Source organism: Triticum aestivum, chromosome 5A, assembly GCF_018294505.1.
Source record: "Triticum aestivum cultivar Chinese Spring chromosome 5A, IWGSC CS RefSeq v2.1, whole genome shotgun sequence".
NCBI lineage: Eukaryota > Viridiplantae > Streptophyta > Magnoliopsida > Poales > Poaceae > Triticum > Triticum aestivum.
In genome coordinates, this window is record NC_057806.1 from 63,129,955 (window position 1) to 63,273,055 (window position 143,101).

The following is a 143,101-nucleotide window of genomic DNA, read 5'->3' on the forward strand; positions in this document are numbered from 1 at the left end:
GGAGCCGATGCATATAATGCTATAAGTTCGGGGTGCCGCACTTGTTAAAGTGTTCGGACTTCTCACACCATATTGAGGGGTACTAAAGCCCTAGGCGTATTTTGTCCGTACCAATGTGTACGGGTGCAATATGTCGTTAAGGAACATATATATATATAGAAAAACGGTAATGCAAAAATAGACAAAAGCTATGTATTGTTTATTAAAAAGGGGCTGCGGTCAAAGCAGAATGATACAAATAATGCGATAAGTGGAAGGTTGGACTATTTAACATGTCCGTTCCAGGGGCAAGCTGCGGAATAGTATGCGGAACAGGTATACTGCTCGTGATAGAGACCACCTAGGAGTTCCGTGATGCGGCGTGGCTTGTGTGCTTCCCTGGATCTTGCATCGTTTGTGTGGCAATCGAACTGCCGAATAGGCCTTCCGAAGGATGGAGTCCTGAAAGTAAGAGAGAATTAAAAAAATCGGCAGCGCCTGGTACGGTTTAAGCCGTGTTTCGGGCGTGCCGTGATGGTGCCCCTCCCCCTGTACCCATGGTATCTCTAGAGCGTAGTTATGTATGCGAAGTACTGGCGTCGCCTTTTTGCAAGGGTTGGGGTTGGGGCCGCATTGCTACGCCTGCTCGGATCGTGCCTGGCGGTCTTGTTGTAGGTTACTCCTAGCGCGCTCGATGGTGTCCGGTCGTTTAATGGCCAGACTGGAGAACTGCCTGGAGAGGCTGCTTTGTACTTCCACTTCAAGGGCCGCCGTGTGCTCCTCCATTCAGAGGGAGCATTCTGTGTTTCCATTGACCATAATTACTCCTCGAGGGCCTGGCATCTTGAGCTTAAGGTATGCGTAGTGCGGTACCGCATTGAACTTGGCAAATGCGGTTGCCCGAGCAGTGCATGATAACCTCTGCGGAACGGGACTATGTCGAAGATTAACTCCTCGCTTCGGAAATTATTCGGAGATCCGAACACCACTTCAAGTGTGACTGAGCCTGTACAGTTGGCCTCTACACCTGGTATTATGCCTTTCAAGGTTGTTTTGGTGGGCTTAATCCTCGAGGGATCTATGCCCATTTTCCGCACTGCATCCTGGTAAAGCAGGTTCAGGCTGCTGCCGCCATCCATAAGGACTCTAGTGAGATGAAATCCGTTAATAATTGGGTCTAGAACCAATTCGGAAAAGCCGCCATGACGAATGCTAGTGGGATGGTCCCTTCGATCAAAGGTGACCGGGCAGGAGGACCATGGGTTGAACTTTGGGGCGACTGGCTCTACCGCGTATACGTCCGTTAGCGCACGCTTCCGTTCCCTTTTGGGGACGTGGGTTGCGTATATCATGTTCACCGTACGCACTTGTGGGGGAAAACCCTTCTGTCCACTGTTGTTCGGCGGCCGGGGCTCCTCGTCGTCATCGCTATGCGGCCCCTTGTCTTCATTTTCGGCATTTAACTTGCCTGCCTGCTTGAACACCCAACAATCCCTGTTGGTGTGATTGGCCGGTTTTTCGGGGGTGCCATGTGTCTGGCACAAGCGGTCGAGTATTCGGTCCAAACTGGACGGGCCCCTAGGATTCCTTTTAAATGGATTTTTCCATTGACCGGATTTAGAGCCTCTGAATCCGACATTAACTGCCGTATCCTCAGCATTGTCGTCGTTAATGCGGCGCTTCTGCTTGTTGCGATGCGACCTGCCACTGCTGTCCCTAGTGTCCGAATTACCAGGGTTCTTGGTCATGTTGTTGCTACGAGCAAGCTAGGTGTCTTCTCCCGCGCAAAAGCGGGTCATGAGTGTCGTGAGTGCTGCCATAGATTTCGGCTTTTCCTGTCCAAGGTGTCGGGCCAGCCACTCGTCACGGATATTGTGCTTGAAGGATGCCAGGGCCTCCGCGTCCGGACAATCGACTATTTGATTTTTCTTTGTTAGGAACCGTGTCCAGAATTGCCTGGTCGATTCCTCTGGCTGCTGAATTACGTGACTGAGGTCATCGGCGTCTGGGGGTCGCACGTAAGTGCCCTGGAAATTGTCAAGGCATGCGGCTACTAGGTCCTCCCAACAACTAATTGATCCTGTTGTAAAGTTGTTAAGCCAATGCCGAGCTGGTCCTTTAAGCTTGAGTGGGAGATATTTGATGGCGTGGAAATCATCACCGTGGGCCATGTGGATATGAAGGAGATAATCCTCGATCCATATCGCAGGATCTGTTGTGCCATCATATGATTCGATGTTTACGGGTTTGAAACCCTCAGGGATTTTATGATCCATTATTTCATCTGTGAAGCATAGTGGGTGTGAGACGCCTCTGTACTTGGCTATATCACGACGTAGCTCCAATGAGCTTTGTCTACTGTGTTCGGCCCTGCCAAATTTGTGGCCGGCGTGACGGCTATCGTCTCGAGCCGTGGGGCGCCCACGCGATCCGTAGATCGATCTTGTTTGCCTTGCCTTGTCCTCCAACATTTCTCGTAAGTCCGGCGCATATTCCCGTGCCATGGTATGGGGTGTGGCTTGAGTGGAGGGCCGAGAGGCCTCTCTGTCACGGCTACGAGGTGGCCGGTCGGCCGCATCAAGTGCTTCCTCCTCTAATCAGGGTAGCAACCTGCACTTTGGGTAGCTCTTGGAGGGGCGTTCGAGTTTATGCTCTTCGGCCGCAAGGACTTCAGTCCATCTGTCGACTAGCAAATCTTGATCATCCCTAAGCTCTTGCTACTTTTTCTTAAGGCTTCTTGCCGTGGCCATAAGTCTGCGTTGAAAATGCTCTTGCTCGACGGGATCCTCTGGCACGACGAATTCGTCATCGTCGAGGCTTGCCTCATCTTCGGAGGGAGGCATATAATTATCGTCCTCGACCTCTATGTCAGCCACTTTCTCGTGAGGGCTGGTTTCTCCATCCTCCTGTGCTAAATCTCGCTGGAGGGGGTTTTCTTTGGCGCTTTCCGGAGTATTATTATCTCCCGTGCTGGAATCGCCGCATTTGTTTTGGCGGGATTTTGAGCGGCGCCGCTGACGCTGGCGCTTAGGCTGTTTCTTGGAGGGGTCATCCTCCGCTGTTCCGTCGCCATCTCCTTCTTCTGGGGTGTCCACCATATATATGTCATATGGCGAGGTGGATTTCCAGGGCCTAGTAGGCACTGGTTCTTCATTATCTCCTTCATCGGCGTCCATACCGTCGATGCCTTCGGAGTCGAAGTCGAGCATGTTAGTTAAATCATCGACAGTGGCTACAAAGTGGGTGGTGGGTGGGCTTTGAATTTCTTCATCGTCCGTACCCCAACCTTCCTGACCGTAGTCCGGCCAGGGCTCTCCTGATAAACATAGAGACTCCAGTGTCTTCATAATATCGCCGAAAGGCGAGTGCCGAAAGATGTCCGCGGCAGTAAACTCCATGATCGGCGCCCAATCAGATTCGATCGGCGTGGGCACGGAGGGTTCGGAGTCCGGAGAGGAGTCCGGCTCCTTGGAGTCACGAGTCTTGCGGAGTGCGGGGCTGGTGTTCGGCTCAATCACCGTTGGGATCGCAGCCCCCGAGGTGGCGTCCAACCGCCCATCCTAGATCGGCGCAGTTGGCTCCGAATTAAGGGTCGAAGACGATGTGGGTGCGGCCTCGAGGGCACTGTTCGGCGGCCAAGCTAGATCATGCTCGTCGGGACAGTGTGGCGCGCTCGGCAGTGGCTCGAATCCGTTGAAGATCAAGTCCCCGCAGATGTCAGCCGTGTAGTTTAAACTTCCAAATCTGACCTGATGGCCAGGGGCGTAGCTTTCGATCTGCTTCAGATGGCCAAGTGAATTGGCCCGCAGTGCGAATCCGCCGAAGACGAAGATCTTTCCGGGGGGGAAGGTCTTACCCTGGACTGCATCGCTATTGACAATCGTAGAAGCCATCGAGCCTGACGGCGACGACAGAGAGGAACTCTCAATGAAAGCACCAATGTCGGTGTCAAAACCGGCGGATCTCGGGTAGGGGGTCTCGAACTGGGCGTCTAGGCCGGATGGTAACAGGAGGCAAGGGACACGAAGTTTTACCCAGGTTCGGGATCTCTCGATGGAGGTAAAACCCTACGTCCTGCTTGATTAATATTGATGATATGGGTAGTACAAGAGTAGATCTACCACGAGATCGGAGAGGCTAAACCCTAGAATCTATCCTATGGTATGATTGTTGTCTATGTAGTCCTACGGACTAAAACCCTCCGGTTTATATAGACACCGGAGAGGGTTAGAGTTATGCAAAGTCGGTTACAATGGTAGGAGATCTGTATATCCGTATCGCCAAGCTTGCCTTCCACGCCAAGGAAAGTCCTTTGCGGACACGGGATGAAGTCTTCAATCTTGTATCTTCATAGTCCAGGAGTCCGGCTGAAGGTATAGTCCGGCCATCCGGACACCCCCTAATCCAGGACTCCCTCACTAGCCAAACAAAACATTAGTAGCAATTCACAGACAATACATAAGCAATATATAAGTATGCAACAAAAGGATCGGAAGAGAAAAGCAAGACATTAATAGCACGATTCATGGTCCTACTACTAAATAGCATCGATTACATATAAGATGAACGACTGTCCAAACCAAAGAGACATACAAGTTCATTAAAGTTTAATTACAACATGAGCCAATCGATATTTCAGAACTACACATAGCATCACTACTTTTGACTCGACTCAGGGACCAGAGTGTGGATGAAGCCGCCGTCTATCATGATGGTCATGAAATCGCGGGCATTGTCAGCCTGCATTTGTAGCGTTGTTTCTATCTCACTGTTGGACGGTTGATATCTGAGGTAGAACTGCCCCGAGGTACGAAGGACATCTTGATGGATGATTTCCGCAAACTCTGACTGGATGCGAAAGAATTCTTGTCTGATGTCCGCATCCTGGATTGCCGACAAGCTTGTGGCCCAATCTTTGAGATTATTTGGTAGCAGAAGGTGATTATGGTCCCGTACGATCACCCGCATGTGATGGAGGGTGTAGTAGGCATCCTTCTGACCGCCAGGCGGCTGCTTGACACAGGGGAACGTCGTATTGTGGGCGAACACGTGCTTGCCGTACCTACGAATTGGCCTGGTGAAGGTGCCTCTAAATCTGGCATAGCCGGGAAGAACATCATCAAGAACTTTCTTGATATTTGTGTAGACTTTCTTCGACTGACGGTCCGAGTCAAAATACGTGCCCATGGAATATTTCGGGCTTAATAGGATGAGTGTGCAGTGTGTGTCACTGCTCAAAACACGGAATGTTAGAAAAAGAGAACGATCAAAATCTAATAAATCATATGTTAGGGGGCGGTGAGGGGGTGACTTACTCGGTAAAGTAAGGTACGAGGAAGTTATCCTTATCTTGGTTTGCCAGAATGACGCCTTCGAGGTATGAACTCGTGACTTGCCGGTCCCCAGCGCTGCCCAAGAGCTTGGCATGCATGTAGAAGGGGCCGACTATCACGATGTCCGGGGTCTTGTCTCTAATGATCTGCATCTCCATACTCAGCGAAAATAGCCAAACGAAGGTGTAGTGCAGCGGATGAAGGTTAAACATAGCGAAGATGTCATCAAACCGCAAGACGATCATACCCCCGATGGCGCTATTGATAAAGCCCATGCCCTCTGGCACCTTGGCCACGAAAACCGGGTATGCCACATCATTCTCGAAGAGACGACGCTTCTCCAAAGAAAGAACACTATCATGCAGACTCCGCATAGCACTGGTTGCAGCATTGAGCAGATTAGTCGGTAGCATCGGCCTATCCGCCGCATGCACCCTCCTCGAGATATCCTTAGGTGAAGGTGGCCCGTCCTGAGCACGAATCATACTCGGTGCCGGCTAGCTCGCACCCTTGTTACTCTTTCTTTTCCGTCCCTTCTGCTTCTGTTGTAATGGGATCGAGTTCTGCTCACAGACCTCCTTCTTGAGTGTGTTGGGGCTGATAATATTTCGCACCTCGGCTATCTGAGGCTCGGTGAAGGTGGCAGCTGGAGGCGTCTCCTGAGAACTGAACTCCAAACGACGCCTGTTGCAATTGGGTTTCTCCGTGGTACCAGCTAGATCGCTGTCGTCTTTTTCAGGGTTGGATTCTTGAGAAGGAGGCCCGAAGAATTCGTCATCATACCCATGTTCGGCAAAGTACTTATCGACGTTGGTAAATGTACCATCGTCGTTGTCGTCGTCGTCTGGATCCTGTGCCATAGGGATGTCCGGCATGTCCCATAGCGTTGTGGCGGTCTTGCCATGGCTTGGCGCCGGCACGACTGGCGGTATTGTCTGTGGGATGGTGTCCCCCGTCCCCAAACGAATCTGGCTCTTCAGCCAAAGCAGGGGCCAGCTTACGCAGGCGCTGAGGGTCATCACATCATCTTCGTCGGCCCCAGCAGGTCGAATCGGATGTAACAACTCATCGCAGCCTGGCAGCACCCGAACGAGTTCAACCCTATACATGGTGGGTGGCATCGGATTACTGTGGAACATGGGGTTGCTTGGTTGAACGATTCTGCCGTTGGCGACATCGATCAACTCGCCGCCCACGAAGTGTAGGAGAGTGCATGGAACGTCGGCGGCGCCCTGCAAAAACATGTAGGGCATCAGGGATGCCCAGTCAAAGGCAAGGAGATGAAATCATCGGCCGAGAGGCTTTGTTACCATGATGGCGTCGAGCTCGGCTAATGTCAAGGCACTGCCAAAGGCGGGCGTGCAACTGAAGGAGGGGCCGCTTGCTGCCGAGGTGCCGGCCGGCGTACACCCGGGTGCATTAAGCTCCAATGCCCGTGCTGGCTTCGGAGACACCAATACCGCCTCCGCCGAAGACACTAATGGCGCCACCTGCGCGTTGTGCGAGTTGCTGGCCGTGAAGCTGGGAACCAGGGGTGGCCCCTGTTGGCCGCCCGCAATCCACGTCGTCAGCCCCTGAATTAAGGTAGGCACAATGGCGGTGAGCGTCGTTCCCAGTTGTTGTTGCACTTGCTCTTGGACAATCTCCGGAATCCGCGCCACTTGTGCCTTGAGTTCTTGAACCTTGTACGACTAGCTTTCCGAGCTGGTCTTTCTCTCCTTTCGCCCACCAGCGTTATAGTATGAAGACCATTTTGTGGAGAAGCCTTTGCTGGACACACGACCAGCTGACGACGGCTTACTGAGCTTATCCTTCTTTTTCATTACTTTCAACGCCCTATTTAGAGTGCTATCCCAAGGGGAGCTCTGAGACGACCCCGCGCTACTGCTTTCCATCTCCTGCGGAAGGAATGTGAACCATTTAGAAATTTGGCTTCATTAATTAGAATGCAACCATATGGAGCTAATTACGCGGGGGTGTATTCCTTACCAGAACACGCTCAAGCGCCCTGGTCTTCGGATCCGTGGTAAGCTCCTTTGTTACCGGGTCCTCCTTGTACCGGGCCCTGACATAGTTCCTAGCCTGCTTGTCACGGTATTTCTCGAAGCTGGGCGGTAGGCCTTGCTCGGCACGCTCCGCGTCCTCCTTGTCCCATATAGGCTCCGCCACTCTGTAACCGCCTGGACTGAGTTGGTGGACCCCTAAGTTCAAATCACAATTTCTTTCCCCCAGTAACTTGATTCCACGGTCGCGCTACTCTCGCACTTGATCTTGAACTCCTTGTAGTCATCTTCGCTGATCGAAGGATTTTTTGTCTTGATCTTCTCATAACTATCACCTTTGTCAATCATTCTCTTCACCGCTTCTCCAAGTAGACAGGGCCGTGCTCATCCTCGTGAGGGCGGCACCATTCACTTTATTCCCTGAGAGGCGTGTGTTTGCAAAGTCAGCGGGGAACTTGTATTGTTCGTGCAGCTTCGTGAAGAGGAGGCTACGCAAATTCCCTCGGTCCTTATGCCTTAGGTTCTCGGTGTTGATCGAGACGGTGCTTTGGAGAATGCACCCGAGCTGAGCCGAGTACCCCTTGACTAATTTTTTGGGCTCCGTTGGATGCCCGTCGGAGTTCACTTCAATAAATTCCTCCTTGACGGTGCCGAGCACGTTCGGGCGCCGGTCCTTCCGTTGCCTCTTCAGTTGGTTGTCATCTGTGAGTGCGCTGCCATCACTAATGGTGGCATCCTCGGCGGCACCATCAGTGGTGTCATCCCCAACGCCACTAGGTGTTGTGTAGTCAGGATCGGTGTCTTCCGCGGCGTCCTCATAGCGGTGAGGTTCTTCCTCCATCTCCTGGGACAGCTCCCAGAGTTGCTTGCCCAAACCGCCGGCCTCATCGTTGTAGGCTATGTTTCTCTCTAAATAGGAAAAAATATTGGTCAAAAAATTGGTTATTGTCAAGGAACAAGATCATGGTCTCATCATTTAGGGTTTGTCGACACCGAGGCATCCTAAAAGCTAAGCTTTTATCATTTAGGGTTTGTCGACGCCGAGGCACCCTAAAAGCCAAGGTTTTATAATTTTATGGTTTGTCGACCCGAGGCATCCTAAAAGCTAAGCTTTTATCATTTAGGGTTTATTGATGCCGGGGCACCCTAGGTTGACTGATATATATGGGTATCTTCTAATAATATACCCTACCAAGAAAAGGGAAGGAGAATTCTAAGTTGGGCCTAATCACTTGGCTCTATTGCCACCTATGGTTTAATGCAGCAAGAATAAAGGGGCAGTTGATCCTACTTAATTAAGTACAAAGATACCCCGGCCCATGCATTAGTCGCAAGTACCCCATATCTCCTATTTTTAGCAAAGTCATGCTAAAATTCACCGAAAATTTCAGCATGACCTTTGCTGAAAATAGGACATATGCACTGCCCGAATTTGTTGGAATGGAAGTTAATCGACCTTCCAGCAAACTCAAGGGCCTCTCAGGGTACCTGCAAAATCATCACGACAGAATGGTCGGAGACAAAACCCAGCAAACTAGCACCAAAATGTGCCTCTACTTTCATATGGATGAAAAGGCCATAGACCATATGGTCCTCTGCTTTCATATGGACAAAAATCAGCTCAACTTATGTGAGCTTCCATTCCAGATCTAATAGGTCACCCAACAAAAAATCGTCAATAGTTTAGCAAGTCTGTACCCTCAAGAATGAACATATAGCAATATCTGTTGTGCCCCCATAACATACGGAAATCAAAATCAGCTCAACTTAGATGACAATGTATATACTTTATCACATTATATAGGTGTTGCAACAATGTATATACTTTATCACATTATATAGGTGTTGCAACAACGTATATACTTTATCACATTATAAGTCCTCACACCATCAACTATGACAAAATCTGAGAGTATAAGTCTAGTTACATTCACCCAACTCTAATCAATTCAACTACGAGTTGATGATTCGACAACCTACAAACTGATGACAAATTTATCTGCCATGACCACATCCAGGAACAGTTCTATTATAACACAATATTTCAGGGAAACACACAAAAGAAAAAAATTCTTGTAATACATTGTTAACAGGGCATGGATTTTACTCCTACAGTATCAGCATGAGAGATGCGGAAAAAATAACAAACAATTTCATATAACTAGTCTATCAAGGCACCAACCGCCTAATATTTGGGAACTGAACACAAGTATACCAAGTCACTACGAATATATCCAATTTTTAGTTAAAGCACTCCGTATACAAGCTAAATCATGCTATTGGCTGGCCATATGCAGCAAGAACAACAACCCTGGGAGAAACACATGCTCAAAAATCAAAAGCTTCTGCAATAAATAAATAAAGACAATTCCCAAAACTTGCTAGTAAAACAGTACTATGTGTACTAGAGGAGTCTTGTCATGCACACAGATGCATATTCAGAAACCAAAACTATGATAAGTATAGGCAAGTGTAACTGGTCACTGAAGTAGCTCATGTCATTGCATCTATCTGTCATGGACTGGTTTTTAAGCAAAGCAGGATCATATTACAAGGATAGTAAATAAAAATCAAATCACCTTCCTCTTCCTCACAACATCACAACACATGGGCATAATAGCCACTGTCAAGCTTATGTATAATAAGAGGACGGTAATGTGGCTGGAGACCAAGTAGGACGACCAATATTGAGAGTTACAACTACTTAAGCAAACAAAAAAGCAGGCTCAAACAACTAAATAAAAACACCACTCCCTTCAGAACTAGACAAACCGATACAATTCAGTTGAGTTTTAAGGTTGACTAATTGCGCCCTTGTAAGTGCCTAGCAAACAGACTACAGGAATGGCATAAAGAAAGGAACATGCCAATGCACTCCAGGTTTTGCAGCAAGTTGTACTTAAAATATTCACCTTAGACAATCCATGACTGTGTATTGCGTTAGATAATGCAAACAAGAACAGAAGGCAACTTTGCATATATAGAAATGTTATCAAATGCAAACTCCCAAGTCTAACCAGGAAGCATCAGATGCCGATGCATAACACTCTCACTCGCTTACACACACTACCGCCCCAAAATTCAGAACTTACCTAGTACTTGGCGCGTCGGCTCAATCAGGCATGGGGCGAAGTAAGGGGAAGTGGAGAGGGGAGGGGCACCTGCGTAGGGGCCGGGTAGTGACGGACAATGGCGAGGTTACACGGGTGATAGACGGCGGAGGCGAAGCCTCTCGGTGAAACAGAAGGCGGTGGCGACGGCGAGATGGGGTCGGTCGGAGGAAGAAGACATGTTCCGGCGGGCCTCCTCCTCCTAGTGCTCCGGCGGCGGAGCGGGCGCGGGGGTCATCGGGTGCGGGGGAGGCGACGGGGGCGCGGGGATAGCGGCGGCGCAGTACGGGTCGGGGCACTGGGAGGGTGAGATGTGATCGATTGGGGAAGATACAAAGGGGACTGGGGATTTTAGTGGGGGGGGGAGGGTTAGCAATGGCGCACCACCTAGCGGTGCGCGATTAGTATTTTTTTATAGCAATGGTGCACCTCCTGGCAGTGCGCCATTAGTAATCTTTTTTTGGATAGCAATGGCGCATCCCCTAGAGGTGCGCCATTAGTAATCTTTTTTTGGACAGCAATGGCGCACCCCCTAGCGGTGCGCCATTAGTAATTTTTTTAGGATTTTTGTTGCCTAGCAGAGGGCCAACATCGGCGTCTTGAACCCTAGGTCTCGCTCGGGGGCGGGGGGGGGGGGGGAGGGGCTGGGTGGTGCGCTCGGCCGGTTCCGTTGGGGGGAACCGAGCGAGGAGACAGGGGAGGGTGCGGGAGATCATTGGCGGCGGTGGAGTGGGGGAAGGTGCGGGGGGTCGGCGGCAGCGGCGGAGCAGGGGAGGGTGCGGGGGGTCGGCGGCGGCGGTGGAGCGGGGGAGGATGCGGGGGGTCGGTGGCGGCGGTGGAGCGGGGGTGGGTGCGGGGGGTCGTCGGCGGCGGTGGAGCGGGGGAGGGTGCGGGGGGTGCTCGGCGGCGAGGGGGATCTGGCGAGGGGGGATAGCGATAAAGATGGAGGGGGATCGAGATCGAGTATCCTCATGAATATCCAATATTTTTTCATATTGAATATGAAAAAATATCATCAAATTTGAAAAAATATTCATGAATTCAAAAAGTGCCCATGAATTAAATTTAAAATATTCATGAGTTCAAAAAATATTAAGAAATTCAATACTTTTTGTGAATTAGAAATTCAATAGCATAATTAACATAAATAAATATTCATGAGGACACTTGAACAGAAGAAATATCATTTCAATATGTCGAAATCCAATCGAGAAATGAAGGCTACAATTTAAATACAATCGATCTTAGCTAGCTATTTGCTCACAATCTTCTTGCCCTTATTTTTTGTAAATGGTGTTCTTCTCTTCAACAGACGTCCTTTAGGTAGGGTGGTCCTACTTCTTCTTGTGGTCTATGCTGGTACTTCACCGTCGTCGTTATGTTCCATCTTCGGGTCGCCATACTTGTCGAAGTCTTGCTCATTGACGACTCCATCCATTCCAATGATCTTTCTTGTGCCTCTCCTCACGACAACACGACTGGGCTTTGACGGGTCGATAATGAAGAAGCATTGGTCCACTTGGGAAGCCAGTACCATGGCTCATTTTTCGCGGTGAGGTTTGCGCCCGCGGTGTTGGATTTGGCTTCGGGTATAACCATGGTGGTGAAATACCGGTCTTCTTTTATGACGCTCTTGGCCCATCTGACACGGAACATCGGGACCTTCTCTCCAGCGTAGCTTAGCTCCCAGATCCCCTCGATCCTTCCGTAGTATCTGTCCTTGTCATTACCGGTGTAGGATTCCATTGTTACCCCAGAGTTCTGATAACCATCGCTCTTCATGTCCTTTCCCTCGGTGTAGAATGTGTAGCCCTTGATATCGTACGCCTCATACGTCATCAGGTTGTGCTCGGCACCCTGTGACAAGGCGAATATGAGTTGTTCTTCCGCGGAAGAATCCTCATGTAAAGGGTACGACAGAAGCTTCTTCTTGAACCAACACGTGAAACATGAGTTGTGCTCTTTGATTATATCTCCGTCCGTCCTCTGTTGGCCTCGGTCATTGTATATCTTCTCAATAAAGGTTTTGTGCTCTACCACCCAAGGATCGACCACGTCTATGTGTTGTAGCGCGACTAGGTTTGCTCTTTCAAAGTCGGCGAGTCGACCCTCGAAGCCGACATGCATTTCGCGGCGACCCTCACGGTGACCCAATCCAGCGAACCTGCCGAGGTGCCTGTTGACGGGCAGAACAACGGGGTTCTCGATGCCTAGATAATTCATGCAGTAGGAGATGAAATCTTCGGTCAGAAAGCCCCTACTTATGCTTCCCTCTAGACGTGAGATGTTGCGAACATATCCTTTGATTACACCATTCATCCTTTCGAACGGCATCATGTTGTGCTGGAACGTCGACCCGAGTTGGATGATATCCTCCACGATATGGACCAGCAGATGCACCATAACGTCGAAGAATGCGGGCGGGAAGTACATGTCAAGCTCACATAGTATCACCACGATCTCTTCCTGTAACCTTCTGAGTTGCCTCATGCCAACCGACTTCGGAGAGATGACGTCGAAAAAGTTGCATAGACCAAATAGCATTTCACGGACATGCGCGTCCATGAATCCCACGGATTGCAACTGGAAGTATCTGCATCATCAGCACGTGACAGTCGTGAGACTTCATCCCGCAGAACTTCTGCTTCGCTGAGTCTAGGTATCTGCTAATTATCTTCCCCGCGTAACCGTAAGGAAGTTTTACTCCTATGAGGCAGGTGAAAAACTGATTGATCTCCTCCTGACTTAGAGTGAAGCACGCGGGGGGGAGGTCATTTCCAGTCTTCTTGGCCTTTTTGCCTTTGCGACGACTTTCTGTGTCCTGCTTCAGCTCATCATCATCATCATTAGCGTGAAGCTTCTCCCTGATGCCCATTGGTTTCAAGTCTGCCCTTTCTTTCGGCCCATCTTTGGTCCTCTCTCGCATGTTGAGCAGGGTACCAAGCAGACTCTCGCACACGTTCTTCGTGATATGCATGAAATCAAGGCTATGAGGCACACGGTGGATCTTCCAGTACGTCAAGTCCAAGAAAACAGACCTCGTTTTCCATATCTTCAGCAGTGGCTCTGGCGCCTTTCTCTTCTTTCCCGGCTCTGGCGCGTTTTGCTTCTTTCTCGGCAGTGGGAAATCTTTCCAATTTTTCAACAGCTCGTCTATTTCCTCGCCGCTCCTCGTACGCGGGCGTCTTCGGGGTTCGGTTTCACAATCGAACAGATCCTTGCATTTTCTCCACGAGTCATCGTCGCGAAGCCACCTTCGATGTCCCACGAACACGGGTTTGAAGACCCGGGATCTCTATCTAGCTGGCGATACGTTGTGTCATCCACGCACCTGACGCATCCAGAAAATCCGTGGACCACCTGCCCCAAGACATATCTGTAACCGAGATAGTCCTGCACCGTCGTGAGCAGTGCGGCTCTCATAGGGAAATATTCTTTCTCTGCGGCGTCCCACGTATTGGCTGGCATTTTCCACAGCGTGTCTAGCTCCTCTTTTAGCAGCCCCAGATACAGATTGATGTCGTTCCCTGGCTGTTTCGGCCCTTCAATTAGCATACTCATGTGAATGTACTTCCTCTTCATGCACAACCAGGGGGGAAAGTTGTACATCCACACAAACACAGGCCAGGTGCTATGTGTGCTTCTCTGGATGCCAAACGGATTGACTCCATCGGTCCTCGTGCCCAGCATGATGTTCCTTGGATCGTTCCCAAATTCTGGGTGTTCGAAGATCAACGCTTGCCACTGGCTCCCATCCTTAGGGTGACTCAACATCTTGTCTTTTTTATTTATCTTCGGATCATTTGCGTCATCTTCTCGCTTCTTATCCTCCCTATCCGCGTGCCAATGCAGGAGCTTTGCTACCTTAGGGTCCACGAAATACCGCTGCAGACGAGGAGTGATCGGAAAGTACCACACCACTTTTCGAGGAGCTTTCTTCCTCTTCTTGTATCGAGTGACGCCGCACACCGGACATATGGTAGACTCCGCATGCTCGTCCCAATAAATGATGCAATTGTTCATGCACACATGGTATTTCACGTGCGGTAAATCCAGAGGACACATGATTTTCTTCGCCTCCTCGAAACTAGTCGGGCACTTGTTCCCCTTGGTAAGACGTTCGTTCCTGAATGACATGTTCTCGTCGAAGCATGCGTCGGTCATTTTGTGTTTTACCTTCATCTCCAAAGCCATGAGCATTACTTTCAGGCGGGTATCCTCGGGCCTGCATCCATCATACAATGGAGTAACCGCATCTATCTCCAATTGATCTAGCTTGGCTTTCTCCCGGGCGACAGCTCTTGCGTTATCCGTCTGCTTGAGAAGCAGCTCTTGAATATGAGGTTCCTGCACCCAGCCCATTGATGGTCCATCATCGTCTGCTCCGGCATCTTCATCTTCATGATCATGCCCTTCGTCTTGATCTTCCTCATCATCATGTCCGGCATCTTCTACATGGTGACTGTGTACAACATCACCGTTGTGATCATGTCCTAGAGATTCTTCGTCTTCTCGCCCGCCCTCGCCGCGGTTGTTGTCTTGCTTCCCTTCCTCATTTCTTGCCCGGCCCCCATGGATGACTTCATAGTCATCCATGAAACCACGCAAGAGCAGGTGGTCCCGCACCTGCCCAGAATCCGGGTCCGCAATAAGGCTCTTCAGCTTGCATCTTCGACACGAACATCTTATCTTCGTCTCGTTATTTTGAAGCATCTCGGCCTTCGTGGAGCTCAAAAACCTATTCACGATGCCGTCGGTCATCGTACGGACCATGGTCACCTGCGGCATAGAGCAAAACGATATTTTAGAACCAAGAAAAAATTTGGCATGACTTTCCCTAAAAATAGGACCAAAAAGAATGCATAGTGCCAAAATTCTCGCCGAAACGGAAATGAATCAACATTCTGGCAAAATATTGGCAATGATCACATTTCAAATACCGGTACCCGCAAACACAAACATATATGCAACACCACAAACATATGCAACACCACAAACATACATAGATCTAGCTAGGCCATAAAAAGTGCTTGTGCATGTTGTTGGAGGGAGGAAAAAGTAGATCTACAACATAAAGAAAGCTTTCCCCTTACTTACCTATCAAAAAAGGTAATTTAACCACTTAATTTGGATGAATCTATGGTGCAAATGAGGTGAGGAGGAGGAGGCACCCGAGACAAGCTTGGAGGAGGAGGTGGAGAGAATGAAGTGGGGAAAGTGAGTGTGTAGGTGGCTGTCCAAAATATATAGCTGGTCTCAGGTTACTAATGGAGCACCACCTACAAATGCGCCATTAGTAATGGCACACCATGGTTACTAGTGCCGCACCAACTTGTGGTGCGCCATTAGTAGTTTTTCAAAAAAATGATAGTAGTGGCGCACGGGGTGAGTGGTGCGCCATTGCTAGTGAAAACTAGTAATGGCGCACTGTGCCCTGGTGCGCCATTAGTATTTTTGGAAGAATAAAATATGTTAGTAGTGGCACACCATGGGCGTGGTGCGCCATTAGTGTCTATCACACTAATGGGGCACCAACACATGGTGCGCCACTTCTATATAGCAGTGGCGCACCACATGTCTGGTGCGCCATTAGTGTCCATATTATCTATAGCCCTTTTTTCCTAGTAGTGATGAGATGCGAGCTAAAACATATTGCAAACGTCAAAAATAAGATAATGGGGTTAATATATATCGCCCACATGCGTTCTATTTCTCACGGGGCACAAAATAATAATTGAAAAGGGAATGCAACACGAGGACTTCCCAGGAGGTCACCCATCCAAATACTACTCTCGCCAAAGCAAGCTTAACTTCGGAGTTCTGATGAGATCCAGTGCTATAGTGCTGGTATGATCGCATCCGACATGTTACCCCCGGCTTCATCCCTTATGCTTCCAACTCCCAGGTCCGCTACAAATACAGCTGTACATTCTTACTACCATTACAACCGTTGCCTAATAATGGATAATGCCCTATACTACTTACTCTATCGCTCAACTACGGAGACGAGTTTACCACGATTTCCACCCCTCCTCTATACCGCAGCAACACGTATTTTACACCCCATTAAGAAAGCGCTTTTCGCGCCCCAACTCCCCCTAGACGCGTGAGTAATGAGATGCGAGCTAAAACATATCGCAAACATCAAAAATAAGATGACGGGGTTAATATATATCGCGCACGTGCGTTCCGTTTCTCACGAGGCGCAAAATAATAATTAAAAAGGGAATGCAACATGAGGACTTCCCAGGAGGTCATCCATCCTAGTACTACTCTCGCCCAAGCACGCTTAACTTTGGAGTTTTCATGGGATCTGCTGCTTTAGTGCAAGTATGATCGCATCTGACATGTTACCCCCGGCTTCATCCCTTATGCTTTCCACTCCCAGGTCCACTACAAAGACGACTGTACATTCTTACTACCATTACAACCATTGCCTAATAATGGATAATGCCCTATACTACTTACTCTCTCGCTCAACTACGAAGACGAGTTTACCATGACTTCCACCCCTCCCTCTATACCGCAGAAACACGTATTTTACACCCCTTCCATAACGCGCTTTTCGCGCCCCAACTCCCCCTAGACGCGTGAGTAATGAGCTGCGAGCTAAAACATATCGCAAACATCAAAAATAAGTTAACGGGTTAATATATATATATATCGCACACGTGCGTTTGTTTCTCACGATGCACAAAAAAATAATAAAAAAGGGAATGCAACACGAGGACTTCCCAGGAGGTCACCCATCCTAGTACTACTCTCGCCCAAGCATGCTTAGCTTCGATGTTCTGATGGGATCCGGTGCTTTAGTGCTGGTATGATCGTATCCGACATGTTACCCCTGGCTTGTTGACGGAGATGATGAAGTTACCGACGCAGGGCTTTGCCTAAGAACTACGACAATATGACCGAGGTGGAAAACTATGGAGGGGGCACGCACACGGCTAAAGATCAACTTATGTGTCCATGGGGTGCCCCCTCCCCCGTATATAAAGGAGGGCCAGCCACAAGTAGGAGTAGGAGAAGAAGGAAGGGAGGAAGAAGGGAAGGAAAAGGGGGCCCCGGCCCCCTAGCCCTAGTCCAATTCGGTTTGGGATATTGGGGGCACACACCACACCATGGCCTGCCTCCTCTTTTCCACCATTACGCCCATGAGGCCCAATAACTACCCGGGGGGGTTCCGGTAACCCCCGGTACTCCGAAACAACCCGAACCATTCCCGTGTCCGAATGTAGCCTTCCAATATATGAATCTTTATGTCTCGACCATTTCGAGACTCCTCGTCATGTTCGTGATCTCATCCAGGACTCCGAACAACCTTCCGTGCATCAAATCACATAACTCACAATACATATCGTCATCGAATGTTAAGCGTGCGGACCCTACGGGTTCGAGAACTATGTAGACATGACGGAGACACATCTCCGGTCAATAACCAATAGCGGAACCTAGATGCTCATATTGGTTCCTACATATTCTACGAAGATCTTTATCGGTCAAACCGCACAACAACATATGTTGTTCTCTTTATCATCGGTATGTTACTTGCCTGAGATTCGATCGTCGGTAACATCATACCTAGTTCAATCTCGTCACCGACAAGTCTCTTTACTCGTTCCGTAATGTCTCATACCGTGACTAACTCATTAGTCACATTGCTTGCAAGGCTCATAGTGATGTGCATTACCGAGAGGGCCCAGAGATACCTTTTCGATACACGAAGTGACAAATCCTAATCTCGATCTATGCCAACTCAACAAACACCATTGGAGACACCTGTATAGCATATTTATAATCACCACTTATGTTGTGATGTTTGATAGCACACAAGGTGTTCCTACGGTATTCGGGATTTGCATAATCTCATAGTCTGAGGAACATGTATAAGTCATGAAGAAAGTAATAGAAAGAAGCTAAACGGTCATAGTGCTAAGCTAACGGATGGGTCTTGTCCATCACATCATTCTCTAATGCTGTGATCCCGTTCATCAAATGACAACACATGTCTATGGCTAGGAAACTTAACCATCTTTGATTAACGAGCTAGTCAAGTAGAGGCATACTAGGGACACTTTGTTTGTCTATGTATTCACACATGTACTAAGTTTCCGGTTAATACAATTCTAGCATGAATAATAAACATTTATCATGATATAAGGAAATATAAATTACAACTTTATTATTGCCTCTAGGGCATATTTTCTTCAGTCTCCCACTTGCACTAGAGTCAGTAATCTAGTTTACATCATCATGTGATTTCACACCAATAGTTCACATCTTTATGTTATTAGTTCACATCTTCATGTGACTAATACCCAAAGGGTTTACTAGAGTCAATAATCTAGTTCACATCGCTATGTGATTAACACCCAAAGAGTGATCATGTTTTGCTTGAGAGAAGTTTAGTCTATGGTTCTGCAACATTCAGATCCGTATGTATTTTGCAAATTTTCTATGTCCACAATACTCTGCATGGACCTACTCTAGCTAATTGCTCCCACTTTCAATATGTATCTAGATCGAGACTTAGAGTCATCTAGATCGGTGTCAAAAGCTTGCATCAACATAACTCTTTACGACAAACTGTTTTATCACCTCCATAACCGAGAAATATTTCCTTAGTCCTCTAAGGATAATTTTGACCATTGTCCAGTGATCTATTCCTAGATCACTATTGTACTCCCTTGCCAAAATCATGCTAAGGTATACAATAGGTCTGGTACACATCATAGCATACTTTATAGAACCTATGACTGAGGCATAGGGAATGACTTCTCATTCTCTTTCTATTTTCGGCCGTGGTCTAGTTTTGAGTCTTTACTCAACTTCACACCTTGCAACATAGACAAGAACTCCTTCTTTGACTGTTCCATTTTGAACTTCTTCAAAATCTTGTCAAGGTATGCACTCATTGAAAAAACTTACTAAGCATCTTGATCTATATCTATAGATTTTGATGCTCAATATGTAAGCAGCTTTACCGAGGTCTTTCTTTGAAAAGCTTCTTTGAAACACTCCTTTATGCTTTCCAGAAAATTCTACATCATTTCCGATCAACAATATGTTATTCACATATATTTATCAGAAAGGATATAGTGCTCCCACTCACTTTCTTGTAAATACAGGCTTCACCGCAAGTCTTTATAAAACTATATGCTTTGATCAACTCATCAAAGCGTATATTCCAACTCCGAGATGCTTGCACCAGTCCATAGATGGATCGCTGGAGCTTGCACACTTTGTTAGCATCTTTAGGATTGACAAAACCTACTGGTTGCATCACATACAACTCTTTTTTAATAAATCCATTAAGGAATGTAGTTTTGATATCCATTTGCCAGATTTCATAAAATTGGGCAACCACTAACATGATTCAAACAGATTTTTAAGCATCGATACGAGTGAGAAAATCTCATCGTAATCAACACTTTGAACTTTTCGAAAACCTTTTGCAACAATTCGAGCTTTGTAGATAGTAACACTACTATCAGCGTTCGTCTTCCTCTTGAAGATCCATTTATTCTGGCTCATCGATCATCGGGCAAGTCAATCAAAGTCCATACTTTTTCCTCGTACATGGATCCCATCTCATATTTCATGGCCTTAAGCCATTTCTCGGAATCTGGGCTCATCATCGCTTCCTCATAGTTTGTAGGTTCATCATGGTCTAGTAATATGACTTCCAGAACTGGTTTACCGTACCACTCTGGTGTGGAACGTACTCTGCTTGGCCTACGAGGTTCGGTAGTAACTTGATCTGAAGCTTCATGATCATCATCATTAACTTCCTCACTAATTGGTGTAGGCATCACTGGAACTGATTTCTATGATGAACTACTTTCCAATTCGGGAGAAGGTACAATTACCTCATCAAGTTCTACTTTCCTCCCACTCACTTATTTCGAGAGAAACTCCTTCTCTAGAAAGGATCCACTCTTAGCAACAAAGATCTTGCCTTCGGATCTGTGATAGAAGGTGTACCCAATAGTTTCTTTTGGGTATCCTATGAAGACGCACTTCTCCGATTTGGGTTTGAGCTTATCAGGCTGAAACTTTTTCACATAAGCATCGCAACCCCAAACTTTAAGAAACGACAGCTTAGGTTTCTTGCTAAACCACAGTTCATACGGTGTCATCTCAACAGATTTTTAGACATAACGTGAATGCAGCTGTCTCTAATGCATAACCCCAAATCGATAGTGGTAGATCGGTAAGAGACATCATAGATTGCACCATATCTAATAAAGTATGGTTATGATGTTCGGACACACCATTACGCTATGGTGTTCCAGGTGGCGTGAGTTGCAAAACTATTCGACATTGTTTCAAATGAAGGCCAAACTCGTAACTCAAATATTTCATCTCCGCGGTCATATCATAGAAACTTTATTTTCTTGCTACGATGATTCTCCACTTCACTCTGAAATTCTTTGAACTTTTCAAACGTTTAAGACTTGTGTTCCATTAAGTAGATATACTCATATCTTCTCAAATCATCTATTAAGGTCAGAATATAACGATACCCGCTGCGAGCCTCAACACTCATTGGATCGCATACATCAGTATGTATTTTTTCCAATAAGTTTGTTGCTCGCTCCATTGTTCCGGAGAATGGAGTCATAGTCATCTTGCCCATGAGGCATGGTTCGCAAGCATCAAGTGATTCATAATCAAGTGATTCCAAATGCCCATCAGCATGGAGTTTCTTCATGCGCTTTACACCAATATGACCTAAATGGCAGTGCCATTAGTATTTTGCACTATCATTATCAACTTTGCATCTTTTGGCATCAATATCATGAATATGTGTATCACTACGATCGTGCTTCAATAAATCATTCACCTTAGGTGTATGACCACAGAAGGTTTTATTCATGTAAACAGAATAACAATTATTCTTTGACTTAAATGAATAACCGTATTGCAATAAACATGATCCATTCATAGCGAACACCAAATAACATTTACTTTAGGTTCAACACTAATCCCGAAGGTAAAGGGAGTGTGCGATGGTGATCTTATAAACCTTGGAATCACTTCCAACACACATCGTCACCTCGCCTTCAACTAGTCTCTATTCATTTTGTAACTTCTGTTTCAAGTTACTAATCATAGCAACTGAACCAGTATCAAATACCCAGGGGTTACTATGAACACCAGTAAAGTACACATCAATAACTTGTATATCATATATACTTTTGTTCACTTTGCCATCCTTCTTATCCGCCAAGTATTTGGGGCAGTTCCGCTTTCAGTGACCATTTCCTTTGCAATAGAAGCACTCAGTTTCAGGCTTGGGTCTAGCTTTGGGCTTCTTCATGGGAGTGGCAACTTGCTTGCCATTCTTCTTGAAGTTCTCTTTCTTTCCCTTGCCCTTTTACTTGAACCTAGTGGTCTTGTTAACTGTCGGTGTCAAAACCGGTGGATCTCAGGTAGGGGTCCCGAACTGTGCGTCTAGGCCGGATGGTTGCAGGAGGCAAGGGACATGAAGTTTTACCCAGGTTCGGGCCCTCTTGATGTAGGTAAAACCCTACGACCTGCTTGATTGATATTGATGATATGGGTGTTACAAGAGTAGATCTGCCACGAGATCAGAGAGGCTAAACCCTAGAAGCTAGCCTACGCTATGATTGTATGTTGTGATTGTTGTCCTACGAACTAAAACCCTTCGGTTTATATAGACACCGGAGAGGGTTAGGGTTACACAAGGTCAGTTACAAAGGAGGAGATATCCATATACGCATTGCCTAGTTTGCCTTCCACGCCAAGTAGAGTCCCATCCGGACACGAGACGAAGTCTTCAATCTTGTATCTTCATAGTCTAACAGTCCGGCCAATGGAGATAGTCCGGCTGTCCGGAGACCCCCTAATCCAGGACTCCCTCAGTATCCCCTGAACCAGGCTTCAATGACGATGAGTCCGATGCGCAGTTGTCTTCGGAATTGCAAGGCGGGTTCCTTCTCTGAATACATCACAGAAGAATTTGAATACGAGGATAGTGTCCGACCCTGCAAAATAAGTTCCACATTTCACCGTAGAGAATAATGCTTTCGCAGATCTAATCCTCTAGCTTGTTTTGGCAACATGACGTTACGTCACGGCCTGGCGATTATTCAAACTATTTCTTTTAACTAGCCCTGCACATAACGCGAGGTAGTTTTTCGACACGTCTTGTCAAAGCAAAGACCATTTCCCCTTATTACGGGATTCTCATCAATACAGGCATGGATAACCCAACCGCGCCATCAATTGCGGCGCTTGGGGGATAAGCGAGTTTTACCAGGCAAGTGGGGACGCTCAATTTTGTCCGCCCATATAAAGGGATAAGGATTCACCTTTCTATCCACGCCTTCTTCCTCCTCTGCTCATCCGCTCCCGCACGCTCGAGCTCTAGCGCCCAAGTCCTCACTTCCATCTCAACCCTCCCCAACCATGTCCGGAGCGGGAGGCAAGTGGATGGTCTCCTCCGTCACGGAGGGAGACATCAAGAAACTGAGGAGAGCCGGATACCTGCACGACGACATCGCGCACCGGCTCCCAGATGAGGGACAGCTCATCCCCACCCCCGAGCCCCATGAGAGGGTGGTATTCCTCACCCATTTCCTCCGCGGACTAGGATTCCCTCTCCATCCCTTCGTCCGGGGGCTCATGTTTTATTATGGCCAAGATTTCCATGATCTAGCCCCAAACTTCATCCTCAACATCTCGGCGTTTATCGTCGTGTGCGAGGCCTTCCTCCGCATCAAGCCCCACATCGTCTTATGGCTGAAGACCTTCAATGTCAAGCCGAAGGTAGTGAGAAGCCGCCAGGCGGAGTGCGAAGGCGCCATGGTGGGCAAGATGCCCAACATCACATGGCTCGAGGGCACCTTCGTGGAGACCATAAAGGGGTGGCAATCGGGGTGGTTCTATTTCACCAAGCCGCGCGACCCCGCATGGGTAGCGGCCCCAGAGTTCCGATCTGGCATCCCCATGCGCCTCACCTCCTGGAAAGAGAAGGGCATGTCCTGGGGTAATTCAAAAGAGCTGACCGGACTCTAGTCATGTATTCAGAACATGGTGGATAAGAAGCTCAAGCTTGTCAACATAGTCCAGGTTATGCTCGTTCGCCGGATACTCCCGTGCCAACAACGGGAGTTTACCTTGTGGGAGTTCAATCCGGCGCAGCACCGAACTCTGAACAGGCTCTTCGACACGACTCATGAAGATGCCTGGAGGGTGCTGTTCAAGGGCGCCGCAGTCCCTCCCCCCCATTAGTGAGGATTGCAGATTCAGCGCGAAGCGCCACGCTAGTGCCGTAAGTTGTTTTACCTCTTACATGATATTTGTTATATATGTGTAGATTCGCTCTATGCGGGATCTAAACTCCCGTAATTTTGACAGGACTGGCAGAAGATGGCCGGACAGATCGACCGTCCGGCTCCCTTGCCCGAAGGCCCCGCAGACGCTCTTCTGACGAAGATGCTGACTCCATCCCCTTATAAGGTGCCGGAGAAGACCAAGAAGGCCAAGGGAGCTCGAAAGAGTTCCCGACGCCAGGCGTCGTCGGACTCACTGTCCGATGACTCTGCGGCGCACTCTTCCCCCGAAGACGAGGAAGAGGAAGAAGAGGCTCCCCCACCGAGTGGGGGAGACAAGAAAAGGAAGGCCGCCCCAACTGGGGAGGCTGAAGGGTCCAAGAAGGGAAGGATGCTCCTTCCGGACAGCTCTACCGCCACCGACGAAAGTGAAGACGAGTGGTTACCCAGGGGCAAGCCCCAGGGGAGATCGTAAGTGTTTGGATACCAAAGTAACCCATAGGATTCCCTTTGTCGCATTGCTTTCCCTAACGCCGAGCTCAATTGTACAGGACGCCCCGAGCCAATATCGAGGTATCCTCGGACGGCTCCCTGGGCTCGTCACACATGGATAGCGATCCAGTCCCGACCGCCACCTCCCCTCATCTGGCCGACGACGTCGAGGTGTTGTCTCAAGAGCCACTGAATCAAGGGGGGACAGTCCTGGAGGCGCCTCAAGGCGACCTTCCGGACTCCGGGAGCCGAGGGGACGGGGTCCCCGAGAGCTCCGAGTTCGGCACTCAACCGAACACCGCGCCGGATCCTCCAACGGATCCGAGCTCGGGCAGGCGGTCCCCTTCTAAGTAGGGTGACACACCTGTGCCGGTGACCTCTGTCCACCCAGAGACGCCGGACACTATGTTGGAAGCGCTTCGCAGCGCTTCCATCGAGGAGGAGCACCGCACTATCATGAGTGCGGTGATCCAGAAGGTTCAGTCCGCCAAGAGCGGATTGACTGAAGCCTATACTAGCCTTCTAACAGGCTTCAAGGTAAGTGTTTTAAAATGTAGTAGAAGTGTTACCGCATAGACAGTAGCCCCTGATGCTTTGTTTGGTGTTCGTGAAGAAAAGCCGAACAAAGGATCAAATAATATCGCATGAGTCTAATATAAGTATGTCAATATGCATATGCAGGCTTCGCTTCTGGCGTCCGCGGCACTAACTGCGGAGGTCGCCGTACTGAAGGAGGCCCTCGAGGGGTCCCAGAAAGAGCTCGGCCTTGCTAAGAGGCAGCTCGAGGAGAACAAGGGTAAGTAATACCCCGTCTATAGATATATGTATATAAAAAAGGATGCCATTGCAAAATGACAGGATCATTGTATGTTTTGCCAGGGGCCACAACCGAGGTGGCGACCCTGAAGCAAGCGCCATCCCAGGCTGAAGAAAAGGCGGCCCAAGAGCGCACTGAGCGAGAGAGGCACGAGGCTCGGGTGGGTGAGGTGCAGCAAGAGCTCCTGGCTCTCGTGACAAAGCACGAGGCATTGGAGCTTGACTTGAAGACGAAAGAGTCTGAGCTTGCCGCGGCCCGTGAGAGCGCGAAGAGTGCCAAGGCCGAGGCCCAGAAGGCCCTTCAGGAGAGCGATGCAATGAAGAAGATAGCGGTGGGTAAGGCTTTCTATATGCAAAGCAAGCATGTAAAGGTGAATTACCGATTACTTATACGAATCCGGAGCTCTTCAGGAGCATTCACAGATTTGCCCCACAGTGTGTCCGATGCCGCACTATTCTACCAGGCCGAGGATGGAAGCTCAGCGGAGAAGCTGTTCTGGTCTCAGTATGCTGAGGCCGAACATCCGGTGCCAATGAGCGACCAGCTGAAGCAGATGGCCGAGCTACATAAGGCGGCCGATCAGGCCATGAAGGGCTTCATAGTCCGGTTGTGGCCTGGCAACGCCCTTCCGAACAGCTTCTTTGGCCTGGTGAGGCGGCTTGTGGATGCCTGCCCATGGCTGGAGGTCGTGAAGCGATCTGTCGGCATTGAAGGTGCACGCCGGGCCTTCGCCCGTGTAAAAACGCAGTGGGTCAAGCTAGACGCCGTGAAGCTGATCAAGGAGGGGCCGCCGGAGGGCAAGGAGCACCGCCACCCCGAGATGTACTACGAGGGTGTTCTGTCGGGCGCCCGTCTTATCGTGGATGAGTGTTCGCAAAATGTAATATTTGAACGAGACTTGCTCGTTTTGTCCTGTATGTATGAAAACTTGTATCGTTTTCGCTATGCAACACTTGTGTGAATTTAAAATATTACCTTCTGTTTGGCTGTTTATCCAATCTGAGAGATGGCTAGTCCTCAGCTTCTGCCCCCATGCCATGAGTGCCGGGGTGTTTGGGATAAACCTGAGCACTCTTGTTCCCATGTTTGGGTTCTTCGAGGGAGGTGCTCAGCACAACGAACAAGGCAACCAGACTAATAATGTTTTATCACTCTCACTTAGCCATAGAATTCTATAATTTTAAATTTCGGCGAAGCCCCTAGTATTCGGAAGGCCGAATTCGGGGCGCGATACACGCCTATAAGCCGGACGGAGCCGGCCCCTCGCCCTAAGCAGCATAAGTCTTTAGGGACTCGAAAAACCTTGCCGAACAGCAACCAGTCTCTCGCCTTATCATGACAGTCAGTTTTAGCTTTCTCTACTGAGGTGCTCGGCCCGGCAGAACCGGGGCACAATCGCAGTAGTTCTCCTAGCGCTACCTTAGCCGATAGAGCGGAACGTAAGGTACCAAAACATAGGAGCCGGGCAAACCCAACATTTGACCAAAGACATGATTCGGAGCTGATGCATATAATGCTATAAGTTCGGGGTGCCGCACTTGTGAAAGTGTTCGGACTTTGCACACCATATTGTGGGTACGTAAGCCCCTGGTGCATTGGCCGTACCAGAGTGTACGGTTGCTAGGCGTCATTAATGAACACATAGATATGTATACATATAACAAAAATGCAATAATAGTCGTAATGTCATGCATTGTATATGAAAGAATTGCATTAAAGCAGAGTGATACACATAGTGTAATAAGCAAAAGAGTAGGACTATGTCCCTTCCTAGGGCGAGCTGAGGAATTATATGAAATCTGTAATCCACCTGGGAATTCCGTGGTTGTCGGCCTCCTTGGTTGCTGTATCATGTGTTCGGCAATATATAGAGCTGCCGGACAATGTTTCCAGAGATTGAAGTCCTGAAAGAAAAAGAAAAATAACCAAACGGGAAGCCCCTGGTGCAGTTTAGGCCGCGCTTTGGGGTGTGCCGTGGTTGTGCCCCCCCTCCCCACCTGTGCCCATGGTATTGTTAATGCGTAATTATGTACGCGCAGCATGAACAACGTCGTTGGGATGGGATTGGGGTGGCCAGCGTATTGCTACGCGAGCTCAGATCGCGCCAGGCGGTCTGTTTGCCGATTACCCCGAGCGCGCTTGAAGGTGTCTGGGCTTTGAAATGCCGAACTGGTAGATTGCCTTGAGAGGCTGCTTTGCGCTTCTGCTGCAAGGGCCGCGGTGTGCTCCTCTGTTCGGAGAGAGCGCTCTGTGTTTCCGTTGACTGTAATAACTCCGCGGGGTCCTAGCATCTTGAGCTTGAGGTATGCATAATGTGGCACCGCATTGCATCTAGCAAATGCGGTTCGTCCGAGCAGTGCGTGGTAACCACTGCGGAATGGGACTATATCGAAGATTAACTCTTCACTTCGGAAGTTATTCGGGGACCCGAAGACCTCTTCCAGTGTAATTGAGCCTGTGTAGTGGGCCTCTACGCCTGGAATGACGCCTTTAAAGGTCGTCTTAGTGGGTTTGATCCTTGAGGGGTCTATACCCATTTTGCGCACTGTGTCCTGATAAAGCAGGTTCAGGCTACTATCGCCGTCCATAAGGACTCGAGTGAGGTGAAATCCATCGATGATTGGGTCTAGGACCAGTGCGGCGAATCCGCCATGACGGATACTAGTGGGGTGGTCCCTGTGATCGAAGGTGATCGGACAGGAGGACCAAGGGTTGAACTTTGGGGCGACTAGCTCCAACGCATATACGTCCGTGAGTGCATGCTTCCGCTCCCTCTTGGGGATGTGGGTTGCGTATATCATGTTCACCGTCCGCACTTGCGGGGGAAACCTCTTCTGTCCTCCAGTGTGCGGCTGCCGGGGTTCTTCCTCGTCATCGCTATGCGGCCCCTTGTCCTTGTTTTCGGCAATTAACTTGCCAGCCTGCTTGAACACCCAACAATCCATGTTGGTGTGATTGGCTGGCTTGTCTAGGGTGCCGTGTATTTGACACGAGCGATCGAGTATAAGGTCGAAGCTGGACGGACCCGGCGTACTTTGTTTGAATGGCTTTTTCCGCTGACCGGGTTTAGAGCCTTTGAATCCGGCATTGACTGTCGTATCCTCAGTACTTTCGCCGTTAATGCGGCGCTTATGCTTGTTGCGATGTGACCTGCTATTGCCGTCCTTGATATCTGAGGTACCATGGTTCTTTGATATGTTGTTACTACGAGCCAACCAGTTGTCTTCTCCCACACAAAAGCGGGTCATGAGCGTCGTGAGGGCTGCCATAGATTTCAGCTTTTCCTGACCAAGGTGCCGGGCTAGCCACTCATCTCGGATGTTGTGCTTGAAAGCCGCTAAGGCCTCCGCATCCGGACAGTCAACGATTTGATTTTTCTTTGTAAGGAACCGAGTCCAGAATTGCCTGGCCGACTCTTCTGGCTGTTGAATTATGTGGCTCAAGTCATCGGCATCTGGTGGTCGCACATAAGTGCCCTAAAAGTTGTCGAGGAATGCGGCTTCCAGATCTTCCCAATAGCTAATGGAGTCCGCTGGCAAGCTATTAAGCCAGTGCCGTGCTGGTCCTTTGAGTTTTAGTGGGAGGTATTTGATGGCATGTAAGTCATCACCGCGGGCCATGTGGATGTGGAGGAGGAAGTCCTCAATCCATACTGTGGGATCTGTTGTGCCGTCGTATGATTCAATGTTTATAGGTTTGAAACCTTCTGGGAATTGATGTTCCATTACTTCGTCTGTGAAGCATAAGGGGTGTGCGGCGCCTCTGTATTGAGCTATATCACGATGCAGCTCGTATGGGTCCTGCCCGCTGTGTTCGGCCCGGCCGGATTTGCTTTTACTGTATCCGGCGTGACATTTACCGTATCGTAGAGTGGTGCGCCCTCGTGATCCGTAGATCGATCTTGAATGCTTTGCTTTGTCCTCCAATATGTCTCGCAGGTCTGGCGTATCTCCCCATGCCTTTTTATTTGGATGGCATTGGGGTGGAGGATGAGCTTTTGGCTGGAATGCCTCTCTATCGCGGCCACGAGGTGGCCGATCAGCCGTATCATACGCTTCTTCCTCCAGTCGGGGTAGTAACCTGCGCCTTGGATAACTCTTGGAGGCACGGTCAAGTTTATATTCCTCGACCACAAGGACTTCAGTCCATTTGTCAGCTAGCAGATCTTGATCATCTTGAAGTTGCTTCTGCTTTTTCTTCAGGCTATTTGCCGTGGCCATAAGCCTGTGCTTGAAGCGCTCTTGTTCGACGGGATCCTCTGGTACGGCGAATTCATTGTCGCTGAGGCTTGCCTCATCTTTAGAGGGGGGCATGTAATTATCATCCTCCTCCTCTCTGCCAGCCGCCCTCTCAGGAGAGCTGGCTCCTTCATCCTCCTGCTCTAAATCTTGCTGGAGGGGATTGTTGTTGTCTTCGACGCTATCCGCAGTGTTATTATCTCCTGTGCCGGTATCACCACTTTTGCTTTGGCGGGAGTTAGAGCAGCGCCGCTGACGTTGGCGCTTGGGTTGCTTCTTGGAGGGGTCATCCTCCGCTATCTCGTCGCCGTTGCCTTCATTGGGTGTATCCACCATGTATATGTCATACGACGAGGTGGCTTTCCAGTGCCCTATAGGTGCTGGTTCATGTTCGTCTCCTACATCGTCGTCCATACCGTCAATGTCTTCAGAGTCGAAGTCGAGCATGTCGATTAAATCATAGACAGTGGCTACAAAGTTGGTGGTGGGTGGGCGTCGAATTTCTTCGTCGTCCGCATCCCAATCCTATTGGCCACAATCCGGCCAGGGCTCTCCTGACAAAGAGAGAGACCTTAGTGAATTCAGGATGTCGCCGAAGGGCGAGTGCTGAAAGATATCCGCGGCGGTGAATTCCATGATCGGCGCCCAATCGGATTCGATTGGCGGGGGCGCGGATGATTCTGGGTCCGGAAGAGAGTCCGACACCTTGGAGTCACGGGCCGTGCAGAGGATTATGCTGGTGTTTGGCTCGATCTCCGTCGAGATTGCAGCCCCTGAGGCGGTGTCTAGCCACCTGTCCTCGATTGGCACAGTTGGCTCCGAGGTGAGGGTCGGAGCTGATGTGGGCGCGGCCTCTGGGGTACCGTCCGGTGGCAGAGCTAGGTCATACCCATCGCGACAGTGCGGCGCGCCCGGCTGTGGCTCGAATCCGTCGAAGATCAAGTCCCCACGGATGTTGGCCGTGTAATTCAAACTTCCAAATCTGACCTGATGGCCAGGGGCATAGCTTTCAATCTGCTCCAGATGGCCAAGCAAATTAGCCCGCAGTGCAAAGCCGCCGAATACGAAGATCTGTCCGGGGAGAAAAGTCTCACCCTGGACCGCATCGCTACCGATGATAGTGGGAGCCATCAAGCCTAACGGCGACGACACAGAGGAACTCTCAATGAAAGCACCAATGTCGGTGTCAAAACCGGCGGATCTCGGGTAGGGGGTCCCGAACTGTGCGTCTAGGCCGGATGGTAACAGGAGGCAAGGGACACAAAGTTTTACCCAGGTTCGGGCCCTCTTGATGGAGGTAAAACCCTATGTCCTGCTTGATTGATATTGATGATGTGGGTGTTACAAGAATAGATCTACCACGAGATCAGAGAGGCTAAACCCTAGAAGCTAGCCTACGGTATGATTGTATGTTGTGATTGTTGTCCTACGGACTAAAACCCTTCGGTTTATATAGACACCAGAGAGGGTTAGGGTTACACAAGGTCGGTTACAAAGGAGGAGATATCCATATACGCGTTGCCTAGCTTGCGTTCCACGCCAAGTAGAGTCCCATCCAGAAATGAGACGAAGTCTTCAATCTTGTATCTTCATAGAAAAACAGTCCGGCCAATGGAGATAGTCCGGCTGTCCGGAGACCCCCTAATCCAGGACTCCCTCATTAACCATCAACATTTAATGCTTTTCTTGATTTCTACCTTCGTTCATTTCAGCATCACAAAGAGCTCGGGAATCATTTTCGTCATCCCTTGCATATTATAGTTCATCATGAAGTACCAGTAACTTGGTGATAGTGACTAGAGAACTCTGTCAATCACTATCTTATCTAGAAGATTAACTCCCACTTGATTCAAGCGATTGTAGTACTCAGACATTTTGAGCACATGCTCACTGGTTGAGTTATTCTCCTCCATCTTCTAGGCTAACTACTTTTCAGAGGTCTCATACCTCTTTTAACACGGGCATGAGTCTGAAATACCAATTTCAGCTCTTGGAACATCTAATATGCTCCATGTCATTCAAAACATTTTTGAAGCCCCGGTTCTAAGCCATAAGCATGGTGCACTAAACTATCAAGTAGTCATCATACCGAGCTTGCCAAACGTTCATAACGTCTGCATCTGCTCCTGCAATAGGTCTGTCACTTAGCGGTGCATCAAGGACATGATTCTTCTATGCCGCAATGAGGATAATCCTCAGATCACGGAGCTAGTCTGCACCATTGCTACTAACATCTTTTAACATAGTTTTCTCTAGGAACATATCATAAATAAAACGGGGAAGCTACGTGAGAAATTGATCTGCAACATAGTGCTACCTCTTGAGCACTACGTTGGATTTCCCCGAGGAGGAAGGGATGATGCAGCAAAGTAACGTAAGTATTTCCCTCAGTTTTTGAGAACCAAGGTATCAATCCAGTAGGAGGCTACGCTCGAGTCCCTCGTACCTACACAAAAACAATAGCTCAACGCAACCAACGCGCTTAGGGGTTGTCAATCCCTTCATGGTCACTTACGAAAGTCAGATCTGATAGAGATGATAAATAATATTTTTGGTATTTTTGGTATAAAGATGCAAAGTAAATAAAGTAAAAGCAAAATAAAAGCAAAGCAATAATAAAGTAATGGAGATTGATATGATGAGAAAGAGACCCGGGCGCCATAGGTTTCACTAGTGGCTTCTCTCAAGAGCATAAGTATTCTACGGTGGGTGAACAAATTACTGTTGAGCAATTGACAGAATTGAGCATAGTTATGAGAATATCTAGGTATGATCATGTATATAGGCATCACATCCGAGACAAGTAGACCAAAACAATTTTGCATCTACTACTATTACTCCACTCATCGACCGCTATCCAGCATGCATCTAGAGTATTAAGTTAAAAACAGAGTAATGCCTTAAGCAAGATAACATGATGTAGAGGGATAATTTCATGCAATATGATAAAAACCCCATATTGTTATCCTCGATGGCAACAATACAATACGTGCCTTGCTGCCCCTTCTGTCACTGGGAAAGGACACCGCAAGATTGAACCCAAAGCTAAGCACTTCTCCCATGGCAAGAACAACCAATCTAGTAGGCCAAACCAAACTGATAATTCGAAGAGACTTGCAAAGATAACCAATCATACATAAAAGAATTCAGAGAAGATTCAAATATTATTCATAGATAGACTGGATCGTAAACCCACAATTCATCCGTCTCAACAAACACACCGCAAAAAGAAGATTACATCGAATAGATCTCCACAAGAGAGGGGGAGAACATTGTATTGAGATCCAAAAAGAGAGAAAAAGCCATCTAGCTACTAACTATGGACCCGTAGGTCTGAAGTAAACTACTCACACTTCATCGGAGGGGCTTGGATGATGATGTAGAAGCCCTCCGTGATCGATGCCCCCTCTGGCGGAGCTCCGGAACAGGCCCCAAGATGGGATCTCGTGGATACAGAAAGTTGCGGCGATGGAATTAGGTTTTTGGCTCCGTCCCCGATCGTTTGGGGGTACGTGGATATATATAGGAGGAAGAAGTACGTCGGTGGAGCTTTGAGGGGCCCACGAGGCAGGGGGCGCGCCCTAGGGGGGCGCCCCCTACCCTCGTGACCACCTCGTGGCTTTCTTGACGGAGGGTTCAAGTCTCCTGGATCTTATCTGATCAGAAAATCATGTTTCTGATGGTTTCATTCCGTTTGGACTCCGTTTGATATTCCTTTTCTTCGAAGCCCTAAAACAGGCAAAAAAACAGCAATTCTGGGCTGGGCCTCCGGTTAATAGGTTAGTCCCAAAATTAATATAAAAGTCGAAAATAAAGCCCAATAATGTCTAAAACAGTAGATAATATAGCATGGAGCAATCAAAAATTATAGATACGTTGGCGACGTATCAAGCATCCCCAAGCTTAATTCCTACTCGTCCTCGAGTAGGTAAATGATAAAAACAGATTTTTTTATGCGGAGTGCTACTTGGCATATTTTTAATGTAACTCTTCTTGATTGCGGTATGAATATTCAGATCCAAAAGATTCAAGACAAAAGTTCATATTGGCATTAAAATGATAATACTTCAAGCATACTAACTAAGCAATTATGTCTTCTCAAAAAAACATGGCCAAAGAAAGTTCATCCCTACAAAATCATATAGTTTAGTCATGTCTCATTTTCATCACACAAGAATGCTATCATCATGCACAACCCCGATGACAAGCCATGCAATTGTTAAATACTTTAGTAATCTCAAACCTATAAATTTTGACGCAATATATGAGCGCGAGCCATGGACATAGCACTATGGTTGGAATAGAATATAATGAGGGGGTTATGTGGAGAAGACAAAAAAGGAGAAAGTCTCACATCAACGAGGCTAATCAATGGGCTATGGAGATGCCCACCGATTGATGTTAATGCAAGGAGTAGGGATTGCCATGCAACGGATGCACTAGAGCTATAAATGTATGAAATCTCAACAAAAGAAACTAGTGGGTGTGCATCCAACTTGCTTGCTCATGAAGACCTAGGGCACTTGAGGAGGCCCATTGTTGGAATATACAAGCCAAGTTCAATAATGAAAAATTCCCACTAGTACATGAAAGTGATAACATGAGAGACTCTCTACTATGAAGATCATGGTGCTATTTTGAAGCACAAGTGTGGTAAAAGGATAGTAACATTGTCCCTTCTCTCTTTTTCTCTCATTTTTTTGGGCCTTCTCTTTTTTATGGCCTTTTTTTGGGCCTTCTCTTTTTTATGGCCTTTCTTTTTTTATAAACCTCACTTGGGACAATGATCTAATAATGATGATCATCACACTTCTATTTAGTTACAACTCAATGATTACAACTCGATACTAGAACAAAGATGACTCTATGTGAATGCCTCCGGTGGTGTACCGGGATATGCAATGAACCAAGAGTGACATGTATGAAAGAATTATGAATGGTGGCTTTGCCACAAATACTATGTCAACTACATGATCATGCTAAGCAATATGATAAAGATGAATGTGTCATGATGAATGGAATGATGGAAAGTTGCATGGCGATATATCTCGGAATGGCTATGGAAATGCCATAATAGGTAGGTATGGTGGCTGTTTTGAGGAAGATATAAGGAGGTTTATGTGGTGGGTGTATGATACCGGCGAAAGGTGCGCGGTATTAGAGAGGCTAGCAATGGTGGAAGGAAGGAAGTGCGTATAATCCATGGACTCAACATTAGTCATAAAGAACTCATATACTTATTGCAAAAATCTAGAAGTTATCAAAGCAAAGTATTACGCGCATGCTCCTAGGGGATAGATTGGTAGGAAAAGACCATCGCTCGTCCCCGACCGCCACTCATAAGGAGGACAATCAATAAATAAATCATGCTCCGACTTCATCACATAACGGTTCACCATACGTGCATGCTACGGGAATCACAAACTTTAACACAAGAATTTCTCAAATTCACAACTACTCAACTAGCATGACTCTAATATCACCATCCTCATATCTCAAAACAATTATCAAGCATCAATTTTCTTAGTATTCAATGCACTCAAAAGAAAGTTTTACAAATCTTGAATACCAAGCATATTAGATTTAAGCAATTACCATGCTATTAAGACTCTCAAAATAATCTAAGTGAAGCATGAGAGATCAATAGTTTCTATAAAACAAATCCACCACCGTGCTCTAAAAGATATAAGTGAAGCACTAGAGCAAAACTATATAAGCTCAAAAGATATAAGTGAAGCACATAGAGTATTCTATCAAATTCCAAATCATGTATGGCTCTCTCAAAAGGTGTGTACAGCAAGGATGATTGTGGTAAACTAACAAGCAAAGACTCAAATCATACAAGACGCTCCAAGCAAAACACATATCATGTGGTGAATAAAAATATAGCTCCAAGTAAAGTTACCGATAGAAGTAGACGAAAGAGGGGATGCCTTCCGGGGCATCCCCAAGCTTTGACTTTTAGGTGTCCTTAGATTATCTTGGGGTGCCATGGGCATCCCCAAGCTTAGGCTCTTGCCACTCCTTGTTCCATAATCCATCAAATCTTTACCCAAAACTTGAAAACTTCACAACACAAAACTTAAAGTAGAAAACTCGTGAGCTCCGTTAGCGAAAGAAAACAAAAGACCACTTCAAGGTACTGTAATGAACTCATTATTTATTTATATTGGTGTTATAACCTACTGTATTCCAACTTCTCTATGGATTATAAACTATTTTACTAGCCATAGATTCATCAAAATAAGCAAACAACACACGAAAAACAGAATCTGTCAAAAACAGAACAGTCTGTAGTAATCTGTAGCTAGCGCAAGATCTGGAACCCCAAAAATTCTAAAATAACTTTCTGGACGTGAGGAATTTATCTGTTAATAATCTGCAAAAAGAATTAACTAAATATCACTTTCCAAATAAAAATGACAGCAGTTCTCGTGAGTGCTAAAGTTTCTGTTTTTTACAACAAGTTCAACAAGACTTTCCCCAAGTCATCCCAACGGTTCTACTTGACACAAACACTAATTAAACACAAAAAACACAACAAAATTACAGGCTAAATAATTTATTTATTACTAAACAGGAGCAAAAATCAAGGAATAAAAATAAAATTGGGTTGCCTCCCAACAAGCGTTATCGTTTAACGCCCCTAGCTAGGCATAACAAGCAAGAATAGATCTAGGTATTCCCATCTTTGGTAGGCAATCCATAAGTGGATCTCATGATAGATTCATATGGTAATTTTATTTTCTTTCTAGGGAAGTGTTCCATGCCCTTTTTTAATGGAAATTGAAATCTAATATTCCCTTCCTTCATATCAATAATTGCGCCAACCGTTCTAAGGAAAGGTCTACCAAGAATAATAGGGCAAGAAGGATTGCAATCTATATCAAGAATGATAAAATCTAAGGGCACATAATTCCTATTTGCAACAATAAGAACATCATTAATTCTTCCCATAGGTTTCTCAATAGTGGAATCCGCAACATGCAAGTTTAGAGAGCAATCATCAAAATCATGGAAATCTAGTAAATCACACAAAGTTTTGGGAATAGTAGAGACATTAGCACCCAAATCACACAAAGCATAAAACTCATAATTTGTAATCTTGATTTTAATAGTTGGTTCCCACTCATCATAAATTTTTCTAGGGATAGAAACTTCCAATTCAAGTTTTTCTTCATAAGATTGCATCAAGGCATCAACGATATGTTTAGTAAACGCTTTATTTTGACTATAAGCATGAGGAGATTTTAGCACGGATTGCAACAAGGAAATACTATAAATTAAAGAGCAATTTTCATAGTAGTGGGTTTAGCAACATCTAGGGTTTTAACTTCTTCAATCCCACTTTTATCAAATTTAGCATCAAGATCAACAAATTCCGAATTCTTAGAACGCCTTCTAGGTAAAGGTGGATCATATTCAGTCCCATCATTATCAAGATTCTTATTGCAAAAAAAAGATTTAATAGGGGACACATCAATAACTTTTAGATCTTCATCATTATTTTCATAGGAACTAGAAGAACACGCTTTTATAAAGGCATCTTTCTTAGCACGCATCCTAGCGGTTCTTTCTTTGCACTCGTCAATGGAAATTCTCATGGATTTGAGAGATTCATTGATATCATCCTTAGGTGGAATAGATCTAAGTTTTAAAGAATCAACATCAAGAGCAATTCTATCAACGTTCCTAGCCAAATCATCAATCTTAAGCAATTTTTCTTCAATCATAGCCTTAAAATTCTTTTGCGAAGAAATAAATTCTTTAATATTAGATTCAAAATCAGAGGGCATCTTATTATAATTTCCATAAGAATTGTTGTAGGAATTACCATAATTATTAGAGGGATTACTAGGATAAGGCCTAGGATTGAAATTTCCTCTATACATGTTGTTACCAAAATTGTTCCTACCAAAAAAATTCACATCCATAGATTCATTATTATTCTCAATCAAAGTAGACAAGGGCACATCATTAGGATCACAAGAAACACTCTTATTAGCAAATAATTTCATAAGTTCATCCATCTTTCCACTCAAAACATTAATTTCTTCTATCACATGCACCTTTTTAGTAGTTCTTTCAGTATGCCATTGAGAATAATTAACCATAATATTATCTAGGAGTTTAGTAGCTTCTCCTAAAGTGATTTCCATAAAAGTGCCTCCCGCAGCCGAATCTAAAAGATTTCTAGAAGCAAAATTCAATCCGGCAAAAAAATTCTGAACAATCATCCACAAATTTAAACCATGAGTAGGGCAATTACGTATCATTAATTTCATTCCCTCCCAAGCTTGTGCAACATGTTCATGATCAAGTTGTTCAAAATTCATAATATTGTTTCTAAGAGAGATGATCTTAGAGGGAGGAAAATACTTAGAGATAAAAGCATCTTTGCACTTGTTACATGAATCAATACTATTTTTAGGCAAAGACGAAAACCAAGCTTTAGCACGATCTCTAAGCGAAAAAGGAAATAGCTTCAATTTAACAATATCATTATCGACATATTTCTTCTTTTGCATGTCACACAAATCAACGAAGCTATTAAGATGGGTAGCGGCATCTTCACTAGGAAGGCCAGAGAACGGATCTTTCATGACAAGATTCAACAAAGCAGTATTAATTTCATAGGATTCAGCACTGGTAAGAGGAGCAATCAGAGTGCTAAGGAAATCATTATTATTGGTATTGGTGAAGTCACACAATTTAGTATTATCTTGAGCCATCGCGACAAACAAGCAAACTAACACACGAGCAAATAAAAAGCAAACGCCAAAAGAGGCAAACGAAGAAAGAGAGGGAGGATAGAGAGAGAGGGCGAATAAAATGGCAAGGGTGAATTGGGGGGGAGTGGAAAACGAGAGGCAAATGACAAATAATGTAATGCAGGAGATAGGGATTGTGATGGGTACCTGGTATGTTGACTTTTGCGCAGACTCCCTAGCAATGGCACCAGAAATTCTTCTTGCTACCTCTTGAGCACTGCGTTGGATTTCCCCGAAGAGGAAGCGATGATGCAGCAAAGTAGCGTAAGTATTTCCCTCAGTTTTTGAGAACCAAGGTATCAATCCAGTGGGAGGTTACGCTCGAGTCCCTCGTACCTACACAAAAACAATAGCCCAACGCAACCAACGTGCTTACGGGTTGTCAATCCCTTCACGGTCACTTACGAAAGTGAGATCTGATAGAGATGATAAATAATATTTTTGGTATTTTTGGTATAAAGATGCAAAGTAAATAAAGTAAAAGCAAAGCAATAATAAAGTAATGGAGATTGATATGATGAGAAAGAGACCCGGGGGCCATAGGTTTCACTAGTGGCTTCTCTCAAGAGCATAAGTATTCTACGATGGGTGAACAAATTACTGTTGAGAAATTGACAGAATTGAGCATAGTTATGAGAATATCTAGGTATGATCATGTATATAGGCATCACGTCCGAGACAAGTAGACCGAAACGATTCTGCATCTACTACTATTACTCCACTTATCGACCGCTATCCAGCATGCATCTAGAGTATTAAGTTAAAAATAGAGTAACGCCTTAAGCAAGATGACATGATGTAGAGGGATAATTTCATGCAATATGATAAAAACCCCATCTTGTTATCCTCGATGGAAACAATACAATATGTGCCTTGCTGCCCCTTCTGTCACTGGGAAAGGACACTGCAAGATTGAACCCAAAGCTAAGCACTTCTCCCGTGGCAAGAACAACCAATCTAGTAGGCCAAACCAAACTGATAATTCAAAGAGACTTGCAAAGATAACCAATCATACATAAAATAATTCAGAGAAGATTCAAATATTATTCATAGATAGACTGGATCATAAACCCACAATTCATCAGTCTCAACAAACACACCGCAAAAAGAAGATTACAGGGAATAGATCTCCACAAGAGAGAGGGAGAACATTGTATTGAGATCCAAAAAGAGAGAAGAAGCCATCTAGCTACTAAATATGGACCTGTAGGTCTGAAGTAAACTACTCACACTTCATCCGAGGGGCTTGGATGATGATGTAGAAGCCCTTCGTGATCGATGCCCCCTCCGGCGGAGCTCCGGAACAGGCCCCAAGATGGGATCTCGTGGATACAGAAAGTTGCGGCGGTGGAATTAGGTTTTTGGCTCCGTCCCCGATCGTTTGGGGGTACGTGGATATATATAGGAGGAAGAAGTACATCAGTGGAGCTTCGAGGGGCCCACGAGGCAGGGGGGCACGCCCTAGGGGGGCGATTCCCCTACCCTCGTGACCACCTTGTGGCTTTCTTGTCGGAGGGTCCAAGTCTCCTGGATCTTATCTGACGAGAAAATCACGTTTCCGAAGGTTTCATTCCATTTGGACTCCGTTTGATATTCCTTTTCTTCGAAACCCTAAAACAGGCAAAAAACAACAATTCTGGGCTGGGCCTCCGGTTAATAGGTTAGTCCCGAAAATAATATAAATGTGGAAAATAAAGCCCAATAATGTCTAACATAGTAGATAATATAGCATTGAGCAATCAAAAATTATAGATACATTGGAGATGTATCACATAGATATGCAAATAATATCAGGCACTAAGTTCATGATAAATTAAAGTTCAATTAACCATATTACTTAAGAACTCCCACTTAGATAGACATCCCTCTAGTCATCTAAATGATCATGTGATCCATATCAACTGAACCATGTCCGATCATCACGTGAGATGGAGAAGTTTTCAATGGTGAGCATCACTATTTTGATCATATCTACTATATGATTCACGCTCGACCTTTCGGTCTCAGTGTTCCGAGGCCATATCTGCATATGCTAGGCTCATCAAGTTTAACCCAAGTATTCTGCTTGTGCAAAACTGGCTTGCACCCGTTGTATGTGAACGTAGAGCTTATCACACCCGATCATCACGTGGTGTCTCGGCACGACGAACTGTAGCAATGGTGCATACTTAGGGAGAACACTTATACCTTGAAATTTAGTGAGAGATCATCTTGTAATGCTACCGTCGTACTAAGCAAAATAATATGCATAAAAGATAGCCATCACATGCAATCAATATAAGTGATATGATATGGCCATCATCATCTTGTGCCTTTCATCTCCATCTCCAAAGCACCATCATGATCACCATCGTCACCGGCTTGACACCTTGATCTCCATCGTAGCATCGTTGTTGTCTCGCCAACTATTGCTTCCACGACTATAGCTACCGCTTAGTGATAAAGTAAAGCAATTACATGGTGATTGCATTTCATACAATAAAGCGACAACCATATGGCTCCTGCCAGTTGCTGATAACTTTGTTACAAAACATGATCATCTCATACAACAATTTATATAATCACGTCTTGACCATATCACATTACAACATGCCCTTCAAAAACAAGTTAGACGTCCTCTACTTTGTTGTTGCAAGTTTTACATGGCTGCTACAGGCTTAACAAGAACCGTTCTTACCTATGCATCAAAAATCACAACGATTTTTCGTCAAGTGTGCTCTTTTAACCTTCAACAAGGACCGGGCATAGTCACACTCGATTTAACTAAAGCTGGAGAAATAGACACCCACTAGCCACTTGTGTGCGAAGCACATCGGTAGAACTAGTCTAACGAACACGGTCATGTAATGTCAGTCTGGGCCGCTTCATCCAATAATACAATTGAATCAAAGTATGACATGATGGTAAGCAGTATGACTATTATTGCCCACAACTCTTTGTGTTCTACTCATGCATATAACATGTACACATAGACCTATCTCGGATACCACTATTAGGGAACACGGTATTTAAAAAAAATCCAACGATCACGCACGATCTATCTAGGAGATGCATAGCAACGAGAGGGGAGAGTGTATCTACATACCCTCATAGGCGAAAGCGGAAGCGTTTAGTAACGCGATTGATCTGCACACATTTAGCTCGGTGATGTCCATCGTACTCTTGATCCAGCTGAGGCCGAGGGTGAGTTAAGTTAGCACGACGGTGTGTTGACAGTGATGATGAAGTTACCGACGCAGGACTTCGCCTAAGCACTACGACAATATGACCGAGGTGAAAAACTATGGAGGGGGCACCGCAAACGGCTAAAGATCAACTTGTGTGTCTATGGGGTGCCCCCTCCCCCGTATAAAAAGGAGGGGAGGAGGAGGAGGGCCGACCACAAGGGGCGCGCCCAAGGGGGGCAATCCTACTCCTAGTAGGAGTGGGTTTCCCCCTTTCCTAGTCCTAGTAGGAGAAGAAGAAAGGAGAGGAAGAAGAGAAGGAAAAGGGGGGCAATCCTACTCCTAGTTGGAGTGGGTTTCCCCCTTTCCTAGTCCCTAACCCTACTCTTGCCCAAACACGAGGATTTCCCAGGAGGTCACCCATCCTATTACTACTCTCAACCAAGCATGCTTAACTTCAGAGTTCTGATGGGATCCGGTGCTTTAGTGCTGGTATGATCGGATCTGGCATGTTACCCCCTGCTTCATCCCTTATGCTTCCCACTCCCAGGTCTGCTACAAAGACGGTTGTACATTCTTACTACCATTACTACCGTTGCCTAATAATGGATAATGCCCTATACTACTTACTCTCTCGGTCAACTACGGAGGCGAGTTTACCACAGTTTCCATCCCTCCCTCTATACCGCAGCAACACATATTTTACACCCCTTTCAGAAAGTGCTTTTCGTGCCCCAACTCCCCTAGATGCGTGAGTAATGAACTACGAGCTAAAACATATCGCAAATGCCCAAAATAAGATAACGGTGTTAATATATATCGTGCACATATGTTTTGTTTCTCCCGAGGCGCATAATAATAATTAAAAAGGAAATGCAACACAAGGACTTCCCTTCGCTGATGGGATCCGGTGCTTTAGTGCTGGTATGATCGCATTCGACCTATTACCTCTAGCTTCATCGCTTATGCTTATCACTCCCAGGTCCACTACAAAGATGGCTGTACATTCTTACTACCATTACAACCGTTGCCTAATAATGGATAATGCCCTATACTACTTACTCTCTCGCTCAACTACGGAGACAAGTTTACCACGGTTTCCACCCCTCCCTCTATACCGCAGCAACACGTATTTTACACCCCTTCCAGAACATGCTTTTCGCACCCCAACTCCCCCTAGATGCGTGAGTAATGAGCTGTGAGCTAAAACATATCGCAAATGTCAAAAATAAGATAACGGGGTTAATATATATCGCGCACGTGTGTTCTGTTTCTCACGACGCGCAAAAAAATAATTACGTTTTATTTCTCACGAGGCGCAAAAATAATAATTAAAAAGGGAATGCAACACGAGGACTTCTCAGGAGGTCACCAATCCTAGTACTACTCTCGCCCAAGCAAGCTTAACTTCGGAGTTCTGATGGGATCCGGTGCTTTAGTTCTGATGGGATCCGACATGTTACCCCCGGCTTCATCCCTTATGCTTCCCACTCCAAGGTCCCCTACAAAGACGACTGTACATTCTTACTACCATTACAACCTTCGCCTAATAATGGATAATTCCATATACTGCATACTCTCTCGCTCAACTACGGAGACGACTTTACCACGGTTTCCATCCCTCCCTCTATACTACAGCAACACGTATTTTACACCCCTTTCAGAACGCACTTTTCATGCCCCCAACTTCCCCTAGACGCGTGAGTAATGAGATGCGAGCTAAAACATAACGCAAACGTAAAAAAAAAGATAACGGGGTTAATATATATCACGCATGTGCGTTCTGTTTCTCATGAGGTGAAAAATAATAATTAAAAAGGGAATGCAACACACGTGGACTTCCTAGGAGGTCGCCCGTCCTAGTACTACTCTCACCTGAGAATGCTAACTTCGGAGTTCCGATGGGATCCAGTGCTTCAGTGCTGGTATGATCGCATCTGACATGTTACCCCCGGCTTCATCGCTTATGCTTCCCACTCCCAGGTCTTCTACAAAGAGGGTTGTACATTCTTACTACTATTAGAACCGTTTCTTAATAATGGATAATGCCCTATACTACTTACTCTCTCACTCAACTATGGAGATGAGTTTACCACGGTTTCCACCCCTCCCTCTATACCGCAGCAACACTTATTTTACACCCCTTTCAGAATATGCTTTTCGCGCCCCAACGTGTGAGTAATGAGCTGCGAGCTAAAACATATCGCAAATGTCAAAAATAAGATAACGGGGTTAATATATATCGTGCATGTGTGTTCTGTTTCTCACGAGGCACAAGAAATAAATTAAAAACGGAATGCAACACGAGGACTTCCCAGGAGGTCACCCATCCTAGTACTAGTCTCATCCAAGCACGGTTAACTTCAGAGTTCTGATGGGATCCGATGCTTTAGAGTTGGTATGATCGTACACAACATGTTACCCCCGGCTTCATCCCTTATGCTTCCCACTCCCAGGTCCTCTACAAAGACGGTTGTACATTCTTAATAACATTAAAACTGTTGCCTAATAATGGATAATGCCCTATACTACTTACTCTCTTGCTGAACGACGGAGACGAGTTTACCATGGTTTCCACCCCTCCCTCTTTACAGCGGCAACATGTATTTTACACCCCTTTCGGAACATGCTTTTCGCGCCCCAACTCCCCTAGACGCATGAGTAATGAGCTGCGAGCTAAAAAAATCGCAAACATCAAAAATAAGATAACAGGGTTAATATATATCGTGCACGGCGTTCTGTTTCTCACGTGGCACAAGAAAATAATTAAAAAGGGAATGCAACACGAGGATTTCCCACGAGGTCACCCATCCTAGTACTACTCTCACCCAAGCATGCTTAACTTCAGAGTTCTGATGGAATCCGGTGCTTTAGTGCTGGTATGATCGCATCCGGCATGTTACCTCCTGCTTCATCCCTTATGCTTCCCACTCCCAGGTCCGCTACAAAGACGGTTGTACATTCTTAATACCATTACAACCGTTGCCTAATAATGGATAATGCCCTATACTACTTAGTCTCTCGCTCAACTACGAGGCGAGTTTACCACGGTTTCCATCCCTTGCTATATACCGCAGCAACACATATTTTACACACCTTTCAGAAAGCATTTTTCGCGCCCCAACTCCCCCTAGATGCGTGAGCAATGAACTGCGAGGTAGAACATATCGCAAACGTCCAAAGTAAGATAACGGTGTTAATATATATCGCGCACATGCGTTCGGTTTCTCACGAGGTCCATAATCATAATTAAAAAGGGAATGCAACACAAGGACTTCCCTTCGGAGTTCTGATGGGATCCGGTGCTTTAGTGCTGGTATGATTGCATCCAACATATTACCCCCGGCTTCATCCCTTATGCTTCCCACTCCCAGGTCCGCTACAAAAATAGATGTACATTCTTACTACCATTACAATCGTTGCCTAATAATGGATAATGCCCTATACTACTTACTCTCTCGCTCAACTACGGAGACAAGTTTACCACAGTTTCCACCCCTCCCTCTATACCACAGCAACACGTATTTTACACCCCTTTCAGAATGCACTTTTTGCACCCCCAACCCCCCTAGATGCGTGAGTAATGAGCTGTGAGCTAAAACATATAGCAAACGTCAAAAATAAGATAACGGGGTTAATATATACCACGCACGTGCATTCTGTTTCTGACGAGGCGCAAAAAATACTTGCGTTATGTTCCTCACGAGGCACAAAAAAATAATTAAAAAGGGAATGCAACACACGAGGAATTCCTAGGAGGTCACCCGTCCTAGTACTACTCTCGCCCAAAACGCTATCTTCGCAGTTCTGATGGGATCAAGTGCTTCAGTACTGGTATGATCGCATCTGACATGTTACCACCAGCTTCATCGCTTATGCTTCCCACTCCCAGGTCTGCTACAAAGATGGATGTACATTCTTACTACTATTACAACCTTCGCCTAATAATGGATAATTCCATATACTACTTACTCTCTCGCTCAACTACGGAGATGAGTTTACCACGGTTTACACCCCTTTTAGAACACACTTTTCGCGCCCCAACTTCCCCTAGATGCGTGAGAAATGAGATGCGAGCTAAAACATAACGCAAACGTAAAAATAAAGATAACGGGGTTAATATATATCGCGCACGTGCGTTCTGTTTCTCATTAGGCAAAAAATAATAATTAAAAAGGGAATGCAACAAACGAGGACTTCCTAGGAGGTCACTCATCCTAGTACTACTCTCGCCGAAGAACGCTAACTTCGGAGTTCTGATGGGATCCCGTGCTCCAGTGCTGGTATGATCGAATCTGACATGTTACCCCCGGCTTCATCGCTTATGCTTCCCACTCGCAGGTCTGCTACAAAGATGGTTGTACATTCTTACTACCATTACAACTGTTGCCTAATAATGGATAATGCCCTATACTACTTACTCTCTCGCTGAACTACGGAGACGAGTTTACGACGGTTTCCACCCCTCCCTCTATACAGCGGCAACACGTATTTTACACCCCTTTCGGAACGTGCTTTTCGCGCCCCAACTCCCCTAGACACATGAGTAATGAGCTGCGAGCTAAAAAAATCGCAAACATCAAAAATAAGATAACGGGGTTAATATATATCGTGCACGGCATTCTGTTTCTCATGAGGCACAATAAAATAATTAAAAAGGGAATGCAACACGAGGATTTCCCATGAGGTCACCCATCCTAGTACTACTCTCACCCAAGCATGCTTAACTTCAGAGTTCTGATGGAATCCGGTGGTTTTGTGCTGGTATGATCGCATCTGGCATGTTACCCCCTGCTTCATCCCTTATGCTTCCCACTCCCAGGTCCGCTACAAAGACGGTTATACATTCTTACTACCATTACAACTGTTGCCTAATAATGGATAATGCCCTATACTACTTAGTCTCTCGCTCAACTACGGAGGCGAGTTTACCACGGTTTCCATCCCTCGCTCTATACCACAGCAACACATATTTTACACCCCTTTCAGAAAGCGCTTTTCGCGCCCCAACTACCCCTAGATGCGTGAGTAATGAACTGCGAGGTAGAACATATCGCAAACGTCCAAAATAAGATAACAATGTTAATATATATCGCGCACGTGCGTTCGGTTTCTCACGAGGTGCATAATCATAATTAAAAAGGGAATGCAACACAAGGACTTCCCTTCGGCGTTCTGATGGGATCCGGTGCTTTAGTGCTGGCATGATCGCATCCGACATATTACCCCCGGCTTCATCCCTTATGCTTCCCACTCCCAGGTCCGCTACAAAGATGGTTGTACATTCTTACTACCATTACAACCGTTGCCTAATAATGGATAATGCCCTATACTACTTACTCTCTCGCTCAACTACGGAGACGAGTTTACCACGGTTTCCACCCCTCCCTCTATACCGCAGCAACACGTATTTTACACCCCTTTCAGAACACGCTTTTTGCACCCCAACCCCCCTAGATGTGTGAGTAATGAGCTACGAGCTGAAACATACAGCAAATGTCAAAAATAAGATAACGGGGTTAATATATATCACGCACGTGCGTTCTGTGTCTGACGAGGCGCAAAAAATAATTGCGTTCTGTTTCTCACGAGGCAAAAAAAATAATTAAAAAGGGAATGCAACACACGAGGACTTCCTAGGAGGTCACCCGTCCTAGTACTACTCTCGCCCAAAACGCTATCTTCGCAGTTCTCATGGGATCTAGTGCTTCAGTACTGGTATGATCGCATCTGACATGTTACCACTGGCTTCATCGCTTATGCTTCCCACTCCCAGGTCTGCTACAAAGACGACTGTACATTCTTACTACTATTACAACCTTCGCCTAATAATGGATAATTCCATATACTACTTACTCTCTCGCTCAACTTCGGAGACGACTTTACCACGGTTTCCACCCCTACCTCTATACCGCAGCAACACGTATTTTAAACCCCTTTTAGAACACACTTTTCGCACCCCAACTTCCCCTAGACGCGTGAGAAATGAGATGCGAGCTAAAACATAACGCAAAAGTAAAAATAAAGATAACGGGGTTAATATATATCGCGCATGTGCATTCTGTTTCTCATGAGGCGAAAAATAATAATAATAAGGGAATGCAACACACGAGGACTTCCTAGGAGGTCACCCGTCCTAGTACTACTCTCGCCCAAGAATGCTAACTTCGGAGTTCTGATGGGATCCGGTGCTCCAGTGCTGGTATGATCGAATCTGACATGTTACCCCCATCTTCATCGCGTACGCTTCCCACTCCTAGGTCTGCTACAAAAATGGCTGTACATTCTAACTACCATTACAACTGTTGCCTAATAATGGATAATGCCCTATACTACTTACTCCCTCGCTGAACTACGGAGACGAGTTTACCATGGTTTCCACCCCTCCCTCTATACAGCGGCAACACGTATTTAACACCCCTTTCGGAACGTGCTTTCCGCGCCCCAACTCCCCTAGACGCATGAGTAATGAGCTGCGAGCTAAAAAAATCGCAAACATCAAAAATAAGATAACGGGGTTAATATATATCGTGCACGGCGTTCTGTTTCTCACGAGGCACAAGAAAATAATTAAAAAGGGAATGCAACACGAGGATTTCCCATGAGGTCACCCATCCTAGTACTAATCTCACCCAAGCATGCTTAACTTTAGAATTCTGATGGAATCTGGTGCTTTAGTGCTGGTATGATCGCATCCGGCATGTTACCCCCTGCTTCATCCCTTATGCTTCCCACTCCCAGGTCCGCTACAAAGACGGTTGTACATTCTTACTACCATTATAACCGTTGCCTAATAATGGATAATGCCCTATACTACTTAGTCTCTCGCTCAACTACGGAGGCGAGTTTACCACGGTTTCCATCCCTCGCTCTATACCGCAGCAACACATATTTTACACCCCTTTCAGAAAGCGTTTTTCGCGCCCCAACTCCCCCTAGATGCGTGGGTAATGAACTACGAGGTAGAACATATCGCAAAGGTCCAAAATAAGATAAGGGTGTTAATATATATCGCGCACGTGCGTTCGGTTTCTCACGAGGTGCATAATCATAATTAAAAAGGGAATGCAACACAAGGACTTCCCTTCAGAGTTCTGATGGGATCCGGTGCTTTAGTGCTGGTATGATCGCATCTGACATATTACCCCCGGCTTCATCCCTTATGCTTCCCACTCCTAGGTCCGCTACAAAGATGGTTGTACATTCTTACTACCATTACAACCGTTGCCTAATAATGGATAATGCCCTATACTACTTACTCTCTCGCTCAACTACGGAGACAAGTTTACCAGGTTTTCCACCCCTCCCTCTATACCGCAGCAACACGTATTTTACACCCCTTTCAGAACGCGCTTTTTGCACCCCAACCCCCCTAGATGCGTGAGTAATGATCTGCGAGCTAAAACATACAACAAACGTCAAAAATAAGATAAAGGGGTTAATATATATCACACACGTGCGTTCTGTTTCTGACGAGGCGCAAAAAAAAATTGTGTTCTGTTTCTCACGAGGCACAAAAAAATAATTAAAAAGGGAATGCAACACACGAGGACTTCCTAGGAGGTCACCCGTCCTAGTACTACTGTCGCCCAAAACGCTATCTTCACAGTTCTGATGGGATCTAGTGCTTCAGTACTGGTATGATCGCATCTGACATGTTACCACCGGCTTCATCGCGTATGCTTCCCACTCCCATGTCTGCTACAAAGACGGCTGTACATTCTTACTACTATTACAACCTTCGCCTAATAATGGATAATTCCATATACTACTTACTCTCTCGCTCAACTACGGAGATGAGTTTACCACGGTTTCCACCCCTCCCTCTACACCGCAGCAACACGTATTTTACACCCCTTTTAGAACACACTTTTCGCGCCCCAACTTCCCCTAGACGCGTGAGAAATGAGATGCGAGCTAAAACATAACGCAAACGTAAAAATAAAGATAACGGGGTTAATATATATCGCGCACGTGCGTTCTGTTTCTCATGAGGCGAAAAATAATAATTAAAAAGGGAATGCAACACACGAGGACTTCCTAGGAGGTCACCCGTCCTAGTACTACTCTTGCCCAAGAACACTAACTTCGGAGTTCTGATGGGATCCGGTGCTCCAGTGCTGGTATGATCAAATCTGACATGTTACCCCCGGCTTCATCGCTTATGCTTCCCAGTCCCAGGTCTGCTACAAAGATGACTGTACATTCTTACTACCATTACAACTGTTGCCTAATAATGGATAATGCCCTATACTACTTACTCTCTCGCTGAACTACGGAGAAGAGTTTACCATGGTTTCCACCCCTCCCTCGATACAGCGCCAACACGTATTTTATACCCCTTTCGGAACGTGCTTTTCGCGCCCCAACTCCCCTAGACGCATGAGTAATGAGCTGCGAGCTAAAAAAATCGCAAACATCAAAAATAAGATAACGGGGTTAATATATATCGTGCACGGCGTTCTGTTTCTCACGAGGCACAAGAAAATAATTAAAGAGGGAATGCAACACGAGGATTTCCCACGAGGTCACCCATCCTAGTACTACTCTCACCCAAGCATGCTTAACTTCAGAATTCTGATGGAATCCGGTGCTTTAGTGCTGGTATGATCGCATCCGGCATGTTACCCCCTGCTTCATCCCTTATGCTTCCCACTCCCAGGTCCGCTACAAAGACGGTTGTACATTCTTACTACCATTTCAACCGTTGCCTAATAATGGATAATGCCCTATACTACTTAGTCTCTCGCTCAACTACGGAGGCGAGTTTACCACGGTTTCCATCCCTCGCTCTATGCCATAGCAACACATATTTTACACCCCTTTCGGAAAGCGTTTTTCGCACCCCAACTCCCCCTAGATGTGTGAGTAATGAACTGCGAGGTAGAACATATCGCAAACGTCCAAAATAAGATAACGCTGTTAATATATATCGCGCACGTGTGTTCGGTTTCTCACGAGGTGCATAATCATAATTAAAAAGGGAATGCAACACAAGGACTTGCCTTTGGAGTTCTGATGGGATCCGGTGCTTTAGTGCTAGTATGATCGCATCCGACATATTACCCCCGGCTTCATCCCTTATGCTTCCCACTCCCAAGTCCGCTACAAAGATGGCTGTACATTCTCCCTACCATTACAACCGTTGCCTAATAATGGATAATGCCCTATACTACTTACTCTCTCGCTCAACTACGGAGACAAGTTTACCACGGTTTCCACCCCTCCCTCTATACCGCAGCAACACGTATTTTACACCCCTTTCAGAACATGCTTTTTGCACCCCAACCCCCCTAGATGCGTGAGTAATGAGCTGCGAGCTAAAACATATAGCAAACGTCAAAAATAAGATAACGGGGTTAATATATATCACGCATGTGCATTCTATTTCTGACGAGGCGCAAAAAATAATTGCGTTCTGTTTCTCACGAGGCACAAAAAAATAATTAAAAAGGGAATGCAACACACGAGGACTTCCTAGGAGGTCACCCGTCCTAGTACTACTCTCGCCCAAAACGCTATCTTCACAGTTCTGACGGGATCTAGTGCTTCAGTACTGGTATGATCGCATCTGACATGTTACCATCGGCTTCATCGCTTATGCTTCCCACTCCTAGTTCTGCTACAAAGACGGCTGTACATTCTTACTACTATTACAACCTTCGCCTAATAATGGATAATTCCATATACTACTTACTCTCTTACTGAACTACGGAGACGAGTTTACCATGGTTTCCACCCCTCCCTCTATACCGCAGCAACACGTATTTTACACCCCTTTTAGAACACACTTTTCGCGCCCCAACTTCCCTAGACGCGTGAGAAATGAGATGCAAGCTAAAACATAACGCAAAAATAAAAATAAAGATAACGGGGTTAATATATATCGCGCACGTGCGTTCTGTTTCTCATGAGGCGAAAAATAATAATTAAAAAGGGAATGCAACACACGAGGACTTCCTAGGAGGTCACCCATCCTAGTACTACTCTCGCCCAAGAACGCTAACTTCGGAGTTCTGATGGGATCCAGTGCTCCAGTGATGGTATGATCGAATCTGACATGTTACCCCCGGCTTCATCGCTTATGCTTCCCAGTCCCAGGTCTGCTACAAAGATGGCTGTACATTCTTACTACCATTACAATTGTTGCCTAATAATGGATAATGCCCTATACTACTTACTCTCTCACTGAACTACGGAGACGAGTTTACCACGGTTTCCACCCCTCCCTCTATACAGCGACAACACGTATTTTACACCCCTTTCGGAACGTGCTTTTCGCGCCCCAACTCCCCTAGACGCATGAGTAATGAGCTGCGAGCTAAAAAAATCACAAACATCGAAAATCAGATAACGGGGTTAATATATATCGTGCACGGCATTCTGTTTCTCATGAGGCACAAGAAAATAATTAAAAAGGGAATGCAACACAAGGATTTCCCACGAGGTCACCCATCCTAGTACTACTCTCACCCAAGCATGCTTAACTTCAGAGTTCTGATGGAATCCGGTGCTTTAGTGCTGGTATGATCGCATCCGGCATGTTACCCCCTGCTTCATCCCTTATGCTTCCCACTCCCAGGTCCGCTACAAAGACGGTTGTACATTCTTACTACCATTACAACCGTTGCCTAATAATGGATAATGCCCTATACTACTTAGTCTCTCGCTCAACTACGGAGGCGAGTTTACCACGGTTTCCATCCCCCGCTCTATACCACAGCAACACGTATTTTACACCCCTTTCAGAAAGCGTTTTTCGCACCCCAACTACCCCTAGATGCGTGAGTAATGAACTGCGAGGTAGAACATATCGCAAACGTCCAAAATAAGCTAGCAGTGTTAATATATATCGCGCACGTGCATTCGCTTTCTCACAAGGTGCATAATCATAATTAAAAAGGGAATGCAACACAAGGACTTCCCTTCGGAGTTCTGATGGGATCCGGTGCTTTAGTGCTGGCATGATCGCATCGGACATATTACGCCCGGCTTCATCCCTTATGCTTCCCACTCCCAGGTCCGCTACAAAGATGGCTGTACATTCTTACTACCATTACAACCGTTGCCTAATAATGGTTAATGCCCTATACTACTTACTCTCTCGCTCAACTACGGAGACAAGTTTACCACGGTTTCCACCCCTCCCTATATACCGCAGCAACACGTATTTTACACCCCTTTCAGAACGCGCTTTTTGCACCCCAACCCCCCTAGATGCGTGAGTAATGAGCTGCGAGCTAAAACATACAACAAACATCAAAAATAAGATAACGGGTTTAATATATATCACGCACGTGCGTTCTGTTTCTGATGAGGCGCAAAATAATTGTGTTCTGTTTCTCACGAGGCACAAAAAAATAATTAAAAAGGGAATGCAACACACGAGGACTTCCTAGGAGGCCACCCGTCCTAGTACTACTCTCTCCCAAAACGCTATCTTCGCAGTTCTGATGGGATCTAGTGCTTCAGTACTGGTATGATCGCATCTGACATGTTACCACCGGCTTCATCGCTTATGCTTCCCACTCCGAGGTCTGCTTCAAAGACGGCTGTACATTCTTACTACTATTACAACCTTCGCCTAATAATGAATAATTCCATATACTACTTACTCTCTGGCTCAACTACGGAGACGAGTTTACCACGGTTTCCACCCCTCCCTCTATACCGCAGCAACACGTATTTTACACCCCTTTTAGAACACACTTTTCGCGCCCCAACTTCTCCTAGACGCATGAGAAATGAGATGCGAGCTAAAACATAACGCAAACGTAAAAATAAAGATAACGGGGTTAATATATATCGCGCACGTGCGTTCTGTTTCTCATGAGGTGAAAAATAATAATTAAAAAGGGAATGCAACACACGAGGACTTCCTAGGAGGTCACCCGTCCTAGTACCATCTCGCCCAAGAACGCTAACTTTGAAGTTCTGATGGGATCCAGTGCTCCAGTGCTGGTATGATCGAATCTGACATGTTACCACCGGCTTCATCGCTTATGCTTCCCACTCCAAGGTCTGCTACAAAGATGGATGTACATTCTTACTACCATTACAACTGTTGCCTAATAATGGATAATGCCCTATACTACTTACTCTCTTGCTGAACTACAGAGACGAGTTTACCACGGTTTCCACCCCTCCCTCTATACATCGGCAACACGTATTTTACACCCCTTTCGGAACGTGCTTTTCGCGCCCCAACTCCCCTAGACGGATGAGTAATGAGCTGCGAGCTAAAAAATCGCAAACATCAAAAATAAGATAACGGGGTTAATATATATCGTGCACGGCGTTCTGTTTCTCACGAGGCACAAGAAAATAATTAAAAAGGGAATGCAACACGAGGATTTCCCACGAGGTCACCCATCCTAGTACTACTCTCACCCAAGCATGCTTAACTTCAGAGTTCTGATGGAAACCGGTGCTTTAGTGCTAGTATGATCGCATCCGGCATGTTACCCCCTGCTTCATCCCTTATGTTTCCCACTCCCAGGTCCGCTACAAAGACGGTTGTACATTCTTACTACCATTACAACCATTTCCTAATAATCGATAATGCCCTATACTACTTAGTCTCTCGCTCAACTACGGAGGCGAGTTTACCACGGTTTCCATCCCTCGCTCTATACCGCAGCAACACATATTTTACACCCCTTTCAGAAAGCATTTTTCGCGCCCCAACTACCCCTAGATGCGTGAGTAATGAACTGCGAGGTAGAACATATCGCAAACATCAAAAATAAGATAACGGGGTTAATATATATCGTGCACGGCGTTCTGTTTCTCATGAGGCACAAGAAAATAATTAAAAAGGGAATGCAACATGAGGATTTCCCACGAGGTCACCCATCCTAGTACTACTCTCACCCAAGCATGCTTAACTTCAGAGTTCTGATGGAATCCGGTGCTTTAGTGCTGTTATGATCGCATCCGGCATGTTACCCCCCTGCTTCATCCCTTATGCTTCCCACTCCCAGGTCCGTTACAAAGACGGTTGTACATTCTTACTACCATTACAACCGTTTCCTAATAATGGATAATGCCCTATACTACTTAGTCTCTCGCTCAACTACGGAGGCGAGTTTACCACGGTTTCCATCCCTCTCTCTATACCGCAGCAAAACATATTTTACACCCCTTTCAGAAAGCGTTTTTCGCGCCCCAACTCCCCCTAGATGCGTGAGTAATGAACTGCGAGGTGGAACATATCGCAAACGTCCAAAATAAGATAACCGTGTTAATATATATTGTGCACGTGCGTTCGGTTTCTCAGGAGGTGCATCATCATAAATAAAAAGGGAATGCAACACAAGGACTTCCCTTCGGAGTTCTGATGGGATCCGGTGCTTTAGTGCTAGTATGATCGCATCCGACATATTACCCCCGGCTTCATCCCTTATGCTTCCCACTCCCAGGTCCGCTACAAAGATGGCTGTACATTCTTACTACCATTACAACCGTTGCCTAATAATGGATAATGCCCTATACTACTTACTCTCTCGCTCAACTACGGAGACAAGTTTACCATGGTTTCCACCCCTCCCTCTATACCGCAGCAACACGTATTTTACACCCCTTTCAGAACGCGCTTTTTGCACCCCAACCCCCCTAGATGCGTGAGTAATGAGCTGCGAGCTAAAACATACAGCAAACATCAAAAATAAGATAACGGGGTTAATATATATCACGCACGTGCGTTCTGTTTCTGACGAGGCGCAAAAAATAATTGCGTTCTGTTTCTCACGAGGCACAAAAAAATAATTAAAAAGGGAATGCAACACACGAGGACTTCCTAGGAGGTCACCCGTCCTAGTACTACTCTCGCCCAAAACGCTATCTTCACAGTTCTGACGGGATCTAGTGCTTCAGTACTGGTATGGTCGCATCTGACATGTTACCATCGGCTTCATCGCTTATGCTTCTCACTCCCAGTTCTGCTACAAAGACGGCTGTACATTCTTACTACTATTACAACCTTCGCCTAATAATGGATAATTCCAAATACTACTTACTCTCTCACTGAACTACGGAGACGAGTTTACCATGGTTTCCACCCCTCCCTCTATACCACAGCAACACGTATTTTACACCCCTTTTAGAACACACTTTTCGCGCCCCAACTTCCCCTAGACAATTGAGAAATGAGATGCGAGCTAAAACATAACGCAAACGTAAAAATAAAGATAACGGGGTTAATATATATCGCGCACGTGCGTTCTGTTTGTCATGAGCGAAAAATAATAATTAAAAAGGGAATGCAACACACGAGGACTTCCTAGGAGGTCACCCGTCCTAGTACTATTCTCGCCCGAGAACGCTAACTTCGGAGTTCTGATGGGATCCAGTGCTCCAGTGCTGGTATGATCGAATCTGACATGTTACCCCCGGCTTCATCGCTTATGCTTCCCACTCCCAGGTATGCTACAAAGATGGTTGTACATTCTTAGTACCATTACAACTGTTGCCTAATAATGGATAATGCCCTATACTACTTACTCTCTCGCTCAACTACAGTGACAAGTTTACCACGGTTTCCACCCTCCCTCTATACCGCAGCAACACGTATTTTACACCCCTTTCGGAACACGCTTTTCGCACCCCAACTCCCCCTAGACGCGTGAGTAATGAGCTGCGAGCTAAAACATATCGCAAACATCAAAAATAAGATAACGGGGTAAATATGTATCACACACGTGCGTTCTGTTTCTCACGAGGCGCAAAAAAATAATTACGTTCTGTTTCTCACGAGGCGCAAAAAAATAATTATGTTTTGTTTCTCATGGGGCGCAAAAAAATAATTATAAAGGGAATGCAACACAAGGACTTCCCAGGAGGTGTAACGACCAAACCTCGAAGGATTTGAGTCTTTGTGCTTACCATGCTAGTCCCTAGATCCAGCTCGCTAGCACACACGGTAAAATGTGTACTAGTAATATAAACTACAGGAACACTAGTTCCTCACCTAATGCAATTTTAGAAATTCATTTTGATGCAAAAGGCCACACAAACAGTAAAATAACACGCAAATAAAATATTTTGGTGATTGCAAAAAAATTACCAGAACATATCAAATGAACTGAAAATAATATTCTGCACATTATGAACATTTTTAACAGGGGAGAAGTCATGTTATCTCCACTCCAATAACTTGCCTTGAGTTGCATAATGATTCGAATATTGCAGAAAAACAAATAATGCAATAAAAATATGATATGCATATGAATGACCTAATAACATCCTAATTTACGAAAATTGGGATGTTACAAACCTCGTAGTAAAAGCGGTCTTTGGAATATCTTGCTCACGAATCTTCAATTGATGATAACCAGAACGAAGATCAATCTTAGAAAACACAGTAGCTCCCTCCAACTGGTCAAACAGATCATTTATCATAGGCAAAGGATATTTATTCTTAATGGTTACCTCATTCAAAGAACGATAATCAACACACATCCTCAAGGTCCCATCCTTCTTCTCCACAAACAAAACTGGAGCTCCCCAAGGTGATGAACTTGGGCGAACAAATCCTTGTGCCTGCAATTCTCTTATCTGCTTCTTCAATTCTTCCAACTCTTGAGGAGGCATTCTATACGGTCTCTTTGCAATAGGTCCAATGCCCGGTATTAAATCAAGAAGAAACTCAATATCTCTATCTGGTGGCATACTTGGCAACTCCACTGGAAACACATCTGGATAATCCCTCACAACTGGCACCTCTTCCAGGCTACCCCCTTAAGAGAGTTCACGTGCACCTGATTATGCTTATACTTACATACATATTTGATCCTCTTCCTCTTGGTGCACTAAGAGTAATAGATCGACTGGCACAATCAATACGACATTTATATAACTGCAACCAATCCATACCCAAAATAATATCTAGACATTGTGACTTCAATATAATCAAATCTGTAGGAAACTCATGCTTCCCAATAGACAAAGTCAACTTATTACAACCAACACCTGCTATCATCTCAGCTCCTGGGGAACTCACTCTAATAGGCATACTAAGTGTTTTGGTTGGCAATCCATGTTTATCAACAAATACCCTCGAAATAAATGAATGCGATGCACTAGTATCAAAAAGAACAAGCGCAGGTACTGAGTTAATCAAGAACTTACCAATCACTGCATCAGGTTCATTATAGACCTCCTCAACATTAACATGGTTGACATGACCCTTTTGGAAGGAGTTTGGCTTGCTGACTCCTGAATCCCCATTACCGTTATTGTTCCCTGGACAAGCATTGGAGTAGTGGCCCATCTTCCTACACTTATAGCATTGAACCTGGCTAATATCCCTCTGCATAGGCATACTCTGGTGGCTCTGGTTATTATTCCCTCCATTACCATTACCATTACCTCTACCATTGCCATTGTTACTCTTGTCCCCATTGTGATGATGGTGTCCATTATGGTTGTGGCCATTTCCTCCATGATGATTATGCCCATTACCTCCATTACCACGATATGATGTGCGTGGCTTCTGCTGTGGTCCTGAATTATACCTGTTATTATTGTTGTACTTCCTATTGTGATTCTCTATGGCCTGTTGCTTTCCCTCCAGCACAATAGCCTTATCAACCAAATCCTGACAATTCCTAAAAGTGGCCACTGTCAACTGAAGGCTCAAGTCATCATTTAGGCCCTCCAAGAATTTCTCCTATCTAGCTGCATCAGTGTTAACATCATTAGGAGCATAGCGTTCAAGATTATTAAATTCCTCCACATACGCATTAACTGTGCGACCTCCTTGGCGCAAACTGCGAAACTCCTTTTTCAAACTCATAGCACCAGCAGACAAATGTGCAACACGAAAAGCATCCTGAAACTGAGGCCATGTGATAGTAGCAATGCGATAAGTGACCAAGTAGTTGTCCCACCAAGCTGCAGCAGGACCCTCCAGCAAATGTGAGGCAAACCTCACCCTCTCTGCATCTGTGCATCCAACCGTCTCCAGGTTCCTATTGACTGCATGGAGCCAATCATCAGCCAGAATAGGTTCAGGGGAACTGGAGAACCTCTATGGATTCAACCTCAAGAACCTGGTAAGCATATCCACAGGTGGCGGTGGCGGCGGATTGTTGTTGTTATTGTTGTTGTTCTGGTTCTGAGTAAGCAACTGGATCAACTGGGCATGTCCCGCAATAACCTGTTGTATGTATGGTGGTACTCCATTGCCATTTTTGTCTCCTGCTGCAGTATTGCGTCTAGTATCACGCCTCGGCGGCATCTGGTGGGCAAGCATAGATGAGTTATAGATATAATAGGGCCAAAAGCTATGTATATATAAATATATTCTACCCATATGCATAATATGATCAAGCCATCAAAACACAACAATGAATAACACCAACAAACAAACATCAAACAACAAAAAACAAACAATATAATAATATTATATATATATAGTCGAATAATTTCGACACTAAGCAATTTAACAAACAACTACCAATCAAGCAAACAATCTAGTATCTCCATACCACGCGAGTGGGCATAATCAGATACGCTAACACGATAATGTTGCAATATAAAACAAGCATGAATGGTGGTCTCAGCACTAGTTCATAGTCAACTGTTCAAGATACTTGAGGGGGTTAACTAAGAAACAGAAAGAAGTATAACTAGCTGATAAAATAATTTTCACTCCTATGGCTTTTCTAATCCATTTCCTAGGGCCACATCCTACAGTCAACACACTCCTCTGATACCATCTGTAACGACCAAACCTCGAAGGATTTGAGTCTCTGTCCTTACCGTGCTAGTCCCTGGATCGAGCTCGCTAGCACACACAGTAAAATGTATACTACTAATATAAACTACAGGAACACTAGTTCCTCACCTAATGCAATTTTAGAAATTCATTTTGATGCAAAAGGCCACACAAACAGTAAAATAACACGCAAATAAAATATTTTGGAGATTGCAAAAAAAATACCAGAACATATCAAATGAACTAAAAATAATATTCTGCACATTATGAACATTTTTAAACAGGGGAGAAGTCATGTTATCTCCACTCCAATAACTTGCCTTGAGTTGCATAATGATTCGAATATTCCAGAAAAACAAATAATGCAATAAAAATATGATATGCATATGAATGACCTAATAACATCCTAAAAATTGGGATGTTACAGGAGGTCACCCATCCTAGTACTACTCTCCCCCAAACACGCTTAACTTCAGAGTTCTGATGGGATCCGGTGCTTTAGTGCTGGTATGATTGCATCCGACATGTTACCCCCGGCTTCATCCCTTATGCTTCCCACTCCCAGGTCCGATACAAAGGCGACTGTACATTCTTACTACCATTACAGCCTTCGCCTAATAATGGATAATTCCATATACTACTTACTCTCTCGCTCAACTACGGAGACGAGTTTACCACGGTTTCCACCCCTCCCTCTATACCGCAGCAACACGTATTTTACACCCCTTTCAAAACGCACTTTTCGTGCCCCAACTTCCCCTAGACGCGTGAGTAATGAGATGCGAGCTAAAACATAATGTAAATGTAAAAAAAATAAGATAACGGGGTTAATATATATCGCGCACGTGCGTTCTGTTTCTCATGAGGCGAAAAATAATAATTAAAAAGGGAATGCAACACACGAGGACTTCCTAGGAGGTCACTCGTCCTAGTACTACTCTCGCACAAGAACACTAACTTCGGAGTTCTGATGGGATCCAGTGCTTCAGTGCTGGTATGATCGCATCTGACATGTTACCCCTGGCTTCATCGCTTATGCTTCCCACTCCCAGGTCTGCTACAAAGACGATTGTACATACTTACTACCATTACAACCGTCGCCTAATAATGGATAATGCCATATACTACTTACTCTCTCGCTCAAGTATGAATACGAGTTTACCACGATTTCCACCCCTCCCTCTATACCGCAGCAACACTTATTTTACACCCCTCTCAGAATGTGCTTTTCGCGCCCCAACTCCCCCTAGACGCATGAGTAATGAGCTGCGAGCTAAAACATATCGCAAATGTCAAAAATAAGATAACGGGGTTAATATATATCATGCATGTGCCTTCTGTTTCTCACGAGGCACAAGAAATTAATTAAAAAGGGAATGCAACACGAGGACTTCTCAGGAGGTCACCCATTGATGTTTACTACACAACCTTCTTCATGTAGACGTTGTTGGGCCTCCAAGTGCAGAGGTTTGTAGGACAGTAGCAAATTTCCCTCAAGTGGATGACCTAAGGTTTATCAATTCGTAGGAGGCGTAGGATGAACATGGTCTCTCTCAAGCAACCCTGCAACCAAATAACAAAGAGTCTCTTGTGTCCCCAACACACCCAATACAATGGTAAATTGTATAGGTGCACTAGTTCGGCGAAGAGATGATGATACAAGTGCAATATGGATGGTAGATAATGGTATTTGTAATCTGAAATTATAAAAAACAGCAAGGTAACTAATAATAAAAGAGAGCGTAAACGGTATTGCAATGCTAGGAAACAAGGCCTAGGGTTCATACTTTCACTAGTGCAAGTCCTCTCAACAATAATAACATAATTGGATCACATAACTATCCCTCAACATGCAACAAAGAGTCACTCCAAAGTCACTAATAGCGGAGAACGAACAAAGAGATTATGGTAGCGTACGAAACCACCTCAAAGTTATTCTTTCCAATCAATCCGTTGGGCTATTCCTATAAGTGTCACAAACAACCCTAGAGTTCATACTAGAATAACACCTTAAGACACAAAATCAACCAAAACCCTAATGTCACCTAGATACTCCAATGTCACCTCAAGTATCCGTGGGTATGATTATACGATATGCATCACACAATCTCAGATTCATCTATTCAACCAACACATAGAACCTCAAAGAGTGCCCCAAACTTTCTACCGGAGAATCACGACGAAAACGTGAGCCAACCCCTATGCATAGTTTCATGGGTGGAACCCACAAGTTGGTCACCAAAACATACATCAAGTGAATCACCTGGTATCCCATTGTCACCACAGATACGCATGGCAAGACATACATCCTGTGTTCTCAAATCTTTAAAGACTCAATCCGATAAGATAACTTCAAAGGGGAAACTCAATCCATTACAAGAGAGTAGAGGGGGAAGAAACATCATAGGATCCAAATATAATAGCAAAGCTCGCGATACATCAAGATATTATCACCTCAAGAACACGAGAGAGAGAGAGAGAGATCAAACACATAGCTACTGGTACATACCCTCAGCCCCGAGGGAGAACTACTCCCTCCTCGTCATGGAGAGCACCGGGATGATGAAGATGGCCACCAGAGAAGGATTGCCCCCTCCGGCAGGGTGCCAGAACGGGTGTAGATTGGCTTTCGGTGGCTACGGAGGCTTCTGGCGGCGGAACTCCCGATCTATTGTGCCCACAGATGTTTTTAGGGTATATGGAGATATATAGGCGGAAGAAGTATGTCAGGGGGGCCACGAGGGGCTCACGAGGGTGGAGGGAGCGCCCAGGGTGGTGGGCGCGCCCCCTGCCTCGTGACCTCCTCACGGATCCCCAACGTGCACTCCAAGTCTTTTGGGCTTCTTTCCTTCCAAAAATGAGTTTCGTGAAGTTTCAGGTTAATTGGACTCCGTTTGATTTTCCTTTTCTTCGAAACCCTAAAACAGGGTAAAAACAGAAACTGGCACTGGGCACTGGGTTAATAGGTTAGTCCCAAAAATGATATAAAAGTGTATAATAAAGCCCATAAACATCCAAAATGGTAGATAATATAGCATGGAGCAATCAAAAATTATAGATACGTTGGAGACGTATCACCCTTCCTAGTACTAATCTCGTCCAAGCACGCTTAACTTTGGAGTTCTGATGGGATCCGGTGCTTTAGTGCGGGAATGATCGCATCCAACATGTTACCCCCGGCTTCATCCCTTATGCTTCCTACTCCCAGGTCCGCTACAAAGACGGTTGTACATTCTTACTAATATTACAACCGTTGCCTGATAATGGATAATGCCCTATACTACTTACTCTCGCTCAACTACGGATACAAGTTTACCATGGTTTTGTGACGTCCCCAATTCAATCGTACACTAATCATACATGCAAACGTGTACAACCAAGATTAGGGACTCACGGCTAGATATAACAACACAACTCTACAAATAAAAATAAGTCATACAAGCATCATATTACAAGCCAGGGGCCTCGAAGGCTCGAATACAAGAGCTCGATCATAGATGAGTCAGCGGAAGCAACAACATCTGAGTACAGACATAAGTAAACAAGTTTGCCTTAAGAAGGCTAGCACAAACTGGGATACAGATCGAAAGAGGCGCATGCCTCCTGCCTGGGATCCTCCTAAACTACTCTTGGTCGTCGTTAGCGGGCTGCACGTAGTAGTAGGCACCTCCCGAGTAGTAGTAGTCGTCGTCCACGGTGGCGTCTGGCTCCTGGGCTCCAACGTCTGATCGCAACAATCGAGTATAGAAAGGGGGAAAATAGGGAGCAAAGCAACCATGAGTACTCATCCAAAGTACTCGCAAGCAAGGAGCTGCACTACATATGTATGCGTTGGTATCAAATGGAATAAGGGTATCATATGTGGACTGAACTGCAGAAAGCCGAAATAAAAGGGGGATAACTAGTCGTGTCGAAGACTACGCTTCTGGTAACCTCCATCTTGCAGCAGGAGAAGAGAGTAGATGGTAAGTTCACCAAGTAACATCGCATAGCATAATCCTAACCGATGATCCTCCCCTCGTTGCCCTATGAGAGAGCGATCACCGGTTGTATCTGGCACTTGGAAGGGTGTGTTTTATTAAGTATCTGGTTCTAGTTGTCATAAGGTCAAGGTGCAACTCTGGGTCGTCCTTTTACGGAGGGACACGACTATTCGAATAGATCAACTTCCCTGCAGGGGTGCACCACATAACCCAACACGCTTGATCCCATTTGGCGGGACACACTTTCCTGGGTCATGCCTGGCCTCGGAAGATCAACACGTCGCAGCCCTACCTAGGCACAACAGAGAGGTCAGCACGCCGGTCTAAATCCTATGGCGCAGGGTCCGGGCCCATCGCCCATTGCACACCTGCATGTTGCGTGGGCGGCTGGAGAGAAGACCTAGCAACCTCCATTACAAAGGAAGTTGCGTTACGCGGTCCAACCCGGCGTGCACCGCTCAGTTGCTGGCATCGTGAAGGCTTCGGCTGATACCGCGACGTCGAGTGCCCATAGTTGTCCCCACGTAAATGGTTAGTGCGTATAGGCCAGTGGCCACACTCACGTCAAATACCAAGATCTCGTTAAACGTGTTATCTTGAAATAACCGCGAACACCGACCAGGGCCAGGCCCACCTCTCTCCTAGGTGGTCTCAACCTGCCCTGTCGCTTCGCCACAAAGATCCACACAGAGGGCCGTTGGGACAAAGGTCCTTTCAGCCCCCAATCTGTGAATCACTCGCGGGTGCTCCACGAGCCGACCCGACTTTAGTCACCACATGTATCATGAATAAAGTATATAGTATATACCCGTGATCACCTCCCGAGTGATCACGGCCCGATAGTATAGCATGGCAGACGGACAAGAATGTAGGGCCACTGATGATAAACTAGCATCCTATACTAAGCATTAGGATTGTAGGTAAAGGTAACAACAGTAGTAGCAAGGACAGGCTATGCATCAGGATAGGATTAACAGAAAGCAGTAACATGCTACACTACTCTAATGCAAGAAGTATAGAGAAGAGTAGGTGATATCTGGTGATCAAGGGGGAGGGGGCTTGACTGGTTGCTCTGGCAAGAGAGAGGGGTCGTCAACACCGTAGTCATACTGGGTAGCAGCAGCGGTGTCTAGCGAGAGAAGAGGGGGAAGAAACAATAAATATTAAGCAAACAGATGCATAGCGATGCATGACATGACAAGTATCGGTGCTAGGGGTGCCCTAACGCGGTACGAGGTGGTACCAGTGAAGGGGGAAAACATTCGGGAAAGTATTCCCGGTGTTTCGTGTTTTCGGGCAAAGGAGCCGGAGGAGGAAAGTTGCAAGTTCGATAGGTTAGGGATGCGTGGCGGATGAACGGGCTGCGTATCCGGGTTTGTTTCATCGTTCTGAGCAACTTTCATGTTGAAAATATTTTAATCCGAGTTACGGATTAAAAGATGTGATTTTCAAAAGATTTTATTAATTTCTGGAATTTAATTAATTATTTAATTTAATTTCGAAAATGGATTTATGACATCAGCATGATGTCATGCTGACATCAGCAGTCAACAGGGGTTGACTGGGTCAAACTGACGCGTGGGTCCAGTGGGACCCACCTGTCATTCTCTGCTTAGCCTAATTAGGGTTTAGGTTAATTAACTAGGATTAACTAGTTGTTTTAGTTTAATTAATCAAAATTAATTAATCCTTTAATTAATTAATAATTTTATTTATTATTTCTTTTTTTCGTTCTCAGGGGCGTGGGCGCCATTGTCCAGTGGCACAGAGGCCTATCGGGGCGGGTACGGTTGCTGGGGCGCTACAGGCGCCCGACCCGTATGAGGCCCAAGAGGGCGACGGCGCGTCGCCAGAGGTGGCTGCAGCCACGGTGGAGCGAGGCGGCAATGGGGTAGTGGGTTCGAGCGGGACGAAGGACGATGCGGGCGCGCTTTGGGCGTAGGCGGAGCAGCATCGGCGGCCGGACGGGCGACGGCGAACGCAGGGCGGAGGGGCTGTGCGGACGCGCGTGGGTGCAGCGAGCTGGGTGGCTGGCGGCATCAAGGGGGGCATCAAGGGGGGCTGCAGCACGGGCGCGCAGGGGAGAGCAGCACAGCGGGCGCAGTGGCTCATTGAGGAGGAGGGGCGCAGCCACGCGCCGGGCGCGGGCATCGTGCACATGCGGACGAACCCACAGCCAGAGTGCGAGGCGAGGTCGCCGGGCGCCGCGGGTGGGCAGAGCCCGGGGGGCGCGAACGGAGGCAGGTGCTGAGGGCGGCGGCTGGGGAAAGGAGGCGCGGCAGAGGCAAAAGTGGGAGGAGGGGTGCACAGCGGCGAGCAGGGGCGGGGCTTGCAGGGCGAGCGCGGCGGCTGCAACTGGGCGAGCGAGGCGCGGGCGAGAGCCGCGGTGAGCGCGGGCGCGTGCGTGAACGGCGCGTAGGCGGGGCAAGCGGGAGCAGCGGCGGGGGTCCTCACCAGGATTCACAGGGCAAAGGCAGTGGGGCGCGGGGAGCGACGTGGGGAAGAGGACGAGGACGACGTGGACGGAGAGGAGAAGCAGGCCGGCGGGGAAGAGGCGCCGGCGAGGTCTAGGCGGCGGGGTCGTCGGGCTCGTGGCGCGGTGTCGGTGGTCTCCTCCCTTGATCCTGATCCAGTCGGGGGAGAGGGGGGAGATATTTTGGAGAGTGGGGGGTGTCGCTAGGTTGTGGGGGAGAGTGGGGGGATAAGGGGAGAGTGGGGGAGAGTGGGGGGAGAGTGGGGGAGAGTGGCGGGGTGGGCCGGCCTGGAGGCCCGGTGGGTAGAGGCCCAAGTGGGGGCGCGGTGGCTAGCTGGGCCAGTCGGCCCAGTTGAGGGGGGGGGCTTCCTCTTTTTTTTTCTGTTTGTTTTTCCCCTTTTGTATTTTCTTTCTTTCTTTTATTTCCTTTTCTGCTTTAATCCATTTTAAAATACTTAGGCACTTTACAAAAATGTGTTTATTACACCATAATTAAATATCAAATTATGTCACGGCTCGAACATTTTTGTTTTAACTTTTGAAAACTTTTATAACTTAACCTTATTTTAAATTTGAATTTGACTCGGTTTTGAACTAACGGTAGATTATCAACAGTAACCGTGGTGACGTGGCATGACTAGCATTGTATTACTGTAGCACGATTATCCGGGCGTTACAAATCTCCTCCACTACAAGAAATCTTGTCCCGAGATTTAGGAGGTAGAAGGAAACAGTGCAGGGTATTCATCACGCAGGCGGTCCTCGCGTTCCCAAGTGGCTTCGTCTTCAGAGTGATTCGACCACTGGACCTTGAGGAACTTGATCGCCTTCTGACGTGTGCGGCGTTCAGCTCGGTCGAGAATGCGGACCGGATGCTCTTTATAGGAGAGGTCCTGTTGCAATTCGAGCACTTCATGATCCACTACTTGGATTGGATCCTTGAAGCAACGGCGGAGTTGTGACACGTGGAACACATCGTGAACCTGGGAAAGGTTCGGCGGAAGCTCAAGTTGATATGCCACTTTTCCACCCCTTTCAACAATAGTGAAGGGACCGATATAGCGAGGAGCTAGCTTGCCCTTGATCCCGAAGCGGTGAGAACCCTTCATTGGTGTAACTCGAAGATAAGCCTTTTCGCCAGGTTGATAGACCAAGTCTTGGTGATGACGGTCATACTGACTTTTCTGACGTGACTGAGCAGTCTTGAGATTCTCGCGAATAATGCGAACTTGTTCTTCGGCTTGTTGGATAATATCTGGACCGCAGAGTGGACCTTCCCCAGTTTCTGACCAGTTCAGAGGGGTTCGACACTTTCGTCCATATAGCACTTCGAAGGGGGACATCTTCAGACTAGCTTGATAGCTATTATTATAAGAGAACTCGGCATATGAAAGAGATTCCTCCTATTTCTTGCCGAAGGAAATTACACAAGCTCGAAGCATGTCTTCGAGAACTTGGTTGACACGTTCAACCTGTCCTTGCGACTGAGGATGAAACGCCGTACTGAACGACAGATGAGTTCCCATAGCTTCTTGGAAACTTGCCCAAAATCTTGAAGTGAATAAGCTGCCACGGTCCGAACTGATAACCAGTGGAATACCGTGAAGTGAAACAATTCTGGACATGTAGAGAGTAGCAAGCTGACTAGCAGTGGTTGTCTCTTTGACCGCCAGAAAATGTGCAACTTTAGAAAGCCGGTCAATGACGACAAGAATAGCATCATTACCTTTCTGCGATTTGGGAAATCTAGTGACGAAGTCCATTTCAACATGGTCCCATTTCCATTCAGGAATAGAGATAGGTTGTAGAGTTCCAGCAGGCCTTTGATGCTCTGCTTTGATATGGCGGCAAACTTCACACTCAGCAACATAACGAGCAATGTCCTGCTTCATATTAGACCACCAGAATCTTTGATGAATATCCTAGTACATCTTTGTACTACCAGGAGGGATGGACAGAGGCGTATCATGAGCTTCTTTCATAACCCTTTTAGTCTTATCCAGGTTTTTCTTCGAACATGGTACCACTAGGCGGCCTTTGAAGTACAAGGCGCCATCATCGGCGATAGTGAAGAATAAGGGCTTTCCTTCTGCTAGATGGCGTTTAATCTTATGGACTTCAGAGTCATAACATTGAATAGTCTTTATACCAGCTATGAGATCTGGTAAGACAGCCAGGGTATTTAGAGAACCCTTAGTAACAACATGAAGATTCATCTTGCGGAACTCTGGGGGAGGGGGAGCGAGTGCACCAGGGGGAACAATATGAAGGTTCAGCTTTCTAAATTCTTCGACAAGCGAGGGCTAAACTTTGTGAACCTGGAGGTGATTGTAGTAAGACTTATGGCTCAAGGCATCAGCCATTACATTAGCCTTGCCGGGGGTATAGGATATACCCACGTTAAAGTCTGCAACAGTCTCCATCCATCTCTGCTGACGGAGGTTCAGATCTAGCTGAGTAAACAGATACTTTAGACTTTGGTGGTCGGTGAAGATCTCGCAACGATTACCGAGAAGGTAATGTCGCCACTACTTCAGTGCATGAATAACAACAGCAAGCTCGAGGTCATGAACTGGGTAGTTTTCTTCGTGAGGGCGCAGTTGACGAGAGGCATAAGCAATCACTCTGCGCTCTTGCATTAGGACATAGCCTAATCCTTGACGGGAAGCATCGCAGAAAATGACGAAGTCCTTCTTAGTATCAGGTGGAGCAAGAACTGGGGCAGAAGTCAACTTGTCTTTGAGTGACTGGAAACTTTCCTGACACTTGTCTGTCCATTCGAACTTGACACCCTTATGCAACAGATTAGTCAGAGGCCTGGCAATCTTGGAGAAGTTCTCGACGAATCGACGGCAATAGCTGGCGAGACCGAGAAAACTTCGGACTTGCTTGACATTCTTTGGAGGAGTCCAATCGAGAATAGCCTGAACTCATTCAGGGTTGACGGCAATACCATCCTTGGAGATGACATGCCCAAGATAGGTTACTTCGGAGAGCTAGAATTCACACTTGGGATACTTAGCATGCAGTTGATGCTCTCGAAGCTTTTCCAGCACAAGACGAAGATGTTCAGCATGTTCTTCCTTGTTCTTGGAAAATACAGGGATATCGTCCAAATAAACCACGACGAACTTATCGAGGTAATCCATGAATATATAGTTCATCAGACGAGAGAAGGTGGCGGGAGCATTCATTAAGTCGAATGACATGACGGTGTACTCGTAAGACCCATACCGAGTCACGAAGGCGGTCTTTGGGATATCCTCTTCATGAACACGGATCTGGTGGTAACCCAACCTCAAGTCGAGTTTGGAGAACACTGATGAGCCGGCCAGTTGATCATAAAGATCATTGATCCGAGGAAGAGGATATTTATTCTGAATGGTAGCTTGGTTTATAGGATGGTAGTCTTGGACTAATCGGTCTGTCCCATGCTTCTTCTTAACAAAGAGAGAAGGTGTTCCCCAAGGAGAGCAACTTGGGCGAATGAAACCTTTGACAAGAGATTTGTCGATTTCCTCCTTAAGCTCAATGAGTTCATGTGGCGGCATCTTGTAGGGTCGTTTGGCTATAGGGGTGGTGCCGGGTTTCAAGTCGATGATGAATTCGACAGCTCTAGCAGGGGGAATCCCTGGAAGTTCTTCTGGGGAGACGTCTTGGAATTCACGAACGACGGGAATGTTTTCAATTCCCTCGAGTGGTGCAGCATTCAATGCATTCAAGGCATAAAGTCGTGCCTCGGCGTTCTGAATTAGATGAGCTTGGTAAGCAATTATTTCATCAGAAGGGTGTAGCAGATGGACGACCTTAGTGGTGCAAACTATAGAATTAGTATGCACTTTCAACCAATCCATTCCCAGAATGAGGTCGATGCTACAGGACTTCAGTACGATGGGAGAGGCAAGGAATTCCAGTCCTTCGATTTCAACGGGGACGTCGTTGCAAATCATGGATGTCCGACATTGGCCCGTGGGAGTGTGCACTAATAGCGAAGTGTTCATGTCCACACATTTAATGTCGTGCAAGCATGCAAAATCTTCTGACATGAATGAATGCAATGCACCTGTATCAAATAAAACAGATGGTGGTACAGAATTTACGAGAAGTGTACCCATCACGGTAGCAGGCTGGTCTAGAACTTCATTGAGATCAACGTGGTTGGCATGAACACGACCATAAGACTTGGCATTGTTGTTGCGAGGCTGGTTGCTTCCATGGCCTGCTGCAGGAAGGGCCAGTTGATTCTGGTTCTGAAGGCAGTTCCTGGCGGGGTGACCTGGTTGGCCACACTTGTAGCACAAACCATTATTGGGAGTGGGAACAGGAGCTTGGGGTGGTGGAGCTGGAAGCCTTGGCTGCCTAGTTGGTGGGGGGGGGGGCAAACGCGGTGCAGCATAGGACTGCCTTGGAGCAGGTGCAGTTGGCTGGTACATGCTGTTGGGAATCCATATCCTACGCTTCTGCGAGGACGGGCCCGAAGATGAGCCTGTGTCACGGTTGTGCCTGTGAGAACTCTGGTGTTCCTGTAGACCAGTTTCGGCATTGATGGCCTTGTTCACCAAGGTGGCGAAATCGGCAAAGTGATGCACTAGAAGTGCGAGCTTGATATCAGCTTGAAGGCCATCAGGGAACTTCTCCTGTCTGCGTGCATCAGTTGCAATGTCTTCTTCAGCATAGCGGGACAGATCCAGAAACTCCCGCTGATAAGCATCCATAGTTTTGTTGCCCTGAGTGAGGTTGCGAAACTCGCGCTTCTTCCGGTCCATGACTTCCTGAGGAATGAAGCAAGCACGGAAAGCAGCTTGGAAGTCTGGCCAGGTGATGATTGTTCCAACTGGTAGAGTACGCCTGTGGCTGTCCCACCATTGAGCTGCAGGTCCCTTCAGGAAGAACGAAGCAAAGGTGACATAGCTGGCAGGGGCTATATCAGCAGACTCCATCTCATAGGTGATGTCACGGAGCCAGTCATCAGCATCCAGAGGCTGAGTTGAGCTACGATACATAGTTGGGTTCAGGCGCATGAAATCCTGCAGAGTTACGGGGGTTGGCTGCTGGTTCATATTGGGGCGAGGAAACTGAGCCATCATATTCTCCATGAACTGGCGATTCATCTCAAGTTGTTGGATCATACCAGCCATGTCCTCAGGCGGTGGTGGGGCGTTGCCACCACGACCACGACCACCTGGTCTAACCATCCTGCTAATATATAATAGGAGTAGTTCATCATTGAGAAATTGCGAGGACAAGAATCATTCATGATGAAACATGCATAATGAAAGGAACACGATAGATACTACATAGTAGTTGGCACATCTTACAAAAGTGATCATGCATAGAGTTCGGTACACAGATCATTCAGTACATAGGCTAAGAACATCATAGGCGGCACGCAGGCTCACGACGAATGCATCTAACACTAACAAGCAAGCCTACATCAGTCCTAGGAGGAACTGTGGAGGTAGGTGTAGCCTGACAGCTGGTAGTGACGCGAAGATAAGACCACCACGCGAGTAGCCTGGGGTCCGCGAATACTCTGGTGCGGAACCCGATGCGCAGGTGGCAGGAGAGGACCAAGTGCAGTAGAGTAGCCTCCCACATCTGGCCAGCCGACGCCCTAGGGCATCATGGTCCCGACAGGGTATATCGCAGAACGCGACAGATCACCAGATCGGACAGAGGGGTGCAACAACGTCAGAGCACGGTACAGGTGCTGACGGGTGGTGTACAACTCATGGCGAAGAGCTCGGTTAGCACTATCCATCCCCTCAGCATGTAGAACCAGGTTCTGATGGTAGAAGGGCTCTCGGGTGACGATGGACTAGGCAGTAGTGTAGTATCCCTCCGCACCAACATCGGATGCGATAGCAATGTGCCTGAAAGGGGAGGTGTCCAACTCTTGATACTCTCCACGAAGACGTGTCAGAGCAGCATAAGATGCATCGTGGACCGCCATATTGATAGTCACTCCAACACCATGAGCAGTGTGCAGCACGGTAGTGGAGTCATACTCCCGAGAGTAGAGGTGGACGATGGCATGGTACTGCTCCTGGTTGAAGTCCTGGTACTCCTCATAGACGGTGTACTCAGGGTGCCAGCGGTAACCCAGATAGGTCATCATCTCAACCAACACAGCAGGTGACCCTGAGGCACCAATGGCCGTCGTGTGGCGCATGACCTATCTCGTGGGTTCCATCTGAAAACAAAGATGTTTCAAAGGAGTGAACTGACAGTGTGGATAATGTTCAATATACTACTCTAAAGAATAGCTAGGGCTTATCCAACTTTGGGGTGAACGTGGTCACGGGATCCTAATGTTAAAGTTAGTAAAATCGTTTAACCCGATTAGGAGAGAGTTCAGAGTCCCAGAGTAAGGATCAAGGAGTGTGGAAGGGGGATCCATGTTAGTAAAAGTTTTTGTAATGTCTAGTCTCGACTTTAGCCAAGGAGTGTGGAAGGGGGATTCCTACAAGCAGTCGGCTCTGATACCAACTTGTGATGCCCCCAATTCAATCGTACACTAATCATGCATACAAACGTGTACAATCAAGATCAGGGACTCACGAGAAGATATCACAACACAACTCTACAAATAAAAATAAGTCATACAAGCATCATATTACAAGCCAGGGGCCTCGAAGGCTCGAATACAAGAGCTCGATCATAAATGAGTCAGCGGAAGCAACAATATCTAACTACAGACATAAGTAAACAAGTTTTCCTTAAGAAGGCTAGCACAAACTGGGTACAGATTGAAAGAGGCACAGGCCTCCTGCGTGGGATCCTCCTAAACTACTCCTGGTCGTCGTCAGCGGGCTGCACGTAGTAGTAGGCACCTCCCGAGTAGTAGTAGTCGTCGTCGACGGTGGCGTCTGACTCCTGGGCTCCAACGTCTGGTCGCAGCAATTGAGTATAGAAAGGGGGAAAAGAGGGACCAAACCGTGAGTACTCATTCAAAGTACTCGCAAGAAAGGAGCTACACTACATATGTATGCATTGGTATCAAATGGAATAAGGGTATCATATGTGGACTGAACTGCAGACACTACTAGAAATCCCCATATTCCGACGGTGAAATCTAATAGCCGACGGGCCGTCGGTTATTTCAGTAATAGCCGATGTTAGTTTCAATCGCCGACGGTTATTGCCAACTCACAAGTATTAGTACTAATAGCCGACAGTATACTAGATTGCCCGATGGTGAAAATCCCACGCTCGGGTATCCAATTTAATGTCCGACGGTTCAGTGTAATCCCCGACGGTTCTTGCTACACCCTTGGGGAATACTTGTAATGCCCGACGGTGAAATTTAATAGCCGAAGGTGAAAACAAAACTCTAACCTATGAGTGGAAATGGCCGGCGGTACTTATGTGACTCTCGGTTATTTGAGAAAATACCCAACGGGGGATAGCAATAACCGACGGTTAACCTTTACTCTCAGTGATATGTTTCAATGGAGGACGTCGTTAAACATGTGGAATGACCGATGTTATATTCCAGATAATTCCCGTACGTATAAGAAAATTTCCAAAAAATAGGACCCCGCATCGAAACATGTCTGGAATCGGTTAGGTCACACCCATCGCCCATGTTGCAGTCGCCTCTACCGGCAGGCGTCACCGAGCAAAGGTCACGCGACGGTGGCGGCGTGGCCATTTCCTCATCCTGCTCGGGGCTGGGCGGCGCGGGGCGGCCACTTTAGTGGGTTCCCAGGCGCGATGCACGCACTTACGTGGTGAGGTGGCGCCGGGGGCCGACGCTAGGAGCTAAGTCGCGGGCATCCAGGGTGGCCCGGCCGGCCCGAACCCGCCGCACATGGGTCGCATCACGGTGCGAGGTGGTCCAGCAGCTTCGGCGGGGCCATGTAGGAGGCACGGGGGTGTAGTGAGGAGAGCTAGGAGGCTCGTCGTGGGTACAAGGAAGCCGAGATGATGCATGGTCCCTACCGGGTGGTCGGTAGTCGTGGATGGTACTGGTGCTATGCATGGGGTGCAGATCTGATGCAACGCGCGTTGTTCTGGTCCTGGCTGGTGTGGTGTTTCTTCGTGGCTTGTGGTGCTACGACGTAGTGTCGTGTGGTGGTGCAGGCACACAAGGGGCTCAGCGGCATGGATCTGCCACCGTGGGGTCATGCGTTGGCATAGTGAGGGACTGCTGCTCGGTCGAAGCGGGCCATGGGGCGGTCTAGTTCAATGGGGATTTGGGTCCTAGAACCAAGATCTGACGGTTGCAATGGCGGATGTTGCGTACACGGTGTCGGCCGGTGCCATGTGCTTAAGTAGCTGTCACTCGGATGTGCTCTTGCGTGCTTCCCAAAAGCTAGAGCAGTGGCCGCAAAGTGCAGATGTGGTGGCGCGGTGGACCATGTGGTACGCTGACGTGCGGAGACCCATGGCCACGGTGCAGCAGTTCTGGTCTCCATAGAGCACGGTCGGCGCGTCTGATGTATGGTTGTGGCTCGGAACCATGTTGGTTCTTGGCCTCGGGCATCGCTCCTTTGTTGCTTGACGTCATGGTGCTCGATAGGGCATAGCGGCTCGTGCTACGTCCAGCGGCTCTGCGTCTAGATAACCGCTGGTGGATCTCGGGCCTCGTGATGGTGGTTGGCCGCCGGTGGTCTCCGCGAGGTGCTGATGGCTCCTGCGGATCTCGGGGCTTCTTTGTTGGTGGCAGCTTCGATGGTGGTCGCGGTTGGTTGGCTTGCTAGAGCCTATGCGGGATGATGTGCGGCTGAGGTGGTGTGGGAGCTTGGGTGAAGACTCCGTCTCAGTTTGTGTTGTGCTGAGTGATGGCGACGGCTGTGACCATCATTGACCTTGTTGTATGCATAACTATTTTGCTGTCACACCCCTGCCACGCGGATCGGGCCATCATGACCACTCTGGGCGAAACCCCTGATCTTGTGTGACTGTGGCGACACTTTGGTGTCGTATTCCTCCTGGGAGCTTCGTCTTAGAAGTTCGGCATCGGCAAGCAGGACCGTGGATGACGAGGTTGTGGCTTCCAGGCTTCTATGGCAACGATGATGACGGGAGCAATGTCAGTGACGCAACAATGTTTGTGGTAGTCGGCACTTCTCCGACGTGTCCGCGGGATTGCCTCGATTTCTTTGTCGCCGTGAAGTCGAAGTTACGGCGGCGGGTCCATGTGGTGTGCCTAGTTTGTCCTTCGTAGTTCTTCGTCAAGTTTGGAGTTGCTTTGTCTGGCTGGCACAATTACATTTTATGACAAACCTGGAAATAATTACTTTCGATTTTTCCCCACTGAATATGTGTTGCATGTACAATATTTTTTATATAAATTATTTTATATCAGGTAGTATCAAGAACCATTTCACCTCTAAGTAAAAAAGGAACCATTTCACCCCCTGCCATTATTTCCCTTGCCACTTACCAAATTTTACGGCCCATCTTCTATCGGCCACGTGCCCACGTCCTCCCATCCCTCGCCCCTTTTCCCTCTAAAACCTCCCACGCCGCATCTTTTCTTCTCGCGTCCTCGCTGCCATGCGCCAACCCCGCCGTCCCGTCACCCGTCGATTCGGTTGTGGCGCTGCGCACTTCCACCCTCGTTGCCCTCCCTGGTCCAGCAACGTCACCTGCTCCCTTCAACTCCCGTCTCGGTCTTCATGGCCCTCAGATCTAGCAGCCCTCGGCCACGACGCTGCCGAATTTGGTCGGCTTGGCCTCGTCGCCCCAACCAATAGGTGCTCGACGCCGCTCCTCGGGATTCTGGAACACAACGGTCTTCTTCGTCAGCTCTATATCCCTCCACTTCCTACGCCATGTATCGGCCATCTGCCCTTTCTTGAAGCTCCTCCTCATCCAAGTGGCCACCTGATGTTGCCGAGTGGACCACGCTCACTCGCGCCTTCACCCACCAGTACCAGTTTGGTCGCCACTTCCTTTGCGCAATTCGTCGAGCAGGTCATCTGTGTGGCGTATGTGTGTTGTTGTAATGCATGGCTTGTTTTTTGGTGCTTGAGGTGCAGGATTTTCTCGTGTCTTTCAAGTTGAATACCGGGGTGATGGAGGAGATGGTGCCATGGCGGGCTACTATGGTGGTGAGGTTCACGTACTACAGTGAGGCCATGGCCATCATTGTTTGCATGTCTATTTAGGTATATTTTTTGTTTTGTATGATTGTTGAAAAACAAAGGCAAGCCTATTAGTTTGGAAAATAAAGTCAAGCCTATGCGTTGAAAGATAGTTTGATTAACTAGTAAGTAGCCATTTGGCGCTAGTGAGGTGAGATAGCTAGCTTGTGTTGATGCATGTATGTTTGATCAAGGCTAGCTAGTTGCAGCAGTTGGAACTAGTACTAGTACATAAGAGAAGAGACACTGTGTCAGCATGTGCAATCAGGATTGGGATGTATACTTCATACTATTGTATAACATAACTAGTTGTCCCTGCCAGATAACTAATTTACATTGAAGAGGTCCTCCATTCATGTAGTACTACATTCCTTGTTCTTTTTCCTTCAGTTTTGGTCTGTAGATGTACTTGTAAGTTTTTTCATCTCGCTTTTGCTTTTATTTTCAGTATTTTGTACTCTCTCTATCTCAAAATAAATGTCTCAACTTTGTACTAACATTAGTACAAAGTTATACTAACCTTGAAACACTTATTTTAGGACGGAAGGATTATTTCTTTAATATATAGCTCCTGTTCCTAAAGCTGATGCATCCACTGGCATGTTAACATCATGTCCTGTGTGTTCTTTCTCAATGATGTAGAGCAGGGTAGAGTAGGGGTTCTTACTTATTGTTCTTATACACGCTATGTTATCATGCAGGTGGCAGTTGGGCCTATCTGAAGAGCAATAATGTAATGCTTTTGAGCTTAGGTACATGAAGTCGTATTTGAAAGCGGACGAGATGATGTTTGTCAACACGAAACTAAAAAGGTTGGTCCATCATCTCTTAGCCATACATCCCATCTAGTTATGCGCCAATTTAGTTGTAGACAACATGCGCTGTTAATCGACTTCCTTGTTTTGAGACCTTCCTTTTTTATTTGAGATCTTGTGTTTGAGGCACACTGACCACTTGGCCAGCGTACAATGCCTTTGAAGACCATGCTATACAGATAACTTGCTTTGGGACCTTCTCTTTTTTTATTTTAGCTGATTTCTTAGCTTACCACATTGCCTAGGTGGTACTACTGTACTATATATATAATGTATGCACCTCCTTGTGCCCTATTTTCCTAATCTGGCTCATAACTGAGATATCTATCATGGACTAGCTGTTTTCTTTACACTAAATCTATCTTAATTAAGGTGCGAGGGGTAAAAAAAATTTGAACTCATATAGGAATTTTTTTTCCTCCATCACATGGCCATCTTGGTCTAACTATAGCACATGGGGGTTCTAGAGATATGATGAATACAGTTAATTAGAAAATTGTCATGTGCTTGGAATTATATGAATGTTACAAGTAATTTGAAAAGCATGATGTGTTCTGAACTATTGCAAACTTATTATAAAACTGAAATCACTGTGGTTTATTGGTAGATTATTTCTTTAGTATATAGAGCAACATGTAGTCCTCAATCTTTATTATTTTGAGTATGTATTCCTGCTGATTCATGTTACCCTGAAAATTGTATGTGAAGGATCAAAAGGTAAATATGTAGTCATACTGCTAGATAGCAGCTAACTAGTCAGTTAGCAGATCTAAAGTTTGTCACTCTATGCTCAATTAAATTTCAACTACATTACATCATTTTCATCTCCCTTACAACTAGTCTAATCATTTCTTACTTCTTAGGGATGTGAAACAATACTGGAGGAACCGTGATCTATGGCAAGGGTGATGATATCTATGGCAATGATTGTCATGATCTATATGGCGATGAGCGTTATGATCCATGAAGGGTGATGAGTCTAATGATCTTTCTTTAGGACATGCAACAAAGTGAACTTCTGAAGTTCTGGTCAATTTTAGCTTAGGCATAATGCTTGGACCATTATATATTAGTTACTATTTTGTTTTGCATTTCAAACTTCTAGATAGATCATGATGAACAGTGTAATTTGGATGCATGTCATTAGGGTTATGGTATTTTGGAAGTTGCGCTAAATATAATATATGTTACTTGGTCATGTGTCGTTGTGCAATTATGAGATATACTCCCTCTTCGTCCCAAAATATAAGATGTTTTTCGACACTATCATAGTGTAAAAAACATCTTACATTTTGGGACGGGGGGAGTATATTTGAAGTGGAAAGCAATCCTTGAGGGGTGACTAATGGCCTACCATACAACAAACATCTCAAGTACGGAGACTTCACTATCGGTGAATCTCTATATTGATGGTCTGTGTTGGGCTCTCAACCATAGGAATCCCCGAAGGGGTGTATACACAGTCGGCTATCATAATGGCTTTCGGTTTCATTCTCCTCTCGGTTATAACAATCCGTGAAGGATTTCATTCTCCTCTTGGTTATAGAAAACTCCGAAGGGTCAAATATATCGTCATCTATTGCGAAAGCCGATGGGAACTAATAACAGACAGAAAAATAGATATCCGACGGGGAACCGTTAGCTATAAGTGTTGTCAAGTTTATGTGAGCCGGCTGGCAACCAAAACATGCCCGGCGACTCACCGTCAGCTATTTACCCTCGGAGAAGGTATTACCCAGCAGTACTGTCGGCTATGAGTGTAATGGCCGACGAAGCATAGCCGACGGGAGATTGCCGATGGTGTACTGTCAGTTATATGGAAATTTGACGGTGAACAGAAATATCCGACGACAATTTGACCCTCGGTTATAATGAAAAATCTAGTAGTGAGAAATCCGGAATAAGAGGGGGATAACTAGTTCTGTCGAAGACTACGCTTCTGGTAACCTCCATCTTGCAGCAGGAGAAGAGAGTAGATGGTAAGTTCACCAAGTAACATCGCATAGCATAATCCTAACCGATGATCCTCCCCTCGTCTCCCTGTGAGAGAGCGATCACCGGTTGTATCTGGCAGTTGGAAGGGTGTGTTTTATTAAGTATCCGGTTCTAGTTGTCATAACGTCAAGGTACAACTCCACGTCATCCTTTTACCGAGGTACGCGTCTATTCGAATAGATCTATTTCCCTACAGGGGTGCACCACATAACCCAACACGCTCGATCCCATTTGGCCGGACACACTTTCCTGGGTCATGCCCGGCCTCGGAAGATCAACATGTCGCAGCCCTACCTAGGCACAATAGAGAGGTCAGCACGCCGGTCTAAATCCTATGGCGTAGGGGTCTGGGCCCATCGCCCATTGCACACCTGCACGTTGCGTGGGCGGCCGGAGAGCAGACCTAGCAACCTCCATTACAAAGGAAGTTGCGTGACGCGGTCCAACCCAGCGCGCGCCGCTCAGTCGCTGACATCACGAAGGCTTCGGCTGATACCACGACGTCGAGTGCCCAGAACTGTCCCTGCGTAGATGGTTAGTGCGTATAGGCTAGTAGCCAGACTCAGATCAAATAGCAAGATCTCGTTAAACGTGTTATCTTGAAATAACTGCAAACGCCGACCAGGGCCAGGCCCACCTCTCTCCTAGGTGGTCTCAACCTGCCCTATCGCTTCGCCACAAAGATCCACACATAGGGCCGTTGGGACAAAGGTCCTTTCAGCCCCCAATCCGTGAATCACTCACGGGTGCTCCACAAGCCGACCCGACTTTAGTCACCACATGTATCATGTATAAAGTATATAGTATATACCCGTGATGACCACCCAAGTGATCACGGCCCGATAGTATAGCACAGCAGACGGATAAGAATGTAGGGCCACTGATGATATACTAGCATCCTATACTAAGCATTAGGATTGTAGGTAAAGGTAACAACAGTAGTACCAAGGACATGCTATGCATTAGGATAGGATTAACGTAAAGCAGTAACATTCTACACTACTCTAATGCAAGCAGTATAGAGAAGAGTAGGCGATATCTGGTGATCAAGGGGGGGGGGGCTTGCCTGGTTAATCTTGCAAGAGAGAGGGGTCGTCAACACCATAGTCGTACTGGGTAGCAGCGACGTCGGTCTCGGTGTCAAGCGAGAGAAGAGGGGGAAGAAACAATAAATATTAAGCAAACAGATGCATAGCGATGCACGACATGACAAGTATCGGTGCTAGGGGTGCCCTAACGCGGTACGAGGTGGTACCGGTGAAGGGGGAAAACATCCGGGAAAGTATTCTCGGTGTTTCGCGTTTTCAGGCAGAGGAGCCGGAGGGGGAAAGTTTCGAGTTCGATAGGTTAGGGATGCGTGGCGGACGAACAGGCTGCGTACCCGGGTTCGTCTCGTCGTTCTGAGCAACTTTCATGTTGAAAATATTTTAATCCGAGTTAGGGATAAAAAAATATGATTTTCTAAATATTTTATTAATTTCTGGAATTTAATTAATTATTTAATTTAATTTTGAAAATGGAATTATGACATCAGCATGATGTCATGCTGACATCAGCAGTCAACATGGGTTGACTGGGTCAAACTGACGCGTGGGTCCAGTGGGACCCACCTGTCATTCTCTGCTTAGCCTAATTAGGGTTTAGGTTAATTTACTAGGATTAACTAGTTGTTTTAGTTTAATTTATCAAAATTAATTAAGTTAATTAATCCTTTAATGAATTAATTAATAATTTTATTAATTATTTATTTTTATATTTCTTTTTTTTCATTCTCAGGGGCGTGGGCCTCGTTGTCTAGTGGCACAGAGGCCTATCGGGGCGGGTACGGTTGCTGGGGCGCTACAGGCGCCCGACCCGTATGAGGCCCAAGCGGGCGACGGCGCGTCGCCGGAGGTGGCTGCAGCCACGGTGGAGCAAGGCGGCAATGGGGTAGTGGGTCCGAGCGGGATGAAGGACGACGCGGGCGCGCTCTGGGCGTAGGCGGAGCTGCAGCGGCGGCCGGACGGGCGACAGCGAACGCAGGGCGGAGAGGCTGTGCGGGCGCGCGTGGGTACAGCAAGTGGGGTGGCTGGCGGCATCAAGGGGGGCATCGAGGGGGGCTACAGCACGGGCGTGCAAGGGAGAGCAGCACATCGGGCGCAGCGGCTCGCTAAGGAGTAGGGGCGCAGCCACGCGCCGGGCGCGGGCGTCGGGCACATGCGGACGAACCCGTAGCCAGAGTGCGAGGGGAGGCTGCCGGGCGCCGCGGGCGGGCAGAGCCCGTGGGGCGCGACCGGAGGCAGGTGCTGAGGGCGGCGACCGGGGAAAGGCGGCGCGGCAGAGGCGAAAGTGCGAGGAGGGGCGTAGAGCGGCGAGCAAGGGCGGGGCTTGCAGGGCGAGCGCGGCGGCTGCAACTGGGCGAGCGAGGCGCGGGCGAGAGCCATGGTGAGCGCGGGCGCGTGCGCGAACGGCGCGTAGGCAGGGTGAGGGAGTCCTGGATTAGGGGGTGTCCGGATAGCCGGACTATACCTTCGGCCGGACTCGTGGACTATGAAGATACAAGATTGAAGACTTCGTCCCGTGTCCAGAAGGGACTTTCCTTGGCGTGGAAGGCAAGCTTGGCGATACGGATATGTAGATCTCCTACCATTGTAACCGACTCTGTATAACCCTAGCCCTCTCCGGTGTCTATATAAACCTGAGGGTTTTAGTCCTTAGGACGAACAACAATCATACCATAGGCAAGCTTCTAGGGTTTAGCCTCCTTGATCTCGTGGTAGATCTACTCTTGTACTACCCATATCATCAATATTAATCAAGCAGGACGTAGGGTTTTACCTCCATCAAGAGGTCCCGAACCTGGGTAAAACATCGTGTCCCCTACCTCCTGTTACCATCCGCCAAGACGCACAATTCGGGACCCCCTACCCGAGATCCGCCGGTTTTGACACCGACACAGGGCAAGCGGGAGCAGCGGCGGGGGTCCTCACCAGGATTCGCAGGGCAAAGGCAGTGGGGCGCGGGGAGCGATGTGGGGAAGAGGACGAGGACGACGGGGACGGAGAGGAGAAGTAGGCCGGCGGGAAAGAGGCGCCGACGAGGTCCACGCGGCGGGGTCGTCGGGATCGAGGCGCGGCATCGGTGGTCTCCTCCCTCGATCCCGATCCAGTCGGGGGAGAGGGGGGAGATATTTTGGGGGGAGTGTCGGTGGGTTGTGGGGGAGAGTGGGGGGATAAGGGCGCGGCGGGGTGGGCCGGCCTGGCGGCCCGATGGGTAGAGGCCCAAGTGGGGGCGCGGTGGCTAGCTGGGCCAGTCGGCCCAGTTGAGGTGGGGGGGATTTCTCTTCTTTCTTTTATTTCCTTTTCTGTTTTATTCCATTTTAAAATACTTAGGCACTTTACAAAAATGTGTTTATTACACCATAATTAAATATGCAAATTATGGCACTGCCCAAACATTTTTGTTTTAACTTTTGAAAACTTTTATAACTTACCCTTATTTTAAATTTGAATTTGACTCGGTTTTGAACTAACGGTAGATTATCAACAGTAACCGTGGTGACGTGGCATGACTAGCGTTGGATTACTGTAGCACGATTATCCGGGCGTTACAGGTTTCCACCCTCCCTCTATACCACAGCAACACGTATTTGACACCCCTTTCAGAACACGCTTTTCGCAGCCCAACTCCCCCTAGACGCGTGAGTAATGAGCTGCGAGCTAAAACATATCGCAAACATCAAAAATAAGATAACGGGGTAAATATATATCGCGCACGTGCGTTCTGTTTCTCACGAGGCACAAAAAAATAATTACGTTCTGTTTCTCACGAGGCGCAAAAAAATAATTACGTTCTGTTTCTCACGAGGCGCAAAAAAATAATTAAAAAGGGAATGCAACACGAGGACTTCCCAGGAGGTCACCTATCCTAGTACTACTCTCGCCCAAACACGCTTAACTTCGGAGTTCTGATGGGATCCGGTGCTTTGGTGCTGGTATGATTGCATCCGACTTATTACCCCCGGCTTCATCCCTTATGTTTCCCACTACAGGTCCGCTACAAAGGCGACTGTACATTCTTACTACTATTACAACCTTCGCCTAATAATGGATAATTCCATATACTACTTACTCTCTCGCTCAACTACGGAGACGAGTTTACCACGGTTTCCTCCCCTCCCTCTATACCGCGGCAACACGTATTTTACACCCCTTTCAGAACGCACTTTTTGCGCCCCAACTTCCCCTAGACGCGTGAGTAATGCAATGCGAGCTAAAACATAACGCAAATGTAAAAATATAAGATAACGGGGTTAATATATATCGCGTACGTGCATTCTGTTTCTCATGAGGTGAAAAATAATAATTAAAAAGGGAATGCAACACACGAGGACTTCCTAGGAGGTCACCCGTCCTAGTACTACTCTCGCCCAAGAACACTAACTTCGGAGTTCTGATGGGATCCAGTAATTCAGTGCTGGTATGATCGCATCTGACATGTTACCCCTGGCTTCATCGCTTATGCTTCCCACTCCCAGATCTTCTACAAAGACGGATGTACATTCTTACAACTTTAGAACCGTTTCCTAACAATGGATAATGCCTATACTACTTACTCTCTCACTCAACTGCAGAGATGAGTTTACCATGGTTTCCACCCCTCCCTCTATACCGCAGCAACACTTATTTTACACCCCTTTCAGAACGTGCTTTTCGCGCCCCAACTCCCCATAGACGCATGAGTAATGAGCTGTGAGTTAAAACATATCGCAAATGTCAAAAATAAGATAACGGGGTTAATATATATTGTGCATGTGTGTTCTGTTTCTCACGAGGCACAGGAAATTAATTAAAAAGGCAATGCAACACGAGGACTTCCTAGGATGTCACCCATCCTAGTACTACTCTCGTCCAAGCACGCTTAACTTTGGAGTTCTGATGGGATCCGATGCTTTAGTGCGGGTATGATCGCATCCAACATGTTACCCGGGCTTCATCCCTTATGCTTCCTACTCCCAGGTCCGCTACAAAGACGGATGTACATTTTTACTAACATGACAACTGTTGCCTAATAATGGATAATGCCCTATACTACTTGCTCGCTGAACTACGGAGACGAGTTTACCATGGTTTCAGCCCCTCCCTCTATACCATGGCAACACGTATTTTACACCCATTTCAGAATGCGCTTTTCGCGTCCCAGCTCCCCTAGACCCACGATTAATGAGCTGCGAGCTAAAACATATCGCAAATGTAAAAAATAAGATAACGGGGTTAATATATATCGCACACGTGCGGTCTGTTTCTCATGAGGCGCAAAAAATAATTAATAAGAACATGCAACACGAGGACTTCTCTTCAGAGTTCTGATGGGATCCGGTGCTTTAGTGCCGGTATGATCGTATCCGACATGTTACCCCTGGCTACAAAGATGGTAGTACATTCTTACTACCATTACAATTGTTGCCTAATAATGGATAATGCCCTTTACTACTTATTCTCTCGCTCAACTACGGAAACCAGTTTACCATGGTTTCCACCCCTCCCTCTATACAACAGCAACGCATGAGTAATGAGCTGCAAGCTAAAACATATCGCAAATGTCAAAAATAAGATAACGGGGTAATATATATCACGCATGTTCGTTCTGTTTGTCACGAGGCACAAAAAAATAATTAAACAAGGAATGCAACACGAGGACTTCCCAGGAGGTCACCCATCATACTACTACTCTTGCCCAAGCACGCTTAACTTCAAAGTTTTGATGGGATTCGGTGCTTTAGTGCTAGTATGATCGCATCCGACATGTTACCCCCGGCTTCATCCCTTATGCTTCACTCTCCCAAGTCCGCTACAAAGACGGTTGTACATTCTTACAACCATTACAATCATTGCCTAACAATGGATAATGCCCTATACTACTTGCTCTCTCGCTTAACTACGGAGACGAGTTTACCACGATTTCCACCCCTCCCTCTATACCGGAACAACACTTATTTTACACCCCTTTAAGAACGTGCTTTTCGCGCCCCAACTCCCCCTAGATGCGTCAGTAATTAGCTGTGAGCTAAAACATATCACAAATGTCAAAAAAAGATAACGGGGTTATTATATATCGTGCATGTACGTTCTGTTTCTCACGAGGCACAAGAAATTAATTAAAAAGGGAATGCCACACGAGCACTTCCCCGGAGGTCACCCATCATAGTACTACTCCCGTCCAAGCACGCTTAACTTTGGAGTTCTGAGGGATTCGATGCTTTGGTGCTGGTATGATCGCATTCAACATGTTACCCCCGGCTTCATCCCTTATGCTTCCCACTCCCAGGTCCGCTACAAAGACGGCTGTACATTCTTACTAACATTACAACCGTTGCCTAATAATGGATAATGCCCTATACTACTTACTCTCTCGCTGAATTACGGAGATGAGTTTACCACGGTTTCCACCCCTCCCTCTATACCGCGGCAACACGTATTTTACACCCCTTTTGGAATGCGCTTTTCACGCCCCAACTCCCCTAGACGCATGACTAATGAGCTGTGAGCTAAAACAAATCGCAAACGTCAAAAATAAGATAACGGGGTTAATATATATCGTGCACGTGTGTTCTGTTTCTCAGGAGGCGCAAAAAAATAATGAAAAAGGGAATGCAACACGAGGACTTCCCAGGATGTCACCCATCCTAGTACTACTCTCGCCCAAGCACGCGTAACTTCAGAGTCCTGATGGGATTCGATGCTTTACTGCTGGTATGATTGCATCCGACAAGTTACCCCTGGCTTCATCCCTTATGCTTCCCACTCCCAGGTCCGCTACAAAGACGATTGGACATTCTTACTACCATTACGACCGCCGCCTAATAATGGATAATGCCATATACTACTTAATCTCTCGCTCAACTATGGAGACGAGTTTACCACGGTTTCCACCCCTCCCTCTATATCGCAGCAACACATATTTTACACCCCTTTTAGAAAGGGCTTTTCACGCTCCAACTGCTCCTAGATGCGTGAGTAATGAACTACGAGCTAAAACATATCGCGAACGTCCAAAATAAGATAACGGTGTTAATATATATCGCTCACATGCATTCTGTTTCTCACGAGGCGCATCATAATATTTAAAAAAGGAATGCAACACAAGGACTTCCATTCAGAGTTCTGATCGCATCCGACATGTTACCCCCGGCTTCATCCCTTATGCTTCCCACTCCCAGGTCCTCTACAAAGATGGTTGTACATTCTTACTACCATTACAACCGTTGCCTAATGCCCTATACTACTTACTATCTCGCTCAACTATGGAGACAAGTTTACCACAGTTTCACCCCTCCCTCTATACCGCAGCAACACATATTTTACACCCCTTTCAGAACACGCTTTTCGCACCATAACTACCCCTAGACACATGAATAATGAGCTGCGAGCTAAAAACATATCGCAAACGTCAAAAATAAGATAACGCGGTTAATATATATCACGCACGTGCATTCTGTTTCTCATGAGGCACAAAAAAATGATTATGTTCTGTGTCTCACAAGGTGCAAAATTATAATTGAAAAGCGAATGCAACACGAGGACTTCCTAGGATGTCACCCATCCTAGTACTACTCTCTCCCAAGCACACTTAACTTCAGAGTTCTGATGGGAGCCAGTGCTTTAGTGCTGGTATGATTGCATCCGACAAGTTACCGCCGGCTTCATCCCGTCTGCTTCCCACTCCCAGGTCCTCTACAAAGACGGATGTATATTCTTACTACCATTACAACTGTCGCCTAATAATGGATAATGCCATATACTACTTACTCTCTCGCTCGACTACGGAGACGAATTTACCACGGTATCCTCCCCTCCCTCTATATCGCAGCAACACATATTTTACACCCGTTTCAGAAAGCACTTTTCGTGCCCCAACTCCCCCTAGATGCGTGAGTAATGAACTGCGAGCTAAAACATGTCGCAAATGTCCAAAGTAAGATAACGGTGTTAATATATATCGCGCACGTGCGTTATGTTTCTCACGAGGCCCATAATAATAATTAAAAAAGGAATGCAACACAAGGACTTCCTTCAGAGTTCTGATGGGATCCGGTGCTTTAGTGCTGGTATGATCGCATCAGACATGTTACCCCCAGCTACATCCCTTATGCTTCCCACTCCTAGGTCCGCTACAAAGATGGATGTGCGTTCTTACTACCATTACAACCGTTGCCTAATAATGGATAATGCCCTATACTACGTACTCTCTCGCTCAACTACGGAGTCAAGTTTACCCTGGTTTCCACCCCTCCCTCTATACCGCAGCAACACGTATTTTACACCCCTTTCAGAACGCGCTTTTCGCACCCCAACTCCCCCTAGACGCGTGAGTAATGAGTTGCGAGCTAAAACATATCGCAACCGTCAAAAATAAGATAACCGGGTTAATATATATCGCGTACATGCGTTCTATTTCTCATGAGGTGCAAAAAATAATTACTTCTGTTTCTCACGAGGCGCAAAAAAATAATTAAAAAGGGAATGCAACACGAGGACTTCCCAGGAGGTCACCCATCATAGTACTACTCTTGCCCAAGCACGCTTAACTTCAGAGCTCTGATGGGATCCGATGCTTTAGTGCTAGTTTAATTGCATACGACAAGTTACCCCCGGCTTCATCCCTTACGCTTCCCACTCCCAAGTACGCTACAAAGACGACTATACATTCTTACTACCATTACAACCGTCGCCTAATAATGGATAATGTCATATACTACTTACTCTCTCTATCGGTGTCAAAACCAGCGGATCTCGGGTAGGGGGTCCCGAACTGTGCGTCTAGGTCGGATGGTAACGGGAGGCAGGGGACACGATGTTTTACCCAGGTTCGGGCCCTCTTGATGGAGGTAAAACCCTACGTCCTGCTTGATTAATATTGATGATACGGGTAGTACAAGAGTAGATCTACCACGAGATCAGAGAGGCTAAACCCTAGAAGCTAGCCTATGGTATGATTGTTGTTCGTCCTACGGACTAAAACTCTCCGGTTTATATAGACACCGGAGAGGGCTAGTGTTACACAGAGTCGGTTACAATGGTAGGAGATCTACATTTCCGTATCGCCAAGCTTGCCTTCCACGCCAAGGAAAGTCCCTTCCGAACACGGGACGAAGTCTTCAATCTTGTATCTTCATAGTCCAGGAGTCCGGCCGAAGGTATAGTCCAGCCATCCGGACACCCCTAATCCAGGACGCCCTTAGTAGCCCCTGAACCAGGCTTCAATGACGACGAGTCTGGCGCGTAGATTGTCTTCGACATTTCAAGGCGGGTTCCTCCTCCAAGTACTTCATATAAGATTTTGAACACAAAGGTAGTGTCCGGCTCTGCAAAATAAGTTTCGACATATTGCCATAGAGAGAATAATATTTACACAAATCTAATCTGCTGACGTATTCCGTAGCTTGACATCACAACACGGCCAAGTCTTTATTCGAATCGTTTTACTGTCCCACCTCAGCGCGTTTAGCGAGGAGGTTTTCCTTGGCATGTCTTGTTAAAGCAGAGATCGTGTCCCCTTATTCCGGGATTCTCATCAATACGGGTGTGGGTAACCCAACCGCGCCATTGACTACATCGCTTGGGAGATAAGCGAGTTTTACCAGGCTGGTGGGGGCGCATAGTCGCGTCCGACCATATAAGGGGATAAGGATCCACCTTTTCATCCATGCCTTCTTCCTCCTTTGCCTATCCATTTCCGCGTACTCGAGCTCTAGCGCCCAAGTCCACGCACCCCACCTCAACCTTCTCCAGCCATGTCCGGAGCGGGAGGCAAGTGGATGGTCTCCTCCGTCATGAAGGGACACATCAAAAAACTGAGGACGGACGGATGCTTGTCTAACGACATTGCGCACCGGCTTCCCGAAGAGGGGTAGCTCATCCCCACCCCTAGGCCCCATGAGAGGGTGGTGTTCCTCCCTCATTTCCTCTGCGGACTGGGCTTCCCTCTCCACCCATTTGTCCGGGGGCTCATGTTCTACTATGGCCTGGATTTCCATGATCTGGCCCCGAATTTTCTCCTCAACATCTCGGCGTTTATCATCGTGTGTGAGGCCTTCTTCCGCATCCGCCCCCATTTCGGCCTATGGCTCAAGACTTTCAATGTCAAGCCGAAGGTGGTGCGCGGCACCCAAGCGGAGTGCGGAGGCGCCATGGTGGGCAAGATGCCCAACGTCCTATGGTTCGAGGGCTCCTTTGTGGAATCCATAAAGGGGTGGCAGTCGGGGTGGTTTTACATCACCAAGCCGCGCGACCCTGAATGGGTCGGAGCCCCCGAGTTCCGATCCGGACCCCCTACGCGGCTCACCTCCTGGAAAGAGACGGGCTTGTCGTGGGGTAAAAAAGGAGAGCCGACCGGACTCCAAACATGCGTCCAAACCCTGGTGGACAAGAATCTCAAACTTGTCAACGTAGTCCAGGTTATGCTCATCCGTCGGATCCTCCCGTGTCAACAACGGGCTTTCAACCTATGGGAGTTCGACCTGGTGTGGCACCGAACTCTGAGCAGGCTCTTCGACACGACGTACGAAGATGCCTGGAAGGTGCTTTTCAAGGGCGCCGAGGCCCCCGCATCCGCTACCGAGGATCGCGGATTCAGCACGCAGCGTCACGCTCGTGCCCTAAGCTGTTTTCACCTTTTACAGGGTATTAGTTTTTCATAGTTTGACTCCATGCGGGATCTAAGTTCCCTTACCTTTGACAGGATTGGCAGGAGACGTCCAGACAGATCAACTGTCCGGCTCCTTTGCCCGAAGGCCCAGCGGACGCTCGCTTGGCGAAGCTGCTGGTTCCGGCACCCTACGTGGTGCCGGAGAAGAAGGCCAAGAAGAAGGCCACGGGGACTCTAAAGAGTGCCCGGTGCCAGGAGGTGTCGGATTCACCATCCGACGACTCCAAGGCGCACTCCTCCCGTGAAGACGAGGACGAGAAAGAAGAGACCTCTCCCCCCCAGCGGGGGGAGGGAAGAAAAGGAAGGCCGCCCCAACCAGGGAGGCTGAAGGGTCCAAGAGGGGGAAGACCCCTCCTCCGGACTACTCTACCAACGCCAACAACGGCGAAGAGGAGTGTCCGCATAGGGCCAAGCCCCTGGCAAAATCGTAAGTATCCGGATACCAGAGTGATTCATAGTATTCCCCCATTGCACAACTTTTCCTTACGTCGAACATGATTGTGCAGTCCGCCCAAGGCCGGGCTCGACGAGTCATCGAGCGGCTCCCTGGACTCGCCGGATGTGAATTCGCTTCCGACGGCTTCCTCCCGCCACCCTACGGACGGCGCCGAGGTGGCATGTCAATAGGTTCCAAGCCAGGAGGAGGTGGTCCTAGAGGCGCCGCAAGGCAACCTCCCGGACTCCAGGCGTAAAGGGGATAGAACCCCCAAGGGCTCCAAGTCCGGCCTTGAGCCGGACACCGCACCGGAACCTTCAATGGTTCCGAACTCCGGTAGGCAGCCTACTTCCAAGAGGAGCAAGCCTACCGAGCCGGTGACCTCCGTCCAACCGGAGGCACCGGACAATTTGCTGGAGACGCTTAAGGGCGCCTCCATCGACGAGGAGCACCGCACTATCATGAGTGTGGTGATCCAGAAGGTTCGGTCCGCCAAGAGTGGACTGACTGAAGCCTGTGCCAGCCTTCTAATAGGCTTTGAGGTAAGTAAAGAATATGTAAAAATATTACCGCATAGACAGTAGCCCTTGATGCTCTGTTCGGTGTTCGGAAACAAAAGCCGAATAGAGGATCTAATAATCGCAAGAGTCTAACATAATCGAGTCAATATGCGTATGCAGGCTTCGCTGGTGGCCTCCACCACACTGACTGCGGAGGTGGATACGCTAAAGTAGAAACTCGAGCGGTCCGAGCAAGAGCTCGGCCTAGCCAAGCAGCAGCTCGAGGAGAAGGAAGGTAAGAAATACCTTATTGAAATATGTGAAAGGTGCAATTGCAAAAAGTGACAGGATTAACGCGGCTATTGTAGGGGCCACAATTGAGGTGGCGACCCTTAAGCAAGCGCTGTCCGAGGCCGAAAAGAGGGTGGCCACGGAGCGCACCGAGCGGGAGAAGCATGAGACGCAGGTTGGCGAGGTGTGGCAAGAGCTCCAGGCTCTCATGAAAAAACATGAGAGTTTGGAGCTTGACTCGAAGACGCAAGAGTCTGAGCTCGTGGCGTCCATTGAAGATGCCAAGTCTGCCAAGGCCGAAGCCCAGAAGGCCCTCCAAGAGGTTGAGGCAATAAAAAGATAGCGGCGGGTAAGGCATTCTTTATGCAAAGCAAGCATGTAAAAGTGAATTACTTGTCACTTACCCGAATCCGGAGCTCTCCAGGAGCATTCACAGACTTGCCCCGTAGCGTGTCGGATGCCGCCGCCTTCTACCGCGCCGAGGAGGGAAGCTCGACAGAGAAGGTGCTCTGGTCTCAGTATGCTGAGGCCGAACACCCGATGCCCTTAAGCATCCAGCTGAAATAGCTGGTCGAGCTCCATAAGGTGGCCGAACAGGCCATGAAGGGCCTCATAGTCTGGCTGTGGCCTGGAGAGGCCATGCCTGGGAGCTACTTCGGGCTGGTGAGGTGGCTAGTGGAGGCCTGTCCAAGGCTCAAAGTCATCAAGCGCTCCGTATGCATCGAGGGTGCCCGTAGGGCGCTTGCCCGTGCGAAGGTGCACTGGGGAAAGCTGGATGCTGAGAAGCTTGTGAAGGACGGGCCACCGCCGGGCAAGAAGCATCGCAAGCCAGAGATGTATTATGAGGGCATTCTGAAGGGTGCCCGCCTTGTGGCGGATGAATGTTCCATGAATGTAATTTTTCAGTGAACTCGCTCGTTTTGTCCTATGCGCTGAAAACTTGTTCATGTGCGCTAAGCAATGCTTTTTGAATTTAAAATATTACCTTCTGTGCGGCCGTTTATCAAATTTGAGAGATGGCGAGTCGTCGGCTTCTGCCCCCATGGCACGAGTGCTGGGGTGTTCGGGATAAACATGAGCGCTCTTTTTCCCATTCTTGGGTCCTTCAAGGGAGGCGCTCAACACAATGAACAAGGCAATCGGACTATAGTGCTTGAACACTCTCACTTAGCCATAGAATTCTATAATTTTAAATTTCGGCAAAGCCCCTAGTGTTCAGAAGACCAAGTTCGGGGCGCTATCCACGCCTAGGCCGGACAAAGCCGACTCCTCGCTCTAAGCGGCATAAGTCTTTAGGGACTCGAAAACCTCTCGAACAGCGACCAGCTCTCGCCTCAACATGACGGTCAGTTTTAGCTTTCTCTACTGAGGTGCTTAGCCCAGCTCAACTGGGGCACAATCGCAGTAGTTCTCCTAGTGCTACCTTAGCCGATATAACGGAACGTAAGGTACCAAAACATAGGAGCCGGGCAAACCCAACATTTGACCCAAGACATGATTCGGAGCCGATGCATATAATGCTATAAGTTCAGGGTGCCGCACTTGTAAAAGTGTTCGGACTTCTCACGCCGTATTGTGGGGTACTTGAGCCCCTGGCGTATTGGTCGTACCAAAGTGTACGGGTGCAACATGTCATTAATGAACATCTATTCGTAAAAAAGGGTAATGCAATAATAGACAGAAGCTATGCATTGTTTATTTAAAAAAGCTGCGATCAAAGCAGAACGATACAAATAGTGCAATAAGCAAAAGATGGGACTATCAAATATGTCCTTTCCAGAGGCGAGCTGCAGAATGTTATGCAAAACAGGTTTACTGCTCGTTATAGAGACCACCTTACAGTTCCGTAGTGCGGCGTAGCTTTCTGCTTCCCTGGTTGTATCGTTTGTGCGGCAATTGTACTACCGGACAAGCCTTCCGAAGAATGGAGTCCTGAAAATAAGAGAAAATTAAGAAATCGGCAGCCGCTAGTGCGGTTTAAGCCGCGTTTCGAGCGTGCCGTGATGGTGCCCCTCCCCCGCGCCCATGGTATTTCTAGAGCGTAGTTATGTACGCACAACACTGGTTTCACAAGTTCACGAGGGCTAGGGTTGGGGGACGCATTGCTACGCTTGCTCGGAACGTGCTAGGCAGTCTTGTTGTAGGTTACTCTGGGCGCGCTTGACGGTGTCCAGACGTTTAATGGCCGGACTGGAGAATTGCCTTGAGAGGCTGCTTTATACTTCCGCTGCGATAGCCGCCGTATGCTCCCCCGTTCGGAGAGAGCGTTCGGTGTTTCCATTGACCGTGATGATGCCTCGAGGGCCTGGCATCTTGAGCTTGAGGTATGCATAGTGCGGCACCGCATTGAATTTGGCAAATGCGGTTCGCCCGAGCAGTGCGTGATAGCCACTGCGGAACGGGACTATGCCGAAGATTAACTCCTCGCGTCAGAAATTATCCGGAGATCCGAAGACCACTTCAAGTGTAACTGAGCCTGTATAGTTGCCTTCTACACCTGGTATGACGCCTTTAAAGGTCGTTCTGGTGGGTTTAACCCTCGAGGAATCGATGCCCATTTTCCGCACTGTATCCTGATAAAGCAGGTTCAGGCTGCTGTCGCCATCCATAAGGACTCTAGTGAGGTGAAATCCGTCAATAATTGGGTCTAGAACCAATGCAAGGAATCCGCCATGACGGATGCTAGTGGGGTGGTCCCTTCGATCAAAAGTGATCGGGCAGGAAGACCATGGGTTGAACTTTGGGGCGAGTGGCTCCATCACGTATACGTCCCTTAGCACACGCTTCCGCTCCCTCTTGGGGACGTGAGTTTCGTATATCATGTTCACCGTCCGCACTTGTGGGGGAAAACCTTTCAGTCCACTGTTGTTCGGCGGCTAGGGCTCCTCCTCGTCATCGCTATGCAGCCCCTTGTCTCTGCTTTCAGCATTTAACTTGCCTGCCTGCTTGAACACCCAACAATCCCTGTTGGTGTGATTGGCTGGTTTTTCGCGGGTGCCATGTATCTGGCATGAGCGGTCGAGTATTCGGTCCAGACTGGACGGGCCTGGAGTATTTCTTTTGAATGGCTTTTTCCGCTGACCGGGTTTAGAGCCTTTGAATCCGGCATTAACTGCCATATCCTCAGCATTGTCGCTGTTAATGCGGCGCTTTTGCTTGTTGCGACGTGACCTGCCACTGCTGTCCTTGGTATCTGAATTACCAGGGCTCTTGGTTGTTATTGCTGCGAGCTAGCCAGCTGTCTTCTCCCGCGCAAAAGTGGGTCATAAGTGTCGTGAGGGCTGCCATAGACTTCGGCTTTTCCTGTCCTAGGTGCCGTGCAAGACACTCATCGCGGATGTTATGCTTGAAGGCTGCTAGGGCCTCTGCATCCGGACAGTCGACGATTTGATTTTTCTTGGTTAGGAACCGTGTCCAGAATTGTCTGGCTGATTCCTCTGGCTGCTGAATTATGTGGCTTAGGTCATCGGCGTCTGGTGGTCGCACATAAGTGCCCTGGAAATTGTCGAGGAATGCGGCTTCGAGGTCCTCCCAACAACCAACTGATTCTGCTGGCAAGCTGTTAGGCCAATGCCGAGCTGGTCCTTTAAGCTTGAGTGGGAGGTATTTGATGGCGTGTAAGACATCACCACGGGCCATGTGGATATGAAGGAGATAGTCCTCAATCCATACTGCAGGATCTATTGTGCCATCATATGATTCGATGTTCACGAGTTTGAAACCCTCAGGGATTTGATGATCCATTACTCCATCTGTGAAGCATAGTGGGTGTGCGGTGCCTCTGTACTGGGCTATATCACGACGCAGCTCAAACGAGCTTTGTCTACTGTGTTCGGCCCGGCCGGATTTACTATATCCAGTGTGACGAGTACCGTCTCGTGCTGTGGGGCGCCCACGTGATCCGTAGATCGATTTTGTTTGCCTTGCCTTGTCCTCCAATATGTCTCGCAGGTCTGGCGCATTTTCCCATGCCTTGGTAGTTTTTGAGCGGCGCTGGGGTGCGACTTGAGTGGAGGGCCGAGAGGCCTCTCTGTCACGGCCACGGGGTGGCCGGTCGGCCACATCATTCGCTGGTGATGTAGATTTAAGTGCTTCCTCCTCTAATTGGGGTAGCAACATGCGCTTTGGGTAGCTCTTGGAGGGGCGTTCGAGTTCATACTCTTCGGCCGCAAGGACTTCAGTCCATCTGTCGGCTAGCAAATCTTGATCAGGTCTAAGTTGTTGCTGTTTTTTCTTGAGGCAGCTCGCCGTGGACATAAGCCTGCATTTGAAACGCTCTTGTTCGACGGGATCCTTCGGCACGACAAATTCGTTGTCGTCGAGGCTTGCCTCGTCTTCGGAGGGACGCATATAATTATCATCCTCGACCTCTTTGTCTGCCGCTCTCTCATGAGGGCTGGCTTCTCTATCCTCCTGTGTGCTGGAGGTGGTTTTCTTCGACACTGTCCAGGGTGTTATTATCCCCCTTGCCGGAATCACCATTTTTGTTTTGGCGAGATTTAGAGCGGCGCCGCTGACGCCGGCGCTTAGGCTGCTTCTTGGAGGGGTCATCCTCCGCTGTTCCATCGCCATTGCCTTCTTTTGGGGTGTCCACCATGTATATATCATACGACGAGGTGGCTTTCCAGTGCCCTATAGGCGCTGGTTCTTGATCGTCTCCTGCATCGGCGTCCATACCGTCGATGTCTTCGGAGTCGAAGTCGAGCATGTCGGTTAAATCATCGATAGTGGCTACAAAGTGGGTGGTGGGTGGGCTTTGAATTTCTTCCTCATCCGCATCCCAACCTTGCCGACCATAGTCCGGCCAGGGCTCTCCTGACAAAGAGAGATACTTTAGTGACTTCAGAATACCGCCGAAGGGCGAGTGCTGAAAGATGTCCGCGGCGGTGAACTCCATGATCGGCGCCCAATCGGGTTCGATCGATCGGGGTGTGGAGGGATCGGAGTCTGGAGAGGAGTCCGGCTCCTTGGAGTTACGGGCTTCGCAGAGAATAGGGCTGGTGGTCGGCTCGATCACCATAGAAATTGCATCCCCCGAGGCGGTGTCTAACCACCCATCCTCGGTTGGTGTGATCGGCTCCGAGCTAGGAGTCGGAGCGGACACAGGTGCGGCCTCTAGGGCACTGTTCGGTGGCAGAGCTAAATCATGCCCATCGTGACAGTGCGGCGCGCTCGGCTGTGGCTCAAATCCGTCGAAGAACATGTCTCCGCGGATGTTGGCCGTGTAGTTCAAACTTCCAAATCTGACCTGATGGCCAGGGGCGTAGAGACACCGGAGAGGGCTAGGGTTACACAGAGTCGGTTACAACGGTAGGAGATCTACATATCCGTATCGCCAAGCTTGCCTTCCACGCCAAGGAAAGTCCCTTCCGGACACGGGACGAAGTCTTCAATCTTGTACCTTCATAGTCCAGGAGTCCGGTCGAAGGTATAGTCCGGCCATTTGGACACCCCCTAATCCAGGACTCCCTCATGCTTTAGTGCTTTGGTGCTGGTATAATTGCAAACAACAAGTTACCCCCGGCTTCATCCCTTACGCTTCCCACTCCCAGGTCCGCTAGAAAGACAACTATACATTCTTACAACCATTACAACCGTCCCCTAATAATGGATAATGTCATATACTACTTACTCTCTCGCTCAACTACGGAGACGAGTTTACCACGGTATCCTCCCCTCCCTCTATATCGCAGCAACACATATTTTACACCCCTTTCAGAAAGCTTTTTCGTGCCCCAACTCCCCTAGATGCATGAGTAATGAAATGTGAGCTAAAACATATCGCAAACGACAAAAATTAGATAATGGGGTTAATATATATCGCACATGTGCATTATGTTTCTCACGAGGCGCAAAATAATAGTTATGTTCTGTTTCTCACGAGGCGGAAAAAATAATTAAAAAGGGAATGCAACACGAGGACTTCCCAGGAGGTCACCCATCCTAGTACTACTCTCGCCCAAGCACGCTTAACTTCAGAGTTTTGATGAGATCCGGTGCTTTAGTGCTGGTATGATTGCATCCAACAAGTTACCCCCGGCTTCATCCCTTATGCTTCCCACTCCCAGGTCCGCTACAAAGGCGACTGTACATTCTTAGTACCATTACAACCGTCGCCTAATAATGGATAATGCCATATACTACTTACTCTCTCGCTCAACTACGGAGACAAGTTTACCACGGTTTCCACCCCTCCCTCTATATCGCAGCAACACATATTTTACACCCCTTTCAAAAAATGCTTTTCGGGCCCGAACTCCCCCTAGATGCATGAGTAATGAACTGCGAGCTAAAGCATACCGCGAACATCCAAAATAAGATAACGGTGTTAATATATATCGCGCACATGTGTTCTGTTTCTCACGAGGCGCATAATAATAATTAATAAGGGAATGCAACACAAGGACTTCCCTTCAGAGTTCTGATGGGATCCGGTGCTTTAGTGCTGGTATGATCGCATCCAACATGTTACCCCCGACTTCATCCCTTATGCTTCCCACTCCCAGGTCCGCTACAAAGATGGCTGTACATTCTTACTACCATTACACCCGTTTCCTAATGCCCTATACTACTTGCTCTCTCGCTCAACCACGGAGACAAGTTTACCAAGGTTTCCATCCATCCCTCTATACCGCAGCAACACGTATTTTACACCCCTTTCAGAACGCGCTTTTCGCACCCCCAACTCCCCCTAGGCGCTTGAGTAATGAGTTGTGAGCTAAAACATATCGCAAACATCAAAAATAAGATAGCGGGGTTAATATATATCGCGCACGTGCATTCTGTTTCTCACGAGGCGCAAAATAATAATTATGTTATGTTTCTCACGAGGCGCAAAATAATAATTAAAAAGGGAATGCAACACGAGGACTTCCAGGATGTCACCCATCCTAGTACTACTCTCGCCCAAGCACGCTTAACTTCAAAGTTTTGATGAGATCCGGTGCTTTAGTGCTGGCATGATTGCATCCGACAAGTTACCCCCGGCTTCATCCCTTATGCTTCCCACTCCTAGGTCCGCTACAAAGACGACTGTACATTCTTACTACCATTACAACTGTCGCCTAATAATGGCTAATGCCGTATACTACTTACTCTCTCGCTCAACTACGGAGATGAGTTTACCACGGTATCCTCCCCTCCCTCTATATCGTGGCAACACATATTTTACACCCCTTTCAGAAAGCGTTTTTCATGCCCCAACTCCTCCTAGATGCGTGAGTAATGAACTGCGAGCTAAAACATATCGCTTACGTCCAAAATAAGATAACGGTGTTAATATATATCGTGCACGTGCGTTCTATTTCTCACGAGGCGCATAATAATAATTAAAAAGGGAATGCAACACAAGGACTTCCCTTCGGAGTTCTGATGGGATCCGGTGATTTAGTGCTGGTATGATCGCATCCGACATGTTACCCCTGGCTTCATGCCTTATGCTTCCCACTCCCAGGTCCGCTACAAAAATGGTTGTACATTCTTACTACCATTACAACCGTTGCCTAATAATGGATAATGCCCAATACTACTTACTATCTCTGTCGGTGTGAAAAACGGCGGATCTCGGGTAGGGGTCCCGAATTGTGCATGTAAGGAGGATGATAACAGGAGGCAGGGGACACGATGTTTACCCAGGTTCGGGCCCTCTTTATGGAGGTAATACCCTACGTCCTGCTTGATTGTTCTTGATGATATGAGTATTACAAGAGTTGATCTACCACGAGATCGAAGAGGCTAAACCCTAGAAGCTAGCCTATGGTATGATTGTATGTTGTCCTATGGACTAAAACCCTCCGGTTTATATAGACACCGGGGGGGGGGGCTAGGGTTACACAAGGTCGGATACAAAGGAGGAGATATACATATCCGTATTGCCTAGCTTGCCTTCCACGCCAAGTAGAGTCCCATCCGGACACGAGACGAAGTCTTTAATCTTGTATCTTCATAGTCCAACAGTCCGGCCAAAGGATATAGTCCGGATGTCCGGAGACCCCCTAATCCAGGACTCCCTCAGTAGCCCCTGAACCAGGCTTCAATGACGATGAGTCTGGCGCGCAGTATTGTGCTCAGCATCGCAAGGCGGGTTCCTCCTCCGAATACACCATGGAAGAGTTTGAAATACAAGGATAGTGTCCGACCCTGCAAAATAAGTTCCACATACCACCGTAGAGAGAATAATATTTCCACAAATCTAATCTGCTGACACGTTTTGACAGCATGACATCACGCCATGGCCAAGCCATTATTCAAACCGTTTTTCTGAACTAGCTCCACACATAACGCGAGGCGGTTTCCTTGACACATCTTGTCAAAGCAGAGATCGTGTCCCCCTTATCACGGGATTCTCATCAATACAAATGTGGGTAACCAAACCGTGCCTGTTGGTATGACTCCTAGATCTTAGGTAAGTCCCAAACGGCCACGAGGAGGATGCCTGATATTCACCCTCTTTATAAAGGGGACAAGGCTTTTTCTTTTTTCCCTCTCGCGTGTAAGTGCATCTAGTGCCACCCCTTGTTGGTTTTGGAGTATTGACGACAAACCTTAGCTCAAGTCTATGAAGGTTTGGGAGTCTACCTTCAAGACTTACTAGAGTGATTGGGCGAGGTCTGTGTGACCTTAGCTCAAGGAGAATACGGTGAGGACTGGGTGTCCTGAGCTGCGTGTTTAGGACTGGGTGTCCGGGACTGTGTGTCCTAAGGTTTAAATACCTAGCCGCTCCAACCAGACGTACAGTTGTCACAGCAACTTGAACTGGTCCAACAAATCATTCTCTTCAACGAGTCACTGGTTTCATCTTCACTTCCCTTTACTTACTGCTACTCGTTGTGAAGTCATTGCATGTTTGCTCTATCTTTTGTCTTCACAACATGAATATATGTTCTGTTTGGCTTCATAATATCTTCCTACCTGATCCTTATTACACTGCAGCTATTTGTCATTGTGCTTTCACTCTATTAAATACTTGACCATGGCTTGCCTAGTGTAGTCTACCTTCCGCTGCATAGTAATAGGAATATCTCTACTGTTTGTCTTCATAACTTCAACGTTTTGAAGACTTCCATAAAAATCGCCTATTCACCCCCCTCTAGTCGATATAACGCACTTTCAATTAGTATCAGAGCAAGGTGCTCCCTTGTTCTGTGTGATTCGGTTTAACCACCTGGAGTTTTAGCTATGTCGACTGCAGGGATAATTAAAGTCTCCGCTACGTGCCCCGTCTTCGATGGAACTGAATATCCCTACTGGAAGAATAAGATGCGCATGCATCTTGAAGCCATTGACGTCGACCTATGGTATGTCGTCGAGAACGGCGTTCCCAAGGCTGGAGAAGGTGTCACTGCTGCTGATGTCAAGAAATTCGTTCAACTGGACTCTACTGCCAAGAATATCATCTGTGGTCATCTGACCAAAGGACAGTATGGCCGTGTGAGTGCTTTGAAGACATCCAAGCTGGTCTGGGACTGGCTCTCCAAGGTCAATGAAGGCATCTCAACCCAGAGAGATCAGAGAATCAGTGTCCTTCGCAACCTCTTCAACCACTTCAAGCGAAATGACAGTGAGAATGTCCAGCACACATTTGACTGACTCACTGACATCACAAATGAGCTTCACGCCCTCGGAGCCACTGAGATCACCAAACATGAAGTCGTCAAGATGCTGCTGAGATCACTTGATAGTTTGTTTGACATCCTAGCCCTGATGATTCAAGAACGTCCTGATTTCAAGACACTCGATCCGTCTGACATACTTGAGAGGCTCAACACACATGAGTTCCAGCTTTCTGAGAAAAGAGATATCTACGGCCCAAACTATGGGCGAACTCAACTCGTGCCTTGAAGGCAAAAGCTGTTTCCTCATCTGAAGAAGAATCTGACAGCAGTTCTGATGATCCTGAAGACATTGGAAGGGAAGTTGCAATGCTTGTGAAGAAGTTCCAAAAATTCACCAAGAAGAAAGGCTTCAGAAAGTCTTCACGATCAAGCTCAAGGAATGATGAAGCTTCTGCTCATGACTACAAGAAGAAAACATGCCACAAGTGCAAGAAAACTGGACACTTCATCTCTGAGTGTCCACACTGGGACAATGAGAACAGAAAGAAGAAGAAGAAGAGCAAGGAATATGACTCTGACGACAAGAAGAAGAAGAAATACTCAAAATCTTCTTCCAAGTCTTCCTCAAAGTCTTCATCACACAAGAAGAGCTCATCTGGCAAGGCACATGCGTTTGTTGGCAAGGAAATGGAATCAGAGGAGGAGTCCGCTTCTGAGGAGGCGGAGGTGGAGTCTGAGGAAGAGTCTGATGCTGGCATTGCAAGTCTGGCAACAGCATACGTTGCCAAGTCCATCTTCAACACTGAAGACAATGACTTCATCACCGACACCAATGCAAATGACAAGGACTACTCCGCTCCTACCTACTGCTTCATGGCATGCGGTGCCAAGGTAAACACTCGCACTACTCACTATCAAACATCTAGTGATGATGACTCTGATTGTGGTTCAAAACCCAGCTACAAAACACTTGCTAAAATTGCAACTGAACAACAGAAAGCTATGGAACATATTCAAAAACTGTTAGACAGAAGCGATGATCTGTTGGGTGCTGAAATGACTTGATCTGAATCCTTAATTGAAGACATAAAAAATCTTCATGTTAAGTATCAGGAACTTGAAAGTCGTCATGATACTCTCTCAACAACTCATGAGAAGCTTTCCTATGATTATCTTCAAAGGAAGCAAGATCTTGAGAAATTGAGAGCGGCTCATGAAGATCTTCAAAAGGAAAACGAGTCACTTCGCACCAAACAGATTAGTTCCGCTCAGGAAGGATTTGAACCACCATGTCTTAAATGCATTGAGCGTGATAATGCTACTTCTATTGCTAAATGTTCCACTGCTACTGCTGTTGCAATATCTTCAACTGTTGATGTGGTAAATAACCCCTCTGCTGAGGATACCACCGCTATTGCTGATGAGAATGCTAGGTTGAATACATTGCTTGAAACAGGGATGTAAAAAAGTCTTAAAGGGCATCAGACACTATGTGATTTCCTCAAGAAGCAGATTCTGAACCGAAACCCTAGGAAAGAGGGTGTTGGGTTCGTAAGGAAAATGAATGCAGATGGCTCTTACTGGAAACCCGAGCAGTACCCCAAAACCATGTGGGTTGCTGCAAAGGAACCTTCAGCAGATCCATCCAACCTATCTGGCTTCACTTGTGCTAACCCCATTATCATTGATGAATCCTTTGATGCAAACTATGTACTGTTTAAGAATCAGAATGGTGAAGTGTTTGCCAGGTACATTGGTACTAACTGCAGGAATGGACCGGCTATGAAGAAGATCTGGGTTCCGAAAAGGTGTCTGGAAAATCTTCCTGTGAATGTCTTCATGACTCCTCACATGAAGAAGACAAACCTCAGACCAAAGGCTTCATACGGTCCAAAGGCTACATACAGACAGAGGACTCACCTGAGTCGCACTAACGCAAATGTTTTGCAGGGAAACCATACTGAGGCATATGGATATGAGAGCGGTTCATCAAACCGCCATGTTCATATGACCAAGAACTATTCTGCCTATTCTTATGAGTACTATTGTCCGCCTGCTAGACTGTTTGCTAGGGCTCCAAAGCCAAAATTCTCAGATGCTGCACTTAGACTTATTGCTTCTAAGCCACCCTTGAAGATGTGGGTGGCTAAGAAAGCTTAACTCTTTTTTGCAGGGAAAGGTCTCCAGCAGAAAACCAAAATCTTCTGACGCTATTGCTGGGGACCTTAAACATCTTGTAGGGCGCAAGATCAAATGCCCGAATGGCATTACTATGTACTTTGTTCCTTCGTCAAATGTTTTTGCTTCACAATTCTCTTCGTGAAGCCTATCCCCCTAACTGCACTGTAGGGTACGACACCAGCGTCTTCAGAATGGATTATTGACAGTGGGTGTACAAATCACATGACTGGCAAAAGAAGCCTTGCCGCTCGGGCCCATAGCTGCCCCCCCCCCAGCCCGTGGAACCGCGCCGCCGCCCCGCGGTCTCTTCCTCGTCGCCGATCCGCCCCGCCCGGAGCTCCATCGCCGGCAGCTGCCTCTCCGCCGCCTCTCCACCGCCTCTCCGCCACCTCGCCGTATCACCGGCGCGCGCCACCGCCCGCCGCCCGCGGCCACCGCGTCCCCGCCGTCCTCCCCTCGCAGGCGCACCATCTCCGGCGGCTCCCCGCGATCTCCGGCGAGAGATCCGGCCGCCCCGGTCTTCTTCCTCTCTGGCCGACGAACCTCGGGACGCATGCCTTGCTACAGTAATTTCGGATCTCAGATCTGAAAAATCCTAGGGTTGACTTTCCCCCTCTCCCATCATTTTTAATGCAAACTTTGACCTATGATATCTCCGCATCCATAGCTCCGTTTTGGACATATAGTATATCAAAATGTTCGCCTCGATGAGTACATCATTTCATTCCATTGCATCATTTTCATTTGAGTGCATCTTGATGCCCGAAATGCTGTTAGAAGGAGGTGAGTTAATTGTCAGATCTGCTAGTTCATCTTAGATTTTTGTCATTTTTGCCATGATTATTGTGTGCATGATATGCCTGTGAGTCCTACATATGTTTAGTTAAGGATTTTGTTATCTTTCCAGAGGTTCAACCCATGCATTTTTGTGATGTGTGTGGTGACTTGTGCAAGCTTGCAAAGTGAGGCACCCGGTGAATCTGTTTTCAGGGACTTAGTAGTTTTCACTAAGTCTGGGATTATTTAGTTCATGATGCCATATGTCCATACTGTTTCCTAGTGATCCGTGCCTCTTTTGAGGATGATCAGTAAGGGTGTTTTGTTAATGTTGTAGTGCTCTATCCATCAATGTCTTTGTTTGCAATTATGGAGCACCCTAGCTTGAGTCAATCGAGCTCTACTTTTGCTTCATTGTGAATCTGGGCAGATCGTCAACTTGTTTGCGATTTTGCCGATGTTGTAGTAGTTGACCCGTGCATGCTATGCCATTGTTCTTGCCATGTCTAGCTTGTATTTTGTGCCTTCTTAAGGGATGTATGCTTTTCTTGCCATGACTTGCACCGTAGTGAGTGCATCGAGCTCGTAATCATGTCTTCGTGAGTTATGTTTCAGCATGTCCCAGTTTTCACTAAGTCTGAAAACCGATTATGTTTTTGCTATGTTCGTGTGCTTGTTATTATATTTTGTGATCCCTTTTGGCTCAAGGTCACTAAGGGACTTTTGTTAAGCTTGTTGAGTAGCTCCATGCCATGTCTTCTTTGTCATGTTCAGGTCCTGTAGCATGTTGTTTTGTTGCTCCGAAGAGGGCTATATGATCTGAAATTCCAGACAAGTGTTAATTTCACTAAGTCGGAGATCTGTTTTACCATTTGCGTTTTCGCCATGCTTGTTTGAACCTGTTAATGGATGAATTGGCCGTAGCTCAGTGCTAGACTTTTGTTAAGAATCTTGTGTGCATCCCTGCCATGTATTTTGTTGTCATGTTTGGATGCTGTAGCATGTTCATTTCGTTGCATTTAGATGCCTACTTGCTGTAAATCGCAGACCGGTGTCATTTTTGAAACGCTTGCCATTTGCAAACCGTAACTCCGAATCCGACGTTCTTTATATCGTTTTCAAGCGATTTCATCTCATCTTTCCAGTGGCACCCTTGGAATTCCAAGTTGAGGCCAGGTTCATGCATTTCCTATCATATCTTGCATTTTGCATCCCGCATCGCATCCCGCATAGCATACCATCATTGCATCTTATTGTTTGAGCTTGCACGTGGTTGATTGTATCCTTGTTGCTTGTTTGTCTTGTTCGGGTAGAGCCGGGAGACGAGTTCGCTAACGAGGAGCCCGTTGAGTTTGCTTTTATGGATCCAGTCAACTCTGACAACTGTGCAGGCAAGATGATCATACCCTCGAAATCACTACTATCTTTGATATGCTAGTTTTCTCACTCTTTTGCTATGCCAATGCTACGATGCCTACCTTTTGCTTGTCAGCCTCCCAATTGCCATGTCAAACCTCTAACCCACCTTGTCCTAGCAAACCGTTGATTGGCTATGTTACCGCTTTGCTCAGCCCTTCTTATAGCGTTGCTAGTTGCAGGTGAAGGTTGGAGGCCGTTCCTTGTTGGAACATCTTTTATTTACTTGTTGGGATATCACTATATTGCCTTGTTATCTTAATGCATCTATATACTTGGTAAAGGGTGGAAGGCTCGGCCTCTCGCCTAGTGTTTTGTTCCACTCTTGCCGCCCTAGTTTCCGTCATATCGGTGTTATATTCTCGGATTTTGCGTTCCTTACACAGTTGGGTTATAATGGGAACCCCTTGATAGTTCGCCTTGATTAAAACTTCTCCAGCAATGCCCAACCTTGGTTTTACCATTTGCCACCTAGCCTTTTTCCCTTGGGTTCTGCAGACTCAAGGGTCATCTTATTTTAACCCCCCCCCCCGGGCCAGTGCTCCTCTGAGTGTTGGTCCAAACCGTCAGCCGCCGATGGCTACCAGGGGCAACTCTGGGCTGGCCTACCGGAAGTTTAGACAATCTGAGTGTGCCCTGAGAAAGAGATATGTGCAGCTCCTATCGGGATTTGTCGGCACATTCGGGTGGTGTTGCTGGTCTTGTTTTAACCTGTCGAAGTGTCTTGAGTTACCGAGATACCGAGTCTAATCGGAACGTCTTGGGAGGAGGTCTATTCCTTCGTTGACCGTGAGAGCTTGTCATGGGCTAAGTTGGGACTCCCCTGCAGGGATTGAACTTTCGAAAGACGTGCTCGCGGTTATGGGCAAATGGGAATTTGTTAATGTCCGGTTGTAGATAACTTGAACCTTAATTAATTAAAATGAATCAACTGAGTGTGTTACCATGATGGCCTCTTCTCGGCGGAGTCCGGGAAGTGGATACGGTGTTGGAGTAATGTTTGCGCAGGTTGTTCTCTAGTTTCTCGCTCGTGCTTTGCCTCCTCTGATCGCTCTCCTTTGCGAATAAGTTAGCCACCATACTTGCTAGTCGCTTGCTGCAGCTCCACTCATATTTCACCTTGCCATACCTATAAGCTTGAATAGTCTTGATCGCAAGGGTGCGAGATTGTTGAGTCCCTGTGGCTCACAGATTACTATTACACCAGATGCAGGGACTGATGATTCCGCTCCAGGAGACGCGTATGAGCTCAAGTGGGAGTTCGACGAAGACTCTCAACGATACTATGTTTCCTTTCCCGATGATCAGTAGTGGTGCCCAGTTGGGGGTGATTGGGACCGTTGTCGCATGTTGGGTTCTCTTTATTTTGGCGCCGTAGTCGGGCCATGAGTGTTTTGGATGATGTAATGTTATTTATGTACCTAATTGACGTGGCGAGTGTAAGCCAACTATGTTATCTCCCCTTTTATTATCATATTACATGGGATGTTGTGAAGATTGCCTAACTTGCGACATATGCCTTCAATGCGATTATGTCTCTAAGTCATGCCTCGACACGTGGGAGCTATAGTCGCATCGAGGGTGTTACAAGTTGGTATCAGAGCCTTCCCCGACCTTAGGATCCCCATTGCTTGATCGTTTTTAGCGGCTGAGTTGTGTCTAGAAAAATGTTTTGAGTCTTTTAGGAATTATATATCGGAGAGTTTAGGAATTCTTTTTACTTCCCAGTCTCCTCATCGCTCTGGTAAGGCATCCTGACGTAGAGTTTTGACTCTTCTCTTCTCAAATTTCACTAAAAAAAATTTAGGATCACGCGGGTATCTTGGAATCGTTCCGATGATTTTATGATGAGAACATTGACTTGGTGCCTCCTGTCAGGGGTTTAGTGGAAGTGTCCCGGGGAGTTGAGCTCTGAGGTGTTGTCATCATAATTTTATCGTTGCAGTTCTAGAATACCTGAGTCTAGTACGCCGACATCGAAAATCTCTTTTATGTAGTTCGTTGGTGAGATAACCTCGACGCCACCCAGTACTGGGGCGGGAGTTCGGGAGTATCACCATAACTTGTATAACGGATGCTTTTCGAAGGTTGAGGTAGATGGTTTCCGAAGGTTTCTTGGTTATGTGTTGAAGGATGGATACAGCTAGATGTAGGATTTGCTAGTTTGGGTGAGATATTATGCTTCCCCTGTATCCCCCACACCTGATTGCATAACCGGAAAGGTTCAGGAGTTTCATAGGTGGGAATTCTAGTAGCTCTAGTTTTTCTTCCACGGATATTGGTTTGAGATTGGGATTTCTTACCGATTATTCTATCTTGATCCGTACCTTGTTGGTTTATTTCTCTACCTTAATTCTACGTGGCTTCTCAATTTATGGATATGTGACCATTTCACGAGGAATGCATTCGTTCATTTTGTTCGGATGTGAAGACTATATGTTGCAATTTTCATTCTGTTGGATTAAGCTTCAATATTGTCTATCATTGTGCTAATGGTGGTCAACCTCTTCAGGATGGCTCCTCCAACGCGCACGACTCTGAATCTTGATCCGCCACCGCCTCCACCTCATCCAGAGGCGTGGCAAGCTGTGATGGCCGCAACCAATGCAAACACATAGCTGATCATGCAAATTCTCCAAGAGCGCAATCAAGGCAGTCAAGGGAATCAAGGAAGCAATCAGAGTCACTTTGCTACACTCAACCAGTTCCTTGCTAACGGGCCAAAGACTTTCAGCAATTGTGTTGAGGCAACCGATGCTGATGATTGGCTTGTGGATCTGTGTAAGCATTTCGAATGCAGTAACGTCAGGCCTGAGGACTTTGTTAAGTTCGCCTCCTTCCAACTCAAAGATCAAGCTGCAGAATAGTTCCAGCAGTACAAGGATTCCAGAGGTGGACATGTTATCACTTGGGATGATTTCCGTCGAGATTTCCGAGCTCATCATATTCCCCAGAGCGTGGTTGAAAGCAGGCGTGAGGAATTCCGCAATCTGAAGCAAGGCTCTTTGTCTGTCTATGACTACAACAAGTTATTCCAGAAGCTCGCCCGCTTTGCCACGCAGGACGTCCCTGATGAGAAGAGCATGATATATCAGTTCAGGGGTGGTCTCAGAGAAGATATTCAGCTAGCTCTTGTTCTCTTTGAGCCTTTGAGATACGATGAGTTCTACAACATGGCACTGAAGCAAGAGGCTTCTCAGTTGAGGTGTGATGCTTCCAAGAAGCGAGTCAGAGATGTTACTCCTTCTTCCTCTACTCAAGGGGCCAAGCAGCAGAAGTTTTGGCTTCCTCCTCCTCCGTTCCGTCAGCCGTTTCAGCAGAAGAGCAAAGGTGGCTGTGGTTCTTCCCACCCACCCAACCCTGGCTTTTAGAACAAGGCTTCGTCTCAAGCTCCAAGATCGAGTGCTCCGTATCACCGTCCGCTTTTAGAGGTCACGTGCAACAAGTGCCAACAGAAGGGTCACTATGCCAACAAGTGTCTCAACCAGAGGCATCTTCCTCCTCCTCCTCCTGTTAGATCGGCAAGTACAGCTGTGGTCAAGCATAACCCCAAGTACACCAAGGTCAATATGGTGAATGCAGCCCAGGCAGAGGACTCGTCAGATGTGATTATGGGTAACCTTCCTGTTAACGATGTTCCTGCAAAAGTTCTTTTTGACACAGGTGCATCGCATTGCTTCATTTCCAGACCTTTTGCATCTAAGCATGGGTGGTTTTCTCAAGTTATGCATAAGCCATTAGTAGTCGTCTCTCCGGGTAGATGCTTGCTTGCTAACTACGAAGTTCCGGATATTTCTATCTCGATGGGTGATTTCAAGTTTCTGGCTTCCCCAATGATCCTTGGTAACTCGGATATTGATCTTATTCTCGGAATGGATTGGCTTTCTAAGCACAAGGCTCAGCTTGATTGTGCAGCCAGGCAGATTCAATTGACTCATTCGTCTGAGGATGTAATTGTCTTTGCCGCTCGGGATAATACTATCCGTTTGTTTTCTCTCAATGAGAAGGGTGAATTGGATGCCATCTCTCAAATTCCAGTCGTTTGCGAATATCAAGACGTCTTTCCAGAAGAGCTTCCAGGAATGCCTCCGCACCGGCCAGTTGAATTCGTTATTGATCTTGAGCCTAGCACAGAACCTGTGTGCAAGCGTCCTTACAAGCTCGGACCTGAAGAGTTGAAGGAGCTGAAGAAGCAACTCGATGAGCAAGAAAGAATGGGTCTCATCCGGCCTAGTTCTTCTCCGTGGGGTTGTGGTGTTCTTTTTGTGAAGAAGAAGGATGGAACGGACCGACTTTGTGTTGATTACCGTCCAGTGAACAAGAAGACCATCAAGAACAAATACCCACTTCCCAACATCAATGAGCTGTTCGAACAACTCAAAGGTGCCCAAGTATTCTCCAAGCTTGATCTCCGTATGGGTTATCACCAGATTCGCATTCGTGAAGAAGATATTCCCAAGACAACATTCAGAACAAGCTTTGGTTCATATGAATACACTGTCATGTCTTTTGGCCTCGCCAACTCTCCTCCGACGTTCTCTCGCATGATGAACTTCATCTTCAACGCCTACACCAATGACTTCGTTTTGGTCTATCTCGACGACATTCTGGTTTTCTCGAAGAACAAGGAAGATCATGCCAAGCACTTGCGTTTGGTTCTTGATAAGCTCAGAGAACATTAGTTCTACGCCAAGTTCTCCAAGTGTGAATTTTGGCTCGATGAGGTTCTTTATCTTGGTCATATCATCTCTGCCAAGGGCATTGCCGTGAATCCTGAGAAGGTGTCTGCAATTGTGAATTGGGAACCTCCTCAGAACGTGAAGCAACTCCGCAGTTTTCTCGGTCTCGCAAGCTATTGCCGAAGATTCGTTGAAAACTTTTCCAATATCGCGAAGCCTCTCTCTAATCTTCTCCAGAAGCACGTCAAGTACGTTTGGTCTCCGGAGTGTGATATTGCTTTCAACACTTTGAAAGAGAAGTTGATCACTGCTCCAGTTCTGACTCCACCTAATGAATCAAAGCCGTACGAGGTCTTTTGTGATGCCTCTCTCCAAGGTCTTGGCGCGGTATTGATGCAAGAGAAGAAAGTTGTTGCTTATACATCTCGCCAGTTGAAGCCTAATGAGAAGAACTACCCCACTCATGATCTCGAGTTGGCGGCAGTTTTGCATGCTCTTTTGACTTGGAGACATCTTCTATTGGGAAGAAAAGTGGACATTTTCACTGATCACAAGAGTCTCAAGTACATCTTCACTCAGCCTAATCTCAACCTCAGGCAAACTCGATGGGTCGAAATGATTCAAGAGTATAATCCGAGGATTGAGTACACTCCAGGCAAGGCTAATGTGATTGCTGACGCTTTGAGCAGGAAGGCTTACTGCAACAGTCTGATTCTTAAGCCTTATCAACCCGAGCTTTGTGAAGCTTTCCGCGAACTTAGTCTGCAAGTTGTTCCTCAAGGTTTCGTCGCCAACCTTCAAGTCTCTCCTACCTTAAAAGACTAGATTCGCCAAGCTCAGCTTCTTGACGCTATGGTGAAAAAGGTGAAGATTGGGATTGCCAAGAGTCAGTCCAAGTACAAGTGCTACCGCCTTGATGACAAGGACACTCTCTTCTTCGAGGATCGTATTGTTGTACCCAAAGGTGACCTCCGTAAAGTGATCATGAACGAGGCTCACAATTCTCTCCTCTCCATCCACCCTGGGAGCACGAAGATGTATCAGGACCTTAAGCAAGCTTATTGGTGGACTCGAATGAAGCGCGAGAGCACTCAATTCGTGAATGAATGTGATATCTGCAGAAGAGTGAAGGAAGAACACCAAAGGCCAGCTGGTCTCCTCCAACCTCTTGCCATTCCAGAATGGAAGTTTGACCACATTGAAATGGACTTCGGGACTGGGTTTCCAAAGTCCAAGCTTGGCAATGATGCTATATTCGTTGTCATCGACAAACTCACCAAAGTGGCTCACTTTCTGCCTATCAAAGAGTCGATCACTGCAGCTCAATTGGCGGAACTCTATACCTCTCGCATTGTCTCTCTGCATGGTATTCCTCAAGTGATCTCTTCAGACCGTGGCAGCATCTTTACCTCGTAGTTTTGGGATTCTTTATAGAAGGCCATGGGCACCAACATCCGCTTCAGCATAGCTTTCCATCCTCAAACAAGCGGTCAAGTCGAGCGTGTCAACCAGATTCTTGAAGATATGCTCAGGGCTTGTGTGATCTTCTTCGGCATGAAGTGGGAGGATTGTCTTCCTTATGCTGAATTCTCCTACAATAATAGTTTTCAAGCAAGTTCGGGCAAGGCCCCATTTGAAATTCTGTATGGCAGGAAGTGCCGTACCCCTCTCAACTGGTCTGAAACCGGTGAACGTCAGCTGCTGGGTAATGACTTAATCACAGAAGCAGAAGAAATGTGCAAAGTCATTCGTGATAACCTCAAAGCGACCCAATCCCGCTAGAAGAGCTACTATGATAGTAAGCACCGTGATTTGGCTTTCGAGATCGGAGATCATGTTTACCTCCGCGTCTCTCCTATGAAGGGTACTCATTGCTTCGGTATCAAAGGGAAGCTTGCCCCTAGGTACGTGGGACCTTTCAAGATTGTCAGCAAGAGAGGCGACCTCGCCTATCAACTCGAGCTTCCTTCAAACTTTGCAAATGTTCATGACGTGTTCCATGTCTCTTAGCTTCAAAAGTGCTTCAAGACTCCTGACCGCACCGTCAACTTCGAGGACATTGAGCTCCAAGAAGATCTCTCTTATCTCGAGCACCCAGTTGCTATTCTTGAAGAGACTGAACGCAAGACTCGCAACAAGTCAATCAAATTTCTCAAAGTCAAGTGGTCACACCATTCCGACTGTGAAGCTACCTGGGAACGCGAGGATCACCTCCGTTCTGAGTACCCGGCGTTCTTTCAGTCCTAGATCTCGGGACAAGATCCTTTCATAGTGGTGGAGTGTTGTAACGCCCCAGATATAACTTTCCCAATTTGTACTCCAACTCTTGCCGTTTCTGGCGTTAAGTTATATTTATTTCCTCGGGTTCGGGTTTTGTCTTCGTGTGTTGTTGTCGTTGTCATGCATCTCATATCATGTCATCATGTGCATTGCATTTGCATACGTGTTCATCTCATGCATTCGAGCATTTTCCCCGTTGTCCGTTTTGCATTCCGGCGCTTCGTTCTCCTCCGGTGGTCATTTCTAGCTTTCTTTCGTGTGTGGGGTTTAAACATTTCTGGATTGGACCGAGACTTGTCATGCGGCCTTGGTTTACTACCGGTAGACCGCCTGTCAAGTTTTGTACCATTTGGACTTCGTTTGATACTGCAATGGTTAACTGAGGGACCGAAAAGGCCTCGTGTGTGTTGCAGCCCAACACCCCTCCAATTTGGCCCAAAACCCACCAAACTCTGCTCCATCTCCTAGAGCGTTCGATCACGATTGCGTGGCCGAAAACCGCACCTCATTTGGACTCTCCTAGCTCCCTCTATGCCTATATATACACCCCCTCTAAAAATTCGCGGATCCCCTTCCTCAAACCCTAGAAAATCGGATCCCGCGCGCCGCCGGACAAAGCGCCCACCGACAGACATGTCCGGGCGCCTCCCACCGCCGCCATGTGGCGCCGCCTAAGTGGCCGCGCCTCCCACCGCCGCCGGAGCCTACCCGGGCCCATAGCCGGCCCCCCAGCGCGTGGAACCGCGCCGCCGCCCCGCGGTCTCTTCCTCGTCGCCGATCCACCCCGCCCGGAGCTCCATCACCGGCAGCCGCCTCTCCGCCGCCTCGCCGCATCACCGGTGCGCGCCACCGCCCGCCGCCCGGCCCGGCCGCCGCCCGCGGCCATCGCGTCCCCGACGTCCTCCCCTCGCCGGCGCACCATCTCCGGCGGCTCCCCGCGATCTCCGGCGAGAGATCCGGCCGCCCCGGTCTTCTTCCTCTCCGGCCGACGAACCTTGGGACGCGTGCCTTGCTACAGTAATTTCGGATATCAGATCTGAAAAACCCTAGGGTTGACTTTCGCCCTCTCCCATCATTTTTTAATGCAAACTTTGGCCTATGATATCTCCGCATCCATAGCTCCGTTTTGGACATATAGTATATCAAAATGGTCGTCTCGATGAGTACATCATTTCATTCCATTGCATCATTTTCATTTGAGTGCATCTTGATGCCCGAAATGCTGTTAGAAGGAGGCTTCGTGAGTTAATTGTCAGATCTGCTAGTTCATCTTAGATTTTTGTCATTTTGGCCATGATTATTGTGTGCATGATATGCCTGTGAGTCCTACATATGTTTTGTTAAGGATTTTGTTATCTTTCCAGAGGTTCAACCCATGCATTTTTGTGATGTGTGTGGTGACTTGTGCAAGCTTGCAAAGTGAGGCACCCGGTGAATCTGTTTTCAGGGACTTAGTAGTTTTCACTAAGTCTGGGATTATTTAGTTCATGATGCCATATGTCCATACTGTTTCCTAGTGATCCGTGCCTCTTTTGAGGATGATCAGTAAGGGTGTTTTGTTAATGTTGTAGTGCTCTATCCATCAATGTCTTTGTTTGCAATTATGGAGCACCCTAGCTTGAGTCAATCGAGCTCTACTTTTGCTTCATTGTGAATCTGGGCAGATCGTCAACTTGTTTGCGATTTTGCCGATGTTGTAGTAGTTGACCCGTGCATGCTATGCCATTGTTCTTGCCATGTCTAGCTTGTATTTTGTGCCTTATTAAGGTATGTATGCTTTTCTTGCCATGACTTGCACCATAGTGAGTGCATCGAGCTCGTAATCATGTCTTCGTGAGTTATGTTTCAGCATGTCCCAGTTTTCACTAAGTCTGAAAACTGATTATGTTTTTGCTATGTTCGTGTGCTTGTTAGTACATTTTGTGATCCCTTTTGGGTCAAGGTCACTAAGGGACTTTTGTTAAGCTTGTTGAGTAGCTCCATGCCATGTCTTTCTTTGTCATGTTCAGGTCCTGTAGCATGTTGTTTTGTTGCTCCGAAGAGGGCTATATGATCTGAAATTCCAGACAAGTGTTAATTTCACTAAGTCTGAGATCTGTTTTACCATTGGCGTTTTTGCCATGCTTGTTTGAACCTGTTAATGGATGAATTGGCCGTAGCTCAGTGCTAGACTTTTGTTAAGCATCTTGTGTGCATCCCTTCCATGTATTTTGTTGTCATGTTTGGATGCTGTAGCATGTTCATTTTGTTGCATTTAGATGCCTACTTGCTGTAAATCGCAGACCGGTGTCATTTTTGAAACGCTTGCCATTTCCAAACCGTAACTCCGAATCCGGCGTTCTTTATATCGTTTTCAAGCGATTTCATCTCATCCTTCCAGTGGCACCTTTGGAATTCCACGTTGAGGCCAGGTTCATGCATTTCCTGTCATATCTTGCATTTTGCATCCCGCATCGCATCCCGCATAGCATACCATCATTGCATCTTATTGTTTGAGCTTGCATGTGGTTGATTATATCCTTGTTGCTTGTTTGTCTTGTTTGGGTAGAGCCGGGAGACGAGTTCGCTAACGAGGAGCCCGTTGAGTTTGCTTTTGATGATCCAGTCAACTCTGACAACTATGCAGGCAAGATGATCATACCCTCGAAATCACTACTATCTTTGCTATGCTAGTTTGCTCGCTCTTTTGCTATGCCAATGCTACGATGCCTACCTTTTGCTTGTCAGCCTCCCAATTGCCATGTCAAACCTCTAACCCACCTTGTCCTAGCAAACCGTTGATTGGCTATGTTACCGCTTTGCTCATCCCTTCTTATAGCATTGCTAGTTGCAGGTGAAGATTGGAGGCCGTTCCTTGTTGGAACATCTTTCATTTACTTGTTGGGATATCACTATATTGCCTTGTTATCTTAATGCATCTATATACTTGGTAAAGGGTGGAAGGCTCGGCCTCTCGCCTAGTGTTTTGTTCCACTCTTGCCGCCCTAGTTTCCATCATATCGGTGTTATGTTCCCGGATTTTGCGTTCCTTACGCGGTTGGGTTATAATGGGAACCCCTTGATAGTTCGCCTTGATTAAAACTTTTCCAGCAATGCCCAACCTTGGTTTTACCATTTGCCACCTAGCCTTTTTTTTCCCTTGGGTTTTGCAGACTCAAGGGTCATCTTATTTTAACCACCCCCCCCCCGGGCCAGTGCTCCTCTGAGTGTTGGTCCAAACCGTCAGCCGCCGGTGGCTACCAGGGGCAACTCTGGGCTGGCCTACCGGAAGTTTAGACAATCTGAGTGTGCCTTGAGAAAGAGATATGTGCAGCTCCTATCGGGATTTGTCGGCACATTCGGGCAGTGTGGCTGGTCTTGTTTTAACCTGTCGAAGTGTCTTGAGTTACCGAGATACCGAGTCTAATCGGAACGTCTTGGGAGGAGGTCTATTCCTTCGTTGACCATGAGAGCTTGTCATGGGCTAAGTTGGGACTCCCCTGCAGGGATTGAACTTTTGAAAGTCGTGCCCGCGGTTATGGGCAGATGGGAATTTGTTAATGTCCAGTTGTAGATAACTTGAACCTTAATTAATTAAAATGAATCAACTGAGTGTGTTACCGTGATGGCCTCTTCTTGGCGGAGTCCGAGAAGTGGACACGGTGTTGGAGTAATGTTTGCGCAGGTTGTTCTCTAGTTTCTCGCTCGTGCTTTGCCTCCTCTTCTCGCTCTCCTTTGCGAATAAGTTAGCCACCATACTTGCTAGTCGCTTGCTGCAGCTCCACTCATATTTCACCTTGCCATACCTATAAGCTTGAATAGTCTTGATCGCGAGGGTGCGAGATTGCTGAGTCCCTGTGGCTCACAGATTACTATTACACCAGATGTAGGGCCTGATGATTCCGCTCCAGGAGACGCGTATGAGCTCAAGTGGGAGTTCGATGAAGACTGTCAACGATACTATGTTTCCTTTCCCGATGATCAGTAGTGGTGCCCAGTTGGGGGTGATTGGGACCGTTGTCGCGTGTTGGGTTCTCTTTATTTTGGCGCCGTAGTCGGGCCATGAGTGTTTTGGATGATGTAATGTTATTTATGTACTTGATTGACGTGGCGAGTGTAAGCCAACTATGTTATCTCCCCTTTTATTATCATATTACATGGGATGTTGTGAAGATTGCCTAACTTGCGACATATGCCTTCAATGCGATTATGTCTCTAAGTCGTGCCTCGACAAGTGGGAGCTATAGTCGCATCAAGGGTGTTACACTGGGTCTAATACTTCCTATACGGTGGGTAATGCCACCACCAAACGTTCTATTTTGAAGTGTTTCACTCATGGCGTTACCTTGCAATGTCTTCACATTTGGTTTGGCTTCAATGTCAACATGTCTTCATGATTATCTTCACTATGTTGAGTATATAGATATATATATACTAGTGTTCTGTCCTCTACAGCATTCACTTATAGCTATGTCTTCTTATTTGAATCTTTTGAACAAAGTGAATGTGATCGGACCCTAACCTCTCTATGCTTTCTATCTCAAATTCTATCTCTCCAAATCATATGCATTCTATTGAAACTGTCGGATGTCTTCTCTACGTCCTTGTCAGCAGAAGATACAGAGATAACCATTAAATCCGTTTTCAATGCTCATTCCTCCACATCAAAACCGGAGAAGTAGGAACGACCACCCAACAATCCAGGCGTGCGTGGGTCGTGGAACAAACCCTCAAATTCCGCATGATTGCCACGTGTTCCTTAGATGCAAATCGCCAGGGACACCTATGTAATAACGCAGTGCCGCCCCTGTACCTATAAATACACACTCACTGCGGTCATTATCTCTTCTTCCACCCTCGCACGAACCCTAGTGCCACCGCTAGCCCTCGACGACGTCGGCGATGAAGCGCTTCGCTGCCGCAACCTCTCTGACGCTGTCTTCACGCCGATCACGGACATCGTCCTCTCCGCCGTCGCTGTAGGTGTCCTCTGTCGCCAAGTTAGGGCACGGAAGATTGAACAGCTCGGCCTCATCTCCCACTTCGTCTAGCAGTTCTTCGTGTGGTAAATAAAACTCCCTTTTTACAGCACTGTTGATCCTATGGATTTATCACTTTCTACCACAAGCAGTTTCTATTCACACAAGTTAGATCTCCCACATACTGCATCTCATAACATGCCTAGTATATTCACTTGTGCTTCACAAATTAGTTAGATTCCTCACTTGTACTGATCTGTGGATTCATACAAATCTGGAACCAACTTCTTATCTATGAGTGAATGTCTTCGCACGATGAGGTCAATGTCTTCTAAACTGATTTATCTTCAAAATCTTCTGAGAATGCATATGACCTCTTCCCCTTCCCTCGCACCTTAATGCTGTCACAGGTACATGTCCGTGGAGAATCCTTTGGTTCTCATAGTCTGCATTCATTTGCAAAATTCTTACAGCATCACATAAATTCTCCTGAAGCCAGTTCCTGTTGGTCAAGCAAGAGAAAGCCTTTGAAGCCTTTGAACGTCTTGAAGCCTTTCAAGTTAAAGTTTATGGCTTTAGAGAAAGAAGCAAGGAAGGGGGGCAGACAGCATCGTGGCGGAACATCTAGAGATCTGCCAGATGAACTCGCAGAAATGTACAAGACAGATCCTGAAGAGGATTACAGTCAGCGCAAGACCCGAATCCAATGGATTCGACGATATTGGGCAGAACAATGGTTCAAATACCGCTTCGTAACCCAAGAGTACGCTGAGAAAAGTGCCATCAAAAGACCATGGGGAGACATCCTATACAAGAACCTTCAACCCAGGTCCAGAGATGAAGCCATTGCCCAAGGCTTCTATCCATGCATGGTCCGTGGGCCACAGCCTGATGATGCACATCTGCCGTCACTACTCTAGTGTCGTGATGACAATCTGTTCAAGCGCAACTTCCAGTTTGCCCAAAACTCAGCGAAGCAGAACAAGAAGAATTTTGGGTTAGACTTCAACCCTGGTCCCTCAGCACCAAGGGCAGATGGCGCACGAGAAGCAGAACCCAATGTCATTGGTCCTTACGCCAACTTTGAAGGCCTCATCACCCGCATCTTAGTTCAAGGGACTGCAGTGAATGAGCCTCCAGCTGACTCTGAATCAGAAGAAGCTCCGGTAGTGCTGAAGCCAAAGAAGATAAAGAAGCCTAAAGCTTCAAAGCCTTCCCCTTCACCCAAAATTTCAAGGGCGAAGCCACTGGCAATTGCACCTCCTGAAGACAGTGTGCAGTCTGAAGACTTATCACGCATCTCAAAGCCCCAGAAGGCCAAGGTGCCTCTGCCACACTGCGGCCAAGAGCTCACTGCTGCTGCCATTCTGCGCAATGATGACATTGATCTATCAAGTGACGAAGATCTTGCAGATGACGCTCTTGAGCAACTCATCAAGAGCAAAGAAGAAGAAGAAATCTTCAATGATCTGCCACTCTTTGACATCACCATCATCCACAACTTCATTGATGAGTGGTTTGACACGCCAAACATCAGCTTTGATGATCTGCAGCTACCCATTGGCCTCAGTGTCGCCTTCCATGGCGCCATTGCTTCAGAACTAGCCATCGCCCAGCGTGTTGTTGAACTGAAGCAGAAGATTGACTATGAAAAGGATCAGTTCAAGAAGCATATGGCCAAGCTCAGCGTGCAAGATGTGAAGAACTTCAAGATCATGATGCATGAGCTCAAGGAAGCCTTTCTGAAGAAACGTGCAGAAGCTCAGGGTTCACGTGAGCGCATGAAGACTCTGGCTGACAGATGTGTGCAAGCCTATAATGAGGCTGAAAAATGCAAGGCACTTGGGCGTCCTGGCATCGACCCTAGGATGGTCGCGAAGAAGAAGAAGAAGCCTGCTACGGCTGAACCCGACGCACCAAGGCAAGAAGAAGTTGCGGTTGTCTTCCCAACTGCAACGACTGGCTCGAAGCCAAAGAGCCGGTCAACCGCTTCAGAGCTCAAGAAGACCAAGACTGCTGAGGCTAAAGCAAGGAAAAGAAAATATCCTGAAGCATCTGCAACTGCCCCCTCTAAGAAGAAGAGGAAGACCAAGAAAGATCGGGCTGCTCCCACAGAACCCTTGATGGTTGAACCCATTTCTATGGTCTATCCTGAAGCTGAACGCCAACTGACTGTCCATGATCCTGCTTCCACAGAGGCTCATGAAGCTGAAGACATTCCAGCAGCTGATCCCATCACTGCTGAAGACATTGGTCAACATGACAATGTAGAAGATGATGCAGTCCTTCCTCAGCAAGACAACAGTGAACTCATCAGCATTGGTCGTCCATTGACGCCAATTGCCCAGGATGCCTCATGGGCGGATCGCCCACAAGAAGAAGAAGACAATGAGGCCCAGCCCACTCAAACTCCACAGGCGTCGCCCGCGTTGCGCAGGCTTCGCAAAGGTCCAAGGCCTCAAGTCTCTGCTGAAGACATTCCGGCTGCATCAGCCGAAGACGAAGAAGTACCACCAGTCCCCCCGTCTCACCAAGAAGCAGTTCTTACGGAGAACGTGCTTGTGTCCGACCCTCCAGCTCGTCAAGTGGAGGATGAAAATCATGAGGCTGCCACAACTAACAATGAAGCTAATATGGAGCCCTCCCCACCAAAAGCATCAGAAGACAGCGACGCCACTGATCCTGACACTTCTATTCCTGAGTCTGCTGCCGGTCCCCAGTTCGACTATCATGTTGAGCACAGGCCTCAGGTACAGAAGCCAATCCCAAGACTACCAAGGTTCCCAAGTCCTGCATCAGCACCTGGCTCCTTCAACATCAATGGCTTCAGGGCAGACAATGCATTCTTCAATAGCTCCAAGAACCCCTACTCAAGGGAAAGGATTTCATCAGATCGGTTTTGGAGCTATCCTCAGCGAAGCTATTACTCATGCACACTGTACAACCAAGGTCGCATCTTCCCACACAAGCGCATTGGAAGAAGCTTTGGATTGCTTCAAGCAAGTTGGACTGCTGCCATTCATAACTGACCAAGAGCATTGGAATGAAGAGCTGCTGCTCTAATTCTATGCCACACTCCACATCCGTGGATACAACAGAGATCCGAAGACTTGGGTCCTGGAGTGGATGACCGGCAATGTTCATCATGAAGCCAATGCATTTGACATCATTGAGCTCACTGGCTTGCCCACTCCTGGCGATCTCTTCGAGCAAGACTGTCAGCTGCATACTGAAGCTATTGAGAGCATCTTTCAGAGGCCTGAACCTGATATGAGTCAGATGCTCAGCATGATGAAGCAATTGCCCCAAGATGCTTCTTATCCCACAGCGTTCTTTGCTGAAGACCTTGAGTATCTGCCAAGAACCATCTATCACATCATCCGGCGGACTCTCTGGCCCATTAAAGGACACTCTCCAAATGCCAAGATTGAGGGTGCAGTGAAGACTTTGATATTCTATATCCTTCATGGCAAATTCTTCAATGCACATGACTTCTTCATACGCCAACTTGCTGCATCATGCTCTGATCTGTTTGGTTTGAAGTTCTATGCCCCTTGGGTAATGCGGCTGATCAAACTTCACTATGCTATCTCGTATCAGCCCTTAGACCACAACCATCGAATCTTCTTGCCTGATGTGGATACCTCTACTGAAGCCATCTATCCTGAGCCTGCCAAGCAACCTCTAAGTCTTCAGAATGCAGAACACCAGAGCTTCACTCAAAACATTGAAGGAGTTGAAGCAGTCTCTCGGGTGTATCCCTTGGCTGGCACTACACGTGCAGCACGCCCTGCTTCCACTGAAGCCACTGATAGCACAACTGCTCCAAGACCCAAGAAGCGCTCTCGCGTTCTCAACGACCGAGAACTTCTTGTGGCTCTTCATCAGAAAAAGGATCGGCATCATGACTGGCTGAAGTGACAGATGAAAAGCCTCTTGACGGATGTCAATCGCGTTCGAAATCTTGCCACCAAGAACGCTTTCGTTGCCCATGAAACCTGTCGACGCACATGGAAAGGACTCACGATGATGTGTTCTGAAGCTGATCTTCAAGAGGATGGCTTCACAGAGCGATTCAAGTTTGACTCCACACCTCCTCGAAGGGCTGTGCTGCGAGGAACTCCATCACTTGAAGACTCTGAGTTCTCTTCATCTGCTGCAACAGTGACTGCCAGAATTATCGAAGATGAAGACGATGCTACATCACCACCACCTTCTTCAGCACCGCCAAACACCACCAACGACCCTGCTGCTCATGGGAACGAGTAGACACTCTATGTCTTCAAACCTTTTTGGTCCTTACTGACAAAAGGGGGAGAAGCACATGGGGTTGATAGTCTTCAAGCGGGTCCATATGGGCGGGTGCTTTATATTTTGCTATATTTTTCTTCGTGCTTACAACTCTCGTTTTGCTACATTTGGTTCTTTGAGTTGTAACACTTAAACTCGATGGTCGTCTGCTACTTGTTTGCCACCTTGCTTTGCGAAGATAAATTCCGCATGTGCGACGATAAATTCCGCACTTAGATCATTCTGCAAACGTCCATTTTCCATTATGCATGACACTATCTTCATATACTTTTACATGCATAGTGGATTGTCATCATAAGTTGGAGTGGATCTCCACAAGTACAACCTGCCATGTGCATTTGCATTCCAAAAACAAATTACTTATATGCACATCTTCAGGGGGAGCCCTTGCAACGTATGCAGACAATTCCTTATCCTTTACAATTTCACAGATTATATTCCCCGTTGAAAACTTCAACTAGTTTGTCATCAATCACCAAAAAGGGGGAGATTGTAAGTGCATCTAGTGCCACCCCTTGTTGGTTTTGGAGTATTGACGACAAACCTAGTTGGGGGACTAATGTGTTTGTGAGAATTGCAGGATAACACAGGTAGAAGTCCCTCGTTGATTCGGTTTTCCTACCAGAGATGACCCCTAAAAATGTTTGAAGACATTGAAGACAAAGGTGGTATATGAAGATAGTCACATTGAAGACTATGACAAGAGAAGACACCACATGAAGCCTATGGAGCTCGAAGACTTAGATCCTTCGTAGTTCTTTTTCATTTGTGTTGAGTCATAGGAACCACCGTACTGCTAAGTGGGTCCAAGAGAACCAGTCAGAATGACTGAAGTGATGCCTAATTAAAAACCTATGTCTTCGAGTGAAGACTATGAGAGCTAATCTTGTCCAGAGTTGGACAAGTCAGCTTTGCTTGTAGCCCAAGTAATGTTGTCGTGTGAGTTTGAAATCTGACCGTTGGAACACATGTCAGTTCCTTAGTGACCCAGGGTCATTTCGGACAAATCAGGTCGGGTTGCCAAGTGGCTATAAATAGTCCACCCCCTACAACCATAAACGGTTGGCTGCTCAGATTTAGTGCACGGCTTTTGTCATTTGAGAGCAACCCACCTCGAAGCCTTTGAGAGAGAGAATACCTTGCGAGGATCAAGCCCTAACCACACAGAGCCAGAGAGAATTGGGCATCACTTAAGTCTTCTTGTCTGAGTGATCTGAAGACTTATTACACTTGAGGACTGTGCATCCTCCAGCCGGTTAGGCGTCGCGTTCTGAGCATCCAAGAGACGTTTTGGATTGCCGGTGAACAAAGTCTGTGAAGGTTTGGGAGTCTACCTTGAAGACTTACCAGAGTGATTGGGTGAGGTCTGTGTGACCTTAGCTCAAGGATAATACGGTGAGGACTGGGTGTCCTGAGCTATGTGTTCAGGACTGGGTGTTCGGGACTGTGTGTCCTAAGGTTTAAATACCTAGCCGCTCCAACCAGACGTATAGTTGTCACAGCAACTGGAACTGGTCCAACAAATCATTGTCTTCAACGAGTCACTGTTTCATCTTCACTTCCCTTTACTTACTGCTACTCGTTGTGAAGTCATTGCATGTTTGCTCTATCTTTTGTCTTCACAACGTGAATATATGTTTTGTTTGGCTTCATAATATCTTCCTAGCTGATCCTTATTACACTGCAGCTATTTGTCATTGTGCTTTCACTCTATTGAATACTTGACCATGGCTTGCCTAGTGTAGTCTACCTTCCGCTGCATAGTAATAGGCATATCTCTACTGTTTGTCTTCATAACTTCCACGTTTTGAAGACTTTCATAAAAATCGCCTATTCACCCCCCCTCTAGTCAATATAACACACTTTCACCGCGCTCAATCGAATCCTTCCCCCGCCTCGAGTTCTAACACCCAAAGCTCAGGTCGGGTGCTTCGGACCTTCAACTATGTCCGGATCCAACCTTCAAGGTCGATGGATGCCCTCCTCCATCACAGAGGAGGACATCAAGAAGTTGAGAGAGGCCAGATATCTGACCGCCAAAATTTCGCATAGGCTGCCCGCCCGAGGGCAGGTCGTCCCTACTCCCGAACCCAACGAGAGAGTTGTGTTCATCTCCCACTTCCTCCGAGGACTATGCCTCGCTCTGGATCCCTTTGTTAGGGGTCTTATGTTCTACGGGCTGGATTTTCACGATCTGGCCCCGGATTCCCTTCTTAACATCTCGTCCTTTATTGTCGTATGCGAGGCCTTCCTCCGCATTACCCCTCACTTCGGCCTGTGGCTAAAGACCTTCGATGTGAAGCCGAAGATGATCGAGGGGCAACACGCAGCGAGCGGAGGTGCTTCAATAAGCAAAATCGTTGATGCTCCATGGCCAGAGGGTTCCTTCCCAAAGGTGTCCGGATTGTGGTAGCGGGAGTGGTTTTACGTCATAGCTCCCCGAAGTGCCAAGTGGGTAGCTGCCCCCACCTTTCGCTCGGGCCCCCACCGCAACTGATGCCATGGATCAGCAGGGGGCTGAGCTGGGGTCCAGCCAAGGACGTGCCAATACTGCAAAGCCATATCCGAGATCTCTTTGAGAGAGAATTCAGTCTGGTTATGGTAATGCAAGTTATGCTAGTTCGTCGAGTCTAGCCTTGCAAACGCCGGCCCCTCCGCATGTGGGAATTCAACCCGGAAGGACCGCGTGCTATTCAGCATTTCCTCGGCATGACGCATGAAGAGATGTACAAATCATTCTTCGGACCCCAAATTGAGTGTCCAGACACCACCGAGGACGTGGGCCTGAGCTGCAACTGCCCCGCTGCCCAAGTAAGTAATCCCATGCCGAACCTGCTGTCCTTTTATTTATCATGGCATCATTCTGAACAGCCGCCTTTTGACCAGGACTGGATAATAAAGGCGATGATGATCAGGTGTTCGGCCCCCCTTCCTGAGGGCTTGGACAATCCGGTACTGGACAAGATGCTCGAGCCTGCGCCTTATCCAGTTTCCTCAAAGGAAGATGATGGGGGGGATAAAGAGGGCGAAAGCGGGCCTCACTCGCTACTTATTCCAGCCGGGGGAATGAGCACCTCTGCGAGGGAGGACAATCAAAGGGAAGAATCTGACATTCTCTCTCCTTGAGGAAGGAAGAGGACTACGTCTGAAGATCCGAAAACTAAGCTTTCCAAATGGGAGAAGAAATCTTCATCAGAGGGTCCTGCCTCGGAGTGTATTCTTGCCGCACAATGTCCACGCGGGGATCATCCCTCTACCGAGCTGTAAGTAATCGAAAAGCACTTAATAGTGAAAACATCCTACCTTACTTCCGAAGACAATAACCGATGCTTGTAAATTGTAGTCTGGATCATAGCCCTTCTCAACAGAGTTCCTCTTTGGGGGATCTTCTTCCGGAGATGATGGAGAGCGAAACACCTACCCCGGACACCCCGCCTCAAGAAGCGGGCGACCTTGAAGTGTCATTGCCAAGGGTATCTCCGGATCCACTAGGGCCAGAGGATAACCCTTTGGCTACCCGGAATCCCCAGTATCCGGCTCCTAAGGAGAGCGACAGCAAGGGTCCGTACAGTGTGCGGTCGGAGGCGCTGAAGGATCTTCTGGGGCAAGCGGCCGTGTCTGAAGCGCATCGTACGCTAGTGGTTACGGTAATTGAAAGGATTTCATCCGCTAAAAGCGGTTTGCATGAAGCCTTTATGAGTCTGCTGAAAGGCTTCGGGGTACGTGAAATAATATATGTTTTTAACAGTACCGCATATGTTAGGTATGCCCTATGCAAATAGTAGCCCCTGAGACTCTGGTTGTCGTCCAAAATGGCGGCAAATAGAGGATCATAGTCCCAGATAATAACCAGACTACCTTTATGTGCAGGTGGTTGAAGCTCCGGTGGCTAGCCGGACTGATGGGTTTGCCGAGCTAAAGCGGCAACTTGATGCGGCGGATGCTGGCATCGTGCTTGTCAACAAGCGGCCTGACGAGGCACAGGGTGAGTGATTTCTCTGGTGATCGTCACATAATAAGAGTAGCATGATGCCAGTATCTTTGATATGCTGTGACTGCAGATGGAGCTGCCACCGTGGAGACCCTTCGGGCGGAGCTTGCCCAAGCCAAGGAGCAAGCAAGGAGTAAAAATAGCCAAGATGGCTGTAGAGTTAAAAGATGCCACTGATTGTTGCCAGCTTCTTGAAGAAGAAAACTGGGCAAAGGCGACGGACCTGGAGAAGGCCCTAGTGGCTGCTAAGGAAGCCCGCTCCAAAATTAGAGCAACGAAGGAGGAGCTGAATCAAGCTGCGGATATCATGTCTGGGAAGCCCTTCTTACTGCGGAGTAAGTTCAGAGATCCAAAGTATGCTCCTCTGGACCGGCTATGGAGTTCTGCGGACGCGTACATGGATTTGGCTCCAAGTGCTGCTGATGCGGTCGAGTACTTCAAGGATCAGAAAGGTCCGAAAGTGGAAAAGTTGTTCTGGTCACAGTTTCACGCTCCAGTCCGTCCGCTGCTCTTGAATGAGCGACTGGCCGAGTGGGCCGAGCTCCATAGGTTGTCCGGACTTGCCATGAGGTCCGTTGTGGATCACCTGTGGCCGGGAGGGCCAAGGCCGAATAGCTACTTTAGCTTAGTGCAACAATTCCTTGGTGCTGTGCCACGCATCGATGATGTAAAGAGATCGCGTGCATAGAGGGTGCGCGGATGGCCCTTGCCCGTTTCAAGACATACTGGGCGGAGATGGAGGCCACCACTATTGCGACACAGGGTTCGACCGTAGGCCGAGTGTCTGCCGAGCACTACTTTGAAGAAGTTCTTAAAGGCACTCATTCGATAGAGGCTCAGTGCTCGAAGAATATTATGTTCTAGTGACATTTATTCCCATTGTACAAACAATGTTTTACCGAATTATCAAGGTTGTATTTATACGTTTGCCCGAAAGTACTATGATGCCTCCTGTGAGGCCATTTATGTATATATATGTATATAACCTGAAAGTTTGCAGTCGTCGACTTCCGCCCCCGCACATGTAATGCAGGGGTGTTTGCAAAAATGCATATCCACACTTGATACAACGTCTTGGTCTGTTAAGGAGGTGATAGCGCAGCGAACGAGTTAATCGGACTATATTGCTTTAACACTTTCACTTAGCCATAGGAGTTTGACAGTGGGGCTACTATATAGCCCCTGGTACTTCTGCGCTCGTCCGAATACGGGGCGTGTACGTACATGTGAAGGAAATATGCCCTAGAGGCAATAATAAAGTTATTATTTATTTCCTTATAATCATGATAAATGTTTATTATTCATGCTAGAATTGTATTAACCGGAAACATAATACATGTGTGAATACATAGACAAACAAAGTGTCACTAGTATGCCTCTACTTGACTAGCTCGTTAATCAAAGATGGTTATGTTTCCTAACCATGAACAATGAGTTGTTATTTGATTAACGAGATCACATCATTACTTGAATGATCTGATTGACATGACCCATTCCATTAGCTTAGCACCCGATCGTTTAGTATGTTGCTATTGCTTTCTTCATGACTTGTACATGTTCCTATGACTATGAGATTATGCAACTTCCGTTTTCCGGAGGAACACTTTGGGTGCTACCAAACGTCACAACGTAACTGGGTGATTATAAAGGAGCATTACAAGTGTCTCCAAAGGTAGATGTTGGGTTGGCGTATTTCGAGATTAGGATTTGTCACTCCGATTGTCGGAGAGGTATCTCTGGGCCCTCTCGGTAATGCACATCACATAAGCCTTGCAAGCACTGCAACTAATATGTTAGTTGCGAGGTGATGTATTACGAAACGAGTCAAGAGACTTGCCAGTAATGTGATTGAACTAGGTATTGGATACCGACGATCAAATCTCGGGCAAGTAACATACCGATGACAAAGGGAACAACGTATGTTGTTATGCGGTCTGACCGATAAAGATCTTCGTAGAATATGTAGGAGCCAATATGGGCATCCAGGTCCCGCTATTGGTTATTGACCGGAGACATGTCTCGGTCATGTCTACATTGTTCTCGAACCCGTAGGGTCCGCACGCTTAAGGTTACGATGATAGTTACATTATGAGTTTATGCATTTTGATGTACCGAAGGTTGTTCGGAGTCCCGTATGTGATCACGGACATGACGAGGAGTCTCGAAATGGTCGAGACGTAAATATTGATATATTGGAAGCCTATGTTTGGACATAGGAAGTGTTCCGGGTGAAATCAGGATTTTACCGGAGTACCGGGAGGTTACCGGAACCCCCCGGGAGCCATATGGGCCTTCATGGGCCTCAGTGGAAAGGTGAAAGGGCTGCCCACAAGGGCTGCACGCCTCCCCCCTTCCCCTAGTCCTATTAGGACTAGGAGAGGTGGCCGGCCACCCCTCTCCCTCTTTCCCCCTTGGGGAATCCTAGTTGGAATAGGATTGGGGGGAGTCCTACTACCGGAAGGAGTAGGACTCCTCCTGCGCCCTCCTCCTGGCCGGCGCCCCTCTCCCCCCTTGGCTCCTTTATATACTGAGGCAGAGGCACCCCATAAACACACAAGTTGATCCACGTGATCTATTCCTTAGCCGTGTGCGGTGCCCCCTGCCACCATATTCCTCGATAATACTGTAGCGGAGTTTAGGCGAATCCATGCTCCTGTAGTTCATCAAGATCGTCACCACGCCGTCGTGCTGACGGAACTCTTCCCCGACACTTTGCTGGATCGGAGTCCGGGGATCGTCATCGGGCTGAACGTGTGCTCGAACTCGGAGGTGCCGTAGTTTCGGTGCTTGATCGGTTGGATCGTGAAGACGTATGACTACTTCCTCTACATCGTGTCATCGCTTCTGCAGTCAGTCTGCGTTGGGTACGTAGACAACACTCTCCCCCTTGTTGCTATGCATCACATGATCTTGCGTGTGCGTAGGAAATTTTTTGAAATTACTACGAAACCCAACAGTGGCATCCGAGCCTAGGTTATTTATGTTGATGTTATATGCACGAGTAGAACACAAGTGAGTTGTGGACGATACAAGTCATACTGCCTACCAGCATGTCATACTTTGGTTCGGCGGTATTGTTGGACGAGACGACCCGGACCAACATTACGCCTACGCTTACGCGAGACCGGTTCTCCCGACGTGCTTTGCACACAGGTGGCTTGCGGGCGACTGTCTCTCCAACTTTAGTTGAACCAAGTATGGCTACGCTCGGTCCTTGCGAAGGTTAAAACGGAGTCTATTTGACAAACTATCATTGTGGTTTTGATGCGTAGGTGAGATTGGTGCTTACTTAAGCCCGTAGCAGCCACGTAAAACATGCAACAACAAAGTAGAGGATGTCTAACTTGTTTTTGCAGGGCATGTTGTGATGTGATATGGTCAAAGCATGATGCTGAATTTTATTGTATGAGATGATCATGTTTTGTAACCGAGTTATCGGCAACTGGCAGGAGCCATATGGTTGTCGCTTTATTGTATGCAATACAATCGCGATGTAATGCTTTACTTTATTACTAAACGGTAGTGATAGTCGTGGAAGCATAAGATTGGCGAGACGACAACGATGCTACGATGGAGATTAAGGTGTCGCGCCGGTGACGATGGTGATCATGACGGTGCTTCGGAGATGGAGATCACAAGCACAAGATGATGATGGCCATATCATATCACTTATATTGATTGCATGTGATGTTTATCCTTTTATGCATCTTATCTTGCTTTGATTGACGGTAGCATTATAAGATGATCTCTCACTAAATTATCAAGAAGTGTTCTCCCTGAGTATGCACCGTTGCCAAAGTTCGTCGTGCCCAGACACCACGTGATGATCGGGTGTGATAAGCTCTACGTCCATCTACAACGGGTGCAAGCCAGTTTTGCACAAGCAGAATACTCAGGTTAAACTTGACGAGCCTAGCATATGCAGATATGGCCTCAGAACACGGAGACCGAAAGGTCGAGCGTGAATCATATAGTAGATATGATCAACATAAACGATGTTCACCATTGAAAACTACTCCATCTCACGTGATGATCGGCCATGGTTTAGTTGATTTGGATCACGTAATCACTTAGAAGATTTGAGAGATGTCTATCTAAGTGGGAGTTCTTAAGTAATATGATTAATTGAACTTAAATTTATCATGAACTTAGTACCTGATAGTATTTTGCTTGTTTATGTTGATTGTAGATAAATGGCTCGTGCTGTTGTTCCGTTGAATTTTAATGCGTTCCTTGAGAAAGCAAAGTTGAAAGATGATGGTAGCATTACACGAACTGGGTCCGTAACTTGAGGATTATCCTCATTGCTGCTCAGAAAAATTACATCCTGGAAGCAATGCTGGGTGCCAGGCCTGCTGCTGGAGCAACACCAGATGTTATGAACATCTGGTAGAGCAAAGCTGATGACTACTCGATAGTTCAGTGTGCCATGCTTTACGGCTTAGAATCGGGACTTCAACGATGTTTTGAACGTCATGGAGCATATGAGATGTTCCAGGAGTTGAAGTTAATATTTCAAGCAAATGCCCGGGTTGAGAGCTATGAAGTCTCCAATAAGGTCTATAGCTGCAAGATGGAGGAGAACAGTTCTGTCAGTGAGCATATACTCAAAATGTCTGGGTATAATAATCACTTGATTCAATTGGGAGTTAATCTTCCGGATGATTCCGTCATTGACAGAATTCTCCAATCACTGCCACCAAGCTACAAGAGCTTCATGATGAACTATAATATGCAAGGGATGAACAAGACTATTCCTGAGCTCTTTGCAATGCTGAAAGCTGCGGAGGTAGAAATCAAGAAGGAGCATCAAGTGTTGATGGTTAACAAGACCACTAATTTCAAGAAAAAGGGCAAAGGGAAGAAGAAGGGGAACTTCAAGAAGAACGGCAAGCAAGTTGCTGCTCAAGAGAAGAAACCCAAGTCTGGACCTAAGCCTGAAACTGAGTGCTTCTACTGCAAGCAGACTGGTCACTGGAAGCGGAACTGCCCCAAGTATTTGGCGGATAAGAGGGATGGCAAGGTGAACAAAGGTATATGTGATATACATGTTATTAATGTGTACCTCACTAGAGCTCGCAGTAGCACCTGGGTATTTGATATTGGTTCTGTTGCTAATATTTGCAACTCGAAACAGGGACTACGGAATAAGCGGGCACTGGCAAAGGACGAGGTGACGATGCGCGTGGGAAACGGTTCCAAAGTCGATGTGATCGCGGTCGGCACGCTACCTCTACATCTACCTTCGGGATTAATATTAGACCTAAATAATTGTTATTTGGTGCCAGCGTTGAGCATGAACATTATCTTGTTTAATGCGAGACGGTTATTCATTTAAATCAGAGAATAATGGTTGTTCTATTTATATGAGTAATATCTTTTATGGTCATGCACCCTTGAAGAGTGGTCTATTTTTATTGAATCTCGATAGTAGTAATACACATATTCATAATGTTGAAGCCAAAAGATGCAGAGTTGGTAATGAAAGTGCAACTTATTTGTGGCACTGTCGTTTAGGTCATATCGGTGTAAAGCGCATGAAGAAACTCCATACTGATGGACTTTTGGAACCACTTGATTATGAATCACTTGGTACTTGCGAACCATGCCTCATGGGCAAGATGACTAAAACACCGTTCTCCGGTACTATGGAGAGAGCAACAGATTTGTTGGAAATCATACATACCGATGTATGTGGTCCGATGAATATTGAGGCTCGTGGCGGATATCGTTATTTTCTCACCTTCACAGATGATTTAAGCAGATATGGATATATCTACTTAGTGAAACATAAGTCTGAAACATTTGAAAAGTTCAAAGAATTTCAGAGTGAAGTTGAAAATCATCGTAACAAGAAAATAAAGTTTCTACGATCTGATCGTGGAGGAGAATATTTGAGTTACGAGTTTGGTGTACATTTGAAAAACTATGGAATAGTTTCGCAACTCACGCCACCCGGAACACCACAGCGCAATGGTGTGTCTGAACGTCGTAATCGTACTTTACTAGATATTGTGCGATCTATGATGTCTCTTACTGATTTACCGCTATCGTTTTGGGGTTATGCTCTAGAGACGGCCGCATTCACGTTAAATAGGGCACCATCAAAATCCGTTGAGACGACGCCTTATGAACTATGGTTTGGCAAGAAACCAAAGTTGTCGTTTCTTAAAGTTTGGGGCTGCGATGCTTATGTGAAAAAGCTTCAACCTGATAAGCTCGAACCCAAATCGGAGAAATGTGTCTTCATAGGATACCCAAAGGAAACTGTTGGGTACACCTTCTATCACAGATCCGAAGGCAAGACATTCATTGCTAAGAATGGATCCTTTCTAGAGAAGGAGTTTCTCTCGAAAGAAGTGAGTGGGAGGAAAGTAGAACTTGACAAGGTAACTGTACCTGCTCCCTTACTGGAAAGTAGTTCATCATAGAAAACTGTTTCAGTGACACCTACACCAGTTAGTGAGGAAGACAATGATAATGATCATGAAACTTCAGATCAAGATACTACTGAACCTCGTAGATCAACCAGAGTAAGATCCGCACCAGAGTGGTACGGTAATCCTATTCTGGAAGTCATGCTACTAGATCATGATGAACCTACGAACTATGAAGAAGCGATGGTGAGCCCAGATTCCGCAAAGTGGCTTGAAGCCATGAAATCTGAGATGGGATCCATGTATGAGAACAAAGTATGGACTTTGGTTGACTTGCCCGATGATCGGCAAGCAATTGAGAATAAATGGATCTTTAAGAAGAAGACTGACGCTGATGGTAATGTTACTGTCTATAAAGCTCGACTTGTCGCAAAAGGTTTTCGGCAAGTTCAAGGGATTGACTACGATGAGACCTTCTCACCCGTAGCGATGCTTAAGTCCATCTGAATCATGTTAGCGATTGCCGCATTTTATGATTATGAAATTTGGCAGATGGATGTCAAAACTGCATTCCTGAATGGATTTCTGGAAGAAGAGTTGTATATGATGCAACCGGAAGGTTTTGTCGATCCAAAGGGAGCTAACAAAGTGTGCAAGCTCCAGCGATCCATTTATGGACTGGTGCAAGCCTCTCGGAGTTGGAATAAACGTTTTGATAGTGTGATCAAAGCATTTGGTTTTATACAGACTTTCGGAGAAGCCTGTATTTACAAGAAAGTGAGTGGGAGCTCTGCAGCATTTTTGATATTATATGTGGATGACATATTACTGATTGGAAATGATATAGAATTTCTGGATAACATAAAGGGATACTTGAATAAAAGTTTTTCAATGAAAGACCTGGGTGAAGCTACTTACATATTAGGCATTAAGATCTATAGAGATAGATCAAGACGCTTAATTGGACTTTCACAAAGCACATACCTTGAATTTTTTTGAAGAAGTTCAAAATGGATCAAGCAAAGAAAGGGTTCTTGCCTGTGTTACAAGGTGTGAAGTTGAGCAAGACTCAATGCCCGACCACTACAGAAGATAGAGAGAATATGAAAGATGTTCCCTGTGCATCAGCCATAGGATCTATCATGTATGCAATGATGTGTACCAGACCTGATGTGTGCCTTGCTATAAGTTTAGCAGGGAGGTACCAAAGTAATCCAGGAGTGGATCACTGGACAGCGGTCAAGAACATCCTGAAATACCTGAAAAGGACTAAGGATATGTTTCTCATATATGGAGGTGACAAAGAGCTCACTGTAAAAGGTTACGTTGATGCAAGCTTTGACACTGATCCGGACGATTCTAAATCGCAAACCGGATACATGTTTACATTAAACGGTGGAGCTGTCAGTTGGTGCAGTTCTAAACAAAGCGTCGTAGCGGGATCTACATGTGAAGCGGAGTACATAGCTGCTTCGGAAGCAGCAAACGAAGGAGTCTGGATTAAGGAGTTCATGTCCGATCTAGGTGTCATACCTAATGCATCGGGTCCAATGAAAATCTTTTGTGACAATACTGGTGCAATTGCCTTGGCAAAGGAATCCAGATTTCACAAAAGGACCAAACACATCAAGAGACGCTTCAACTCCATTCGGGATCTAGTCCAGGTGGGAGACATAGAGATTTGCAAGATACATACGGATCTGAATGTTGTAGACCCATTGATAAGCCTCTTCCACGAGCAAAACATGATCAGCACCAAGGCTCCATGGGTGTTAGAATCATTACAGTGTACTAGATTATTGACTCTAGTGCAAGTGGGAGACTGAAGGAAATATGCCCTAGAGGCAATAATAAAGTTATTATTTATTTCCTTATAATCATGATAAATGTTTATTATTCATGCTAGAATTGTATTAACCGGAAACATAATACATGTGTGAATACATAGACAAACAAAGTGTCACTAGTATGCCTCTACTTGACTAGCTCGTTAATCAAAGATGGTTATGTTTCCTAACCATGAACAATGAGTTGTTATTTGATTAACGAGATCACATCATTAGTTGAATGATCTGATTGACATGACCCATTCCATTAGCTTAGCACCCGATCATTTAGTATGTTGCTATTGCTTTCTTCATGACTTATACATGTTCCTATGACTATGAGATTATGCAACTCCCGTTTTTCGAGGAACACTTTGGGTGCTACCAAATGTCACAACGTAACTGGGTGATTATAAAGGAGCATTACAGGTGTCTCCAAAGGTAGATGTTGGGTTGGCGTATTTCGAGATTAGGATTTGTCACTCCGATTGTCGGAGAGGTATCTTTGGGCCCTCTCGGTAATGCACATCACATAAGCCTTGCAAGCACTGCAACTAATATGTTAGTTGCGAGATGATGTATTACGGAACGAGTAAAGAGACTTGCCAGTAATGTGATTGAACTAGGTATTGGATACCGACGATCAAATCTCGGGAAAGTAACATACCGATGACAAAGGGAACAATGTATGTTGTTATGCGGTCTGACCGATAAAGATCTTCGTAGAATATGTAGGAGCCAATATGGGCATCCAGGTCCCGCTATTGGTGATTGACCGGAGACATGTCTCGGTCATGTCTACATTGTTCTCGAACCCGTAGGGTCTGCACGCTTAAGGTTACGATGACAGTTACATTATGAGTTTATGCATTCTGATGTACCGAAGGTTGTTCGGAGTCCCGGATATGATCACGGACATGACGAGGAGTCTCGAAATGGTTGAGACGTAAAGATTGATATATTGGAAGCCTATGTTTGGACATCGGAAGTGTTCCGGGTGAAATCGGGATTTTACCGGAGTACCGGGAGGTTACCGGAACCCCCCGGGAGCCATATGGGACTTCATGGGCCTTAGTGGAAAGGTGAAAGGGCTGCCCACAAGGGCTGCGCGCCTCCCCCCTTCCCCTAGTCCTATTAAGACTAGGAGAGGTGGCCGGCCACCCCTCTCCCTCTTTCCCCCTTGGGGAATCCTAGTTGGAATAGGATTGGGGGGGAGTCCTACTCCCGGAAGGAGTAGGACTCCTCCTGCGCCCTCCTCCTGGCCGGCGCCCCTCTCCCCCCTTGGCTCCTTTATATACTGAGGCAGAGGCACCCCAGAAACACAGAAGTTGATCCACGTGATCTATTCCTTAGCCGTGTGCGGTGCCCCCTGCCACCATATTCCTCGATAATACTGTAGCGGAGTTTAGGCGAATCCCTGCTGCTGTAGTTCATCAAGATCGTCACCACGCCGTCGTGCTGACGGAACTCTTCCCCGACACTTTTCTGGATCGGAGTCCGGGGATCGTCATCAGGCTGAACATGTGCTCGAACTCGGAGGTGCCGTAGTTTCGGTGCTTGATCGGTTGGATCGTGAAGACGTACGACTACTTCCTCTATGTCGTGTCATCTCTTCCGCAGTCGGTCTGCGTTGGGTACGTAGACAACACTCTCCCCCTTGTTGCTATGCATCACACGATCTTGCGTGTGCGTAGGAAATTTTTTGAAATTACTACCAAACCCAACAACATGACCGGGAAATGGCCCTTCGTTAATGCGGAGGAATACCGAAGATTCCGATGAGTCATCGAGTGGTTGACCAGTCTCTCGCTATATCATGACAGTCAATTTTCAGCTTTCTCTACTGAAGTGCTCATCCGGATGAACCAGGGCACAATCGCAGTAGTTCTCCCAGTGCTACCTTAGCCGATATAACGGAACGTAAGGTACCAAAACGTGGGAGTCAGGCAAACCCAACATTTGACCAAAGATATGATTCGGAGCTGATGCATATAGGGCCAAACTCGCGACGCTGAACACTCCCTAAGGTGTTCGGTCTTTATAACGTATACCGGGCTAAACAATGCCCTTAATAAGAAACCCCATGTGTCCAGGTACGTGCAAAATCCTGGCGTGGCCACATGCCAATAACGCCAGCATCCTTCTCGGTTGTGTGGAGTATCCGGAGGATGTGAGCAACAAGAGACAGTAAAAAAGGTTTATGCAGGGTCTTAATATAAAAAGAAGCCTTTGGGCGGGTCCCTACTACACGTCTGTGCTTGTGTCTCCGTTGTGTCGTGTCCTGGACGGGTGTAGCACGATTGTCATCTGCAAAAGGAAAGAACTTAAGTGGAAGTTGCCGTGCCAAAAAGAAGAATTGGTTATTGTCAATGAACTATCAAAATTCAAGAGAATCCAAGTTGAGCCGGGCTGCCCCCGATTACACGCGGGAAGCCCCTGGTATTGTTTATGAGGGTTTGATCATCAAACCAATCTCATGTATATATGATGGAACGCCAGATTCATTTGACCGTGTCCGTGGTCTTGACGACCTGCCATTTTTCTGGTTGGTGAGGCCGTCTAGTTTGCGGCTGCTAGAGCCGCCGCATCCTCTTCCGTACGCGGTAAACATTTGGTATTTCTGTTGACTCAGATGATGCCACGTGGACAAGGCATCTTAAGTTTGAGAAAAGCATAATGAGATATTGTGTTAAAACGAGCGAAAGCCGTTCTTCCGAGTAGTGCTTGATAGCCACTTCGGCATGGGGCAATGTGAAAACTTGACCTTTCGCTTCGGAAGTTGTCGGGGGAACCGAATACCACCTCTAGTAGTAGAGCGCCCGTACAACGAGCCTCTTGGCCTGGTATTACTCCCTTTAAGGTAGAATTACTGTGGTTTATTTGTGTCGGTCTATCCCCATTTTGCGGACTGTGTCCTGATATATCAAATTTAGATCACTGCCGCCGTCCATGAGGACTCGTGTGAAATGGTACCCATTTATTATTGGGTCTGACACCAAGGCCGTCAGTCCTTCATGCCGGATATTTGTCTCATGATCCCTACGATCGAAAGTGATCGGGCAGGCCAACCAGGGGTTGAACCTAGGGGTGACGGGCTCTATGGCGCGTGTGCCTCGGAGTGCATGCTTGCTTCTCCTCTTTGTCACATGGATCACGTTTACTGTTTTAACCTCTGGTGGGAACTTTTTTTGTCCTCTGGCGCTTTGCTGGCGAGGCTCATTCTCGTCTTCGCTTAGTGTCTCTTCACCTTTGTGTTCGGCGTTTAGCTTACTGGCATGCTTGCAGACCCAACATTCTCTGTGGGTATGATTTGCAGGTTTGTCTGGGGTGCCATGAATCTAACATAGTTTGTCAAGAATTTTGTTTAGGCCAGATTGTCCTTCTCTGCTGCCTTTGAAAGGCTTTTTCCGCTAACCTGGTCGAGAGCCCCTGAATCCGGCATTTACTGCCGTGTTATCTGGGCTACCTTCTTTAATTCGACGCTTGTTTTTGTTGCGTCGTGGTTTACCATTGCCATCCCTGACTTCGGATGTGCTTGGGTCGCTGGTGCTACTACGGGCCAACCAGTTATCCTCGCCCGCACAAAAGCGGGTCATGAGGCTTGTTAGGGCTGCCATTGTTCTCGGTTTTTCTTGACCGATGTGTCTGGCAAGCCATTCGTCTCGGACGCTGTGTTTAAAAGTTGCTAAGGCTTTGGCGTCCGGACAATCGACGATTTGGTTCTTCTTGGTGAGGAACCTGTTCCAAAGCTTTCGGGCGGACTCTCCGGACTGTTGGATTATATGACTTAAATCGTCTGCATCCGGAGGTCGGACATAAGTCCCCTGAAAATTGGCCCGAAAAGCATCCTCGAGCTCCTCCCAACTTCCAATTGAGTTTTCGGGGAGGCTTTCCAGCCAGTGCCGAGCTGGCCCTTTAAGCTTGAGGGGAAAGTATTTAATGGCATGGAGATCGTCTCCACGAGCCATATGAATATGGAGGATGAAGTCCTCTATCCATACTCCAGGGTCTGTGGTTCCGTCGTACGCCTCTATGTTCACCGGTTTGAATCCCTCCGGGAATTCGTGATCCAGCACCTCATCAGTGAAACATAAGGGGTGTGCGGCACCCCTGTATTGGGATGCGCCATGGTGTTCGGACGGTTGTAGTATTCGGTGTTGGTTTTGTACCGTCACGCGCTTCCTAGATCCATAGATAGATCTGGTCTCGCCGGATTTTTGACGCAAGTTCCCACGTAGATCGTGTGTTGACTTATAAGCGACTTTGTTAGCAGCTCTATCGCATTCACAAGGTGGTGGATCCGGCCGGTCGGCCGTATCACTCTTCGGCTGTATGGGCTCTAAGGCCTCATCGTTGAATTCCGGTAATAGCTTGCGCTTTGGATAGCTATTTTTATGGTAACTTCCACCATACTTTGCTACTTTGTTCCACTTGCTGGTGAGCCTATCTTGTGCGACCCTGAGCCTTTGCTTCTGTTTCTTCAGGCTCCTCGCTGTGGCAATAACCCTTCTGCGGAGGTTTTCTTGCTCCAAGTGCGTTTCCAGGATGATGTGAGCATCTTCCTCCGGACTGTTTTCTTCCCCATACGGGGTTTGATGAGGCTTATCCTTGGCGTCGTCGTGGTCGGACGTCGGATCTATACTATGTTTGCGGTTTGCATCTTGATCGTGCTCTGCCATCGGGGTGGTGCAGTTGTCGTTTCTTCTAGAGTCGACTGCACTGTTATTTCCTCTTGCGCTGTTATCGTTGTTTTTGCTATGGCGGGACTTAGAGCGGTGCCGCTGCCGTCGGTGCCAGGGTTGCTTGGAGGGGGCATCCTCTGCTGTCTCTTTGCCATTGCCCTCTCTGGGTGTATCCACCATGTATACATCATGTGATGAAGTGGCGGTCCAGCGCCCTATGGGCGGTGGTTCCTGTTCGTCTCCTGCATCGTCGTCCATACCGTCGGTGTCTTCGGAGTCGAAGTCAAGCATGTCGGTTAAGTCGTTGACAGTGGCTACTAAGTGGGTGGTGGGTGGGCAGCGTATTTCTTCATCGTCCGCATCCCATTCTAGCCGGACATAGTTCGGCCAAGGTTCTCCTGACAGGGAGAGAGACCTTAATGAATTTAGCACATCTCCGAGAGGTAAGTGCTGAAAGATATCCGCGGAGGTGAACTCCATGATCGGCGCCCCGTCGGATTCGACAGGCACGGATGTAGGCGGCTCGGAGTCCGTGGCCGGGGATAAATCCAGTGGTTCGGCGATGTGGCTCTCAAAAGGGGTGAAGTCAGTATCTGGCTCTATCGCCACTGAGAGTGCGGCCTCCATGGTGGGGTCTATCCCTCCGCTCTCGGATGGCGCGATTTTCTCTGGATTAACAGTCGGAGTAGCTGTGGATGCGATCTCCCGAACATTGTCCGATGGCAGAGTTACGCCATGCTCGCCGTGACTGTGCGGCGCGTCCAGCATGGGCTCAAATCCATCAAAGATCAAGTCTCCGTGGATGTCGGCCGTGTAGTTCAAGTATCCAAATCTGACCTGATGGCCTGGGGCGTAGCTCTCGGTCTGCTCCAGGTGGCCAAGCGAATAGGCCCGCAGTGCGAAGCCACCGAATATGAAGATCTGTCCATGGAGGAAAGCCTCACCCTGGACCGCATCGCTAGCGATGATCGAAGGAGCCATCAAGCCTTATGGTGACGACATAGTGGAACTCTCAATGAAAGCACCAATGTCGGTGTCAAAACCACTGGATCTCGGGTAGGGGGTCCCGAACTGTGTGTCTAAGGCGGATGGTAACATGAGGCAGGGGACACGATATTTACCCAGGTTCGGGGCCTCTTGATGGAGGTAATACCCTATGTCCTACTTGATTGTTCTTGATGATATGAGTATTACAAGAGTTGATCTACCACGAGATCGAAGAGGCTAAACCCTAGAAGCTAGCCTATGGTATGATTGTATGTTGTCCTATGGACTAAAACCCTCCGGTTTATATAGACACCGGAGGGGGCTAGGGTTACACGAGGTCGGTTACAAACGAGGAGATATACATATCTGTATTGCCTAGCTTGCCTTCCATGCCAAGTAGAGTCCCATCCAGACACGAGACGAAGGCTTCAATCTTGTATCTTCACAGTTTAACAGTCCGGCCAAAGGATCTAGTCCGGCTGTCCAGAGACCCCCTAATCCAGGACTCCCTCAGTCTCGCTCAACTACGGAGGCAAGTTTACCATGGTTTCCACCCCTCCCTCTATACCACAGCAACACATATTTTACACCCCTTTCAGAACGCGCTTTTCGCACCCCAACTCCCCCTAGACACGTGAGTAATGAGTTGCGAGCTAAAACATATCGCAAACGTCAAAAATAAGATAACGGGGTTAATATATATCGCGCACATGCGTTCCGTTTCTCACGAGGCAAAAAAATAATTGCTTCTATTTCTCACAAGGCGCAAAAAAATAATTAAAAAGGGAATGCAACATGAGGACTTCCCAAGAGGTCACCCATCCTGGTACTACTCTCGCCCAAGCACGCTTAACTTGAGAGTTCTGATGGGATTCGGTGCTTTAGTGCTTGTATGATTGCATCCGACAAGTTACCCCCGGCTTCATCCCTTATGCTTCCCACTCCCAGGTCTACTACAAAGACGACTGTACATTCTTACTACCATTACAACCGTCGCCTAATAATGGATAATGCCATATACTACTTACTCTCTCACTCAACTACGGAGATGAGTTTACCATGGATTCCACCCCTCCCTCTATACCACAGCAACACTTATTTTACACCCCTTTCAGAACGTGCTTTTCGCGCCCCAACTCCCCCTAGAAGCGTGAGTAATGAGCTGCGAGGTAAAACAAATTGCAATTGTCAAAAATAAGATAACGGGGTTAATATATATCGTGCATGTGTGTTCTGTTTCTCATGAGGCAAAAGAAATTAATTAAAAGGGAATGCAACACGAGGACTTCCCAGGAGATCACCCATCCTAGTACTACTCTTGTCCAAGCATGCTTAACTTCAGAGTTCTGATGGGATCTGATGCTTTAGTGCTGGTATGATCGCATCCAACATGTTACCCCCGGCTTCATCCCTTATGCTTCCCACTCCAAGGTCCGCTACAAAGACGGCTGTACATTCTTACAAACATTACAACCGTTGCCTAATAATGGATAATGCCCTATACTACTTACTCTCTCGATGAACTACGGAGACGAGTTTACCACGGTTTTCACCCCTCCCTCTATACCTCGGCAACACGTATTTTACACCCATTTCCGAACGCGCTTTTCGCGCCCCAACTCCCCTAGACGCATGAGTAATGATCTACAAGCTAAAACAAATCGCAAACGTCCAAAATAAGATAACGGGGTTAATATATATCTTGCACGTGCATTCTGTTTCTCACGAGGCACAAGAAAATAATTAAAAAGGGAATGCAACAAGAGGATTTCCCAGGAGGTCACCCATCCTAGTACTACTCTCACCCAAGCATGCTTAACTTCAGAGTTCTGATGGGATCCGATGTTTTAGTGCTGGTATGATCGCATCCGGCATGTTCCCCCCTGCTGCATCCCTTATGCTTCCCACTCCTAGGTCCGCTACAAAGACCGATGTACATTTTTACTACCATTACAACCGTTGCCTAATAATCGATAATGCCCTATACTACTTACACTCTCGCTCAACTACGGAGGTGAGTTTACCACGGTTTCCATCCCTCCCTCTATACCGCAGCAACACATATTTTACACCCCTTTCAGAAAGCGCTTTTCATGCCCCACCTCCCCTAGATGCGTGAGTAATGAACTGCGAGCTAAAACATATCACAAACGTGCAAAATAAGATAATGGTGTTAATATATATCAGGACGTTCGTTCTGTTTCTAATGAGGTGCATAATAATAATTAAAAAGGGAATGCAACACAAGGACTTCCCTTCGGAGTTCTGATGGGATCCGATGTGATGGTGTCTTGGACTAGGGGGTACTCACCACGTCATCTCCTGATCTGTTAGATTGGGCCGAGGACCCCCATGGCCGTATACTCATGGGCCAGTTCGGACAGCTGCCGCATACAAGGAAGATTCCACAAGACTTGGCGATCAAGACAAGGACTCCTCCCCACCGGCGTATTCGTCTAGGACTCTTGTTATCCTAGGCCTCTGGTACATTATATAAACCGAGGCCAGGCTAGTCGATAGATATATACAAACAATGATACCATAGGCTACCTTCTAGGGTTTAGCCTCTCCGATCTCGTGGTAGATCAACTCTTGTAATACCCATATCATCAAGAATAAATCAAGCAGGACGTAGGGTTTTACCTCCATCAAGAGGGCCCAAACATGGGTGAAACATCGTGTCCCCTGCCTCCTGGTACCATCCACCTTAGACGCACAGTTCGGGACCCCCTACCCGAGATCCACCGGTTTTGACACTGACATGGTGCTTTAGTGCTGGTATGATTGCATACGACATGTTACCCCCGGCTTCATCCCTTATGCTTCCCACTTCCAGGCCCGCTACAAAGATGGATGTACATTCTTACTACCATTACAACCGTGGCCAAATAATTGATAATTGATAACCCACAAGTATAGGGGATCGCAACAGTTTTCGATAAGTAAGAGTGCCGAACCCAACGAGGAGCTAAAGGTAGAACAAATATTACCTCAAGTTCTATCGACCACCGATACAACTCTATGCAAGCTTGACGTTCGCTTTACCTAGAACAAGTCTGAAACTAGAAGTACTTTGTAGGTGTTGTCAGATAGGTTTGCAGGATAATAAAGAGTACGTAAATAAAAAGTAGGGTCTGTTTAGATAAATAAACAATAAAGTAAATATAGCTAGTGTGGAAAAGTGGTCGTAGGAGTTGCGAAATTGCCCCTAAGCAATTGACTACTTTACTAGACCGATAGCAAGTATTATGTGGGAGAGGCCACTGCTAGCATGTCATCCCTGACTTGGAATTCTATGCACTTATGGTTGGAACTATTAGCAAGCATCCGCAACTACTAATGTTCATTAAGGTAAAACCCAACCATAGCATTAAGATATATTGGTCCCCCTTCAATCCAGTATGCATCAATTTCTATGCTAGGTTGAAGCTTCTATCACTCTTGCCTTCCAACACATAGTCCTATCAACATACAACTAACCCTAGGGTGTGATCCACGCGCGCAATCATATGATGGGCACCAAAGGACAGCAACATGACCACAAGCAAATTAAATCAATCATAGCAATTCATCAACCACCGATAGGACAACGAAAATCTACTCAGACATCATAGGATGGCAACACATCATTAGATAATAATATGAAGCATAAAGCACCATGCTCAAGTACGGGGTACAGCGGCTTGCGGGAGAGTGGACCGCTGTAGATAGAGGGGGGAAGGTGATGGAGATTGAGGGAGTCCTGGATTAGGGGGTGTTCGGGTAGCCGGACTATACCTTCAGCCGGACTCCAGGACTATGAAGATACAAGATTGAAGACTTCGTCCCGTGTCCGGATGGGACTTTCCTTGGCGTGGAAGGCAAGCTTGGCGATGCGGATATTCAAGATCTCATACCATTGTAACCGACTTTGTGTAACCCTAACCCTCTCCGGTGTCTATATAAACCGGAGGGTTTTAGTCCGTAGGACAACTTCATCATACAACAATCATACCGTAGGCTAGCTTCTAGGGTTTAGCCTCCTTGATCTCGTAATAGATCTACTCTTGTACTACCCATATCATCAATATTAATCAAGCAGGACGTAGGGTTTTACCTCCATCAAGAGGGCCCGAACCTGGGTAAAACATCGTGTTCCTTGCCTCCTGTTACCATCCGTCCTAGACGCACAGTTCGGGACCCCCTACCCGAGATCCGCCAGTTTTGACACTGACATTGGTGCTTTCATTGAGATTTCCTCTGTGTCGTCGCCTTTAGGCCAGATGGCTCCTTCGATCATCAACAACGATGCAGTCCCGGGTGAGACTTTTCTCCCCGGACAGATCTTCGTCTTCGGCGGCTTCGCACTGCGGGCCAAGTCGCTTGGCCACCTTGAGCAAATCGAAAGCTACGCCCCTGGCCATCAGGTCAGGTTTGGAAGCCTAAACTACACAGCTGGCATCCGCGGGGACGTGATCTTCGACGGATTCGAGCCATAGCCAAGCGTGCCGCACTGTCTCGATGGGCATGATATAGCTCTGCCGCCGAACAACGCCTTGGAGGCCGCACACGCATCAGTTCCGGCCATTGATTCGGAGCCTACTGCGCCGATCGAGGATCAGCGGTTGGATGCTGCCTCAGGGGCTGCGATATCAGAGGCGATCGAGCCGAACTCCAGCCCCGTACTCCGCATCGCCCGTGACTCCGAGGAGCCGGATTCCTTTCCGAACTCCGAGCCCCCCGCGCCCCTGCCGATCGAATCCGATTGGGCGCCGATAATGGAGTTCACCGCCGCAGACATCTTTCAGCACTCACCCTTCGGCGACATCCTGAATTTGCTAAAGTCTCTCTCTTTATCAGGAGAGCCCTGGCCGGACTACGGTCAGCAAGGATGGGATTCGGA

At 47.1% G+C, this 143,101-nt stretch overlaps 1 long non-coding RNA gene, 20 other non-coding genes and 20 pseudogenes across 21 annotated transcripts; 1 reads left to right on the plus strand and 40 right to left on the minus strand.

Moving 5' to 3' along the window:
• Positions 1 to 16,167: 16,167 nt before the first annotated feature.
• LOC123108916 (5S ribosomal RNA) lies at positions 16,168 to 16,286 on the minus strand. Its single transcript, XR_006452263.1, has one exon. It is a non-coding gene; the product is annotated as a 5S ribosomal RNA (ribosomal RNA).
• Positions 16,287 to 16,650: 364 nt separating this feature from the next.
• Positions 16,651 to 16,769, minus strand: LOC123109034 (uncharacterized; annotated as a pseudogene).
• A 369-nt stretch (positions 16,770 to 17,138) lies between these two features.
• LOC123108910 (5S ribosomal RNA) lies at positions 17,139 to 17,257 on the minus strand. Its single transcript, XR_006452256.1, has one exon. It is a non-coding gene; the product is annotated as a 5S ribosomal RNA (ribosomal RNA).
• A 24,338-nt stretch (positions 17,258 to 41,595) lies between these two features.
• LOC123109048 (uncharacterized) lies at positions 41,596 to 41,714 on the minus strand (annotated as a pseudogene).
• An 833-nt stretch (positions 41,715 to 42,547) lies between these two features.
• On the minus strand, positions 42,548 to 42,668 carry LOC123109054 (uncharacterized; annotated as a pseudogene).
• Positions 42,669 to 43,027: 359 nt separating this feature from the next.
• LOC123109063 (uncharacterized) lies at positions 43,028 to 43,147 on the minus strand (annotated as a pseudogene).
• A 354-nt stretch (positions 43,148 to 43,501) lies between these two features.
• On the minus strand, positions 43,502 to 43,620 carry LOC123109035 (uncharacterized; annotated as a pseudogene).
• Positions 43,621 to 43,982: 362 nt separating this feature from the next.
• LOC123108799 (5S ribosomal RNA) lies at positions 43,983 to 44,101 on the minus strand. The gene has a single exon (XR_006452127.1). It is a non-coding gene; the product is annotated as a 5S ribosomal RNA (ribosomal RNA).
• An 836-nt stretch (positions 44,102 to 44,937) lies between these two features.
• LOC123109077 (uncharacterized) lies at positions 44,938 to 45,056 on the minus strand (annotated as a pseudogene).
• A 329-nt stretch (positions 45,057 to 45,385) lies between these two features.
• Positions 45,386 to 45,505, minus strand: LOC123109070 (uncharacterized; annotated as a pseudogene).
• A 362-nt stretch (positions 45,506 to 45,867) lies between these two features.
• LOC123108945 (5S ribosomal RNA) lies at positions 45,868 to 45,986 on the minus strand. Its single transcript, XR_006452289.1, has one exon. It is a non-coding gene; the product is annotated as a 5S ribosomal RNA (ribosomal RNA).
• An 835-nt stretch (positions 45,987 to 46,821) lies between these two features.
• On the minus strand, positions 46,822 to 46,940 carry LOC123109081 (uncharacterized; annotated as a pseudogene).
• A 364-nt stretch (positions 46,941 to 47,304) lies between these two features.
• Positions 47,305 to 47,424, minus strand: LOC123109051 (uncharacterized; annotated as a pseudogene).
• A 362-nt stretch (positions 47,425 to 47,786) lies between these two features.
• LOC123108931 (5S ribosomal RNA) lies at positions 47,787 to 47,905 on the minus strand. The gene has a single exon (XR_006452275.1). It is a non-coding gene; the product is annotated as a 5S ribosomal RNA (ribosomal RNA).
• Positions 47,906 to 48,741: 836 nt separating this feature from the next.
• LOC123109085 (uncharacterized) lies at positions 48,742 to 48,860 on the minus strand (annotated as a pseudogene).
• Positions 48,861 to 49,225: 365 nt separating this feature from the next.
• On the minus strand, positions 49,226 to 49,345 carry LOC123109058 (uncharacterized; annotated as a pseudogene).
• Positions 49,346 to 49,707: 362 nt separating this feature from the next.
• Positions 49,708 to 49,826, minus strand: LOC123108885 (5S ribosomal RNA). Its single transcript, XR_006452227.1, has one exon. It is a non-coding gene; the product is annotated as a 5S ribosomal RNA (ribosomal RNA).
• Positions 49,827 to 50,662: 836 nt separating this feature from the next.
• On the minus strand, positions 50,663 to 50,781 carry LOC123109075 (uncharacterized; annotated as a pseudogene).
• Positions 50,782 to 51,145: 364 nt separating this feature from the next.
• LOC123109055 (uncharacterized) lies at positions 51,146 to 51,265 on the minus strand (annotated as a pseudogene).
• Positions 51,266 to 51,627: 362 nt separating this feature from the next.
• LOC123108844 (5S ribosomal RNA) lies at positions 51,628 to 51,746 on the minus strand. The gene has a single exon (XR_006452180.1). It is a non-coding gene; the product is annotated as a 5S ribosomal RNA (ribosomal RNA).
• Positions 51,747 to 53,064: 1,318 nt separating this feature from the next.
• Positions 53,065 to 53,183, minus strand: LOC123109071 (uncharacterized; annotated as a pseudogene).
• Positions 53,184 to 53,544: 361 nt separating this feature from the next.
• On the minus strand, positions 53,545 to 53,663 carry LOC123108961 (5S ribosomal RNA). The gene has a single exon (XR_006452304.1). It is a non-coding gene; the product is annotated as a 5S ribosomal RNA (ribosomal RNA).
• A 364-nt stretch (positions 53,664 to 54,027) lies between these two features.
• LOC123108894 (5S ribosomal RNA) lies at positions 54,028 to 54,146 on the minus strand. Its single transcript, XR_006452238.1, has one exon. It is a non-coding gene; the product is annotated as a 5S ribosomal RNA (ribosomal RNA).
• An 837-nt stretch (positions 54,147 to 54,983) lies between these two features.
• LOC123109072 (uncharacterized) lies at positions 54,984 to 55,102 on the minus strand (annotated as a pseudogene).
• A 364-nt stretch (positions 55,103 to 55,466) lies between these two features.
• Positions 55,467 to 55,586, minus strand: LOC123109057 (uncharacterized; annotated as a pseudogene).
• A 3,741-nt stretch (positions 55,587 to 59,327) lies between these two features.
• LOC123109069 (uncharacterized) lies at positions 59,328 to 59,448 on the minus strand (annotated as a pseudogene).
• A 367-nt stretch (positions 59,449 to 59,815) lies between these two features.
• Positions 59,816 to 59,935, minus strand: LOC123109059 (uncharacterized; annotated as a pseudogene).
• A 14,962-nt stretch (positions 59,936 to 74,897) lies between these two features.
• Positions 74,898 to 77,435, plus strand: LOC123106590 (uncharacterized). The gene is made up of 3 exons (XR_006451403.1): positions 74,898 to 75,501; positions 76,179 to 76,289; positions 77,156 to 77,435. It is a non-coding gene; the product is annotated as an uncharacterized lncRNA (long non-coding RNA).
• Positions 77,436 to 82,155: 4,720 nt separating this feature from the next.
• On the minus strand, positions 82,156 to 82,274 carry LOC123108663 (5S ribosomal RNA). The gene has a single exon (XR_006451988.1). It is a non-coding gene; the product is annotated as a 5S ribosomal RNA (ribosomal RNA).
• Positions 82,275 to 82,639: 365 nt separating this feature from the next.
• LOC123109037 (uncharacterized) lies at positions 82,640 to 82,759 on the minus strand (annotated as a pseudogene).
• Positions 82,760 to 83,122: 363 nt separating this feature from the next.
• On the minus strand, positions 83,123 to 83,241 carry LOC123108981 (5S ribosomal RNA). Its single transcript, XR_006452323.1, has one exon. It is a non-coding gene; the product is annotated as a 5S ribosomal RNA (ribosomal RNA).
• A 707-nt stretch (positions 83,242 to 83,948) lies between these two features.
• Positions 83,949 to 84,067, minus strand: LOC123108941 (5S ribosomal RNA). Its single transcript, XR_006452285.1, has one exon. It is a non-coding gene; the product is annotated as a 5S ribosomal RNA (ribosomal RNA).
• Positions 84,068 to 84,431: 364 nt separating this feature from the next.
• On the minus strand, positions 84,432 to 84,549 carry LOC123109039 (uncharacterized; annotated as a pseudogene).
• Positions 84,550 to 84,913: 364 nt separating this feature from the next.
• LOC123109025 (5S ribosomal RNA) lies at positions 84,914 to 85,032 on the minus strand. The gene has a single exon (XR_006452364.1). It is a non-coding gene; the product is annotated as a 5S ribosomal RNA (ribosomal RNA).
• A 799-nt stretch (positions 85,033 to 85,831) lies between these two features.
• On the minus strand, positions 85,832 to 85,950 carry LOC123109023 (5S ribosomal RNA). Its single transcript, XR_006452362.1, has one exon. It is a non-coding gene; the product is annotated as a 5S ribosomal RNA (ribosomal RNA).
• Positions 85,951 to 86,785: 835 nt separating this feature from the next.
• LOC123108964 (5S ribosomal RNA) lies at positions 86,786 to 86,904 on the minus strand. Its single transcript, XR_006452307.1, has one exon. It is a non-coding gene; the product is annotated as a 5S ribosomal RNA (ribosomal RNA).
• Positions 86,905 to 96,105: 9,201 nt separating this feature from the next.
• LOC123108695 (5S ribosomal RNA) lies at positions 96,106 to 96,224 on the minus strand. The gene has a single exon (XR_006452021.1). It is a non-coding gene; the product is annotated as a 5S ribosomal RNA (ribosomal RNA).
• An 829-nt stretch (positions 96,225 to 97,053) lies between these two features.
• Positions 97,054 to 97,171, minus strand: LOC123109018 (5S ribosomal RNA). The gene has a single exon (XR_006452358.1). It is a non-coding gene; the product is annotated as a 5S ribosomal RNA (ribosomal RNA).
• Positions 97,172 to 139,004: 41,833 nt separating this feature from the next.
• Positions 139,005 to 139,123, minus strand: LOC123109001 (5S ribosomal RNA). The gene has a single exon (XR_006452342.1). It is a non-coding gene; the product is annotated as a 5S ribosomal RNA (ribosomal RNA).
• A 364-nt stretch (positions 139,124 to 139,487) lies between these two features.
• On the minus strand, positions 139,488 to 139,606 carry LOC123108882 (5S ribosomal RNA). Its single transcript, XR_006452223.1, has one exon. It is a non-coding gene; the product is annotated as a 5S ribosomal RNA (ribosomal RNA).
• A 364-nt stretch (positions 139,607 to 139,970) lies between these two features.
• On the minus strand, positions 139,971 to 140,089 carry LOC123108842 (5S ribosomal RNA). The gene has a single exon (XR_006452178.1). It is a non-coding gene; the product is annotated as a 5S ribosomal RNA (ribosomal RNA).
• Between the last annotated feature and the right edge of the window lie 3,012 nt (positions 140,090 to 143,101).